General features: G+C 40.5%; 1 protein-coding gene across 1 annotated transcript; it reads left to right on the forward strand.

Moving 5' to 3' along the window:
• The first annotated feature begins 58618 nt into the window (after positions 1–58618).
• On the forward strand, positions 58619–106212 carry RGS5 (regulator of G protein signaling 5). The gene is made up of 5 exons (XM_032845459.1): positions 58619–58739; positions 82156–82266; positions 89719–89780; positions 98383–98549; positions 101124–106212. Exons 1-5 carry the CDS (start codon positions 58696–58698, stop codon positions 101283–101285), a joined length of 546 nt encoding a protein of 181 aa, XP_032701350.1. The 5' UTR covers positions 58619–58695; the 3' UTR covers positions 101286–106212.
• The last annotated feature ends 35339 nt before the right edge of the window (positions 106213–141551 follow it).

Raw genomic sequence — 141551 nt, forward strand, 5'->3', positions numbered from 1 at the left:
GAAGAAGAAGAAGAAGAAGAAGAAGAAGAAGAAGAAGAAGAAGAAGAGGAAGAAGAATGGGGAGAAAGAGGGAGAGGGGGGAAGGAGGAGAAGGAGAAAAATACTAGAAATATGTAGAGGTAGAATTGTCAAGGATTAGAAGACCATGTTTGCTTTCACATTTCTGACTGGCGTAGCTGCATAGATGATGATGCCCAAGGACTTGCACAGGAGACTTTTGTGTTTGGAAGAAAAAATGAATTCAGTTTTGAGCACAGTAAGTTGGCGGTACCTGTGGGACATCCAGGTTGATATGTCCAAAAGGATATGTGAGTCTACAGTTCAGGATACAGTCACACTGGGGTAGTTTATATAAGAGTTGTCACCCTATAGGTCTTAGTCAAAATGATGAGTGTGGATGAGATAACTAAAGAGTAAATAACCAAGACTATTGATCGAAAACCTGTAAGACACACACAAACACAGCTATCAGGAAATGATCAGAGAAGAAAAGGGGAGAATTGATTGTTCTGATAGATGCTAAAGGAGACAGTTGAATCTCAAGAAGCGTGTGGTGACACAATGTCAAATGCAGCTTCACTAGACAGTGAAGCCTGCAAAGATAAGTCTTGAAAAGCATTACTGGATTTGGGTCATGTCTGGCAATCTTTGCCAAGCATGGTGTTGGAAATCATATTACGTACCATTACAACAAATGGCTGGGAAGTCACTCCCAGCCCAGGGCTGTTCCCCCTCTAGAACATGCAACACAACTTTAAACTCTCTCTCTCTCACTCTCTCCCAAGTACTCAAAATCCATGTGCAGATTACTATTTTGTGTGTTTTGTTTAAATGCAGTAGAGATCTGTGGAATGTAACTTTAGGACTATTGGCTCAGCCAGTCCAATATTGGAACTAAATTTATAGGTTCTACTGTGTCTGTTACTACAAAAGAAAGTGAAAAATTATTAGAGAGGGGCTTCTAGAAATAATGTGCTTTTAAATGTATCTAGTTTCTAAAGGAAACATTTCATCCGGTTTTGTGTTTTATGGTTTAAAAGGTGCTCAATTATCAGGATGATCAGAAAAGATTAAAAATAGGTATAGGTTTGGGATTTCAAGTTACAATGACACCCTAAAGGATTTCCTTCAAGAAATACATTGAATATGACAAGTTTTAGAATAAAACTTGTACCTCAATAAAGCTATTTTTAAGAAAAGTCTCGAAAAAATCAGGAGGAAGGGCAAAGACCAAGGTCTCTGGTCAAGTCTGGCTTTGTATATTTAGACAAAGACTGAATTGCACAATGATTATTTTTCTTTCTCATCGTCTGACTTGGTTAACTCTGCTTTCAGTAGTAAAAGTTTATGGGAAATTTAAATGCTTAATTCCCTAGAGGACCTTTGACTTTTCTGTTATCCTCAGAGGAAAAACATCCAAATAACAGATGCAAGAATTTCATTAATGATGAAAACGGTAGAATTTTTAAACCTTGTGTTTTTTTTTTATTTTTGAGAAAGATTACCAGTAGTTTTATTTATTTGCCTAAGAACCCTTTTTCTCAACAAATAAGTTCACTTTCTAAAGTCCCTGCAGATGAAATTAACTATAGGGCTATGTCTTAGCCAGTTCTGGCTGCTGTCACAAACTCCCTAGACTGGGTGACTTAAACAACTCTACTGGAAGCTGGGAAGTTGATCAAATGCTGAACAATTCAGTTCCTAGTAAGAGCCCTCTCCCTGGTTTGCAGATGGCCACCTTCTTGCTATATCCTCATAGGGCAGACAGACAGAGGTTATCTGTCCGGTGTCTCTTCTTATAAGGGCACTAATATCATTTGGGGAGGGCTCCTTCATGATCTAATTAAGTCTCACAGGCCCCATCAACAAATATTATCCCACTGGGAATTAGGGATTCAATATATGAATTTGGGAGGAATTTAAACATTCCGTTTATTGCAGACTGTAATGTCCTTATGAATTCTGTAGGCAAAGAAAAAAATACTGTTAAAAATTCAAAAAAAAATTCAAATATCTCTGAGCAATTAGGAAGAGTGACCCCAAGTATATACATGCTGACGTTATGCATTCATATAATTGTAAATACTGTGAACCTTTGAACAACATGGGTTTGACCTGTGCTAGTCCACTTATCTGCAGATTTTTATAGTAAAGTGCTATAAATGTATTTTTCTCTTCTTTATTATTTTCTTTCTTTCATTTTTTTAAGTAGGCTTCTCGCCCAGCATGGAGCCCAAAGCAGGGCTTGAATGTGTAATGCTGACATCAAGACCTGAGCTGGAATCAAGAGTCAGACTCTCAACTGACAGAGCTATCCAGGCACCCCCTTCCTTATGATTTTCTTTTCTCTAGCTCACTTCATTGTAAGAATACCACATATAATAAATATAACATACAAAATATGTGTTAATTGACTATTTATGTTATCAGTAAGGCTTCTGGTTTGTTTGTTTGTTTTTTTTTTAAGATTTTATTTATTTATTTGACAGACAAAGATCACAAGTAGGCAGAGAGGCAGCCGGAGAGAGCGGGGGTGGGGGGGAAGCAGGCTCCCTGCTGAGAAGAGAGCCCAATGCAGGGCTCGATCCCAGGATCCTGAGATCATGACCAGAGCTGAAGGCAGAGCCATTAACCACTGAGCCACCCAGGCGCCCCATCAGTAAGGCTTCTTGTCAACAGTAGGCTATTAGTAGTTGAGTTTTGGAGGAGTCAAAGTTATATGTGGCCTTTTACTGTGCAGTTATGACTATACATGTTACAACTATAGTTACATAGTAGTAAATAGTTACTCTTTCAAGTACTGTAATATAGATATCCTCTTTACTTGCTATATTTGAATTTTTGTCCCCTTTTCCAGTTAGACTTGACAGTGGACATTTCATTCACTCAGTTCATTCAGAGGAAAAAAGATCATTCTAGAAAGTAAGAAAGGCAAGTCAGTTTTGTATACATGCAGATTAGCAATTAAATAACCTTCTTATCTCCCAAACAATACTGCAAAAACAACATGAAACACTTGGCATAATACATTCTAGGTCCATCCATGTTGTTGTAAGTGGCAAAGTCTCATTCTTTTTTATGGCTGAGTAATATTCCATTAGGGATAAAAATGACACATCTTCTTTAACTATCCGTCTATTGATGGACACTTGGGCTGCTTCCGTGTCTTGGCTATTCTAAATAATACTTCTGTAAACATAAATCATAGAGCTGGAAAGTACAGCATAAGGAATATAGTCAACAGTCCTGTGATAATGTATGGTGACAGATGATTACTATGTTTGTCACGGTGAACACTGAGTAATATATAGAATAGTTGAATCAATATGTTGCCTGAAACAAATAAAACATATGTCTATTACACTTGAGTAATTTTTTTTTAAAAGCATTTTGATAAACAATAGCAACAACATGTAATGGAGGCCAAGGGTAGACCAGAAAACTGAGGCTATTTTCTGTTTTGTTACTTATAACTATGATTTTAGGCATTTTAAATCTTTAATTTTCTTTTTTCTCATACATTAAATGGGGTTAATGATAACATAGTAGTTGCATGCTGCTGTAATGATAAATGAGAAAATTAATAGGTAATCTTAACTAGCATATCCCTTGGCCCTATAGCCCTATAGTGTACAAATGAGGTGATATTAATATTAATAATTCAAGTCTCCCTGCCTTGAAGTCCCAAACTGACTTAGGACCATAAACCTCCAACCCAGTCAAGGAATCTCTATCTTATGAATGCTTGGGAATGCGTTCATACACCTTTTTTTCTGTCCTCACCTCATTCTTGTCTGTCACTTGAGAGGGACTGCTCTTTCCTGCCTTGGTTACTCGTCTCCTCTGCTTTCAATATCACAAGACCTTCATGTGTCCAAAAGCCCTGTTCCCCTTAGTTTCCCTGGTATTCCTAAAACGTGGGCTTCTTCAGAGCCATAGGGGAAAGTTATTTCCCCTGCATCTCTGCCTCACTTTGTTCTGACTTGAGCCATAAGGCAGCACTCTGTGGGCCTCGATTTTCACTGTGTGGTTTTCATGTAGAGTTTTTTAGCGCTCATCTTAGTCTTTTGTCTCTGAAGGGTGTCAAATCTTCTCCCCGAGCCTGGTTAGGAAATAGACACTACCCATTTCCTCCAGTGTGAAGCCCGCAAGCATCACTTCAGGGCTCTCTTACCCCATGCATATCAACACATGCAGAGAGATATTTGGGTGTCTTCGTTCCCATTTGTACATCAAACAACCAACCTGATTTCTAGTGTAAGCTCAGGTGTGGCTCTGTCACATGACACACTGACTATTTATACGAAATATGTGAAACTGTTGCTTCAACGTGGAACCTTCCTTGATTATCTGGACCAGAACCTATTTCCCTTCCTTCCCTTTGGTCCTGCTGCATTGAGGACACGCGTAGGTATTATTCAGACTGAAAACAACTAGAGGCAAAGATTAGCCCCACCAAGAGTCTGAGCTGCTGCCCTGCTTACTTAGCAGAGTGCCTGGCACAGATATACTTTAGCTAAGGGGTAAACACAGATGAGCCCACTTAGGTATCCTTTTCTAGCACTAGCCAATTTCTTAATAACCTTCCAACAAGTAAGCACAAGGATGCGATACAGAAGCATTTCCTAGATTCCTGCAGATGTTCCCAGAAACCGTAGGAGCAGTGCATTTGTTTGGAACTTTTGAAAAATATTTTCATTTTCTAAGAGGTGTTTATCTTTGTGATCTCTTTTGGTCCTCTCCAGAGATACATGTCTGGTCTTCATCCCTTTCAGAAGCACACGAGAGGCTCTCCCAAGGGCGTTCATACAAAACACAAGGCTCTGACAATCTGGAGATTCAGGTCCTATTCATGAATTTCTCACTACTAATATATATGACCTTGTTCTAAAAATGTACCTGGGATTTTTAAAATCACATATGAAAGGATAGCAAACACAGAAATGATTATCATGAAAGAAGAAGTTTATATTCACAGATTCCCAGAAATAGAAAGCACAGTAGGCCACCTGTAGAAACATCCAGAGTGTTCAGGAGGTGGGAGGAAGAGAGGAGAGAGACCAGTCCAGAGCCTTTACTGGGATTCTCACAGGAAGAAATGGGTGAGGCAGCATAGGCACACTAAGTATGTTTGGGACTGTGTAGTTTGATGATTTCAAAGGGTTTTGGACTCTAGTTGTCCAGTATCATGGGATGATTTGGGCCAGAGAGAATACTGGATTCTATATGAGAGTTTGAGAAAGAAGATAGTTGGGGTTGGGGGCTCTGGATTGGCAGGTTTTATATCAAAGGCATACACACAGCAGAGTTTGCTATCCCAGGAATTAGGTAACCCTAGGAGAGGCTGTCTTTCCAGGATCAGAGCTTTATTTTCCAGACCTTCAAGAATAAAGAAAATAAGTATCCTTCAAGAGATGATTGAGTAAAGAAAATATGATACACACACACACACACACACACACACACACACACACACACATACACTGGAATAATATTCAGCATAAAAAAGAAGAAAATCCTGCCATTTGTGACAACACGGATGGACCTTGAGGGTGTTATGCAAAGTGAAATGCATCAGACAGAGAAAGACAAATACTGCATGATCTCACTTATGTGTGGAATCTAAAACACAAACAACAACAAACTCATAGAAACAGAGATGAGATTTGTGGTTTCCGGAGGTGAGGAGGAGGTGGAGGAATGGAGGTGGTCTCAATGTACCAACACCCAGTTATGAGATAAATAAGTACGGGGGAGGTCGTGCACAGCATGGCCACTGTAGTTAACACTGCTGTAGCACATGGGGTCTTCCAAGACCCACCTAGGCTTCCGACAGTTCTCCTTTCAGGAAAGTATTGATGAATAAGTTACGTCCCTGCTTTCTCTTGCCTTGCAATCAAGAGGAAGAGATAAATGAGACACGCAAAAGAGTACCAAAGAGGCAGAGCATTAAGTCCAGACAAAGAAATTAGCAGTATGAAAGAGAAAATGACTCATTTCACCAGAAGGAGCTGCCAGAGACTGGGCGTGGAGAGAGTGGAGTAAGAATTCACAGAGGGAAAAAAAAATTTGATTTTGAGGGAAATCTTGGAAAATAAACAAACATTTGACAGGCAGATTTGAGGGGTGTGGATGTTACAACATCAAAACAAGACCCAGAGATTGGTCATTGAGAGCCCTTTATGAACTTACAAAGAGTTTTCACTTTATCTTGAAAGAAGTGTGAGAAAACACTGTTTTAGAAACGTGATCTGAAAGATTCAAGCCCAGAGAAACAGAGACAAGTTAGATGAGAACTGCAAGAATGGAAAGATGATGGGAGACACGAGATGGATGTGGAAACGAACAGAGCAAACGTTCCATAGTAACTATTTACATGATTTACTGGCAATGGAATGTGAGAGTCAGGGGCAGAGAGGGAGGAGGGTTCTGATGTGGATGACTGGGTCATGCCAGGCACTCAGCTGTAGAAGGAAGAAGAGCTATGGGTGCTGTTTGAGAAGGATGCAAGGCTGAAGGAGGACATTTTTTTTCAACCATTATTAAAGGCCTTGTGTGTCTCGTCTTTGAAAGGTAAGGATAGTAACCACAAGTTGAAAGAGGATAGTGAAGGTGTCATCTCCTTCACAGGAATAGGAGAGTAGACATAGAAAACACATGATGAAACGAGCACAAAACTGGGGAAGGAAAACTTCTTCTTTCACTATAGAAGCAGACTCAGGGAGGAGAAATATATACATTTAAATTAGGTGTAAGTTTATGGGGTAGAGGTAAAGCTATTAATAAGGGGCTTCGTGTCTGGGAGACTCTTTTTTTTTTTTTTTTTTTTTTTGCCCATGAACTTAAGAAATACCTGCTGAACTTGTAGGAGAGGTGGAGAAAGGCCCTGTGAAGCCTAAAAAGGTGTAGACCAGCCCCTGAGAGGGATAGAAGAGAGAACCAGGGAGGGAGAGAAGAGGGAACTAAGCAGGGACAGGTAGAAGGCTTGTGAAATGGTACTGGGGTCATCACCTCTTGGGTTTCCACCAACTCCTAGTGACAACAATACACACAGGCATGGAATGTCCTGCAGTGGGGCTCAGCAGCCCGAAGGTCTGAATGGAGAAGGTCTGCCATGGTTAAGAACTGACAAGGAGGGGAGGAGTCAAGATGGCGGAGAAGTAGCAGCTGAGACTACTTCAGGTTGCAGGAGATCAGCTAGATAGCTTATCTAAAGATTGCAAACACCTACAAATCCAACGGGAGATCGAAGAGAAGAAGAACAGCAATTCTAGAAACAGAAAATCAACCACTTTCTGAAAGGTAGGACTGGCGGAGAAGTGAATCCAAAGCGACGGGAAGATAGACCGCGGGGGGAGGGGCCGGCTCCCGGCAAGCGGCAGAGCAACGGACACAAAATCGGGACTTTTAAAAGTCTGTTCCGCTGAGGGACATCGCTCCAGAGGCTTAACTGGGGTGAAGCCCACATGGGGCCAGTGTGGCCTCAGGTCCCGCAGGGTCACAGAAGGATCGGGGTGTCTGAGTGTCGCAGAGCTTGCAGGTATTAGAACGGGGAAGCCGGCTACAGAGACGGAGCCGAGGAGTGAGCTCTAAGCTCGGGTTTACCTTGAACCTGTCGCAGGCTCGGTGAGCTCGGAGCGCGGCCGGAGGCCAGGGTGACGGGAGCAATTGGGCGCTGTTCTCTGAAGGCGCACTGAGGAGTGGGGCCCTGAGCTCTCGACTCCTCCGGGCCGGAGACAGGGAGGCCGCCATCTTCATTCCCGTCCTCCGGACTCTACGGAAAGCGCTCAGGGAACAAAAGCTCCGAAAGCGAACCCGAGCGGGTTACTCAGCCCGGCCCCTGGTAAGGGCGGTGCAACTCCGCCTGGGGCAAAGACACTTGAGAATCACTACAACAGGCCCCTCCCCCAGAAGATCAACAAGAAACCCAGCCAGGACCAAGTTCACTTACGAGGAGTGCAGTTTCAATACCAAGGAGAGCAGCGGAATTCCAGAGGAGGAGAAAGCAAAGCACGGAACTCATGGCTTTCTCCCCATGATTCTTTAGCCTTGCAGTTAATTTAATTTTTTTTTTCTTTTTCAATTTTTTTTCTCTTCTTCTGCTAAATTTTTTTAACTTTTACCCTTTTCTTTTTTAACGTTTTTAAACTAGTTTATCTAATATATATATATTTTTTTCCTTTTTATATTTTTTTCATTACTGGTTTTCTTTTTTTATTTGTTTCTTTTTTCTTTCTTTTTTTTTTTTTCTTTCTGAACCTCTTTTTTTTCCCTTTCCCCCCCCCCCCCCCCATTTGGGATCTCTTCTGATTTGGCTAGAGCATATTTTCCTGGGGTTGTTGCCACCCTTTTAGTATTTTACTTACTCCTTCATATACTCTTATCTGGACAAAATGACAAGGCGGAAAAATTCACCACAAAAAAAAGAACAAGAGGCAGTACCAAAGGCTAGGGAACTAATCAATACAGACATTGGTAATATGTCAGATCTAGAGTTCAGAATGACGATTCTCAAGGTTCTAGCTGGGCTCAAAAAAGGCATGGAAGATATTAGAGAAACCCTCTCGGGAGATATAAAAGCCCTTTCTGGAGAAATAAAAGAATTAAAATCTAATCAAGTTGAAATCAAAAAAGCTATTAATGAGGTGCAATCAAAAATGGAGTCTCTCACTGCTAGGATAAATGAGGCAGAAGAAAGAATTAGCGATATAGAAGACCAAATGACAGAGAATAAAGAAGCTGAGCAAAAGAGGGACAAACAACTACTGGACCACGAGGGCAGAATTCGAGAGATAAGTGACACCATAAGACGAAACAACAGTAGAATAATTGGGATTCCAGAAGAAGAAAGAGAGAGGGGAGCAGAAGGTATATTGGAGAGAATTATTGGAGAGAATTTCCCCAATATGGCAAAGGGAACAAGCATCAAAATCCAGGAGGTTCAGAGAACCCCACTCAAAATCAATAAGAATAGGTCCACACCCCGTCACCTAATAGTAAAATTTACAAGTCTTAGTGACAAAGAGAAAATCCTGAAAGCAGCCCGGGAGAAGAAGTCTGTAACATACAATATTAGATTGTAAAAATATTAGATTGGCAGCAGACTTATCCACAGAGACCTGGCAGGCCAGAAAGAGCTGGCATGATATATTCAGAGCACTAAACGAGAAAAACATGCAGCCAAGAATACTATATCCAGCTAGGCTATCATTGAAAATAGAAGGAGAGATTAAAAGCTTCCAGGACAAACAAAAACTGAAAGAATTTGCAAACACCAAGCCAGCTCTACAGGAAATATTGAAAGGGGTCCTCTAAGCAAAGAGAGAGCCTAAAAGTAGTAGATCAGAAAGGAACAGAAACAATATACAATAACAGTCACCTTACAGGCAATACAATGGCACTAAATTCATATCTCTCAATAGTTACCCTGAATGTTAATGGGCTAAATGCCCCAATCAAAAGACACAGGGTATCAGAATGGATAAAAAAACAAAACCCATCTATATGTTGCCTACAAGAAACTCATTTTAAACCCGAAGACAACTTCAGATTTAAAGTGAGGGGGTGGAAAAGAATTTACCATGCTAATGGACATCAGAAGAAAGCAGGAGTGGCAATCCTTATATCAGATCAATTAGATTTTAAACCAAAGACTATAATAAGAGATGAAGAAGGACACTATATCATACTCAAAGGATCTGTCCAACAAGAAGATCTAACAATTGTAAATATCTATGCCCCTAACGTGGGAGCAGCCAACTATATAAACCAATTAATAACAAAATCAAAGAAACACATCGACAATAATACAATAATAGTAGGGGACTTTAACACTCCCCTCACTGAAATGGACAGATCATCCAAGCAAAAGATCAACAAGGAAATAAAGGCCTTAAATGACACACTGGACCAGATGGACATCACGGATATATTCAGAACATTTCATCCCAAAGCAACAGAATACACATTCTTCTCTAGTACACATGGAACATTCTCCAGAATAGATCACATCCTTGGTTCTAAATCAGGTCTCAACCGGTATCAAAAGATTGGGATCATTCCCTGCATATTTTCAGACCACAATGCTCAGAAGCTAGAACTCAATCGCAAGAGGAAATTTGGAAAGAACCCAAATACATGGCGACTAAACAGCATCCTTCTAAAGAATGAATGGGTCAACCAGGAAATTAAAGAAGAATTGAAAAAATTCATGGAAACAAATGATAATGAAAATACAACAGTTCAAAATCTGTGGGACACAACAAAGGCAGTCCTGAGAGGAAAATATATAGCGGTACAAGCCTTTCTCAAGAAATAAGAAAGGTCTCAGGTACGCAACCTAACCCTACACCTAAAGGAGCTGGAGAAAGAACAAGAAAGAAACCCTAAACCCAGCAGGAGAAGAGAAATCATAAAGATCAGAGCAGAAATCAATGAAATAGAAACCAAAAAAACAATAGAACAAATCAACGAAACTAGGAGCTGGTTCTTTGAAAGAATTAATAAGATTGATAAGCCCCTGGCCAGACTGATCAAAAAGAAAAGAGAAAGGACCCAAATAAATAAAATCATGAATGAAAGAGGAGAGATCACAACTAACACCCAAGAAATACAGACAATTATAAGAACATATTATGAGCAACTCTATGCCAACAAATTTGACAATCTGGAAGAAATGGATGCATTCCTAGAGACATATAAACTACCACAACTGAACCAGGAAGACATAGAAAGCCTGAACAGACCCATAACCAGTAAGGAGATTGAAACAGTCATCAAAAATCTCCAAACAAACAAAAGCCCAGGGCCAGATGGCTTCCCGGGGGAATTCTACCAAACATTTAAAGAAGAACTAATTCCTATTCTCCTGAGACTGTTCCAAAAAATAGAAATGGAAGGAAAACTTCCAAACTCATTTTATGAGGCCAGCATCACCTTGATCCCCAAACCAGACAAGGATCCCATCGAAAAAGAGAACTACAGACCAATATCCTTGATGAACACAGATGCAAAAATTCTCACCAAAATACTAGCCAATAGGATTCAACAGTACATTAAAAGGATTATTCACCACGACCAAGTGGGATTTATTCCAGGGCTGCAAGTTTGGTTCAACATCCGCAAATCAATCAATGTGATACAACACATTAATAAAAGAAAGAACAAGAACCATATGATACTCTCCATAGATGCTGAAAAAGCATTTGACAAAGTACAGCATCCCTTCCTGATCAAAACTCTTCAAAGTGTAGGGATAGAGGGCACATACCTCAATATTATCAAAGCCATCTATGAAAAACCCATCGCAAATATCATTCTCAATGGAGAAAAACTGAAAGCTTTTCCTCTAAGATCAGGAACACGGCAGGGATGTCCGTTATCACCACTGCTATTCAACATAGTACTAGAAGTCCTAGCCTCAGCAATCAGACAACAAAAAGAAATTAAAGGCATCCAAATCAGCAAAGAAGAAGTCAAACTATCACTCTTTGCAGATGATATGATACTATATGTGGAAAAGCCAAAGGACTCCACTCCAAAACTGCTAGAACTAGTACAGGAATTCAGTAAAGTGTCAGGATATAAAATCAATGCACAGAAATCAGTCGCATTTCTCTACACCAACAACAAGACAGAAGAAAGAGAAATTAAGGAGTCCATCCCATTTACAATTGCACCCAAAACTATAAGATACCTAGGAATAAACCTAACCAAAGAGACTAAGAATCTATACACAGAAAACTATAAAGTACTCATGAAAGAAATTGAGGAAGACAAAAGGAAATGGAAAAATGTTCCATGCTCCTGGATTGGAAGAATAAATATTGTGAAAATGTCTATGCTACCTAAAGCAATCTACACATTTAATGCAATTCCTATCAAAGTACCATCCATTTTTTTCAAAGAAATGGAACAAATAATCCTAAAATTTATATGGAACCAGAAAAGACCACGAATAGCCAAAGGAATATTGAAAAAGAAAGCCAAAGTTGGTGGCATCACAATTCCGGACTTCAAGCTCTATTTACAAAGCTGTCATCATCAAGACAGCATGGTACTGGCACAAAAACAGACACATAGATCAATGGAACAGAATAGAGAGCCCAGAAATAGACCCTCAACTCTATGGTCAACTAATCTTCGACAAAGCAGGAAAGAATGTCCAATGGAAAAAAGACAGCCTCTTCAATAAATGGTGTTGGGAAAATTGGACAGCCACATGCAGAAAAATGAAATTGGATCATTTCCTTACACCACACACGAAAATAGACTCAAAATGGATGAAGGACCTCAATGTGAGAAAGGAATCCATCAACATCCTTGAGGAGAACACAGGCAGCAACCTCTTCGACCTCAGCCGCAGCAACATCTTCCTAGGAACATCGCCAAAGGCAAGGGAAGCAAGGGCAAAAATGAACTATTGGGATTTTATCAAGATCAAAAGCTTTTGCACAGCAAAGGAAACAATTCACAAAACCAAAAGACAACTGACAGAATGGGAGAAGATATTTGCAAACGACATATCAGATAAAGGGCTAGTGTCCAGAATCTATAAAGAACTTAGCAAACTCAACACCCAAAGAACGAATAATCCAATCAAGAAATGGGCAGAAGACATGAACAGACATTTCTGCAAAGAAGACATCCAGATGGCCAACAGACACATGAAAAAGTGCTCCATATCACTCGGCATCAGGGAAATACAAATCAAAACCACAATGAGATACCACCTCACACCAGTCAGAATGGCTAAAATTAACAAGTCCGGAAATGACAGATGCTGGCGAGGATGCGGAGAAAGGGGAACCCTCCTACACTGTTGGTGGGAATGCAAGCTGGTGCAACCACTCTGGAAAACAGCATGGAGGTTCCTCAAAATGTTGAAAATAGAACTACCCTATGACCCAGCAATTGCACTGCTGGGTATTTACCCTAAAGATACAAACATAGTGATCCGAAGGGGCACGTGCACCCGAATGTTTATAGCAGCAATGTCTACAATAGCCAAACTATGGAAAGAACCTAGATGTCCATCAACAGACGAATGGATAAAGAAGTTGTGGTATATATACACAATGGAATACTATGCAGCCATCAAAAGAAATGAAATCTTGCCATTTGCGACAACATGGATGGAACTAGAGGGTATCATGCTTAGCGAAATAAGTCAATCGGAGAAAGACAACTATCATATGATCTCCCTGATATGAGGGAGAGGAGATGCAACATGGGGGGTTAATGGGGTAGGAGAAGAGTAAATGAAACAAGTTGGGATTGGGAGGGAGACAAACCATAAGTGACTCTTAATCTCACAAAACAAACTGAGGGTTGCTGGGGGGAGGGGGGTTGGGAGAGGGGGGGTGGGGTTATGGACATTGGGGAGGGTATGTGCTATGGTGAGTGCTGTGAAGTGTGTAAACCTGGAGATTCACAGACCTGTACCCCTGGGGGAAAAGAAAAAAAATATATATATATATATGTTTATAAAAAATAAAATTAAAAAAAAAGAACTGACAAGGATGTGGAGAGGGAAGGGTCTTTGGACACAGAAGCGCTTGCTGGTAATTTAAGACTCACTAGAGATTTGGACTGAAAAGAAGGAAAACCATCAAGAAAGTGATGTATTGAGAAAAAAGGGGGAAAGATTGAGGAACAAAGCTTCAAGGAGGTTAAGGAATAGGTCATCATAGAGGAATATAATGGCTATAAGGACAGGAGATGCTCCTCAGATCTTGGAATGCTGGAATTTACCATCCCAGGAGGTATTCCAAAGTCCAGCTTCAGCCAGGTGACTGGGTTTTTGAAGCGAAAGAAGTATTTTGGGGTGGAGATCATATCAGTTTGTTGGACGGGCATCTGTACGCATGATGCCATCATAGGTGACGTTGGCAGGAATTAAGGCAAAAATGAAGGTTGTGTCATCCCCGAAGGCTTAATGAGAGAGAGGTGGGATGTAATGTAGGGTACATAATGAACAGATGAGTTTCTGTTCAACTCAGAATTTACAAAGTATTATTCACAGATATTCCCGTACTCGATCGGCACAACCTATGACACAGACTGGACTATTCATCTCATTTTACAGATAAAGAAACAGAGAGTTAGGTTGGGACTTGCCAAACAAAAGTCACTCAGCCAGTAGTCTACAATGCTGGAGCTCAAGCTCCCATTTTCTGACTGCAGATCTCTTGTTCTTTCCAGCATCACAGGCTGTATTAGCAGAGATAAAATTTAACTCCTTAGCGCACACATTTCACAGAAGTCCTCTAAAATATAATGTCTTAATTTCAACAAAAGATGCTAAAATGTGCAATTTAAAGCCTGTTAGTAATAAAAGGTGCTTTCCCAGGAGCTTCTGGTTGGAGAGAAGAAAGTGTTTCCCCTGGTTTGTGCTGAAGAAAACAAACACCTTAGGTACATGCATCATTCATGACCCCTCCTCAGCTGCTCCCAGTAAATCCACCCTCTACTACACCATAGATGCTACGCCACATTCAACTTAACGCAACCACACCTGGATAAAAATGCCAGCTGAAGGAGTCAGGGACTAAGGGTTAGAGCACCTTATATGCTCCTTAAAGTAGTTCTACTTAAAAAGAGCAACATAAAGAAATGGTCTTACTGTTCACTCCTATCTATGATTCTCATTTCCTCTCAAAGATAAGAGAACTGATAATTATCTAAACAAAATGTTTCTGAAACACCAAGCTTTCTGACAGCAAGAATCATAATACCTCCTTTTAGAAAACATTGTGATCATTTATTGCTTCTGTTTGACTCACCATGACTAATAAGGCAATAAACAAACAAACAAAAAAAATTAATTTCTCTTTCCCTCCTTCCTCTAATATTTGCATCCAGAGTTTTTCCATAAAGGAATGAGGTCTTTGGAATCAGTGGGGCTCTTTCCCTTCCCAACAATAGTGCCTAGAGTATAGGCAGGTGCTCAAAAATGGTCACTAAGTTACCCTTAGCCTAGTAACTGGCTGAGGGCATATCCATCAGGAGAAAGAACAATCTGACAGTGGAAGATACAAATACCCAAACCATTTTTAGAGAGGCTAGATGAAGAAAAGAACTGATTTCAAGAATCTGAAGAAGCAGTCTCCTTCCTAAATACAGATAAGAGTGAATATTTGGAGGATCCAGGAAAAAGCCCTCCTTTGAGGAAATACCTAATGGACAGATTGCCAAGAATTTGGATGGCATGGGTCTACACATCGTGAGCCAGGAGAAAATTGGGATTAGAGAACGGGGACACTGCAATGTGTCAAGCGAGCCCATCCCCACACAGACTCTATGCAGAAGGCTTGAGTTGTCAAATCCAAGTAAAGAAGTTCCTGAATTTCTTGAGCACCTCAAGGGTGGGTTTGGGTCATGGGTGAGAGGTAGCTGCATTCAGACAACACTTAGACCAGTTTGCAGGATTGAGTTCTCCCTGCCTAGCAGGGAATTCAGCGATAGTAAAAGAGATGCAGGGAATCCTCTCCCCATGGAGATGCCTAGGGTGAGAAAGGACTTTGACGTCAGTAGCAGTGATAAGAAAAATCTCGATAATCCATGTGACTCAGAGAAGGGACTTATGGGTATAGTGGCAACAATCTCCACCATACTGAATAAAGAGGCAGAGGAATCTCTAAACAATGGGGGAGCAGCAGGGATGGTCCCCACACAGGGGAGGAGGTAGGAAGTGGAGGTGACAGCAGCATAGAGTAGAGAGGGGGCCACTGGAGACCTTGCCTTACCAAACCAGACCCAGGGGTCTGCCACGAAAAGACAATTGCCTGACAACCAGGGAAGAACCCTAGAATGCTGGCCCTACATAAGGCCATTTGAACAGATACCATCTCAGACTTTCTAGCAGTGTGCCATTTAAGAGCAAGAATGGACCCTGACGGGCATGTTGACCCTCAAGAACTCAAGTCCTGTTACTAGAATATTAACATACAGCACGTGCTCGGTAAATGCCTTGTGAAGAGAATCCAGTGGACTTGAATAAAATCTAATTAACCATGGAGTGTTCAGCTCTTGCCCCAGAAAATAAACTGGCTTCTTGATTCCCATATTTAACACATCAGCCAGTTTGGCTACAGATTCATGACGATAGATTGTTAGTGCCATTATACAGACTAGGTGATTTGCTTTTGTGTGGGTTGCTTTGATCAGCGATATTATTGCTCTGAAGAGGCTTATTTGAACGGGTTAGGGCCTGCCATTTTTGGGAGAAAGTAGAGATAAAACAAGTAGGTGAGAAATACCTCCCCCCACCCCAGGAATGCAAAGATTTACTGGGAGAAAAGCATAGTAAAATAATGTTTTTGAAATATTGACTCCCCCCGCACCCCGGTAGTTCCCTATTTCCCTTTTTTCTATGTAAGGTAGTAGTTATTTATATTCATCATTCCGGGGAAAGGAACAAAGCTTATGAGCCTCGTGATCCTGGTTTTGTTTTCCAAAGCCCTGAAGGAAAGAATCAGAGGGGAGCTGGAATGTGGGGGTGTCTTCCCTTCCACACTGGAAGAAATTCCAGGCTCAGGAAGGAAAAAGAAAAGGGTGATGGAGAGGACTTGGTGAGAACGAGATCAGCAGACCTAAGAGAGAGAAAGGCTTGCACGTTTCTTCTCTCATCCAGTCCTGGGAAAGTGGTATGGCATCTACCTGTGCTCTCAGAGCAAAGAGTGGACCCTGTTTTGTAGACAGAACCTAAGAAAGGTAACAAGACCTCAGAGGGTGTGGATGTGTAGAGTATCTAGGTAGAAAGTTCCAAAGGCAGTCTCTAAGAGATAGTGAGAAAAAGCCCAAGAATTCCTGTGCCTTTATGTGGAAGAAAGAAGGAGCAGAGAGAGCAGCAAGTCTTGGAGGAGCCCTGCAGAAGGACCAAATGTTGTTCTGGTGCTCATCGGGGTAGATGGATGAATGAACAGCAGACAACATCTGCTCCCAGGGGCTTGACCTACATAAGCTCTCATCAGACCTTAGATGCCAACATGGCAGAAGAGTGCCTTGAAATTTAATGTAGGGGGACTTAGTGAAGTTACATTTCTTTCACATGTGAATTTCAGACCTCGGATTTATAACAGCTCACCTGCTACTCATGTTATTTGCCAGCTTCATGCATCTGTCTCGAGTCCCCAACTAAATACGTGTATGGAGACCAAAAACTGTCTTATGCTTCCTTATATTTCCTTCAGTACTTAAAGGTCACTCAATCATTTCACGGCTACTTGGAGAGTACCCACTAGCTCCCAGGGCTACTTAGCTCCTGAGAATTCATCTTTGAACAAAACTGAGAATGTTCCTGGTCTCATGGAGCTCCCAAGCCAGTGCAGAGATGTGCAATATTCACATGAACAAATACATGGCATGTTACATGGTGGCATTTTGGTAAGAATTGTGAGTCAGGGAAATAGGGATCTCTAGAGAATCACCAATGTTGAATTCTTGATATTTGCTTGGTGAAAATGTTGAATTGAATTTACTGGATTCCATGCTCTCTTTGAAACCCTGGCAACAATTTCAATAAGCTAAGAACATTTTATCAAGAAAGCAAAATAGACAAATGAGAGAAGCAAATGTTGATACAGAACTCATAAATAAAACAAACCAGCTGGAGACCTCATTAATAGACCATCAAGAAAGGGAAATAAAAAGAAAAAAAAATCACACACAAGACAAGAACAAAATTTATTTTTATGAATTTAAGTCCAAATATATCTGATTCCAAATCTTGTGGCGTGTTATGATGATCTCATGGAAGAAAAAGTGTAGGTTTTAGATAAGAATTTCCATTTCAGGTACTTCTAGTTATGTTATAACCCTTGGGCAAGTGACTTAATTTTTTTTTAACCTTTCTGAGCTTCAATCTTCTTATATGTAAAAGGACTTAGTAATTCCAAATTCACTGGGCTGTTGGGAAGATATATTTAATAAATGATAATTTAAAAAGATTATGATAATATTATAGAAATGATAATGTAAGCACCTAATAAGTGATTATTAAAACACACCAGCTCCCTTCCGTGTATCCCCTTACATATGCATATCCCCTTACAATGCATAGATTCCACACAGAAGTGGGGTTGGAAAAAATGTATATTGGCTATATCATTGCTTTATGAGCAGAGTGGAACCTGGGGATATTTTGAAGCAACTAGAGGCTACTTTCAGTGTTTTCTTCTAGAATTTGCACTTGACCTCCAGTCCCCAGCATTTATCTGGGCGTCTTCCCTTCCTGGCAGAGAACAGAGCTCCTTCGGGCTCCTGCCCCACCCCTGCCCCCAATAAGCCACTGCATCCCCTCCCAGCCACTCTGGATTTGCTGATACCCTGTGCTTTCCCCATTTCCAGCCCCTGGGATTTTTCTTTCCAAAATGTTCCTCTCTCTAATCATGCATGTTTGGCTTCTCAATAGATTCTTCGAAAATTATATGATTCTATGAATTATAAGAACTTCTGTAGCTCCTAGGCGCCATATGATGACAACTCCTACTGGCTTTCAGGAGTCAGAAATCATCACCTGACCCTTCCATGTCTGTCTCCAGCTGCACTATGTCCTCCCATCAAACTTGGAGTTCCCCCCTTATAATTACTCACCACACTGTACTGCAATACCCTGCTTACGGACCTCTGTCTCCTCAGGGGCTGTGAGCTCTTTGAGGGCTGGATCTCTCTTACTTTATCTTTTCACCACAGTGTTAGATGTAAATGGTGAGGTTCCACTACCTGGTTCACCAAATGAAGGAATGTAGCATCATCATCCTAGAAAACTATACGAACACTTGGTTCCATCCCTAGCATGTTGCCAAGGCTTTTACATGTAGAGAGATGTACATTTTCGTATTCTGCTTCTGAAGATAAGGCTGCGATTTTGGTTAAATAACTCAATGTATGTGCATCTAAAAGAGAATCTTATCAGGCCAAACCAGAGGGCTGGTCAGTGGAGGGAGAAACCCATAGCTGATGAGGGCTTTTAACTTTCCCAAATCACATGTAAAAGTAACCCCATTTTTCTGCCTCCATGCCATACATGTGTTGGCTTTAGGATCATAAATAAGTCACTGTAGAAAGACTGATATGGAGGGAAAAGGGCTTTGCCATCGCTGAGCCATCTATTTCCTCCAGATTTCTATCTAGCTCACACCCATTCTATAAAATTCTATAAAAGACATTCATTTGCTATTTTTTTCTTTTGACACCAGGCTAGAAACTTCCCAGAAGGGTACCCTGAGAAACGAGTTGGTTTTCTTCTCTAGTAACATTCAAATCCATCAATTAATTCTTCTACAAACAGATTCAAACCACAAAGGTTGTAAATGGCATTGGAAGAATCCAAACTGACCACACACATATTTTCCTCCACGTGCACTGCAATTTGTTTGCATCTCCGCTTTGCAGAGGGGCCTGGGGCGGGTGGGAATTCAGGCACTGGGGATGAGCAACCCTGAGCCTCCCAGCTCCCCCGGGGAGAACTGTCCTTTAAGGTGCCACAGGGATTAGTTTAATAAAGCCAGCCTGAGGTCCTCGGGTCATGTCTGAAAGAGGAAACAACAAAATCTTCATGGGAAAAGTATGCAAGAATGAAAATAGCCAGAATATACAATTAGGATCTAGCCCCCTAGGGAGTTTATAAGTATAGCCTGGAAAAGAATAGAAGGGGTGGGGTGGGGACAGAGGGGCCATGGAAAGAGACCTTGATTCGAAGTATGGTCCCGACTGGCTTAGAATATTCCAATGTGTGTGTTGCTCATTCTCTGGGCCTCAGTTTCTTCACTGGAAATGCCACGTCCAGTCATCATATGTGAGACATTTCTAGTGCTGAAATTCTGTGGTGCTGTTTTCAGGGAATTTTCCTCTGCCCAAAAGCAAAAGAGACACAAAGGAGACCACTAGACAGGATGGATTTGGACTGTGTGGAGAGTAACAACACTGACACGGGAGGAGGGGCCGAGAGAGGTTAGAGGCCCACTGTGGGGTGTTATGGTGCAAAGCCAAGGAGTCACTGCAGAGAAGTCTCCTTAGTGTTTTCTCTCGTGCTCCCTCAAAAGGAAGAGGCAGGCTCAGACATTGCTGAACGGCCAGCGTTCTTGGAGAAAGGCAACCGCGCCGTCGGAAAGCTCTGGACTGCTGTGTGCCCGTTTTCAAAGTTGAGAATTGCCAAGGAGTCTGGCAGAGGCCAGTCCTGGGAGTCTTCAACTTCCTGGAACCCAGACTGGACATCTGGCCTCATAAGACAGCATGGAGGTGCCTTTCTGTTTCAAAAAATGAAATATTCTCAGGGGCGTCTGGGTGGCTCTGTCAATAGAGCGTCAGACTCCTGGTTTCGGCTTAGGTCACGATCTCAAGGTCATGAGAAGGAGCCCCACATCTGGCTCTGTGCTGGGTATGGAGTCTGCTTGATTCTCTTTCCCTGTCCCTCTGTCCATGCTCTCTCTCTCATGCACTCTCTCTAAAATTAAAAGAAGAAGAAAAAAAGCAGATCTGTCGATAATATTCTTACGTTTTGCCATCTGCCTTCACCATTTGCATGTGATGAGAACAAAGCCAGTGCTACTCCATCCCCAAGAGCAGTCTAGACTTACGTAATCCTCTGACTAAGAAGCCTTTCGCAACTTGTCCTCCTGAGCCACAAGTCCCCTTCTGGTAGGTTTCCCACCCACCTACACAAACAAGCATGCTTACTTTCACTTTCAATAGCTCCCAGTAGATCGCTCCAAGAAACACATTACATCTGTTTATAGCTGTCCAAATGAAAGTAGACTGGACTAGAATGACAGCTCCGTGGTGAAAAGGGTTCTGTCATAATCAGCTTGGTGTCCTCAGGATCTACAACAGGACTTGGGCCATAAGAAGGCCTCAAAAAACACATGTTCAGTAAATGGGAGAATGAATGAATGATTATGTTGAAAAGGAAATTTGAGCACAGGAAAAGGGGAAAGGTGGCTGGAGATGGGACCTTCCAAAGCCTTTCAAATGGAGATTGTTAAACCTTTATTCATCCAATTAACGAAGTAGTTTTCTCAATATCAACATAGTTTTGTGACTATGCTCTTCCCCGACAACCCTTGTTTCCATAGATTTCTACTTACCTGTTCCTTGCACTTGCATGTCTGCATTTCTCTCCCCCAGCACCAGGATATCCACACTCTTTGGCTGACTATTACTTTCATCCTTTTCTTCCCACTGTATGTATACAATTTTCTTTGTCCCTTTGTCCTGGGATGACAGGCTGGGAGAAACATCACTTTTTGAAACAAATTTCCAAATTGCTTAGGTGACGTAGCGTGTGTGTGTGTATGTGTGTGTGTGCGCGCACGTGTGTGTATGAAGTTCCTTTTAAGCAAGGATGCTCTTGCAGTTAATTGTGAACCAATCTTTTTTTTTTAAGTTTTTTTTTTTTATTTGAGAGAGAGAGAGAGAGCATGAGCAGAGGAGGGACAGAGGGAGAGGGAGAGGTAGAAACAGACTCCCTGTTGAGTGCAGAGCCTGATGTGGGGCTGGAGCCCTGGACCCTGAGATCGTGACCTGAACTGAAAACAGGTGCTTACCCAACTGAGTCACCAGGAGCCCCAATTATAAATGGATCTTGATACTCTTCTTATTGGATAGATATGTATCTGCTCACTGGCTAATTAGTCATCCCAGCCTTCTTCACCAATTTCCCCCTCCCTCCCCACCTGCTCCTCCCCACCTCAAAGCCTCATTTAACTTTAGTGAAGATCATTCCATTCTGTTCTAATTTATTCCTGACCACTTATTTTCAGTGTGGGTTTAAATTAGAAGTAAAACACTCAGAGAATCAGTGTATAGATTTTAGGGTCTCCTGACACAGGAAACCCGTGGATGTGGAGGATCGTGTCAACACTTGGATCCTGGAAGAAACAGAGAAAAAACACCTTGAGTCCTACTGGAAAAGTGCTACAGAAGATTGGCTCACCCCAGAAGCATCTTAGGAGTCATTTAAACATGGCTGATGCTCAAATTGTCCCTCTCTTGAAGTGCTTCTGATCAGAATCGTGCAACAATTTCATCATAGATTAGATTTGTGTTTGCAATCAGCTGATGTATTGGTGTGATTTGACAATTAGAGAACATGAAATTTGCTCCAGTCCTTTCATGTCTACACATGGGAAAAGTCAGGCCCAGAATGGGAAGGCTTTTCCAAAGTCATATAGATAATTAGCAGAAACCTGAGATTAGATTCCATGTCTAAGTGCTTCTCTTTTCAAGATACAAAATCTTTTTCCAACCAGCTACTGTGAAGCTTTCAACGCCTACCACTCAAATCACTTCTTACTTGTTTTTAGTTTGTCTAGAAAGCATACTGGTATATACATGGGGAGAATGGAGCATTCTCATAGCAACACTCCCACACATTTTGTTGTCTGGTTACCTTCTGCCCACCCCCCTCCCCTCACTGCCCCATCCCCATAGAAGGCAGAAACCTGAGAGAATTGGGTGCAGCAGACAGGCACACTTGGATATTAGAAAGGGAAGTAGGGAAAAGGCTGGAACGGCAAGCATGTCCATGTCTGGGTTCTGCAGAATACCCCTAATCTGGAAGATGCGAATGATGGGCAAAAAAGGCAATGTTGGTCAATTGAGAATAAACACAATATAGTGGGACTTTTTGCTTTTGCTCTGCAAAAGACTGTCTGATGGGATTTTGCATGATTTCCCCCCTTTTCATATTTTCCTCATTTTTTTAAAGATTTTATTTATTGATTTGACAGAAAGAGAGAGAGAGAGTGAGTGAGAGTGCAAAAGCAGGAGAAGCAGCGGAGGGAGAGGGAGAAACAGGCTCTCCGCTGAGCAGGAGAGCCTGATCATGACCTGAGCCGAAGGCAGCTGCTTAGCCGACTGAGCCACACCAGCGCCTACAAATTTGACTTTTTCAGCATGTTTGTAAACTCCATGAAAACAGAACAAATCTTCTGTTGCTTACTCTGGGATCTTTTTCCGTGCTCCAACCTCACTGAGCAAATAACAACCTTCACAAGGAAAGAACTTGTTAATTCAAGGAATCCGTTAGCTGGTATATTTAATAGTCCAGACAGAGGCTTGAGTTCATTTGATATGCATCTTGTTGTCTTAGGTAAATGTCATGAGGGAAAAAGAAACAAAGGAAAAAATCTAAATTGTATCACCAGAAAATTTTCAGGGTCACATTTTCCTTCCTCTAGAACCCAAGCTCGGAGAGGTGAGAGATGGCCTCTAACTAGTTCTGGGCATAGTGCTGTCCACATGGTGACGTGCTGTAGTATTTGAAACATTTCAGGTCTGTTAAACCCAGAAACACCCCGAACCTTATGTTTATGCAAAACTCCTGTGCTAATAATGACTAAGCCCGAGGCAGAACTTGTCTATAATTTTTACAGCCAAATTCTTCTCCCTTTTATGGAGGGAGCTTTATAGATCACAAATTCAAATGCTCCGAGAACCTAAGGAACTGTCTATTCTTAGTCTCTCTACTGATTCTCTTGTGTTGCATTACTGACTCAACAGGGCTTAGCTGACACTGGCACTCTTCTAACACTAATAATATTTCCTATTTTCTCAGGGCCTCACTGCCAAGAGTCAATGTAGTGAGGTGACCAGAAAAAGGCATTTCCTCTCTGAGGACCAAATCTTGAAAGCTCACCTTTTATCGACCACAGGAAGGCTTCCTGCAACCCCACCACAGCCCATGTTAAGCAGGGCTTTTTTTTTTTTTTTCTTTAAGCAAAGGTGTGGGGAATCTGGATTCTCTTGGTAGCTAAGCAACTAACCAGCTGTGAGATCTTGGATAAGTCTCTTGATCTTGAAGCTACCGTGATTCCGTTATAATGCTGTATCTCTACCTCAGCCTCACCACCTTATGTTTGTTGTGAGAAACACATTGTGAGGCCATATTCATGAGGGGTTCAAGACCCACAGTAGAAGCTTAAAGGCCACAGCCCCAATAATGTCCTTCACATATTTGTCTGTGTTTCTGTTTCCTTTGCAGTCATTTATGATAATTTCATGGTTGTTGTGGTTGCTTCCCTAAGATTAAATCTGTGGCTTGTGTCTCTAGTGTTGTCTAGTACATCCATTCTAGACGATCAGCCATGAGTTCTGCAATATAATAGACTAAGCCGGGTTTGCCAACACACTTTGGACTCAACTGGGAAAACCAATGGTCATCCTTGGGGTCTGTGTCCCAGGCTAGCACAAATCTATTGGGTGGTGTTAAATAAAATGCATGAGCTCGGTACTCCCAACCTCAAGTCTGATCACTCTAGGAACTGCAGCTGTATTGTACGTACCAATGGGGATACTGCATATGGAGCCAGTGGTAGCTGAAAGAAGGCAGAGCAGGATAATTATAATTATATTTATGGTTATTTATATTATTTATATATATTTATATAATTATAATTATAATGAGGAAAATAATAGCTAACACTTATTAGTGTTTAGTGATACAAACTCATTTAACCTTCACAAAAAACTAGCACAGCCATTACCATCATACCCCATTTTATAGGAGAGGAAACTGAGGCCCAGGAAGAGTGGGTGACTTTCTTAAGGAAATACTGAAGGTTTGGTAGACAGTTGGTGGCATAATTAATTTGATCTTCTAAAAGGAAGATTGTCCTCCATGAGGTGAAAAAAGTGAATGAGAAGAATGATGACAAACACAGGGCGAGAGGCTTATTGCCATAATGCAGGTGAGAAATGAAGACCTGCACTAGAAGCTTCCAGAAGGAGGCACTGTTCTTCCTTCCTTGCATTTCCATAGAAGAGACATTTTTCTCTATTCCACATAAAGCAGAGTATTGGAGTGGACACTTCCCGTGTTGTTCCAATTCAGGGAACAAGGGTGGAGCAGTTGGAATTTCGGAACCTCCTTCCCTATGTAGTGACTTCATTTTGAGGTATGAGTTTATTAAATTGAATACCAATATGAACCCATTTCTCATTCACCTTTGCTCTTGTACTCTCTGCCCTTGTTTTATAAAGGGCTTTCTCACTTCCTCCTGCCACCACAAGGGAGCTGACAAATAGGGACAGATGTTCTCCTAGGTGGTGAAGGTGAACTATTTCCCAGCTTCTTCCTTGCCCCTTCAGTGGTTAAATTAGACCCTAGTCTTCCCTGATGCCAATGACCACATTTAGGGGAAAGTGTTGAGGTGGTCCCAGGTTGGCATAAAATTTTAGCCACAATCTCAAACCCAGCTTTACCAAGAAACCTTGAGTTTTGTGTTTTACTGAACAGCCAACAATAAAGTTGGGTTGTCCCCCTCACCTCTCTATACTTGTTAGGATCCTAAGGGGAGGAAAGGTTATTAACAGCTAAGATTCTGGGAGAGTACCTGTGGGGATGGAATTAAAAGATTCATGTTCAACAAGCAGTGTTTTTCCAAAGAAATGTGCACTCTTATTATTTCAGGGAAACTCTGCTTCCCTGCTTGACCAGTGCCCATGACAAAGAACTCAGTTTGTTTCTCTGAGTCTTGAGTTCCTTGTCTGTGCAATAAGGATTAGGGGTAGGTAGTTCACTTTGAACAGAGGCAATGCTATTTGTCATCACCCCCCTTGGATTCATCCTAGGACATCATAGAGCCATCAGCTCATCCTTTATGGCAATCAAAACTTCATCTGGGTCTCCAGGACCCTGTTGGAGTGTCAGAAGTCATTAAAGTAAAAGAGTAAAGATAAACCACAGGAGCCTTTGATCCCTGGGTCTGGTAAGAAGTCCATTAAGCAAAAAAAAAAAAAAAAAAAAAAAAGAAAGAAAGAAAGAAAGGAAAAAAAAAGGAAAAAGAGAGAGAGAGAGAGGGGATGAGGTCCAGTAACTCTCTTTAACCATATTAAAGCCAAGGCAGATCTGACTCTCTGCATGTTTTGGGGATCTGCTACACTCACCCAAATCTAATAACGAGATGGTTTTATCTCTGCTCCTACTAACACTGTCACTGTCTGTACTGAGGAAAATAATATGGGCAAGAAAAGAGTGAGTTCTGGAAAGCTGAGCACCAGCTGCCTCCTGATCTGTGAGTGCCCCAATGTTAGATCCATTGTCTAATGTCTCTTTTCATTCTGCTTCTTCATCTTCATAAAATTATAGAATTTTAGAGAAGAAAAAGAGGCACAGCCCAAAGAGACTGATGATATGCTCAAAGCCAGTTAAGTAATTTTGAGTAGGAACAGAATGTATTAATTGACTGAAGGAGCAGACATTTATTGATCATCTACCATGGGCCAGCGTTGTGTTAGGCTAGGCTCTGAGAGTGGGATTAAAGGATGAATAAATATTCATTGTTGCCTGCCCCCCAGGAGCAAGAGATATTGGTGGTGGTATGAGAGAATAATAGTGACACCAGTCGGGAAAGAGCGGCCATTTCTTCAAAAAGGAGATTCATAGAGTAAATGACATACCCTCTTTATTATATAAAATGATCAACCTCTATCCAATCCAGCAGCAATATGCCACATAATTTCTGTAACAGAAGAGGTATATAGACAATTTCAAGATGTTCTGATAGAGTTAAATGCAATTTACTTGTATTTGTTGGCCTGACAGTCCATCTTAATAGTTACTGATTACATACTATGTCGATGTGTAATCAGAGTTCACCTGTTTCACACACAACATCATTAGGAAGACGTGGCTGAAGGACCACACCGTATCATAGGGCTGGGAACAGCCCTGAAGGTTCACCAATTTACTTGACTAAAACAAAGCTCAAGTTTTCCCATTTAAAACTTTCTTTAGGGCTCCTGGGTGGCTCAGTGGGTGAAAGCCTCTGCCTTCGGCTCAGGTCATGATCCCATCGTCCTGGGATCGAGCGCCGCATCGGGGTCTCTGCTCAGCGGGGAGCCTGCTTCCTCCTCTACTCTCTGCCTGCCTCTCTGCCTGCTTGTGATCTCTCTCTGTCAAATAAACAAATTATTTTTTTTTAAAAAAAGAATTATTCCTGTAAGATATCATGAGGGAAAAGAGAATTCTGGGCAAAAGTGCTTAGAAGGCGATGGGTAGATGGGTAAATAGAGAGCTTGGTACCTGAGGGATATGGGGTATGAAAAGTGGAAGACAGTTGGGGGGCAAGAAGCCAGACATCTATTGGGATCCAGACCCTTCCCGGCTTCACTGGAGGCTGGGATAATTCTTCCTTCAATGTCCATGTCTTTGTACTTGTTGCAGATGATCTCCTATAATGAAGGATTGATTAAACATTCTGGTTTGATTGATTAAACATTCTGGATGATTCTGCGTTATGCTGAGTTCCATGATTCTTCATTCTTCAGTTTTGCTCCCATGGATTACTGGTTTTGGTGAATAGGTTTGGTTGTTTCCTCTCTGTTTGACACCAAGCATGCAATAAGTCAACAACCAGAGTTGAAAACAAATTACCCTCAACATCTTTTCTGCATTCTTTACTTTGCTTTATTTTTCATGTGTTGTAAATGTTATTGTAACCACTACAGTTGTTTTTTTTTTTTAATTCTGTTTAAAAATTTTTAAAAATCACTTGTAACCACTGTAGCTTACTTTTTTTCCATGAGTCAGAGAAGCTGTTGTAAGATAAATTTCAAGCAGTCAGGAACAATATGTTTGATAAACTCTGGTGTGTTGAATCCTTTGAAGATCATCCCTGAATGAGAGCAGCAGAATGAATTAGTAAGTTCGCAGTGAGGCTGCAGGGAAGGTAGCAAGAGTTTACTCATGGGAGTAATTTCTGGGAATGAAACTCAGAACAGACAGGAGGATTCTGTGTTCAGTGTGTGGGTCTTGTTTTGTTAAAACTGTAAAACCATCATCATGGAGACCATGGACCTTATCTTCCTGATTCTGTAGACCGTAGGCTGCTTCAGATAAGTGCTTTTGTCAAAATATGCATTGACCTAGATGGTCTCACATTGGCAATAACTCTGAAAATGGAACAGAAGTATCGATAGCTCCCAGATTCCATGTACTTAACAGTAGACCAGAACCTACATTAAATTCTTAAATTAGGTAATATATTCACTGTTCAACAAACTAAATGTCTTTAACTCCTTTTTATATATTAGAGTTTAAGTATCTTCAGCAAAGTTATGCTGCTATTGAAAGAACAAGGCTTTTGTCTGATTTAAAGCCCAGGTCCTTGACCATTGTAATACTCTACCTCTCACATTTGCTGATTGTCTGCCAAACCAATGTGGGGTGTGCGTGTGTGTGTGTGTGTGTGTGTGTGTGTGTATAAATGCCTCCTCCTATGTATAAAGACACCCAAACAAATGTATCTTTGCTCTTTTGAGTATAGAACATTTGGTAACACACAGTAGAAATATTCCCATTCATAGTTAACTGCAGCTAATTGTAGAATCCTTTTCTCTCTCCTTCCCACATGCCTTTACAGAGGCAAATGTTTATTACAAAGTTCTGATGATGTCACTACTGCCCTCAGAAAGCATTAGTGGCTCCCTATAGGAAATGTGATCAAGACTGAACTCCTTGCCCTCTATCAGCTTTCCTTCTACTTAATTCTCCAGGCTTATGTCTCATTACATTTTCCCTCCAGTCTGAAATTCTTCTCAGTAGGGCTACCAGTATCCCACTAGTCTACATCCAATTTCCTGCCTGCTCATCTTTTGTCATGATGATGTCCCTTCTACCCGAAATGGCCTCACCTCTCTTAAGTCTTAAATATCTTTCAAGACTCAGATGAAACATTGAAGGTAGAACCTGCTTTTGCATTTTCTGATCATTGGGTGTATGTGGTATTATGGGTACATTTCAAAGTTTGACTTCAAGTACAATACTCATTTGTGTGTGTCTCTGTCTTATCTCACGTCTCCCTTCCACCTGTGTTCCTTTCAAGCTTGGGAACAACATCTGGTTCATTTTGTAACCTCCTTATGTCTTGCGTAATGCTCAACACATATTCAGAAAATGGTCACGTCAAATCAAACATTCACTAATGTTATCCATTACTATAACTACGTCATTTTAACAGAGCACAGAATGTATTTATGCCATAATGTGTCCAAAATGTAAATATTCTGTTGTATTTAACCAATATGCTCTGTTTGATCCATTGCCTGTCTGTCTTCATGGAGCTAACTTAGACGTTTAGTTCAAAACTTTTTTGAACTCATCTATAAATTTTAAGGACAGGTTATTTTTTAAGAAGGATCTTTCTACACAATGAAGAAACTCAATTTAATGTTCCGTTTCCTTGATCCCAGAGTGGTTTGAGGTGTTTGGGATTAATAACAATTCATCTAGTTTAATCTTGAGTATACAATACTTAATACAAGTACTGTATGTATGTAGCTATTCATTTTGCTAATAATGATTAATCATACCCCTGGGTGGTAAACCAAAATTCTCCATCAATTATAGCCACTGGCCAATCCCCCATCTCTGTGAAAATATCAAGTCCTTTACTATTTTAAATATTTATAACTTATTTTTATACATGTGTGCCTGTTTGTGTCAGTTTCTCTATTTAAATTGAACATGTAAAGAGTTGAATGGCTATGTAAGAGCCCGGTCAGCCTGATCATTTCAGTCATTTTATTGTATTTTTTTTTAAAGATTTTATGCTGAGTGAAAAAAGTCAAGCAGAGAGAGTCAATTATCATATGGTTTTGCTTATTTGTGGAGCATAAGGAATAATACAGAGTACATGACATGGGGAGATGGAGAGGAGAAGGGAGTTAGGGGAAATTGGAGGGGGAGATGAACCAGGAGAGACTATGGACTCTGAAAAACAATCTGAGGGTTTTGGAGGGGAGGGGGTGGGAGGTTGGGCGAGGCTGGTGGTGGGTATTATGGAGGGTACATACTGCGTGGAGCACTGGGTGTGGTGCATAAACAATGAATTCTGGAACACTGAAAAAAAATTAAAAAATAAATTAAAAAATATTTTATTTATTTATTTGAGAGAAAGAGTGAGAGAGAGAGAGAGGACGGGCAGGGGAGATGGCAGAGGGAGAGGGAGAAGCAGACTCCCCTGCTGAGCATGGAGCCCAACACAGGATTCAATTCTAGGACCCTGAGATCATGACCTGAGCTGAAGGCAGAGACTTAACCAACTGAGCCACCCAGGTACCCCTTTCAGTCATTTTAATTTAGCAAATGAATTGGATCAACAACTTAATGATCTGATTCAAGCTTATGCTTGAATTATCCCTGAGTTGTGGATATGTGATCCATATGTACCTGCAAGGCACACAGTAAACCAGCAATGTGCATTAAAAGAACAACTTTATTACAAAAAAACAGCATTTAATCCTAAATGCTATAGGCAGGGGACACATTTGCAGAGAAAAAAGATGTAGTCCAGAAAAAAAAAAAAGATCCTAAGCAATGGAAGAGAGTCTCTTGGGAATGTTTAGACCAGAAGATGATATATTTCCAAGTCAAGCCATGGAGGCATTCATTCTGCATTCATTCCATAAGTATTTACTGAAGGCCTGTTCTGTGCCAGACATTGTTTTAAGTACTAGGGATACACTGATGAACAACAACAAAATTCCTGCCATTGTTACCCTTGCATTTGAGTCTGAGAAGAAAACAAACAAATTACACAATACAGTATCTGACATTATATAAGAAAAACAAAGTCAAGTCATATAGCATCTGTGATAAGGGGAGGAACAGATATTTTGAAGAGATTGGTCAGGGATCTCTTGAAAAGCAAGGAAGCAAGCCCTAAAGATATTTGGGAAGACAACAGCAAGTGCAAAGAATATGTGGGTATACTTGGTGAGCTTCAGGACCAAGAAGGGCATGGTGCCTACGGCCCAGGAAGCTAGAAGCCAAGTGGTAGGATATGTGACCAGAGAGGTAGCCAAGAGAAAATCACATTGAATCCTGGCACAGATGCCTGCTTGCTTGCTTTCTTTCTTTCTTTCTTTCTTAAATTGATGGTCAAACTTAGATACAGTGAAATGTACAGATCTTAGGTAGAGAATTTGATAAATTTTGAGAAATATATTCACCCACGTAACCACCATCTCAGATAAGATATAGAATGTTTCCGTTGCCAGGGAGCCTGGGTGGCTCCGTCAGCTGAGGGTCCAGCTGTGGTCTAGACTCAGATCATGATCTCAGGGGCCTGGGACTGAGCTCCACATTGGGCTCTGAGCTGGGCAAGAGCCTGTCTGAGGTACTCTCTCTCCCTCTCTCTACCTTCCCCTCCCCCACTCTCTCTCTCTGTCTCTGTCTCTCTCTGTCAAAAAAAAAAATAATTAAATCATTTTTTTTTAAAGAATGTTTCCATTATCCTGAAAAGTTCCTCCCTACCCACTTCCAGTCAATCTCCACCCTGCCTCCCAAGGCACACAGCCTAATGTTTCACTACCATGGATTAGTTTCACCCATTCTAGAACTTCATATGAGTGGAATCATGAGAGTACGTATTCTTTTGGTAAGGCGTTTCTTGCTCAAAATGTTTTTTGAAATTCACCCATGTTATTGCATGTGTATTAGTCTGTTCTTTTTTTTACTTCTGATTAATTAGTATCTCAATGCATGAACATAATAACAACAATTATTTATCTTTTTTCATTGGTATTCATTTGAATTATTTCCAGTTTCTGGCTATAACTGCATAAAAGTCATTGTATTAACATATATTTTCATTTCTCATGGGCAAATTCTTAAAAGTGGAATCGGTAGGTCACAGGGTAAGTGTATTTTTTACTTTAAATGAAACAAAGCTATTAAGCAGTTTTGTAAAGTAGTTGTACCATTCTTCATTCCTTTCAGCAACATATTCTACATGCTTGCCAACATTTGGTGTTGTCAGTTTGCTTTCTGAATTTCTGCCATTACAGTGGGTGCATTGAATTATCTCATTAGGATTTAATGTGAATTTTCTGACATCCAATGATGTTGAATATTTTTTCATGTACTTATTGGCTTTTTTTTTTTTTTTAAGAGAGAGAGATTGAGCATGAGCAGGAGGCTGGAGCAGAGGAAGAGGGAGAGAGAATCCTAAGCAGGCTCCACACCCAGCATGGAGGCTGATGTGGGGCTTGATCTCACCACCCTGTGATCATGACCTGAGCCAAAATCAAGTCTGACGCTTAACTGGCTGAGCCACCCAGGCATCCCATATTGGTCATTTTTATATCTTTCTTCATAGACAATCTTCCTAAGTGCTTTGCCAATTATATTTTGAGTAGGAGTGACATTTATTCTGCTTAGGAGAAGGTAAGGACTTTTAATCTTAATTTTATTGTTTTCTGACTGTGAAATGAAACCATCAGAAGATTTGAGCAAGAACAATGCAGAACCCCACATGTGGTTATGCATAACCGTAGGGGCAGCTAGTCACACTTGTAGTCATTGTCAATTGTGTGTTTGTTATAATTCCCCATCAGATGTCACCAGATGTCTGAAGGAAGAGATAGCTTTTTTTTTTTTTTTAACTCACTCTTACCAGTTTGGAGAAGACAATACCAGAAATAGTTCAGACGTATATTATTTTCTGCAGAAGACACAGGATGCTCGCACCAAGTATTCTCAGTGAATGAAGGGACAGCAAGGCTGTGTGTCTGCTTGGAGCAGATAGGCGCCTCCAAGAACTGTTCCTACTTTACAGTTTGGACGAACTGACCAGACAGCAGCCTGTATGTTTTCCACAAAACAGCCCTTCCGAGAATTACAGTGGTGCATCTTAAACCAAGCAACTAGTGAGTCCACTGTCTTCTCACCCCCCATTTTATTGGAAAACAGAGCAAAAAAAAAAAAAAAACCAATGGAGCCTAGGAGGACAACTTAGTCATTCAAGGATGCACAGTTAGCGGGAAGGGTGGGTCTAGAATTCGGTCCCATAATCTCATTTTTTAAAAATTTTTCTCTGCATTTCAACCTCTGATTTCGCCCTTAAATTTGAACCCCACATCCGCTGGGCGGTAGCAACTACCTCAGTGGTGGAGACATGTGGTTTCCTTCCCCAGCAGCAGCCAGGGCAGGTGCAAGTCCTGGGTCCTCCCCAAGTGCATGTCAAGCACCAATTTTAACACGAAGAGAAAAATTTCCCGTTTAGCCTTTGTTTGATTCTACCATTTGTTTCTGGCCAGGGCACAAGATAACAGCCCTAATAAGCATGAAGGCTCTGAGGGACTCCAGCACGAGGGCGTGGATAAAAGAAATCAGCACCAAATAAGTTCAGTTTATTCTTCATCATACAAAACACATTCCTTCAGACTTAACTGTAGCCTTGCACATACCGCTGGACTAAAAATAGACCCAACCTTTATTCCCGGAACATTGTTTGCCTTACTATTGTTACATTCGCCAGGCAGAGTGGTTCTTCTCTAGAGATTATATTCAGGGATCAGGAGAACTGAGGTTCTCCCGGAGCTCCTCCTCCAAAGCACCCCTCCTCCCAGTCTCTCATAACTTGAACACAGGCTCTGTCTTTTCTCAGGACACAGACTTCATCAAGCCAACCCTCACCCACCCCGACACTTGTCTTCTTGTCTGTCCAATGGGGGAAAATAACCACTCTATTTATTGCATTGATTTTGTGCAGCTTTAATGATGTAAATATGTGGAAAGACATTTTATGAATTTTCAAACACTGCAAATGCACAGGACGATTATGGTGGTCAGGGCCCCCACGAGGTAAATTTCTTCAAAACTACTGGCGATGGTGTAATATGAGAGAGAGAGGTGTTGGGAAGGTTTCTCTAGATGGTATCTTTATACTGTTTTTCTGTCCATCTGGTCAGTGGCAGCTCCCAGCATGCCTGTCATGTCTCTCACCCCCTTCGCCCCGCTCTTCTGGCCAGAAACTGTTTTCTGACTGGATAGGCTGGTGAAACAGACACCACTTGTACGAAGTCCACATAAAATGAAGAGTTGCCATCTTATCGATAATGGGAGAATTATTATAGATGGGGTTGAATTTCCTGTGATGTGTGAGTCTCCACGGATTTTTTTCTGGAGGACTCCTGATGAACTGATCCTTCTCTGACTGTTACACAGAGAAAACGCTGCAGAAATAACCAAATGATCAATCTCTCTTCTAACTGGTTCAAGTACTGTGCACTTCTTTTTATATGACCCAGTGTAGCAGGAGCTCCTGAAGGTCAACGATAGGTCTTTTAAGTCTTTTATCTGTTACAGAGGTAATTGATGGCAAGAGAAATTTCGTGACCGAGCAGTGTTACTGAACCAGCTGTCATCAGAGCCTGAAACTTCGATGGCTGTTAGGGTAGTGTAAGAAAGGTCCAGATTGACATTCACTGACAGTCCCGGACAAGCAGGATGTGGATCAAGTCCATAGTTACAAAACTTAGTGAGGCTAAATAGTCCATGTGGAACTAAACGCACTGAAGCACTGGCGTTCTAGAACTGAATTAACCCCTCAGAGACTACATAATAATAGCTCCTATCAACATTATCGACATTAACTTTATAACTTTTCTTCTGTTTTTGGCCTGAATAATAGGAGAATCAAGAAAAAGGAAACCAAGGTTTATTGCTTACCTATTCCCTTTCATGTTTCCCCAGGTTCCCAGCAATTTTATGAGGTAGGAAGGGAAGTTTGATTATATTAACATGTAGTGGAAAGTGGTGCCCATGATGACTTATCCCTGCCTTAGACCCTGGTCTTCTGACCCCTGGACAAAAGCTGTTTCCAGTTTTACCTCTAAAAACAAACATCTCATGTTTCAATGTTTTTTATTCAGAAATCTGAAGGTCTTTATAAACAGGAATTCACTACCAGTGGTAAAAGGGCAAAGAGTTAGATGGGAATATCATGACCTTTATTTTATGGAGGAATGAGTTCAGGTACAAAGACATGTAAAGACTTGCTTCCAATCAGATGATGATTGGATGGGAAGCCCAGGTTTAGTGCACATCATTCATTCATCTATTTATTTGATAAATATGTGCTAATGATCTGTGAGCCCCATATGGAGAAGAGGCTGGGGCTTTAGCAGTGAACAGAGAGATGGAAATCCCTGCCCCCTTGGAGCCCAGATCTTCGTGGGAGGCTCAGATGAGAAAGCAGAAAAGGACAGAAGTTTTGTGCCTGTGTTGAAATTTTAATTAGAATGACGGAGAAAGTCTCACTAAGGAAAGATCATATTTCAGTAACACTCTGAAGGAGGTTGTGGAGGAAAGCCATACAGATGGGGAGCGCATGCCAGGGAGAGGGAGCTGCCAGGCCAGACGCTGGCAGGTGCAAGAAGTTCTGTGGCGGAGACAGAGGGAGAGAGGACAGAAGAGCTGAAAGTGAGTTCACAAGGTATCAATCACTGGTCCTGCGGATGACAGGAAGACAGGAAGTCTTGCGTGGGCTTAAAGGCTACTACCCCAGCGGTGCCTTCCTTGCAGAAGGACCGGAAGTCATCAGGATGTTTTGAGCAGAGAAGTGACCGTACTCTGACCTAGCTTTTAACACAGCATGATCACTCGGGTGGCTGCATTAACAACAGATAAAAAAAGGACACTGAAAGTGTGTAGAAATGGAGACTATTTAGCCTAAATCATTAACTCAAGTGAGAGAGGCTGGTGGTGCAGACCAGGCTGCCAGCGGTGGAGGCAGTGAGAGTGGTTTATTCCGGTTACGGCATAGGATGTTGGCCCCTGCTCCCTTGTCACTCACATCACTGACATACATGCCCAGTGTTTATAATGATGATTAAAAAAAAAAAAGTCTGTAGTGGATAAAGAAAGCAAAAACAATTTTTGGCCTGGGCAGTCACGGGTAAGCAAGCAGTTCATTTAGTTTTCTCTCCCAGGAGAGTTAAGCACAGATAACAACAAACCCTAATTGCTTGAAACCCTGTTTTCAGCTGGATGTGTCAGCAATCATCTTGAAAAAGTCACATATCACGTAGAATGCAGAGCCATCCGCAATCATTTTTCTATTGTTGATTAGAAGACAGTAATTGTGCAGTTTAGCTGTTCTTTGTACACATGATTGGTATTTGCTTCTCAGGAAACTCACAAGTCACAGAACATTCTGTGGCCAACACACTGGGCATATTTACTAGGGTGCGTGTGCAGTTCATAAACCACAAAAGATTTGCGAGACAGGCTTGCCCCTCAGAGGTCTTGGTCCAAGCCCCAAGTGCCCTTCCATGCAGCCCACAGACACCCGCGTGCACTTAGCTCTGTCTCTCCTCAAAGGTGTGGGCTGCAGCCCACGGCGCTGCTCACCCAAGCTTTAGGTTTAATCATGCCGACCATATTCCTTTGTGATCCCACTCCTAGAGGAAATAGCTGCTTCCTGTGGTTTCTACCTCAGTGCTAATTTTTAAAATAAGATTCCCTTTATTTTGTCTTTAAACATACCCAGTAAACAATTTTGATACTTAATTAAGAGTTCTTCATATTATAGTCAGACTTTTAAAGTTACTTGTAATTTTTACCCTCCGGGACCCTGTTGAATCAGAAGGCGAAACCAAGATTGTCCCCGGAAATAGTCCTTCAAAGATGGAATTTGGAAATTGATTTGGTTATATCCTTGGGCTTGAAATCAGTGCTGAGCTTCTGGCCATGGTAAGTGGGATGCTAGTAATTTGAGGAATGAATAAGTGGTAGCCCACTTAATGAAATTACCTGTGATCGATTGCATTGTTGTGCCTACTGAAGTAAGTGTGTCAGGGTACCAAATGTCTCTACACTTCTGCAGATTCCTATATAAAGTTCCGTGTTCATAGTCCCCAATCTGGGGATTGGGATAGGGCCATCTTTGGGAGCACGTTATTCAGACAGCCGTAAGAACACAGCATCGAGTCCATGATTTTCCATGAAACTGGTCTTGTGAAAACATCCAATAGACTAGGTTTGGAAAGTCACTGGGTAGAATGAAAGAGCTGATCTCTTTAAGACTGTCAGAGATAGGAGGAGAGAAGGAAAGGCACTCTTGCTGATGAAAGGAGCTTGATGAAACATGGTAACTAAATATAACACACACGCACAGAGCATTCTGGAACACATCAAGGATTCTGTTTGGGTAGGCAGTAAAATCTGGATGGAGTCTGTGCATTGGATAACAATGTTGTATTTGCATTGATTTCCTGATCAGGAAGGTGGTATGGTGGTAAAGTAAAAAGTGTTTTATTTTGAGTGGTCTCATGTTGAACTATTTTTACTGATGAGGGCATCATTTCAGAGAAAAGTTGTGTGTGCATGTGGGTATAGAGGAGGAGGATGCAGGGAAGGAAAATGTGGAAAAATAACAAAGAAACTGAGTGAAGAACATAGAATTCTTTCATTATTATTGTAACAATTTGAAAGCTTGAAAACATTTCAAACTAAAAATACGTTAAGGTAGGGGTGCCTGGGTGTCTCAGTGATTAAGTGCGGCCTGCGGTTCAAGTCATGATCCCAGGGTCCTGGGACCAAGCCCGGCATCAGGCTCCCTGCTCAGTGGGAAGCCTGCTTCTCCCTCTCCAACTCCCCCTGCTTGTGTTCCCTCTCTTGCTGTCTCTCTCTCTCTGTCAAATAAATAAATAAAATCTTTAAACTGTGTGTGTGTGTGTGTGTGTGTATAAAGGTAAAAAGTACAAATTATCAATATCAGCAATAAAAATCAATATCACTACAGATCCCATAAACATCAAAAAGATAAAAAGGAGAATATTATGAAGAATTTTATACAAATACATTTGATAATGTTGATAAAATAATTTCCTCAAAGAGCCAATTTATTAAAACAGACAGATGAAGAAACAGATTTGAACAACCTGCTATCTACTTAAACATTGAATCTATTATTTAAAATCTTCCTATAAGGAAAACTAAAGAAAGGGGAAAATATTTGCAAATCATTTATCTTTTAAGGGGTTAATATCCAAAATATATAAAGAACTCATACAACTGAAGACCAAAAAATCTGATTTAAAAATGGGCAGAGGGGTGCCTGGATAGCTCAGTTGGTTAAGAGTCTGCTTTTGGCTCAGATCATGATCCCAGGGTCCTGGGATCACTCCCCACTCAGCGGGGAGTCTGCTTCCCCTTCTCCCTCTGCACCCTCTCCTGCTCTCCCTCCCTCTCTCTCTCCCTCTCTCTCATGTGCACATGCTCATTCACAATCTCTCAAATAAATAAAATCTTAAAAAAAAAATGGGCAGAGGCTCTGAATAGACATTTTTCCAAAGAAGACATCCAAATGGCCAACAGGTACATGGAAAGGTGCTTAACATCACTAATCAACAGGGAAATGCAAACCAAAACTACAATGAAATATCACCTCATGCTTGTCATAATGGCTGTTATAAAAAGGACAAGAGACAATGAGTGTTGACAAGAATGTGAGCAAAAACCTCGTACACTATTGATGAGAATATAAATTGGTACAGTCATTACAGAAAACAGAATGGAGTTTCCTCAAAAAAATAAAAATAGTACTATACTATGACCCAGCAATTCTACTTCTAGGTATGTATCCAAAGGAAATGGAATCAATATCTTCCAGAGATATATTGCAGCATTATTCACAATAGCAAAAACATAGAAACAACCTAAGTGTCCATCCAATGGATGAATGGGGAAAGAAATTGTGATATATATATGAATATTATTCATCCTTGAGAAAAGGAAATCCTACGATTTTTTAAAAGATTTTATTTATTTATTTGTCAGAGAGAAAGAGAGAGCACAAGTAGAAGGAATGGCAGGTGGAGGAAGAAGCAGGCTCCTTGAAGAGCAAGGAGCCAGATGTGGAACTCAATCCCAGGACCCTGAGGTCATGATCTGAGCCCAGGGCAGACACTTAATAGACTGAGACACCTAGGCGCCCTGAAATCCTACCATTTGTGACCAAATGGATGTACCTTGAAGTTGATGGCATTATGGTAAGTGAAATGAGTCAGGTAGAGAAAGACAAATACTGTATGTTCTCACTTATATGTGGAATCTAAGAAAAACAAACCCATAAGAAAGACTGATGGTTGCCAGAGGTGCAGCTGGGGGTAGGGAAATGGGTGTAGGTGATCAAATGGTACAAACTTCCACTTAAAAGATAAGAAAGTTCTAGGAATATTATGTACAACATGATGACTATAGTTAACAGTACTGCATTGTATATTTGAAACTTGCTAAGAGGGTAGATCTTGAAAGTTTTCACTTCAGGAAAAGAAATTTGTAACTATGTGAGGTGATGTATATTAATTAAACTTATTGCAGAAATCATTTTACAATATATACATATGTCAAATTATGTTGTACATCTTAAACGAAAGCAATATTACGTGTCGATTGTATCTCAATATAACTGGAAAAAAAAAAAAGAAAACCCTAAACTGGATGATTTAATGAGTGAATTCTTCCTGATGTTTAAGGAAGAAATAACACAAATGCTGTACAACATTTTCTTGAGAATGGGAAAAAGGGAACATTTTACAATTCATTTTAAGAAGCCAGCATAACCTTGATTGCAAAGAACATCACAAAAAAAAGGAAAATTATAGACTACTTTCTCTCTTTTCTCACAAACATAGATGCAAAAGTCTTTTGAAGAATTAGCAAATCAAATCCAGCAATATATAAAAATGGGTATTTATCATGAGCAGATTGAGTTAATACAGATTTCCAGGGTGGTTTAATTCTTTAAAAATCAACCAATGTAACTCACATTGGCCAAAAAGAGAGAGAGAGAGAAACATATCATTTCACTAGATGTAGAAAAAAACATTTCAGGAAAACATGCCTACAAATCAAGAAAAGATAGACAAATCCAGTAGAACACTATATAGCATAAGTAAACAATTTACAAAACAGTATTTAAATAGTCAATATACATATAAAAAAGCATTCAATTTCATTTGTCAGCCAAGAAATGGGAATTAAACCTTGACATAATACCACTATATGATCAACAGAAGAGCTGGAGTGATAAACACTTCCCGTTGGTGAGAACATAGACCAGCTGAACTTACCAAGTGCTGGTGGGCTGTAAACTGGTGCAGACATTCTGGAAAACTATCTAGAGTGTCTACTAGATACCAAGTATACACTCTATGTTCCAGCAGCTCCACTGCTGAGTATATGTAGCCAACAGAAATGTGTTCCTATGTTCATCAAAAGACCTGTTTGTAGAAGTAGTATTCATAATTGCCCAGAAATGGAAAAGACACAAATGTTCATTCATCAGTGATGGAACAGAAGAGTAAATCATCATGTGGTTCCACAATTACAATCATGGTTCTCAAGCTTTTTGTCTCAGGATCTCTTGTATTCTAAAAAATGATTGTAGAACCCAAGGAAACTTTATGTGGGTTATATTTATTAATACTTACCATAGTAGAAATTAAAACTGGGGAATTCTTTAAAATGGAAACACACGAATACCATCATGTACCATGTAGCTTCTAGAAAACTCCACTGTACACTCATTAGAGAATGAGGAAAAACAAAAAAAAAGCCAGATGAAATGCTTTTGACCTTGGGGACATCCTGAAAGTTCCCAGGACCCAGGAGTCCCTAGATCACAGTTTGAGAACCTCTACTTACACAACAATGGAATCAAACTACAGCATGAAAAAATATGGATTAGTTCCCCAAACTTACTAAAGAAGCCTAACACAAGGGCACATTTTGTTATGATCCCATTTATATAAAAAGTATTGCAGGAGGCAAAACCAAACTCCCCTATTAGGAGTCAAACTAGAGGCGTGTGACTGGAAAGGAGCCTGAGGGGTTCTATGTGCTCTTAATGTCCATTCCTTACTTTGGTTGCTGATTATACGTGTGTGCTCAGTTTGTGGAAACTTACATTTTACAGATCTGTGCCTTTGTAATATGCTTCTGTGTACATATTATACTTCGATAAAAGTAAAACAAAAGAACAAAAGTATTGTAAAAACTTGATAGGCAGCTAATCTATTTACCTCCACTCCGAGCCATAAATTCTGTCTCCACAGAGTCTTTGAGCCTGAGAATTCCAGGCCCCCAGCAACAAGCTTTTGACTTCACCCCATCCATCTGGCCTTCACACTAACATCTCAGTTTGAGGCAATTATAGACAATAGTTTGGGGTATGGAAGCTCCACCATAATCCACTTCTTGGTCCCCAGCTGTTTCCCAGATGCATCTTCACAATAAATACCCTTGTCCCTTTTGTAGGGCAGAGAATTTAGGGAGTACCCTAAGGCAAAGTTTGTCTCTTACTGCCACAATCCTGTTCCTAAACCTTCCATCTCCCCATCTCCACTTCACTAATTTTACTGTGGTTGAATAAATGTTCTTAACCTTCTTTATGCCACAAACCCATTTGGAATTTTGGTGAAGATTATAGACACAGAATAATGTTTTTAAGTAAATAAAATAAAATGCACAGATTACAGGAAAATGTAGATTGAAACACAGTTGTGGAAATCACTAAAAACACATTTCTGATATTATAGTTGCTTATTTATTTTTGAAAACTAATGTTGAAGGCAACCGACAGAATGGGAGAAGATATTTGCAAATGACATATCAGATAAAGGGCTAGTATCCAAAATCTATAAAGAACTTAGCAAACTCAACATCCAAAGAACAAATAATCCAATCAAGAAATGGACAGAAGACATGAACAGACATTTCTGCAAAGACATCCAAATGGCCAACAGACATATGAAACAGTGCTCAACATCTCTCAGCATCAGGGAAATACAAATCAAAACCACAATGAGATACCACCTCACACCAGTCAGAATGGTTAAAATTAATAAGTCAGGAAACGACACATGCTGGCGAAGATGCGGAGAAAGGGAAACCATCCTACACTGTTGGTGGGAATGCAAGCGGGTGCAGCTACTCTGGAAAACAGCATGGAGGTTCCTCAAAAAGTTGAAAATAGAGCTACCCTATGACCCAGCAATCACACTACTAGGTATCTACCCCAAAGATACAAATTAGTGATCTGAAGGGGCACATGCACCCCAATATTTATAGCCTCAATGTCCACAATAGCCAAACTATGGAAAGAGCCATCAACAGATGAATGGATAAAGAAGATGTGGTATATATAGACAATGTAATGTTATGCAGCCATCAAAAAAAAGAAATCTTGCCATTTGCAATGACATGGATGGAACTAGAAGCTATTATGCTAAGCAAAACAAGTCCATCAAAGAAAGACAATTATCATATGATCTCACTGATATGAGGAATTTTGGAAACAAGACAGAAGATCATAGAGGAAGGGAAGGGGAAATGAAACAAGATGAAGCCAGAGGGAGACAAACCATAAGAGACTCTTAATCTCAGGAAACAAACTGAGGGTTGCTGGAGTGGAGGGGGGTGGGAGGGATAGGGTGGCTGGATGATGGACATTGGGGAGGGTATGTGCTATGGTGAGCACTGTGAATTGTGTAAGACTGATGAATCACTGACCTGTACCCCAAAACAAATAATACATTATGTGTTAATTTAAAAATGGAAAAAAAGAAAACTAATGTTGAAAATATTCAAAATTCAATATCTAGCTTTGGGGTCTTCTGAAATTTCAAAGCAGTTATGAATTTAAAATGATACTTTGAGACATCTGAAATAACTATCACACAATATGAAAATTCCTGTGTACTCTATTGTTGACAAATAGACTCACACAGATCCGGCTGTGGGTTGGTTGGTTTGTTCAGTCTACATTTAAGATGAAAGGAAATGCTGAATTTCACATACGGGCTAGTGAAAAGAAAGAGGTAATTTTGTTTTCCTATCCAAGTACACCCATACTCTGAGTTTTGTTAGTAGGGCCATAAGGTGCCCAGGATAAATGGAGACCAGATTAAGAACTCATGGCTCAGATTCAGCTTTTCTGACCTTGCATGGCTCAAAATGATCAGAATCTTTGTCCACTGGATCTGCAGACTATAGCTAAGCCTGGCTTCCCATCTTTCTTTTTAGAATGGCCACTTTTAGAGTATGCTTGTCTCTATCTTGTATAAGGCCACAAGGAATGATCAACACAAATCAACATTACAAATGGCGGGCTCCTCACCGACCCACATCCAACCTCCTCCACCTAATTCTGCGTTTGATTCTGTATGTTACTCACAGTAGCCTTCTGGGTACCAGTTTCCATATCTGTTGGTTTGCATTACAAATAACATAAACCCTGATTCTAATTCTTTATAACAATAAGATTTAATTAATCACATATTAGAAGTCTTAATGGTAGGATTCAGGTTCAGGGTTTTTTGTGTGTGTGTGTGTGTTGTTTTGTTTTGTTTTTTGAGCATAGTTGACACACAGTATAACATTAGTTTCAGAGATACAACTTACTGATTTGACAAGTTTATACATTATGTTGTTTTACCACAAGTATAGCTCCCATCTGTCCCATTACATCACAATTATAATATCATTGACTATATTCCTTATGCTCTGCTTCTTATTTCCACGACTCACTCATTCCATAACTGGAAGCCTAGCTCTCCCTCTCCCCTTTTTTCCCTTTTGCCCAACAGCCCACAACCTCTCTGGTTTTGTTTGTTCTCTGTATTTATAGTTCTGATTCTGCTCTTTATTTATTTACTTTTTAGATTCCACTTATGATTGGAGTCATATGGAATTTGTCTTTCTTAGTCTGGTTTATTTCACTCAGTGTAATACTCTCTAGTTCCAGCCATGTTGTTGCAAATGGCACAATCTCAACATTTTTATGGCTGTGTAATGTTCCATTGTGTATATATACCACATCTTCTTTATCTATTGATCTATGGATGGACACTTTGGCTGCTTCCGTGTCTTGGCTACTGTAAACAATGCTTCAATAAACATAGGGGTGCAAATATCTTTTTGAGTTAGCGTTTTCATTTTCTCCAGGTAAATAATCAATAATGGAATTATTGTTTCATATAGTATTTCTAATTTTTTGAGGAACCTCCACATTGTTTTCCACAGTGGCTGTTCCAGTTTACATTCCTACCAACAATGCATGAGGGTTCTTTTTTCTCCATGTCCACGCCAACACTTACTATTTCATGTCTTCTTGATCTTAGCCATTTTAATGGAGTGAGGCGATACCTCATTGAGGATTGGATTTGCCTTTCCCTAACAATTAGTGATGTTGAACATCTTTTCATGTACCTGTTGGCCATCTGTATGTCTTCTCTGGGGAAAAAAAAATGTCTGTTCAGGTCCTCTGCCCATTTTTAAGTCAAATTTTTCATCTTTTTCAGTTGAATGAGTTCTTTATATATTTTAGATATTAACCCTTTATCAGATGTATCATTTGCAAATATTTTCTCCCATTCAATACGTTGTCTTTTTGTTCTATTGATGATTTCCTTTGTTATGTGAAGGCTTTTTATTTTTATTTCATGTAGTCCCAATAGGAGATTGTTGTTGTTTGTTTGTTTGCTTGCATTTTTTCCCCTTGCCTTAGGAGACATCCAAAAAAATGTTGATATGGCTGATGTCAGAGAAATTATTGCCTGTGTTCTCTTCTAGGATTTTTATAGTTTCAGGTCTCATGTTTGAGTCCTTAATCCAATTTGAGTTGATTCTTGTGTATGGTGTTCGAAATAGTCCAGTTTCATTCTTTTACATGATGTAGCTGTCCAGTTTTCCTAACACCACTTATTGTGAAGACTGTCTTTTCCCTCATTGTATATTCTTGCCTCCTTTGTCATAGTAATTGTCCATATAAATGTGTGTTTATTTCTGGAGTCTCTATCTTGTTCTGTTGATCTGTGTCTATCTTTGTGCCAGCGTCATACTGTTTTGATTATTATAGCTTTATGGCATGCCTTGAAATCTGGAATTGTAATACCGTTAATTTTGTTCTTTCTTAGAACCGCTCTATTTGGGGTTTTCTGTGGTTCCACATGAATTTAGTATTATGTGTTCTAGTCTTGTGAAAAATGCTGTTGCTATTTTGATAGGGATTGTATTGAATCTACAGATTGCTTTAGATAATATGAACATTTTGACAATATTAATTCTTCCAATCCAAAAGCATGAAATATCCTCCCATTTGTTTGTGCCGTCTTCAGTTTCTTTCATCAGTGTTTAATAGTTTTCAGAGTACTGGTATTTTACCTCCCTGGTTAAATTTATTCCTGGGTATTTTATTATTTTTGGTGCAATTGTAATGGTGTTGTTATTTTAATTTCTATTTCTGTGACCTCATTGTTAGTGTATAGAAATGTTACTGATTTCTGGGTTTTTATTTTGTGTCTTGCTACTTTACTGAATTTATTTATCATTTCTTATAAATTTTTGGTGGAATCGTTACAATTTTCTATGTATAGAATGTCATCTGCAAATAGAGATAATTTAACTTCTTTACCAATATGAGTGCTGATTATTTCTTTTTCTTATCTGATTGCTATGGTTAGTACTTCCAGTACTATGTTGGATAAGAGTGGTGAGAGTGAACATGCTTTTCTCATTCCTGACCTTACAGGGAAAGTTCTCAGTTTTTCACCACTGAGGATGATGATATCTCTGGGTTTTTCATATATGAAAAATTATGTAGAGGTGTGTGCCCTCCAACCCCCATTTTGTAGAGAATTTTTATCATGAATAGATGTTGAATCTTGTGAAATGCTTTTTTCTGCTTCTATTGAGATGATCATGATTTTTACCCTTCATTGTGTAGATGTGTTGTATCACATTGATTGATTTGCACATATTGAACCATCTTTGCCTCCCAGGAATAAATCCTACCTGATTGTGATGAACATCTTTTTAATGTATTGTTGTATGCAGTTTGCTAATATTTTGTTAAGGATTTTTGCCTTTATGTTCATCAAGGATATTGACCCATAGTTTTCTTTTTTTGTGGTGTCTTTGACTTTGGTATCAAGGTAATGCTGGCCTCATAGAATGAATTTGGAAGTTTCCCTCCTCTTCAATGTTTTGAATAGTTTGAGGAAAATAGGTATTAACTCTTCTTTAAATGTCTGTTAGAAATCACTTGCAAATCCATCTGGTCCCGGACTTTCATTTTCTGGTATTTTTTTTTTTTTAATTACAAATTCAATTTCATTACTTTGAATTGGTCTAGTCAGATTTTTCTATTTCTTCCTGGTTCCATTAAGATTGTGTGTTTTAGGAATTTATCCATTTCTTCAAGGTTATTCAGTTTGTTAGCATATAATTTTTTCACAGTATTCTCTTACAATCCTTTGTATTATATTATATTTAACATGCATTATTGCATCTAAGACACACAAGAGCCCTGTGAATTGGGAACTATTATTATCCTAACTTTATAGTTTTGGACCTGGCAGGAGAGTCTGCATTCCTTAACCACTATTATATCTGGACTGCTGTGACAGGAAAGAAGAGAAGAGAAACAGCCAGCAGGGAGTCCTGAGGAATCCCTCTACCATGAGGTCAGATAGGGAAGGAAAGAGAAAGAGGAGGATATGAGGGAAGACTGTAGGGGAGAAAAAAATTTTCCTCCACCTTCTTAGGGCCCCTGGCTGGGTCTGAGAATTTAACCAATAAAAACAAATTAAAATGAAAAAAGCATGCATGTTTATTTCATAAACATTCTATGTGACACAGGGGCCTTCCCAAGGAAATGAAGGCCAAAAGAAACAGTACGAGTGTTTTGATGCCAGGTTTGCTGAAGAGTGGAAAGCTAACCTGGCAAAACCCATTCCTTCTAATTCTTTTTGGGTTCCACAGTCTTGGAGAGAAAGATGCTCCTTTCCTCCAGGTTTAGGGATGGCACCTCTCATGTGATGGTCTTATAACTTACTTTAGGGGAACAGGCGGGAGGAAGTCAGAGAGACCTTCCTGCCTCTGCCATTTTCTCCAATCTTTCACCATAAGATATTCAGTTCGTGTGTCCTGAATCCCACCAGGAAGGAGGGATATGAGTGGGAACAAGAAGAGAGGAGGAGAAAGGAAGACCAGAAAGAAGACAAGAAAGAGAAGAGAAGAGAAAAGAAGAGAAGAGGAGAGAAGAGAAGAGAAGAGAAGAGAAGAGAAGAGAAGAGAAGAGAAGAGAAGAGAAGAGCCTCAGTCTTATGAGGGGCGCTGATTCCATACACCTTGCACACAGGCCTGAGGTCAAGGAGAGAAGAGAGATGAAGATAAGCACACACTAAAAGACCATGTCTTGCTTGAGTCAGCTTACCACAGGAAGGCAGACCACACATAAGGTCCCCTGACCACTGGCCCTCATACTGATCCACACCTCAGAGCCTAGCCAGTCAAATTAAAATGTTCTCCTCTACTGAGAGATAACCTACAGGAAGAAAAAGGAAAAAGTTGGGCCTAAGTACAGAGAGAAGGAACCTTACTTTATGCATTTTTAAAGGTTATTTACACTTCTTTTGGTCAGATGATGCAAACAGTATAATCTGTCAATTGTTTCTTTTTGAAAATTTGTCTAGGAAGAGTTTACAGTTCAAACGAATATAGGAGGTGAGATGGCACCTCTCTCTCTCTCTCTCGGTTTCTTTATTTCTTTTTTGTTTTTAGATTTTACTTATTTATTTGACAGATAGAGATCACAAGCAGGCAGAGAGGCAGACAGAGTTGGGGAAGCAGGCTCCCTGCAGAGCAGAGAGCCTGGTGCCGGGCTCGATCCCAGGACCCTGGGATCATGACCTGAGCCGAAGGCAGAGGCTTTAACCCACTGAGCCACCCAGGTGCCTCTCTTTTTTTCTTTTGAGATAAAGCATGTATGTAGGGGTGAGGAAGGGTGGAGGGAAAGGAAGAGAGAGAATCTTAACCAAGCTCCATGCCCAGCATTGAGCCCAACACAGGGTCCCATCTCACGACCTTGAGATTAAGACCTGAACTGAAATCAAGAGTCAGCCACTTAACCGACTGAGCTATCCAGGTGATACCCATCCCCTTATGATTTTCTTAATAACATTTTCTTTTCTCCAGTTTACTTTGTTGTAAGAGTACAGTGTATAATACATATAACACACCAAATATGTGTTAGCTGATGATTTACGTTATCGGTAAGGCCTCCAGGCTACAGCGGGTTGTTAGTACTTAGGTTTGGGAGGAATCAAAAGTTATACATGGGGTGTCCATGTCCCAATCGCCACACAGTTCAAGGATCAGTTGCCTTTTCAATGATTTGTTTCCTAATGACACATCTGGTTTTGTTCTGGCCCAGGAGTAGTAACAGCCTCCTCTATCCCCTGCTGCATGGGTAACTGTCCTATTCCTCAGGGTTTACCTGGACTCCGCCTACTCTTTTGCAGCTGGTCCTTTTATAAATAAATCCTCTTCCAATTATCCTAATTTGAATGTGCCATCTGCTTTCCTACTGACACACTAGTATTGTGTGCTTACTATAGGCAGGAAGCTCTTAGATGCTTTACACAGGTAAACTTGTTTAATCCCCACTTAATCCAACTACTAGCTACATTTATTAACTACATGTCATAGATGAAGTAACTGACATCAAAGAGTTTAAATAACTTGCCTAAAGTCACACAACAAGTAAGTGACAGGTGCTTGGACTAAACACAAGCAGCCTAGCTTCAGAGCCCCTGCCCTTAATCACCATACAGTGTTTGAATGCTTCTTGAAACTGGACTTGGTTTTTTCCATATGAATAAATTGGAGGGGGCAGGTGTCAAAAGTGCGGACCGTGTTTGCCAAAGAGTGATCATACTTCAGTTTCATGAGGTCTTACCTGGGAGAAGAGGAAAGTAGAGGAGGAATTTCAAGGTGAGTGATGAAGCAGAGTGTCCATTAGACGGTAATCAGAAGAGGTCAAAAGACTGTTTTAATGGAGTTGCCCCGTTAATTAATCTTGTAGAACAGGAGGGAGTGTCAGAAGATGGAAGGATTGGATTTGAGATTTTGGAAGTACAGTTTCTAATTATGATAAAATCCTAAGTGAGTCCTTGGTGGAGTGAGACAAAGCTAATTAGAAATGATTTTTATAAAAATCTTTATGTGTAAATGTTGATTGGCCCCCACCTGGATACCGATATCACAGTGAAGGATGACAAGAATCAAGGTACAAAGGGCTAGAAGAAGATTGTGTCCCCACAATCACAGTCTTTGGAGAATGAGGAGGAGAAACCAGGAGAGAGGAGTTAATTGTCTTATTTAGCTTCAAGCATGGGTTAAATAAATGAATTATATTTTTCTCACATAACAAGAAGTTGGGATGTAGGCTCTCTAGGCTAATACCTAGAGGCTTCTTCTTTCTTTTCTCTAAACCATCTTTAGTTCATAGCTTCTGCCCTCAGGCTTGCTGCCTCATGATTGCTAAGATGTCATACCAACTTAGTGCTACATACGGCAGCAAGTCGTCATTAGAGTCAGGAAGAAGAAAGCCAGCTAGCTCAGTGGGCATCCCTTTCCAGTGAGTTCCTGCAAATTCTATCCAGTGATTTCTGCTTCCACCCCCATTAGATAAAACCCTGTGACTTGGCTAATCTTAACTGCAAGGGGACTTTAATTTTAATTTTTTAAAAAAGCTGTGCATATTGCTGTTCCAAATAAACGCATGGGTCTGCTCATGGATCTCCTGTGTGTTCTATTTAAGGGGCACCGATCTTAGAGGATAAGCACATCTTGTGATGACCAGGAGGTCTGTGAAGTGATGATGTATAGCAAGGGAAAAACTAAATTACCTCCTAATCCTGGAATCCACAGGATGTGAAGGAACAAAAAAAAACCCTCTAATCTGAGGAGCAGTTCAATTTCAGTTAAGTCCAGGAAGTAGTGAGAATGATAAGAGAGGAAGCTAAAAATAAAGAAAGTAAGTTAATTTAAGAAGTGTGACTGAAGGGCCAGCAATATGAACGTGAGCCAGAAAAGATCCAAGTAATAGGAGGTTAATAGTTGGTAAACAGGGGAGGATTTACTTCTGGAGGTGCCTGAGGTCAATAAGGATGTGAAACATCACAATGTTGATCCCTAATAGGATCTAAGATGAGGAGATGTGGATTTTGTGGCTGTGTTCTGGGTGCTTATTTTGGTAGAGTATTGGTTCCCAGGACAGCTGTCCCCTCAGGTTACATGCAGACCTTTGGATGAGCTATGAGGACTTGCTGCTCAGGCTTCACAGAAGGTCAAGTGATGTACAGCAGCAGAAAGGTTGCCTAGTACAGCTGTTTGTGTTGCACACTGCACAAGAGCACACAGCCAAGAAAGGAGGCTGGGAAACTCAGCAAGGGCCGCACTGATGAAGCCATGCAGTTAGGTATTTCTGCCACCTGGAATGGCCTCTCTTTTCTAATCCTCATGAAGGTGCTAGCCCCAGGCAATGCTGTAATACTTGGAGATATTGCCATTTATTTAAATAACTCATTTTATATTTTCAATCACAGGTACTTACTGATACAAACAATCTATCCTTCATGCTTTGGGGAAGCCAAAGACATACATGTTCCCCATTTGGCCTCAAAGCACTGACCCCCTGCTGTGGATCTAAGGCACAAATGGCTGTAAATTCCCAGATTCCGAGTCCCAGCATGTTAGGAACAGACGAGAACTTGGAGGTCATCTATCGAAATCCCTTTTTCAGATGTGGGAACCAAAACTAAAACAAAACAAAACAAAGATAAAAATTGAAAGAAAAAAAAAACACTTGGAGGAAGATGGAGATGAAAGATTGAAAGACTTATCTTTTATCCAAAAGATCCTGCTTATTTCATGGAAAGGGAATGAAGACCAAGACATTTTGACTCAGGAAGTTCAAGAAGGCCCTTTGTTTTTAAAATGTCCTCCAGTGCTAAGTTGGATAATATTTGCAGTGAGAACATGGACTTACAGAATGTTCTTCCAACAGAAATTATTTGTCTGGGGAGAATGCTGTTCTCCAGGGAAAGGAAAGCCGTTTTAACAGCCACTACTGACCTTGAAGATAAATACTACATTAGAGTAATTATACCAGAAAAGCAGCTCTCACAGAATTATGTTGGCTGTCTACGCCCTTTAGAGACAGAGTAGGACTCCTTGTTTTCAACATCTTCTAGAGGCAAAAAAAAAAAAAAAAAAAGCATGGAGTCTGGACCCAGCTTCATTCTCCTTCTGATTTAACATATGTAGTAAGAGACTCCTGGAATTTCCATGGGAATCATCTTGTTCTGTGGCTGAGTGGTGTTCAAATACAGTGAGGCCATCCCTAAGAGATAATTCCATCCATCAAAATATTTAGTAACTTAACAAAACATGGGGTTTCCCGTTGCAATTCTTCCATGAACCAAATGGAGAGAGTGAATGAGAACCTTTCCAAAGCACCTATACCCTCACCTCCTCCTTCATTGAGAAGATTGGGGCTACCAAAGATTTACTCATCTTCTGTTCCCTTCACCATATGCTTTCCTAAATTAATCATACTTTCATTTTCCTTCCACTCCATCTCAGATAGATCTACCTCCTTTCCAAACGTCAGCTGTCCACCCTATTCACCTTGTAGACATGCTCATATTGCATTCATCCTTTTGAAGATGATTCTTATCCGTAGTGCTGCTCAAGTTACATATCATTTCTCTCCTTCCAATCACTACCAAACCTCTTGAAAGAAGAGGCTTTACTCCTTGCTTCAACTGCATTGACTCCCACTCATGAGCAAATGTCTTAAAACGGAGCTCTGCTCACACAACATCTCCAGAAACTGACTTCAGAATAGTCTCTCAATCAACTAGCTGGGATAAAGCCTGAAACAAAGGATACCCTGCTTACTCCTGCTTCCTCCCAGCTCAGGCCAGAAATCCTAGTATGTATCTTCCATATGCATGATCCATATTTAAACTATGCATCCCCATCCCATTCTCCATGTTCCATCAACACAAGACCTGGTTTAAAACCAGAGCATCCAGCATAGCCAGGCAAGGCAGATGATGCAGAAACTGTTAATCCTAGAGCCTCTAAAACCCAGGACCCTCGGTTAAAAAATCCCACAGGAAATAATTCCACAAAAGGACTAAATTCTACAACAAGTCACTTTTTTAAAAAAAAGGAATACAAAAATTTGTAAAGTGTGCTCCCACAGATCTTTGCTGAAAAATCTACTACAACAAGAAGGAAAATAAACTGACAGACTGGGAGACAAAAAGCCCAAAAGCAACACAAGAACAAAAACATGAGGATAAACTTCCAGTAACTATAAGGAATTAGAAGAGCAAAACACAAAAAAAAAAAAAACAAAAAAGAAAAACAGTAACTTGGTATTTCTTTGTTTTTTCTTTATCTAGAAAATAATATAATAACAGGAGAGAAGGAGGCATTATACTCAAGTTAAGGTTTTTATTTGGAGGGAGGAGAGAGATACTAATGTTTAGACTGTTAAAATTAATTTACATTTATATTGAAAATCTATGCGTGGAAATTAAAAGAACACACAACTAACAAATGAGCAAAGCATAATAGAAAGGAATACATAAACTGTCTCAAACGGAAGGTTAGAAAAAAGGAAAGTGTTTACACAGGATTAAAGTAAGATTGCAAAAACCCATCCGAATATATTACTGATCACAGGAAATGGGGAAAAAAAACATTATACTTACACATCATTAAGGGACATAGATTATCAGATTTGAAACACATAGAAAAATGCTATTTAATTTTTTTAAAGGTAATAAAGACCCAGAAATAGTGAACATAGTTAAGTACTAACCTAAACAAACATGAAGTAGAAATGTTAATACCAAATAATACAGATTGTCGAGCAAAAGAATGAGACAATGACAGATATTATAAACAGATTTTTAATTAAAAAAGTAGAGTAATCATGGCCTTGTAGGCATTTAACAATATTATCTCAAAATATAAAAAAAAATAATGTCTCAATTACTAGAAGAAACTGAAAAATCCATGTTAAATTGGGAAGTACTAAAAGATCTCCATCAGCAACTAAACAGACATAAAGAGTAAGCATGGAGAAGGTGTGAATAAAATGCTTAATTATGATAGATAAAGATGTGTAGAAATTTGCATACACCCAACAAAAAGAACATACATTTTTCCAAGTGTATGAGGAACATTTACCAAAAATTAACTAATATACAACAAATTTCAACAGAATTTAAAACCAAAGACCACGTTTTCTCAACCGCAATGCAGTTAAAATCCATAATAAAAACAATTACCTTAGAAATTATACTTTTAGAAAGTAAAATATAAAAACTAAGAACCCACACTTTTGTTAGTAATCATAGGTTAAAAGGACATTATAATAAAAATTATGAAATACTTGGACTAAAAAATATGTCAACACATACAGTGCAGATGAAATAGCATTAAAAATAAGACTGTTTATGCCTTCAAGTAGAAGAAAAACTGAATATGCATTGGCCAAGTGTTTAAATTATAAACCAATATTTAAAATTCACATGATAGAATAAACACTACAGTCTGTAGCAGCAATGTCCACAAGAACCAAACTATGGAAAGAGCACAGATGTCCATCAACAGATGAATGGATAAAGAAGATGTGGTGTGTGTGTGTGTGTGTGTGTGTGTGTGTGTATACACACACAACATACATATATACATATACATTTATACATATACACGATGGAATATTACTCACCCACCAAAAAGAATGAAGTCTTGCCTTTTGCAAAAACGTGGACGGAATTAGAGGTTATTATGCTAAGCAAAATAAGTCAGTCATAGAAAGACAAATACCATGTGATTTCACTCATATATGGAATTTAAGAAACAAAAGAGATGAATATAGGGGAAGGGAAGAAAAAGTAAGTTGAAAACATAGAGGGAGACAAACCATAAGAGACCCTGAACTCTAGGAAACAAACTAAGGGTGGCTGGAGGGGAGCGAGTGAGGGGATGGGGTAACTGGGTGATGGAGATAAAGGAGGGCATGTGATATAATGAGCACTGGGTATTATATGCAACTGACAAAACACTGAATTCTACCATTGAAATTAATAATATACTATATGTTAACGAAATTGAATTTAAATTTAGAAAAAAAGCATAAACATTAAAATAATAGAAGATAGGAAATAGTAAAGATACAAACACAAAGCAATAACTTAAGAAACAGAACAAAAGATAAGCTCACCACTAACAAAAATTAGTTGTTTGGAAAGGCTAACAGATAGAATAAACTTCTGAAAAGACTGATCAAGAGGAACGTTTTATTTCATTTTATTTTATTTTTAAGATTTATTTATTTATTTTATAGAGAGGAGAGAAGGAGAGCATGTGAGCTGGGGGAGGGCCAGTGGGAGAGGGATGGAGAGTCTCAAGCAGAAGGCCCACTGAGTGCAGAGCCTGACCTGCGGTTTGATCTCATAATCCTCAGATCATGACCTGAGCCCAAAACCAAGAAGCAGGCACGTAACCAACTGAGCCACCCAGGTGCCCCCGAGATGAACACATTTTTTTTAAAGATTTTATTTATTTATTGTCATAGAGAAAGAGAGCACAGGCAGGGGGAAAGGGAGAACCAGATGCCTCACTGAGCAGGGAGTGCGATGTGGGACTCAATCCCAGGGACGTGGAACTTCATCCCAGGACCCTGGGATCACGACCTGAACCAAACGCGGACACTTAACCGACTGAGCCACTCAGGTGTCTCAACTTCATCTTCATTTAAAAGATCAGAGTGTTCCCTCGTTTAAAAAATGACATGAGGGGTGCCTGGGTGGCTCAGTTGGCTAAGTGTCCAACTCTTGTTTCAACTCAGGTCATGATCTCAGAGTCATGAGATTGAGCCCCACTTTGGGCTCCTGGCAGAGTCTGATGGAGATTCTTTCTCTCCCTCTGCCCCAACTGCCTCTCAGGATCTATGAATGAATGAATGAATGAATGAATGAATGAATGAAATCTTTTTAAAAAAAATGATATTAAAGCACTTATCTCATGGTTTTATTTTGACAAATAAATATGGAAATGAATGGAAAGTGTTTTTAAAATCCCTGGAACATAGATGTTCTATAAGCGTCAAGGTAATCCAAAAGCAAAAAATTCTATTTTCAATTTTTTGAGGAATCTCCACACTGTTTTCCAAAGTGGCTGCACCAACTTGCATTCCTCCCTTTCTCCACATCCTCTCCAACATGTGTTGATTCTTGCCTTGTTAATTTTGGCCATTCTAACTGGTGTAAGGTGGTGTCTCAATGTGGTTTTGATTTGAATTTCCCTGATGGCTGATGATGATGAACATTTTTTCATGTGTCTGCTAGCCATTTGTGTGTCTTCATTGGAGAAATGTCTTCATTTCTTCAGCCCATTTTTTGGTCTGATTATCTGATTTTCGGGTGTTGAGTTTGAGAAATTCTTTATAGATCTTAGATATCAGCCCTTTGTCTGTAGTGTCATTTGCAAATATCTTCTCCCATTCAGTGGGCTGCCTCTGTTTTGTTGACTGTTTTCTTTCTTGTGCAATGAATCTTGGAACACTACATCAAAAACTAATGATGTATTGTATGGTGACTAACATAACATAATAAAAAAAATAAAAATAAATAAAAGAAAAAAAATTCATGATTCCGAATAAAGAAGTAGGATGGGGATTATATTGCTATATACATAAGTAAAACATATATACATGATTATCATATTGTATTTACAAACCCAGCGTAGGTGAAGGATTTTTTAAAAGTCTGGATGAAAACCACATACCAAAATCTGAATAGGGATTGTGTGTGCTGAAGATGGGAGAAAGATGGAAATAGGAATGGGCATTTAAAGGGATTTTAGTTCTATGTATTGCCTCTTTATTTAAAAAAAAATGTAGAAGCAGATATAACAACTTGTTGACAGTATATACTTCTGCGTGACAGAAGTATAAATGGAACTAGTACATAATTTAAAAAAATTATCAGAAAGAAAGAAATCTAGTTCCGTGTAAGGTGAAGACTCCACCTTACTTATTGCCTGTGCTCTTGGTGGGCCTTAAGGTGGACTCGGAAGCGTTAGGAGAGATTCAACAGTGGGTGGATGCCTGTTCACCATCGACCACAGATGGTCCCAGATGTCCCTGGATGGGAGGTTCTCCCCACAATGCGCCATCATTGGCTATAAAAGGCATCTCAATAAATGTGTTGTTAACCATGGTGAAGTAGACCAATGCATGATTTAATTAAGAAAATGTATTAGAAATAAATCACAGCAGTCCTGTGGGGTAGGCAGGAGACCGTTCCATTGGACAAAAACCTCAATAATCCCCACTACTGCCAGCTCCGTAGCTAATTGCTGCCTCTGTGCTATCGAGCATCTTGGAGTCTGTGCCCCGAGCTTCCTGCAAACAAGTGGGCACCTGTCTGGGTTCTTCTCTGAGGTCTATCCGCTGCTTCTTGAGTGACCACTCCCAACCACGCCTTCCCACCTTCTATAAAGAGATGGAAACCACTCCAAACGTGACGGCCTGTGTTTCCTTTCTCTGTGCTATTATAGCTTTCTACACTTTTCATACATTTACCATCATTTTGAGGGATGTTTGGGAGGGCAAGGAGAAAAAAAATATAGTTCCATTTATTTTAGAAAGAACGTCAAGTTTATTTTACTTGAGTGTGATAGTTAATTCCGTGCCCAGGTATTTGGTGAACCAGGATTCTGGGTGTGTCTGTGAGGGTGGTTTTGGATGAGATTAACCTTTGAACCCATAGAGGTGTCAACCCCTTCCTCCTCAGGGTGTGTGTGGCTCATCCAATCCAGTAAAGGCCGGACAAGGACAAAAAGGCTGAGGAAGGGACGACTCACTCTCTCTTCCTGCCTGACCGTCTTTCCTGGGCCCTGGGTCGGCTTTCGCCCTCAGCCTTGGACTCAGACTGGAACCAGCACCACAGTTTGGCTTCTGGGTGGGACTGTGCGCCATTGGCTCTCCTGGGCCCGCAACTTGCCGACCACAGATCTCAGGACTGCTCAGCTTCCACGACTGCACGAGCCGATACTTTATAATGAATTTCTCCTTACATATGTGCAGATATGGGCCATGTTTCTCTGCAGAACCCTGCCTCAGACAATGAGCAGACTCTTTTATATGCTCTTAGGCTATTCCATCCTTATGAAGGTTTTAAAAACAAAACAGATGCCGGATTCATATTTATTTCTATTGCATTTCGCATCTTTCGCATGTTGGCTTCTAGACACCTTTTAGTAAGGCTGTGATAGTTTCGGTTCTTTAATAATCCATTCATGCATCACACAAACTTCTAGATTGGTCAGAAACCTGCTTTGATGCTTCAACCCTCAAACCTGGCCACGACATCACCCTCCATTGCCTTAGATTAATTTTTTTTCACTTTATTCTCTCCTCAAGGATCCTTAAATATCAAACTGTAATTTAGGTTCTTGCCCAAGGAGTCTCCTCGGCTAGTTTTACTTTCCTAACTTGAGACCCAGTGGTCAACACCAGTGTTCATATTCTATGAACACTGAGTGTCCGTCACTCAGATGAGCTGATTCGCTGGTGTTTATGCAGCTGGCAAATGGCAGAACTTGGACAATTGCACTTAGCTCAAGCACTGTTTGTAAGTGTCGACGTGCTGACTTTGTGCTCGGTGCTGGGGTTGCAAAGGTAACTATGACAGAGTTCCTTGTAAATAAAATATATGGTAGAGAGCTGTGGTCTTCAAACCGCTTTGATTATAAATCATAGTAAGAAATACAGTTAATCTAATGACCTTGTTCACACACCCATATTGGTCATGAAAGCAAAAGTTTCAGAAAATAATATTTAACTTTCTTCATGTGATGCACCTGCATGTATGTGTATTATAATTTATTTAATTTAAAACATCAGATCATAATACACTGTATTGACTTTACAAGCCAGGGACGGGCCCCAATCAACAATTTAAAACAAATAATTTCAGACAATGGGAAACATTATGAGAATCATCTTTAGTTCTAAATTTAGAGCTTTCCTTACAGATGATGTGGTTGCTGTTTATTTTTAGCTTGGACTCATGCCTACCCCTTAGGCATCCACATTTACATATTAATTTATTAACCCCTTGGGTCCTGATAGGATGAACTGCAAATGAGGTCATTTTTGGTAGAAATAATCCTGGAGTGATATAAGACAGGGGAAGGTAGAAGAGGCAGGCAAGATAAGCCTGGCCAAGAATGGGTGATGGGGGCAGGGTCCAAGGAATTATCTGACATCATTATCAAAGTAGAGAATAATCCCAAAACCAATTATGGAATTAGGGGAACTTGGGGGCATCTCGTGGATAGAATGCCGCAGGGTATTTTGTCTCCTACATCTCTCATCTCAGGGCTTATTTCCTCCCCCAAATCTTCTCTGGTGGCCCTTGAAAGCACTCACACGTCTTGAGCCTGCCTCCATCACTCACTTGCACGGCATTAATAGGATGTTTGGGCATCTTGGGGGCAGGCAGTACCTTTCCTTGAATTCCCAGCATCCCGCTGAGAGCCTGGCGGTGGGACTCAGCGCACATCCCCCAGCCTTTTCTGAATCTCACCTCCAGCACTGTGACACCCAGTTGGGCTAACTGATCTCTAGGGCTCTTGCCGTCCAAGCAGGCTATGATTTTGACAGTTCTGGGGCAGCCCAAGGCATGCTGCTCTGTGGATGGCTCATGTTTACACGTTAAAACATGAATGACCCATGCAGGAGGGACCAGCCCTGCCCCGGCAGAATGAGCATCCTCCCGGAGCAGACAGAAGCCTAAGGCTGCAGAGACAGGAGTCCGGCCTGCAGCTCCCACAGCTGCTACTGCGTCCCAGCCTGTGATTTCCTCTAAGGTCTGGATTGGTCCAGGGAGCAGAGAGGGCTGGCAAAGAGCCTCTATATATTCCTCAGAGGGAGAGGCCATCCCAGACACTTGGGAAGTTTTCAGAGTCTCACTCTGCTGTTCAGAATTTGTGCTCAAAACTGAGGAGCTAAGCCACTTGCCAAAATGTGCAAAGGACTTGCGGCTTTGCCCCACTCATGCCTGGAAAGGTGAGAACCAAGTTATTTTGGCTTAAGAGATAGAGATAACCAGAATCTTTGCTGAGGGGTAGGGGGTGGATATCCAGGGGTGATAGAAAGCTGGTGATGTTTATTCTGAAACAGGTGTGTGATTGTAGAGTGGGGCTTGTCTCCTCTCTGCCAACAGCACTGACACTTGTAGGACCTGAGCTGTGGGAGGCAGATCCAACAGGGGCTGTCTCATGCACCATTTCATATCCAGATCTCATTTCCTCCGGGGAGATACCAAAGCCATGGGTGCCTGGTCAGGGTCAACGAGTGCATGATTAAGAGAATGGATTCCAACATCATACTGCCCGCCTTTGAATCCTGACTCTACTACTTACTATTTTGTGGGGTTGGGCGATTTATTTACTCTCTCTGTCTTTCAGTTTCCTTCTCTGTGAAACAGAGATGCCAGGAGGATCTACCTCAGGGGCTGGTTATTAGGACTGAATGAATTACTGGATCTTAAACTCCTAGCACACAGTCTGGCACAGCCTAGAACTGTGTAATGTAGGCCTTTATTACTTGATGCATGTGGACTGAGAGAGGGAGGCCGGTTTGCAGTGAGGAGAGGGGGTTTCTCTTTGTTCTTTGTGTCTTGATCCCATTAGATGGTAGTAGCTGGATTCCTGGAGAGAAGAAAGCCCCTGGGACACAGAGGTTATTTACTGGCTAGTACTCTCCTAAATACATGGGAAAACACATTTGAGATTCTCTGGTTATCCGTTAAGCCGGACAGTATTCTGGAGGGAATCCAAAGTATCCAGGCTAACAACCCAACAACCCTAACTGATGCAGGGAAGTGGGGATCTTATTTCCTAAGAATGGAGTTGATTACACTTGCTTTGAGTTTTCACCATTTAAAGGAAATAAAGTGACCCTTGTGCAACCCAACTCCATCCCTAAAGCCATTGGCAGTGTTTGTCTAAGAAGGTTGTGTTCAGTGGGCTGTTTGTGATCTCTCCTGCCTCTCAGAAGCTCAGGTCTGACTCCTCTTACTATTCTATACCTGATTCACAATCAGCCATAACACTGAATTGCTTTTTGTTACCTTTCACTGCACAGTGAAATCTTACGCACCACGATACAATTAGTGTTCATGTGAAATTCTTTAGGGTGGCCAAGGAGTTTTTTGTCTCGATTGCCTGAAGTTTTAATTTACTGGCTGGTGGTAGAATCTTGCAATTTCGGTTTCTTATTAATTTTTTTCATGTTCTATTTCCACTGCAAATAGAATCTTAGTTCCAATTACAATGCTACCTGAGAGGAGTGTTTTGGAGAAATGGGATTGTGGAACTGTGGAACTGTTAGCGCACATTCATGGAAAAATCTGAGACTATCTATCCTGATTTTTCTAGAGAAAAATCTAGACTATCTATCTATCCTATTTGTTCAAGCATGGTCCTTGAACGAATGCATCCAGACCTACCAACCCTGCTCTCCTCTCCGTCTCTCATTTCCCACCTCGCCAGTGGCCCTCTCTCCACTTCTCTCTACACTACAGGAGGAACGGAGGTGGACTGTAGTGCTTACTTAGATAAAGATGTTTGAAGAGTCATATAGCATAAATTAGGATAACGTATATACTTACAAAACGAATCTGTTTATAATGGAAAGCTCTATGAAAGAGTTGCATTGGGCATAAAATTCAGTTTACAAAAATCAGATTAACATGTTGTGATTGATTGCAGTGGAAAGAGGACTGTCAAAGGAGTAAGAAGCAGATTCAGTTTTGTCATTATCTAAATTTGGACCCATGAGCAGGTTCTTTCACTTTCCCAGGATTCTATGTTCTCATTTAATCAATGAGAGTTGGACTGACTATCTTCTCACCTTCTTTCCCACGCTGCCGTAGCTTAAATATGTTTAAGATACAATTTAAATCAGCAGCTAGCAAGAGATGCAATTAAAGGGAAATTTATCCTAATGAATTTCTCCCTAAAAGTTTAAGAGCAGAAAAGAGTCAGTTAATGAAAACTTGTCCAGAACCCAGCCCTGTGCTGAAATCATGGCGGTGGCAGAAGCAACCTACTCTAGGATTCTAATGATGATTTACAAGAAAACAAAATTTACTCCATGTGCCTAGAGAGTCAGTCCTAGAAAATAGTCCTTGATCAATGTGTAGAGAAGCATTAAGCCAGAGTCAGCTTTGACATAATCATAGGAACTGTTCTTTCTTTCTTTAGATCTTAAGACTATTGCTTATGAAAACCCAAAGTGGACCTCACACATTTTTATATATTCGGAGAGACCAGTAATCCAAACATACGAGCAACAAATGGCCACCACCCCAGACTTCTGCCTCATGGCATATTGAAACCAGTGCTGTGTTGGTGGCAATGTGACAGTCAGTGGAAAAATTAAAAAGCTGAGTCAATTCAAGTTCGTATTTTTCACCCACAGTCTTCAACTTTGAATGTTAGGCTTCTTCTGAAGATGCATTTTATTTCTAGGTTCTCTGAAATAAATTTCTCTGAATAAGTTTAAGTTTAAAGTAAACATGGCTCTTCCAAAAAAGAAAAAAAATTCCAAAATAAAAAGTGTTATTGTGATGATTCCCAAAAAAGTCGTTAGTATAATATAAGGCAGTCAGGGTGATTAATATAATTGTTCTCTTTCAGTGCTGACAAGTCCTGTCACCAAGTTCACGGTCTCTGCTAACCTAAAAAGGAGAATAAGAGAGGAATGAAAACTTAGCTACTGACAGAGAGTTTCCCCTGGGATAGTAATGAAGTGTCACAAGCCCTGTACCTCTGTCAGTGTCTGCTGTAGCTCTCATTTCTGTTGAAGGTTATAAAGCTGCTGGTGGTGAAATGTTTTCAGTCCACAGTTCACATGGGAGCGTCTGGTCATCTCAAGTTCGTGGCAATGCTGGGAATTTCAGAACTGTGGAAAGTTAATGAGGAAGGTGACATTCTGGGTTTTTTTAATTTATTATTATTTTCACTAGACATTCCATTTTTTTCTCCTCTTCCAATTTATATATAGGTCTATGTGCGGGTAATTTAGAGTAGAAAGTCACCTAATAAGCAGGGCCACTGACCAACTAATTGTTTAAGGTCGTTAAGCCACATGGAAGCACCTTGCTGAGTGGGCCAGGTTCCTGGGTCTGCAGGGTTAAGTAAATACTGCTTCTTCAAAGGTATGAACACATCCTTGGGCCAACTGTGGAGAAAAAAGGTGGCAATGAACTTGAACAAGTCACAGCTCAGTGAAAATAGGTAAAAGATGATCAAAGAAGCCTACAGAGAGAGTGGCAGTGACTCTAGCTAACTTTAGGATCGTGCTTTCTGGGAATAAGTATGCATTTAAAGCTTGCTGTAGCTCATAGAGAGTCTTCTAATATAATCACCTATATTTCAATGAAACTTTATTATGTTAAGAAAGTAAAGGAACTATTTAGTAAAATTGAGGGGTGGTGAGTCACTCAGAAAGACTTGGATTCTTATTGATGAGACAATATTGATCATTTCTCTGAATTGCCTTTCAAAGCTCCATACTTGCCTTAGGCATAGAGATGAAAGACCCTGACTCTGCTCTCAAGGAACTTGCAGGAAGCCCTGTTGGGGAGACTGCTAGCAAGACATGAGTCCACGGTGTTGAGATCTACTGTGAAGGAGTAAAAGCATGGAGTGTAGAAAAGCAGAAGAGTGGGAGGAGTTGGGGTGGGGGCCCAGAGAACTTTTGGTGGTCAGGAAAACTTTGCAAGAAATTACGATAAAGGGTACTTAACCCAGGCTCGTGAATGAAGCCTCAGGAAGGAAAGTTTGCCAGGTCTATGGGAGAAGAGCCAGGAGGACGAAGGCAATTCCAAGGGGCCAACTCCGCAAGGAGCCTGTGCAGAGTCAAGGAAGGGAAAGGGCACAGTGAGCTTGGTGGTGTTAGCACCTCTTCATCCGCTCTGCATTATCCGTCTGAGGCAAGCAAGGAGGGAACTTTGAATTTCTAATCGGTTACCCTCCGTGCAGCACATCCTGTATCTTGTTTCCTTGGGACTTGTCAATTCTGTCCGCTCCTGTCTGTGAAGATGGAAGAGATTTGCTCAGCGGAGAGATATTCTCCCCACCCCCCACCCCTTCACCTAAAGAATTTATTTACTAAATAGACAGTCCGTACTTGGCACATAGTAGGCACTTAATAAATATTTTGTCAGAAGAATGCATAAATAAGCTTATAACAAGTGAAGAAGACAGGGTTGCTCCCAGTTTGACCTGGTGTTTCTTCTGCTAGCAAAGGGTCAGGGAAGGACATCAGCAGGGCTATTAGAGGCTATATTGGGGACAGAGAGTCTGTTCCAAAACAAAGAGGGATTCCCTCCCCAGGGAGCAGGAGTCTGGTTGGGAGGGGGAGGAAGGTGGAGAGGAGGTCTTAGGAAAATCTTGTTAAACAGGTGAGTCCTTTTGTTTCTGGTAGAAGTGGGCCTGGAGCTCTTGGTGAAGCTCCTGGAACCATCGCTTAGGCTCTGTCTCCTGCAGTTACTGTCCCAGCTTCTCCCGTGGATTTCATCCCCTGTTCTGAAGAGGCGTCTCTTCCTAGTCTTCCGTTCAGTCTGGGCCATGTTGAAACACCAGATCTCAATTCACAATACCTGTGGATCCCAGAATCTTAAGTTTGGAAAGATCCTTGAAAGATTATCTAATTTTTTCCTTCTTTAGCAAAGACAAGCCACTAATCAGGAACAGCTGATATCTAGGGACAGGGCTAATGTTTCTGTGGCTCATGGTTACAGCTTTTGTCTGTCCTGCTGGCCCGAAAGCAAAGGAACTAAACTTTAATTAGTTCAGTCGGGATCAATCCTTAGTAACAGGAACCAGACTATGGCTGGAGGCTAGAAGATAGCAGGTTCCTATCTCTTCCTTTAAAGCCCCCATTCAGGTCCCAGATAATATTGAGCCTGCACTATATTTTAAAGGCTGAGTCACCCAGAGGAGAAAGACAATGAAAGCCTGTTTTCTACTACCTGAGAAAGTAACTCTTAAGATTACACATTTTAGGAATACTTAAGAAAACCCAGGCAAGGTCACAGTCTATCCCCTGCCTTAACATCAGCAGGGAGGTGGAGCAGAAAGAACAGGGCACTCATAAATCTTCCTCTATTACTCCCTAGCTGTGTGAACTGGAGAAAATCACTAAACCTCTCTGAGCTTCATTTCCTCATTTGTAAATGAGGATATTTTCTTGTTTCGGAGAGATTCTTTATCCCCTATTAAAGAATTAATTTCCTTCCATCCTTCTTTCCCTCTTCATGGGTAGTCAGGAAATCATTTAAATCTCAAGTAGGTGCCAAGGTCTTTGATAAAACTTATTTATTTTCACCCTTCCTCATCATAACCTTGTCTTTTTAAATAATAAAGATGGATGTGTCAGATAGTACAGTATTTTTATGGTTTCAGCCATCATTCTTTCAGTAGGTATCTCCTCTAAAAATATACCAACTTTTTCCAAAACATTAATAGATGTTAATTTTTACTAAACATTAAGAGACATTAAAAAACAAAATCATACTTAAAAATGAATAATTCTTTAGTATTAGTAAACATCCGGTGAGCATTCCAATATCCTCAATGGCCTTTTTGCAGTTGGATTGTTTGAACAGGATCAAACCAAGGTCACGCTTTTTTATTGTTATTACTGAATTTTATTATTATTAAATAGATAAGCACTACCCATTGATCTAGCACTCTTTCTACAATTAACTGGGCTCCGTTATGTAAAAGCACTTCTTATAAATGTCCTTAAGGACACCTAGAGACTACTTTTACCTGGTAGGGAGTCAGTAGCATCTTCATCTTACTATGAAGTGATTTGACAGCAGGTGTGGCGAGTCAGGGAGCACTGTTCACACACAGTGCTGACCTGAGGGGTTTGTCTCCAGTTCCCTTTCTCCCACACTCTTCATATCTCTTCACTGCCAGGATCAGCCTCTCAAAGAGCCTGCCGGTCTTCTCTGCTCTACTGAAGGTTGTGCACCATGCCAGGGGCTAGAAGCCTGCTGGGGTGCAGATACTTACTCTGCTACTTTACTTCTGGTGGTGGTGGGGAGCCCCTGCTGAGCTAGCTCACGTCCAGTCACCCTGCCCACCATATCCCACCTACCCCCCCGCCAGGACTGAAGGACAGCCCCAAATCTCCACCCCAGTGCAGAGAACATATAAAACCCAGGCTCACACTTTGGGATTAGTTGAGAGACCCTTAAATCTCTCCTTAGTCAATAGGACTCTTGTCTTTTATTTCTCTTTTCCTTGCCATTATTTGTAGAACACAGAATTTTTACTTTTTTTGTTTTTTTAAGAGAAAGAGAAAGCACACATGTGCATGGGGTCGGGGAGAAGCAGAGGGAGAGAGAGAGACTCTTAGGAACCCAACACAGGACTTGATCTTAGGACCCTGAGATCATGACCTGAGCCGAACTCAAGAGTCAGGTGTTTAACCGACTGAGCCACCCAGGCGCCCTGTAGAACACAGAATTTTTAGATGCAAGTGTAAAAGGCTATAACACATGGGAAGGGTCCTGGGTGGGGAGTGCAGGTGTCCTGAGCTATAACCTTGGCCTCTCTAAGTAGCAGAGGGTGAGTCCTCCATCAGGTGCCTCTCCTGGACTCATCAACCATACTTGTAATGGTGACGAGTCAATTCTATGATCTTCTCCCCTGCTTCCAGCCTCACTACTTTATTGCCCTTAATTTGGATGCCATGCATTTTGAGGAAAGATTGTACTTCTATTTGAATTTTGCATCTTATCCCAATCCCACAGGAAGGCCAGGGAACTAACTTCTGGATGTAGCTTGAAAGCAGTAATCACTTAAAAATGGGCAATTTTCTTCCAGCCACTTTGGATCTCAAAGGACTAAATTAAGAACCCCATATTTCTTAAAAAAAATAGTTGTGATACATTCAGAATAAACTTTCAGTTTGTTAAAAATACATATTTATGGGCAGTGGAATGTGACTCTAATTTTGGTGAATTCCATGAAAGGAAAAGATGGTTTCAGTTTCTTATAAATTCAAGGGTAATTTAGGTTCAAAGATCATGGATTCTAACAGCATGTGATTTTCGTACTTTGTTTACAGTTAATCTCAAGAGTGTAAGCTCCTGGAGGGCAGGCAGGGAAATGGGATGTAAGGACACAGACATGCCTGGCCTTGGGGATGGGGTTCCGTTGACTGCTTTCACACTAGGTCACTTTTTTCTCCAATGGGAAGAGTGGCTCACTCATGCCCGCCCTTCCCAATGCTGCCCAGAATGAAACTCACCCTTCGCCGTAGCAGTTTAAGAGTTTCTATCCTTGAGGCTGGTATGAGAAGGGTGAATCAGGATTTCTAGTCTTTTATGTATTTAAACAGTCTTCATCTACCACCTGAGTAGATCCTGGAGTCCCAGCAATTCTCAAAGCAGTGTGGGGACTGCATGGATCCATGCCAGGCACATAGCGCACTGTGATTGTAACTTCCACCTACATGAGGACATGGAGCTTGCCTCCGCTGCAGGCATTAGAAACTGTGTCTTTCCTGGAAAATCTGAAGGTGTAGCCAACCTACTCACAGGACCCATGTGTCATCAACCCTGCTCAAGTGCATGTTACTGGGTTGATTCACTCTGACCAGAGTGCTCCTGGAAAGTCCAGACAGGGCATTTCTTCGCAAAGCATTCTATTCCATTGCCATGTGGAGATAACAATAACTTGGCCTCTCCCTGTTTCTCCTTCAAAGAGGAAATGTTCCAGGGTTGAAAGGGTTCACCCAGGCAATCTTTGAATACTTTGGGCAGTAGGTGTTTGATCATCACAATGGCTCCATGAAGAGCAAACGAGGCTAAGGTCACGTATCTATAGTTTACATGTTCTTCCTTCTCCTATCTGACTGCTTCCCCAGACACTTCTCAAGCAACACCTAGCCCATCTGGAAAAATCTCACTCAGCTCCTCACAACTCTACATTCTAGAATGATGTTGGAACTACCCTCTTAAAGTCAGAGGAGAATCAGCATGCAGTAAAGTAGTTGAAAAATGTAAAGTGCTCTGCTCTGTAAGTTCTTATTATCAGTAGTGGAGTGTATGGAGCTGTTTTGGTCAAGCTACTACTTTTTGACATTTTCTTGTGCAGAACATCTGTTTCTGGATGAGGCACTTGTCTGAGGGGATTCGGGAAATTTAGAAAGAATCAAGATGTTCCGCTGGCAAAGTAGTTTCTTGTGTTTAGCAACATATTTGAAGTCATAGTTTACAAGAGATATCTGAGTTCAAGGCCGCAGGACGGGATGACCCGTGAACTTCGGGACAAGGTCAACAGTGTATGTTATTCTCAAGACTTTCTTGGAAGCACCCATTGCCTAAGGTCTGGTGCTGGTGCTTTCTGAATGACAAGCTACCAGAATCTGTTCCTGAATCCCCAAATCTAAAAACATGTATGTCGCTTGAACCTGCGTGCATGTCCATACACTGTGCACACGCCCTGGATATTTTTATAACATGGAAAGAAAAGATCTGTTGAAATCAGAGATCCCTGTAAATAAACTGAAAGTGAAGCTGTTCACAGAGATGGATGTAGATCGATGGGGATTTTTTTCCTTCTCTGACAAATATGTCTCTTACCCTCATGGTTAACATTTACACGTCCTCCTTCAGCTGGCAACATCAAGGGAAAAACTGTCTGTGAGTTGGGATTTTTTCAAAATTCTCAGCTGAAGTTTCAAAAGCCTTTTAGATTTTTTTTTTAATTGCCCTCGAACTTTTATATTCCAGATTCGGTAAGAATAGCTTAATCTTTGTCTCCCTTCCTGGTCCACACAAGCACCCAGAGGTTTGTAATCAGGCCAAAATGAGTGGCAGAGGCTGGCCTGCAGTGAGGGAAGGAATATGGAACTTTCATCGGCTTCTCATGGAACACATTTTACTAAATGGATCCTGGCTTACGAGCAAGGAAAGGGCAAGAAGAACTAAGACAGCGAATGATTATGACAGTCTAGAAATGAGTGTCTCGCACAATTTTGACCGCTCAGATGCATGCAGTAAAGTCAAATGCCTGGAATGGATGAATTCTGCTCCTTGAGGGGAGATGTAATTTTTTTTCTTTTTCTCTCCTTTCTCACACCACCAACTCAGAATCACAGACTGAGAATAAGATCACAGCCCCAGATAAAATTCTTTCTTTCACAGGTGAGAAAACAGGTCCAGACCTGTTAGGATGACTTGTCCAAGATCACCTAGCTGGTTAGAGTTGGAACTAATTCAAGATCTGCGGATTGACTTTCCACCTTTATTTTATTTTATCTGATGGACTTTAATTTATGAATTTTGCGTGTCTTCACTTTTAAAATACTTATTTTTCCATAGACACCATCTTTCAAAAGGTTTTGGTTACCAAACAAACTGTAGTCTTTAGGGAAAAAAAGAATTTCCCCATTACTACATACCAGCTGCATAGGGCAGCCAATTAGAATAACTGAACAGCGTAAGACAGGCTCATTACATAGCAGTTAAGAGCCCAGGGGCTGAAATGAGATTGAGTTTGACTCCTACCATTATAATTTATGAGATTATTTTGGGCAAATCCCCAAACTTCTCTGTAACTCAGTTTTCTCATTTGCAAGGTAGGGGTAATATTTATGCTTTCTTCATGGGATTGTTATGTGCACTAAATAAGGTTATGCACTAGATGTAGTGAGTAAACCAGTAAGTTGGCAGGATATGCGTGATTTCTCTTAGTGCGTGATTTTTCTTAACCATCTTCAACTGGGGAAAAAAACTTTGCAGCCAAATCTCGGAATGGGGCTAGAACAGGGAACTGTAAAGCACCCAAAACCAAATGAGACAAGTCCCCCTCCTAGCTCCCCTTCTTCATCTGTGCCCATTTCAATGCCTTGTAGATTGTTTTTTCTGACATCCTGAGTAAATATTTCTCAGAGGCAGGCCATGTCTCAAGGCTTTAACTAGATCGTTTATGCCATTTAGAAGACATTGTTCTTCCCATCTATGTTCTATGGCATGTCCCTAGCACCTCCCTGGTCCTCAGGGTTTGTTTTTTTATTTTTTCCCTTGTTGTGTGTTATATCTGATGGTCTCCTAAGAGCTGTGACTTGGATTTGCAAGACATACAGTTACACATGCATTTGTCTCCAATCCCTCTTGCTTTCAGGCTAGAGGAGGGTGCTCAGCCCAGCGACTCCCACTTTTGCATCTTTCTGGTGGCACCTTGGGTGACCATCTGCTTGGTTTCTGGTCTTTGTTTCTATCCTGAGCCCAGATCTCTAACTTAGCAGCTCCCATCCTATCCCAGGAACCACACAATTTAGGGTGCCCCCACTCTTCAGTTCTTGCTGTGTGAGGTCCACAGGGCAGACGGCATTGCTCCCTAGGAGGAAAGTGAGGGAACGCTATAGCATACTGGAGAGAAGTGTCCAGGATCATGACCCTGCATCACACTCACAGACTTTGAAAGCTTCTTTGGAATTTTTAGAAAATTGTCTTAGGAAAATGTGGACTTCTGTATTAAACGTTGGGAAGGATCTTTGGGGAGCTGGAAGAGATGCAGGAAGCAAACACCTATGTTAGGGTGTAGACTAATTCCCTGTCCTCCGTGGTCACACAACTTTCCAGCCAAAGCACCCATCCTCAAACATCTACGTTTGATGAACACATCAAACACATCCTGAGCACATCAAACAGTTTCTCTGCTTCTCCCTTGGGGAGAAGCTAGCCCTCCATCCTCTGAGCTCTCACTCACAGAACTTTTTTCATCTTCCTTCTAGTTCATACCACTTTTCCTCCCACTTTCCTCAGATTCGACTTGGGTTGGGTATTTGACAGTACCTGATTTAATTCTTATCCTAATCCTGCAAGGTAGATGTTATTAACATCCCTGTTTCACCAGTGAAAAAGAATGGATAATTTTTTAAATATTTTATTTATTTATGTGTGCAAGCAGAGGGTGGGGCAGAGGAAGAAGGAGAGACAGAGAATCCTAAGCCGACTCCTCACTGAGCACAGCCTGATGGGGGCTCGATCCAAGGACCCTGAGATCATGACCCAAGCTGAAATGAAGAGTCAGACGCTTAACCAATTGAGCCACCCAGGTGCCCCAGAAACACAGATAATTTAAATGTTTGGCCCACGGTCAGGAGGTTCACTTGGTGTACATGAGTTCCAGTGTGCTAGTTTCAAATCTAGAGGGTAGTCCACTGTACCATAGCTGTATCCCAATAAAACTATGCAGATGTACCTCCTTTGTAAAACAAAAGCTACTTGAGGTGGGAACAGTTTCTTCTTAATTTTGTAAAACAGTCCCCTACGTTCTGGTACAGTGCCTGAAATATGGGGGGTCCTCTATTCAAGTCTGATAAGTGAATGAACATGGAAATGCATATGAATCAGTAACTGGATAGTTCTCGAAAATATAAATCTTGAGGATGATAAGGGGTTGTTACAATATTTTGGCAGAGGGAGAGAAGAAATGGTATGAAATCAAATCCGTTGCTTCAGACAAGAAATAGTCCTCTTTTTCCTCACACTGAGGTCATTATTTTGCTCAGCAAACCCTTTTAATCATTTGGCAAAGAGAAACTTTAATCCAGTATTTCTGATTATTTGAGATAATGAGTTTGGATCTGTTACATAAAGTCACAGTGAGAGGACGAATTGCATTCTGGGAGCCATAGTTTTTACTAAGTGATGGGGCACATGTTACTATTGAGTAAGGTCCTTGCAGATTTTATTTTGCCTCTCTTTCCTTTCTTCCTTCTTCAATACTCTTTATTGCCTACTTTATGTCCTTCTTTTATAATATATAAAATAAGTTTAAATAAGGTAGGGGCCATGTACTACTAGAAACTTTTGGTCTATGAATTCTTCTTTATAATTTCGAGCAGAATGACATGGAGATGTTCAAAAGCTATGAGTCACACCAGTGTAAGAGAAGCTGTCGTGGGAATGCCGCTGACCCCTCCACTTCAGGAACTCAAAATAAACCATAAATTTCTGTCTTCCTCAACTGGAGGATGATGTTCCCACTATTCATTATCTGGCTTCCAAACTGAATTACCAAAAGTCCAGAAATCTTGCCAACAATATTTTGAATAAAACAGGGAATTGAAGGTCAAAGGGAAGTAATCTGCTTCTATCCTGTCTGCTTTGTCCCCCCATGGCCTCTTTCATCACCCCCAATAACCTACTCTTGAGTGATGAATGTGTCAGAGACAGGCCTTGAAAGCATGGGAAATATTTCCATTTCCACAGGAACCCATGGGTAGGGAGTAGCCAATGCCTGGGAAAAACAATACTCTTTTTTTTTTTCATTTTTAAATAGCAGCACAAAAGTAGTGATACTAGAATGTAGCTCTGAGCCATGCCAGGAAGCAACAGGCATCTCCAGATTGGCTTTCTGTGTCTCTCCATAGGAGTGTTTTCCAGCAATGTACCTTCTCTGTGCCCTCAGAATTAGTTGTAATATTCTATGGTGGAGGCCTTCTGAAAGGAGCTGATCTTGCATGTTAATCAAACAGAAACAGAAACAGAAACAGTTAATTTCTATGAACTTCAGTTTTTTACTCTTTTAAAGTAAGAGAAGGGCAAATTAAAAGCCCTCTAAGATCCCCTGAGCATGACTCTATTTTGTGATTTTATACTAGAGAAGACAGAAAGCAGTATAGGTTGGGGTAGTTACCAGGTTTTAGGAAAAGAGAGAAATTTGTTTGGGGCCCAGAGTATTAGAACAGCTTTAAATTGCCATACAGATGGTAGGAGAGGAAGATAATGTGCTTGGGAGATAATGGAGAGAGCAGCAGGAATAAGATAGATGTTTTCCTTCATTGGCACAGGATTTTTAGTAAATCATCATCATCATCATCCCTGCTATGGGGACATGGTAAGTACACCAGGCATTAACGTAAGTGCTTCATATATAGTAACTCCTCTTATCATCACGAGAACCTTATGAAGTAGGTACCATTTTGTCTCCATCTTACTGATTAGAAAACTGAGGAGAAGTTTAAGTTTTTAAACCTAACCAAAACCTTTTAAGGTAAGGTTTAAAAACTTGCCAAAAGTCAAATATGTAGTAAGATAAATCTGGATACTTTGGCTCTGTGCCCTTAACCACTATGCTAGTCTATCTCTTGCCTTTTAGATTTGGTATCAATTTGGTTATGGGTAAGAACCCAATACTTCACTATGTTGTCCCTCCAGTTGCTTTACGAACTCTTGCAGTTATGCAACCTGGGAGAGGATTTTGCCACAGTTGGGAGGTGGACATTTTCTTTGCCAAGTATGGGGAAGAGATTGAACACAGCTCAAGTGTTATTTGTCCCTGTAATGATGGAACTGAGATCTGGAAAGTGTCGTATGAGATCATCTGGTCAGATCCAGGTGGTTCCATATGACTTAAATTTTCCAAAACAGCTAGTTGCTTGTCTTTTCTTGATGACTTTTTTTCAGCAATGGAAATTTTGCCACATATAGTTCACTATCACCATGGTTTCATCACCACATGGTGACTGAGTTCTCCTGAACACTTACTGTTTTAATTTAAGCAATCTTGTGTTTGTGTGGGGGCTGCTTTTTCACACATACAGGTGACTGGTTTTGGATAGTTTAAAATGGATACATCATTATTTATGTTCTTTGCTTGAAACTTCACCATGCCTTGAAGCCACTCTTCAGCCCCTTGCTTGGGTCTGGAAATCATTTTGGATGAAATCAGGAGCTCTGGTGCTGAACGTCAGTTCTTACAGACACATCTCTCTCTCTCTCTCTCTCTCTCTCTCTCTCTCCCTCTGTGGTCCTACCACCTCCCTGGAGTCCTGCAAAGGTGTGTGGTGGGTGAAGGTGGAGATTTGATGAGTTGTAGAACACTGAACTGTAGTCTTCTGACCTTGTCTCAGGAATGCTCTCTTGCCCCTCTCTCTTTTCCTGCTTCTTCCTTTACCACTCATTAAAAGTGGTCCTCTTTTTTGGGAACAAGCCAGCATATCTCCCCAGTGAATTTAGGGTCTTGGAAAACAAAAGCCAGACATGGAACACTACCTTCCATTAACACCAGCTTTCGCCCTCCCTCAGAGGGCTCCCTCAGAGGTAAGAAAGCACAAAGCCCTAGTTACCTCAGGCATTGTCTCAGAATTGCAATTCAGGGAAAAAAGATTCTTGAAAGTAAGAGGAAAAGCTCTATGAAGAAGAAAACATGAATTAATGCTTCAGTAAATTAATGTGGTATGCAGAGTATTGTTTCCATAAACATATTGTTACCTTTAAGAATTGCTGCAGATCACCTGCTTTCTGCCTATTTGCTGTGAGGCGTGACTGATGTAGGAAAGACATTAGGGTTCAAAAATGATGGCCAAGAAAGAATTCTTGAGATGTCCTTGGTGCAAAAAGGCGATATTATTGGAGCACAGAGACAAGACCTCTGGGCAGAAAGAACTGCACTGGGGTCATGAGGAGTGGACCATTACATACTTCCAAGTTAAGACGGAGTTAGGGGTAGTGAAGGCCTCCCAGGTATTTTGGAAGCAAGGTTTCCAAGATCCCGAGGAGGCTAGCTATTGTTAGGAAAAGGCCATTTGTTACTGTTTAGTAAAAACTCAGTCATGAGACTCTTAGATGTGTGTCAGTGGGCCATTTTTTAGGTAATGATTGCCGACAGGTATCTTAGGAGGTAGAGATCTAGTTTCCAAAGGAATTTTCTTATGTTAAAGTAGATCCACGGGATCCTGGGATGAGGCCTACAATTGCCCTTTGCCCTTAGCATCAAGGCAGCTGTGTTCCTAGAGAAATGTCACTCTGCCTGTTTCAAGGCCTTGTCAAGGAGCTGTCGGTAGTAAGGAAATTTCATAATTTTTCTTCTGCCTTTGTTTCCTACATCATGATCTCTTGACCAGGTAGAGAGCCTGCACCTGGATGCGGGGATTATGTCATTGAAATGAAAGGCCAGTGACCACATCACCTTCCACACTTGGATATGTCAGGGATCTGGGGAGACCAAGTGTTTCTCTCCCAGATGACTGAGGAGGAGGATGCATCATCAAATAGGACTGGGCTCTATCAACCTGCTTTTGACAAACAGGGAGAAAACAGGGAGCCACAAAGATAAACCTTTCCACACCACCTATAGGCAAGCCAAGCCCTCACTTCTGTTTTTGGTCACTGCTAAGACCCTCCTGGCTTTTTACACCTAGCTTTCCTCCTGTCTTCCCCAGAGTAGGTCCACCAGGAATTATTTCTGATTTTTCCTCATTCTCTCACTTTGGTATCTTTGCCATTTCACCAACAAAGTCATGTTGAAGGCATTGCCAACCGAGAAAAGAGGCAGAGCTACACTAAAACAAAATCTTTTATTTGGGGTCTCAGAATTGCCACTCAGAAAATACAAGTTCGGGTAGCAAAGCAAACTACATTGTTTCCATCCCATCCCCTCTTAACCAGGGAACAAAAGTCAGGGATTTTTAAAGACAAAAGGGAATGCTTATATATGGTGTTTACAAAGAATTTCTATTGGTGTTGGTGGCAGGAAACAAATCTTGCTGAACATAATTACTTGCTAAGGATAGCAGTAAGCAAAAGCTTTTACTCTAGCAAGTCACAGGTGTTCAAGCTGAGTCCTTGGAATACGTGCAGTTTGGCCCAGTTGAAGGTTCATGATTGCATCCTATGAGAACGTGTATAAGGCCCAATTCTTTAATGGACTCCTGGCTCCATTTTCAAATCCATGGACATAAGTAACTCCTTCTCATTTCACCTTTCACAGCGAGAAGTTCTTTCATCCAACCAAGAGAAAATGAGCTTAAAGTGATCAAATACTAATAACCCCAAGGTTAAAGGAAACTGCTACAAACTGTAATGCTAGGTGGTATAAGATGAAGTTTCATAAGTAGGTAATGAAGACCATGGTGATGATGGTGATGACGATGGTGATGGTGATGATGATTATGGTAATGGTGATGGTGATGATGATGATTATGGTAATGGGGTGGTGATGATAATAATGGTGTTGATGATGATAGTGGTGGTAATGGTGATGATGGTGATGGTAGTGATGGTAATAATGATGGTGATGATGTTGACCACCACCACCATATACTGCACGCCATTTATGTTCCAGGCACTGTGCTAATTTTTACATACGTTATCTCATGCACCCCTCGTAGAAACTGTTTTGCCAAAGGCACTAATGTTATCCTTTTTTAACAGCTGATGGAACCAAGAGATATTATATAACTTGTATAAGGTCACACAGATAGTAAGTGGCTGTTGAAAACTAACCTGAATCAATTTATTCATATCCAGCTATCCAGTTCTTCTTGGTAGATAAATGTAGCTATTGATGGCTAGGTATAGATGATGATTGCTTCTTTCTCCACAATTATGCTATTGGCTTATGAAAGCAAGATCACTATACATATAGGGAAACCCAGTTGGGCCAAACTTATTTAGGCAAATAAGTATCAAGAAGCTGGTGCACAATGTTTATACAACTTGTCCTCTAATCTCAGTAAAGTAAGTAAAGTCCTCATTCTTTGTTCTCTAGCCACAACTTGTAGGAAAGATTCAGTCAGACAATAATACTCTGAGGTAGGATTCTAATACCCTTGTAGGTAGTATCAGGCAACAAGGAATCTCAGAATCAAGGTTTGAATGTAGGACTCTTTTAGGGATCAAGCTACAGGTGCCATCTTGAAGGATGAAGAGATAATTCCATTTGTATAACCTTTCTGTAAAATAGGTGGGGGTTTCCACAACAGGCCACAAGTCCACATGACTAGAATGCCATTATTGTGACTGGAGAGAGCCCATTATGTAAGGAACAAACCTCCATGTAAAAACTCATTTCTTAAAAAAAACAAAAACCAAAAAAAAAAAAAACCTCATTTCTAGCATATTCTGCTAACTGGTAAAGCATCTGCCATTGATCCCAATCAGTAAGGATAGCCAAGACACCTACAGCAATCACCCCTGGAGCATTACCTTTCTAGAAAGCTTGCTGACCCCCAGTACAATGTGAATTCCTTATTAGGGCACGTGACTGAAGCTAATTCCTACATACATAAGGTCACACTGTAGTGATTACAAAGAGCTGACATTTTTCATTTCATTGTTTTGGTTCCTTGTTTTGTGTTTAACTTATTCAACTATAATATAAACTCCATGAGAGGATCTTGTTTTTTTTGTTCCACTGGGGATTTCAAAACTTATAATAGAGTATGGCACATGACAAGTGTTTAATAATTTGTTGAATAAATAAGTGAGCAAAAGGAGAACTCTGCTGAGGTCAGTTTTTCCTGTTTCTGCTATGATCCTATGAAATAAAGCCAGTTTATTTAAATAAGTACCCTGGTTGACTGCCTAGTCTTCACTGTGGTTTGCCTTGAGGGACGTGCAGATAACAAGTTAATCAGGGGCCATCAAGGTAGGAGCTAGAATGTAAGCAAAGAGTGACTTTTCTATAGTTCACATTGAAGTAGGTTAATTCAGGAAAAGTGGATGTGGATCTGATACATTCTCGCTCTACCATAATGACCCGGTACAGCTTTCTCCCTGCACTTGAAAACTGGTCTTGATTTTAAAAGACCATGTTCCGAGGATGCTGGGGAGTTGAGAGTTTTAGTACTCTCCAGCCATGGGGACTGGTTGCCAACAAGTGTTTTAGAGACTGTTGTTTATCTTTTCTTGGTATTCATTACACTTCAGGAGCCAGGAAAGGGCACGTCCTTTTTAGTCTGGTGGTGTTTCTTCAGAAGGCAGCAGTCTGGGGCACAGAGGTCTGCTCTCAAGGTTAATTCTCCGCCGACGCGCACACCTTCTCATGACCAGCAGGGGGCATCTGCGACACAGATTTAAGCAGAATTGACTTTAAACTGGGATTGTCCTTGAGACGGGACTGGTTGGGACACCTCTTTGGGAAATGTAAAATCCCTGGTCTGTACTTCCCAGAGGTCCTCCATCTTGTCTTTCCTCCTGACTCTTCCCGAGATACGTCTGCAGTCTAGCCCGAAAACTGCCTGTGATGACTGACAGTCTTCCAACCACAGGACTGGTCCAGCTTCTTGGCTCTTTCTGTTTAAGTCCTGATACATTATGGTCTCACAGTAGATTCTGATCAGACTGTCAGTGGTTGTCATTGCCCTCCCCGCCCCTTCTCATTGGAGTATTGCCGGGTCTGGCGTGAGGGACGAATGTGCATGCTCAGTTTGAGCCTTACCTGCCTCTCGACCTCTTTAACCGAGAGCGATTGAATTCAGTTGACTCTGCGATTGAATTTAGTTACTTGAGAGTCCTTGTAGTCACTCAGTGGCTTTTAACCTCTCCCACCCAGCGATTCAAATTAAAAACAGCCCAGTTCTCAGGGACCTCTTCTGCGCCACACCCCAGTATATCACTTAACCTGAAATGTAGTTTTACTCTTAGGTAGAAATTCAATTCACTCGTTCGTTTTTTGATTCGTTGATGTACATAGCAGGTCTTTTTTGAGGACCTCCTAAGTGCCAGGCCTGAGAAATGTGCTCAGACTGGAATTGATATTGCTGGAGACCTGTCACTCTAATGGGAGAGAGAGACAAGACCCAAATAAACAGAGATATGTGTGCAAATTGATAAGGGCCATGAAGGAAAAATACAGATGGCTCTGTGAACATTGTAGGGACAACTGTGGGACCTATGTCTGCCATTGCACTGCCTGCACGTTTTCACAGTGACACACACTTGAGCTCATTGAACTTAGGGCCTTCAGTCGTTCTATTTCATCCAGTGTGGTCAGTGCCTAGAAAAATATCTAGCATATAGTTGGCATGTACAGGAGGAGACAAGAAATCATGATTCACTGTAACCCTTGAAACACCTAGCATAGGACTTTACATACACAGTCGGCTCTCCTATATTCTACTTGAACAGAACTGTATTTTTAAAAATTAAGTTACAATTATTTCTGTTTCCATTGATTGCTTGTACTGTTTTTCATGCCTGTGCACCTTAAGGTAATAACTTGGACTCAATTCGCCCATTAGAAGGAAAGACCCGGGTGGTCCAGAGCCTTTTGAAATTTGATTTTCTGGCCACTATACCCACAGAAGGCACAGATTTAAAACTGCAAACCCTACAATTACTTAAAGCCTTTCCAGTTTGAAACCACTAATGTGAGTCATCTACAGAAGGAATTATCTTCCTCCCAGCCTCTAATTAAACTTTCACCCAGGTATTTCAATTGATTTTATTTCAAAACAATGTTTTCTTTGTAAAACCAAAGGATACCAAGATGGGGAGGAGATGGGAGGAGACGCAAATTGTTTCTTGTTCACCAGCATTAATGTAACTCAGCCAGGAAAAATGTCGGATGTACGGTAAAACAGAGCCCAAGACCGAGTTGAAATCATCAACGTGTCAAAAAGTTTCCTTCTCCGGACGGGGTTGTTTTTGACATTAAATTCATGTCAGATACACCCAAGTTGATTTTTAAGGGGGAGGGAGATAAAATGATAGGTTTGAGTTTTCGTTTTGTTTGATTTTCCACTTGGTTTATTTTGTTCCCTTATGTGTGCGGAGGGTGGGGCTGGGAGGAAGAGGCAAGGGGGGATGTTTCCCCGCTTGTTCCAGGAACTCCTAAGGAGAAAAACAAATGTAGTAACACTATTTATCCTTGCAAAAAGAATAAAAGGTTTCAAGTGGTTTCAACTCTAGCATCTGATAACTTTTCATCCTATAAACTTTTAGTGTTTTAGAAGAAGAGATGCAATCATATTATTTATTCTCTATTCCTGCAAACTCCTAATTAAACCAAATGGACTGCCTGCCTGCCTTACAGACTCTCTTTAATGTCTGATATTTGAACATACAGGAAGTTAGGAGTTTGAAGCCATCAAAAGAAGTTTAAGCAAAGCCCTGAATGTCCTTTCTCCTTTATATCCCCAGGGCAAGTATGAGGAAAAGAGTAATCTGATACACCGGTATGTTTGTCTACCCTGAGGAAATGAAATATAATTTTCTATAGACAGTTTAAAAATGGCCATTGATTTCTAGATCATCCCAGGAAAAACTAATTTAATCAGTGATACCAACAAAACCGTACTAGGGTTCGGATTCGTTCTGGTTTTAAAAGTTTTTTTTGTGGGATGTCTTAGCAATTTAACCACCATTAATAGACAGTGTTTTTATGGGAAAAAAACATCTTGAAATAGTTAACAAAAGAAAAACTTGACACAGATTGAGTTTGTAAGAGAGGATGACACCCGTTTATTCACAGACCATCTTTGAAGCCACCTTTCAATCATTTTACCCCCTTCTTCTTGTTTTCCTATCACAATTACCCTAGGTGGAGTGCTGTACAGAAGTTCTTCTGTCGTCCTTCTGTTCATCAGGGAGGGCAGGCAGAGCGAGCCCGCGTCTTCTAACAAGACTTTCTGCTCTCTCTAATCACACATTGCACTGAAGAAATATAGAAGAACCAGTCCTGTGTATCTTTAAACATTACGCACATTCCTCTCTTTTTGCCTGGAAGGTCTGTCCTTTTCTTGTCCACCCAACCAACTGCTGCTCCCATTCTGCCTCCTCTGAGAAGCTCTCTGACCTGCCCTTGGGCGCCAGAGCTCTGCTGCTCTCTGGACACCCTCTCCTTGAATCAGTGCTTGGGCTCTCTCACAAGTTTGAGGCCATAAACAGCTATCAGGACCTTGAAGGCAAGGACCAAACATTGTGTTTGTGTGTTTACTGCCTACTGCTGACACAGTAAGCATGCTCAAGCAGTAATGGATAAATGCAATTTAATAAAAATACTCCACTCCTTCCTTCTAATTACCCCTTCATGTTCATCCTAGTCTTTGACCAGAGAATCATATACAAATATCTCTTTGCCTTTAACAAAAGCAAATAGCTCAAATGGAGCAAAAGGCATAAGGAAGGAAGGAAAAAAAAATAAACAGAAGTTGAAAGGAAAAACAAAACAAAACAAAACGCCAAAACTTTAAGAATTAACCAAACAAAAAACCAAGCATCTGGGACACATTCAATAGATAATCCTTATCTAAACGTCGGTGAGTGAACTACTAAGTCAAGGTCGAGGCTCAACACGGTCCCGCATGCAGCCCTCCCCTTAACCGCAGGGACTGAGGGCAGCTGGGACCAGAAGGAGAGTGTAATGGATTGTCTTCAAGAGCTGGGTGGGATAGTACGACTGGACGGCAAAGATGGACCCAGTGTTTCTGGCAGTCCTACTGGACGCCAGCCAGCAGAGGGTAGCCACAAATATTGCATGCCTTCCCCCCACCCCCTTTCCCTGCCCTAGTAATGTTTTCTTTCTATTCCAGATAAATATGAAATTGGTGGTTCTTGTTTCCAGAGCTAGAATATGGCAGGTGGTGGGAGTAGTAATTCTTAGTAACTTGTGGGAATCTTTTTGGATGTTTTAATCTGGTACTTGAAGCTAGGGAACACGGGTTAAGCTCAGTTGGAAAAAGGATTATGCAGTTAGAACTAACTTTGAAGAAGCAGTATTATATGCCAAATGCTCTGCTAAGTGATTCACATGATTAGCATATTTAATCATCACGAAAAAGAGGATGTACTATTTTATCAGTCCCATTTTCTAGGCAAAAAAAAAAATCCAAAACATTAGTTAATTTAAGCAACCTGCTGAGCTTGGAAGCAAAATGACACTTATTCTTATTCTCCTGTGTTATGTAAGCTCCCCCGCGGAACTCGCCCGGTTTCAAGCAAAGTGCCGGGCTTGGGTGAGCTTGATTTGCTGGGGTGTGGAATGGACGCAGAAAGAAATGGAAAGAGAAAGACATTGTAGACGTGACCAAATTAAGTTCATAATTTGGAATTTGTATTTATGATACTAAAGAAAACTATGATACTGATTCAGTATTTATAGGTTTTTTTGGTAAGGTATACAGTCCATTTACTTAACTTTTCCTCTCTTGATATCCATGATTGTTAATCTCACACGTTTTATGTACTTAAATGGTCTCATCCCTGTCTCCATGGGAATGGATGGGGAAAGTCTATGTATAGCAGCAAAGTCCTATCGGGCCACAGGATGAATCCCATCATAACTCTTGAAGATTTGGGTTCAGATGAGCATGGACTTGGAGACACATGTGAGCAGACTTGTGAAGAACAAATTCAAGATATTTTTAGTTGACTTTGGTGAATGCTTTTGAGTGTTGACGGTGTCACCATGCATTGTGATGCCCCAGGAGGTGAAGGTATTTAGGAATTGATGCCCGCCTTCATGGGGCTCTCACACCCAGCTTGGAAAACACACATGAATCAGCTACCATGGTGCAACGTGATAAATCCTGTCTTAAGACCTGGTATAAAGTGCTAAAGCAACGATGAAAAAGCAGCTTTGGGGCTCTCTCCATCTACATCTACAACAGCTTGCCTTACAGGTTAATGTTCGCAACTTGCTTGGTGCTCTTTTGAGTTCAGACTCACCATGAAATGATGGAAGACTTAGAAGGTTAGTTTTGAAATGAGGCATGAAAATGATTGTGTCCTTTGGTAGAGGAAGGCACAGAATTCTGACTCCATCTACTCACCAAAATGTTGAGGGTAGAAAGCAGTGATAAAATGCTGCTATCATCGGTCCTTTGGCAATGAATGCTCATCTCCCGAAGGCTTACTGCAAAGAACATAGGCCAGTAGCCATTATGGAACAAGGGGCAAGCAGTTGGGGGAAAAAAAATCAAATCCATCTAAATAAAGAACACTTATAGGGAAGACATCTTCAGGCAGAATAATTTAATTTTATGGCTGGAGACAGCTGAAGAAAACATCTTGATTAGCTCTGTCACTTTATAGATGAGGGAACTGAGGCCTAGTGGTAAAAAATATATATATATATATATATATATATATATACACACACACATATATGTGTACATATATATATATATATATATATTATTTTTTTCAAATAGTCTACATCTAATTAATGGCAGATGTGGGACCAGAACCCTCAGAAGACAGGTATGCAGGGGAGTGAGTAGCTCACCTGTGAACTCTGGAGTCAGATGGTGTGGGCTCCAGTCCCATCTCCAACACAGACTCGCTGGGTTATCTTAGGTAAGTTATTTAAACACTCTGACTTTCAATGTCTTCATCTGTAAAATGGGAATAATACTGTAGTATTCGTCATATATAAAGTCAAAGAATACATGCAAAACAGTAATTAAGATGAAATAATGCATATTAATATTAATACATAATAATTAATAATGCATATTAATCAGGGCCTTAAAAAGAGCTTGATAAATGTTAATTATTAGGATTCATGTGTCCCATTTCTACATTAGTATTCTTCCTGCCACAACAGTAAAAATGGGGTCTTGTTCATTTTTGTTCCTTTGACACAGAAAGAAATCTGTGTTTCAGATCTGTATGCTCTGATGGTGTTCCTATTCCTCCTTATATCTTTTTTTTCAGGGCCAAGGAGATTAAGATCAAGTTGGGAATTCTCCTCCAGAAGCCAGACTCAGCTGTTGACCTTGTCATTCCATACAATGAGAAGCCAGAAAAACCAGCCAAGACCCAGAAGTGAGTCATGAACATGGATTCCACTCCTTTTCCCCCAAGGGATGGCTGTTTCTCAAATGTATAGCACCATCCCTCATCTGGAGAGCTCTCCACTTTCTATTACTCATTGACGATCGTAAGATCCCTCAGATACCTGGTCTGTAAATAAGCATTTTTCTACTCTCCTATGTCAGGACCATAACATGCAATACCATCAGGTTACTTAACAATAAAGAGAAGGCCCTGCCTTGGGACCCTGTTTGAGAGAGAGCATACCTTATAAAGTGGCAACAGCATTTAAATATCTCCTCAGCGATTCACCACACAGAAGCATGACAGAAAAAATACCTGACCACCTGCTGCCTGGGGTTCAGGTAACCGATCCTGACCCAGTTACTTAAGATCACTGGATGCTTGGGGCGCCTGGGTGGCTCAGTTGTTAAGCATCTGCCTTTGGCTCAAGCTTAGGTCATGATCCCAGGGTCCTGGGATCAAGACCCACATCAGGCTCCCTTCTAGGCAGGAAGCCTGCTTCTCCCTCTCCCACTCCCCCTGCTTGTGTTCCTCCTCTGGCTATCTCTCTCTGTCAAAAAAATAAACAAAAATCTTAAAAAAAAAAAAAAAAGAAAAAGATCACTGGATGCTCATCTGCTGAGGAAGGACCCAAGGCTGCTTCCTCGGCGGGAGGATAGAAATGGAAACATTTCCCTCAGGAAGATGCTAAGACCAAGGCAGACAATTTAAGCTGAATAGCTTCTTCTCCAAAATATGATTCCTTCAGAGGAACAGAAGGCTGTTACTTGACAGAGGAATTAATTCTTGCCTACCCAATTCTATTTAATGTATATGAATCATTTTTAACCCCAATCCATAAATTAGTATTCCTGACTGGACTTCCATAGTCCTCTCCCCCTTCTCCCTCACCTTCCCACACATACTTCCACCAATTTAGGCAAGGAGTGAGACTATATAGATTTAAGCTGTATGGCATGGGGTGCAGCTCCCCATTTGCATGGACTCTGCCATGACTTGGTAACTCTACCCTGAGCACGCACATGGCTTCCCATCATCCCACCCGCTACGCAGCCAGTCCTTCCCCCCAGATGCCCTCCATCTTCCCCTTCAAACAGTTTCATGGGCCTGAAAATCAAGAAAGGAGAGCAGGAAGGAGGAAAGCCAAATGTACTCGAATTCCTCCATTCTGCTATCTGAAAGCTTCGAGGAGATGGCAGAAGGGTGGTAAAAGCACAGGAATCCCTTTTAACCTCCGTGTCTTTTTAAATTTGACATCTGTATAAACTGGTCAATCTTCTCTTGGTCCAAATGACCTTCAAGTTAATATAGCTGGATTGGTTGGGAGATAAAAAGGTTCCTCTTTTTAAATATTTTTCCATCAACCTAAGTGGATAGTTCCATTCCCCTCATATTACTTCAAAGTGATCCCCAACCAGAAGTGAGGCATAATTGAGTTTGGTGCATTTAGAAAGGGGAAGCTAATTCAGTGGGGAGTGGCAGGCACCAGGCACTGGGAGGGGCATAAGAACCACATTTTGCAACAGCAACAGATCAAAAAAAAATCTGTTTTGAAATAAACAATGTGGTGGTTATGGATCTGTAGGAATTCACTTTAAAAAGTATGGCTCTACCTTTCCTGCTTTGATTCTCTGCTTTAATGTTCCACACAGACACTTGAACTATTTGGCTTAACAGGGATTCGGACAGAAGCAGTTTGAAAGGAAAGCTGGGGTTGATATTTATTGGATAATTTTTTTCTCTTATCTACTATTTCCTTTCTTCTTCCAGGAGTTTGAATTATTTGGGGAGGGGGGATGAAGCCTGTGCGTCTGCACTTGTCAGTGACTACTACAAGCCTTTCCCACCCTCTTCCAAGCCCCTAAACCCATTCCACCTCCTTGGTTTTGGCAAGTATCCATGCCTTTTAACTAACAGGAAAAGACTGTTTTCTGCATGAGCTCAATCAATCTCTCTTCTCCCCCACTTAAAACTTCTCTGTATTTTTGTACCCGTGTTCTTCTCTCAGAGAAGAAAATAAACCTTCTCCAGACTGAAGGTATTTTTAACCCTCTCATCTTTTAAAAAAAAGCAATCCCTTTTTAAAAAAGCATTTTCTGGGGTTCCTGGGTGGCTCATTCGGTGAAACGTCCGACTCTTATTTTTGGCTCAGGTCATGATTTCAGGGTGGTGATATCAAGCCCTGTGTCAGGCTCCGTGCAGGGCATAGAGCCTGCCTAAGATTCTCTCCCTCCCTCCCCCTCTATCCCTCTAGCCCCCCTCTCAAAAAAGGCATTTTCTGGGTTTTTTTTTAAATGTTTTTATTTTTCTCATTAGAAAAACAGAAATCTAAAAAAACAGGAAAGATTTGCCTATATTCCTACCACCCACCCGTAGCCGGTGTCTGTGTTCTTAATTGCTCTCCTCCCTCTGGGACCATGTTCTACTCTGAACTCTGAAAAAAAAACTGTCTCAGCCCCTCCCTCCTACTCCTTCCCCTTTCTCTTGTGTTCATCAGGTAGTTCTAGAAACAGGACGTGTCCATCCAGAAGAAGCTGTAAGACAACCAAAGGATCTATTTGGGGTCTTAGGGATGGCAATCTACGAGACACGAAGTCGACTGCAATCGAAGATGTGTTCCCAAGAGCCAGCATGAAGTGCAGGCTTAAAAAGGCAAATCACAAGGTTATGTAACTTGCTTTGGAGGACTTGTGATTGACCCTGGCAAACTTCTAACTATCTAATGCAGGATGGGCTGCTCAGCCAGCAGGTGTTACATGATCTCTGTCTCAGTCCGGAGTAGTAGGATGTGCTCCAGGAAGTGGTCCAAGTGTGACCAACAAGACGAGTTTGGAGACAGGTCCCGCTTCCTCAACGTCCGCTTGACTCTATTCTTGACTCTACTCTCAGCCACGCTTGCTTGGTTTTGAATCTCCTTTCACAAAAGCCACTGCTTCCAGGATCTTCTATTCACTCTTGCTTATCTGGTTTAAAACTTACCACCCACAGGAACCCTCTCTACAGGTGTGCCTTTTCCTCTTTGCCAGAGTTTGCTCAATGGTTGGCCTCCTGAAAACTCTCTTCCTTCACGTCTAACCCTGCCTTCTCTCTCTCCAAGGACTCCCACTTTTGCCTACCCTCTCTGTATGTAACCATTCCCCAAGGCTATGCTCTAGGTCCTCATCATGAGTAATAAACAAATCAGTACACCACATAAATTTAGTTTGCAATAACTGTTATCATGGCTTGTCATAGAACCAATTGGGAAATGCCCAGGAGCTGATATAGATATTCCTATGGTTTATTTTATATTCTAGATATTCCTTTTCCCTCTGGCCTATGCCACTATATTTTTTTTTAAAGATTTTACTTATTTGAGAGAGAGAGAGAGAGAGAGGGAAAAGCACAAGCAGGGGGAGCAGGAGAGGGAGAAGCAGGCTTCCCACTGAGCAGGGAGCCCGATGGAGGCTCAGTCCCAGGACTCTGGGATCATGATCTGAACCAAAGGCAGATAACTAACCAACAAAGCCACCCAGGTGCCCCTGACACTAATTTTTTTTTTAATTTTATTTATTTATTTGACAGAAACACAGGGAGAGAGAGAACACAAGCAGGGGAAGTCGGAGGGAGAGAAGCAGACTTCCCACCAAGCAGGGAGCCAGACGCAGGGCTCGATCCCAGGATCCTGGGATCATGACCTGAGCCAAAGGCAGATGCTTAACTGATTGAGCCACCCAGGCACCCCGCCACTAATTTTTAACCACATTTTGTTGGTGGTGTTTTACCACTTTATAACTCTAGGATGACCTCCACACATAAGCAGGACCCCGCCTTGTAGAGGAGAACAGTTCCCAGTTGTTCCCATACCCTTGCTCTCACTGGGTGGACTGCTGACTGAGCATCACTGCCAGGAGTACAGCTGGATGTACAGTGTCTGGCCACAGAGAGACCACGAAAAGAGGCAGGTGTTTTTTATCTGCATCCCCATCCTCAGCACCAGGTCACTGTTGGCCGGAGGCACGGGCTTAACAAATTTCCATGAATGGACTTGAGTGGAGTCAGGACCTAATTGCCCTGCAGGGAAGGAAGGAAGAGCAGAGCAGGCATTCAGGGCCAATAAATAACTGGGATTTCATTTCCCTTGTCAAGAAGAAGAGCACTTGAGAACATTACCAGAAGTGTTTAAATGTGTGCCAGGGACCGTGTAGATTTAAAAAAGAACAAGGAAAGGAAACCACTGGTGTTTCAAGAGGTTAAAATACTTTTCCATGGTTACAGCTTAGGAAGCATCAAGAGTTGCCCACAGCTGGAGTAATGGGTCGCGGGGCTGACATTTTCAAAATGAAAGTTTCGGGTCATTTATGGCTTTCATCAACCAGACTAACTATGGTCCCATGGAACCATCGTGAATGTTTGCATTCCACACATGCTTACTGCGGTACAGATTAGTGCTGCAGGTGCGCCGTGGGCCAGGTGGAATGGAAGACATTCTCCATGACCGATAAACTCTACCTTGAGGCAGTGAGTACGTTGTGGCCATGTAAGAGATTCAACAAGTGCACAGGTAAGAGTATAGTAAAGAGAGAGAACACTTCCATCGAGATGGCCACTTCCTGGACCAGTTGGCATTTACACCGGGCATTATAAAACACACAGTTAATCATCTCTATAAATGTTTATTTTGCCTTTCATGCGAACAGGCTTCCTCCGCCTCCCCCCCCACACACAGACTCCGTGCCCACTCTCTGTGGTCACCAATGACCTTGCAAACCAGGGCACTTATTGGCCATTTAGATCTGCATCTATCTTGTTTCCAAAGAAGTCAGACTTAATGAGGGCTGGCAAATTCTGAGAATCAGGACAGGATGAACCTCTGCTTCCTCCTAGGCTGGTGATCAGAACACTGGGCTTTATGCAGTGGGGCATGCGTCCTGCTCCACTGTGTCCTTGAATCAATTTGGACTAATTTAACCCCCAGGCGGGCTCAGCACATGTCCTTTTCAGGAATTTAATCTCGGCTGTGATGTATGGCTGCTATTGATCATTAGTCTGGTTCTAACAAGACTGTTTGGGACAAATTGGGTCTGGTAGCACACTTAAGTGTGGTGCACCTCTTATGTCATTTCTTCTTCCTGTGCTCCTCTGTATTAACCAGAGGAAAAGAGGGGGAAGGAAGGTGATCTCATTTTATGAGAATATTTATAAAATCAGAAAAAGATTCAGTGAATGAGCCAGGCCTTCCCCCTTTCTTTGCTTCTTTTGTCCAACTATTTACTGTCCTGATGTTTCTGTCAACAATCAATAGACCCGTGACGCGTGTCTAGCAGAGCGTTGAACCCCCTGTAGTGAAGGAATTAAGATATGTGAGCTCTAATGCTAAGAATGTAGGTATGAAATAACACACACATAGGAAGAGTTATAAAGACGAACCAAAAGGAGGTATGACCTCTAGAAAACAAGTCCTCTTCTGGTTAGAAATAAAATGAGGCAGAAGAATTCTTGCAATCCTTTCCTCATGTCATTTCTCTTTCCTGTGCTCCTTTGTACTAACCAGAAGAAAATGAGGTGGGGAGGGAGGGTCATTCACTTACTAAAAACAAATTTCCGAGGAATTGGTGTGGCGCTCTTAATCGATGACACCTGTTTTCTAGCCAGGAAAACGGAAACCATGTGAGTTTTTTCTTTTCACCGTGTTTAATCTTCAAATAGTAAAAACATAAAGCTTTATGGAAAGTCAAATAATTAAGACTCTGCAATGAAGAACACAGAAGTGAAGGCTATATTCACAGCACTTTAGCCAAAAAAAGCTACTGCCATCTTGGACTCTTTACATAAATAAAGTGATGCAGTATTTAAGCCAGGACAGCACAATAAAAAGTAGAAGTAGCAATTGTCTCGTCAACCTCAGCTGCTAATCTGAATGCTTAAAACCCCAAGATTTTTTTTTTTAAAGACAGAAGCAGGAATGTTCCTATGCTGTCTGAAGAGTAGATTTAAAAAAGAAAACAACAACAACAACAACAAAAAACGAAGTGCTAAGGACATTCCAACTTAGGAAGAATACCTTCATTGGCCTTAATATTCCATTTTTTAAAAATTTATTATTTGACAGAGAGAGATACAGCGAAAGGAAACACAAGCAGGGGGAGCGGGAGAGGGAGAAGCAGGCTTCTTGCTGAGCAGGGAGCCCAATGCAGGGCTCGATCCCAGGACCCTGGGATCATGACCTGAGCCGAAGTCAGACGCTTAATGACTGAGCCACCCACGTGCCCCAGCCCTAATATTCTAGTGCCTGCCTTGTTAGTCTCTTTTGATTTGACGAGGAAGAACTCACATGACAATGCAGGAGTTGGAGGAGGGGAGCCCCAGGAGGGCAGAGTCAGCCATTTTTCCCAGACAACAGCAGTCTGCCTTGACACAATCCTGCTGTGAGAGAAGAGCTGGTGGTTTTAACGAGATAACTGCGGGGTTTCTGCATAGATAAATGTTAAAATAAAAACAGCCTAAGGGGAATTATGTGTTGGCTATTACCTTCTCCTTTTGAGTCAGCATCTAAAGCATTTATGTACAACATTCTCATTCACGATGTGTAACCACTTTTCTTCTCAGAGAAAATATTTTAAAAATTATTATCCTATCCTAACTGGGCAGGAAAAATGCATCCTGATTTTTAAAAATGTAGACATACCATGATCACATTTCCACCATGAGGCAGCATCCCCACATTCCGTCTTCCACCAGCCTTAACAATGGCAATGGGATACAGATGTGGAATCAAATGCCCTTTGCTGATTAAACTGGGCAGCAAAAGGGGAGCACTGGTGAGGCACAGAATATGAGTTCAATCCCTATAATGGGGCAACTGTATTTCATTCAGTTACATTTGGGGAAAAAGGTCACAATTGGAGATACTGTCATGGAATATACAAGAATGCCAAGACACAGCTTCATGACAAATAGATTTTGCTTCTAAAAAGAGAGAGACCTAAACAGATTGTGCAAAGGGAGATGAAAATACACACTCTTAGGGTGCCTGGGTGGTTAAGTGTCTGCCTTTGGCTCAGGTCACAATCCCAGGAACCTTGGGATAGGGGGTCCCTGCTCAGTGGGAAGCCTGCTTCTCCCATTCCCTTTGCCTTTCCCCTCCACTCATGCTCTTGCTCTCTTGCTCTCTCTCCCAAACAAATAAAAATCTTAAACAAGAAAGGAAGAAAGAAAGAAAAAAAGAAAGAAAGAGAGTAAGAAAGAAAGAAAGAAAATACACAATATCCATGTGTGAAAGCAAACCCAGCCCACCAAATTTGATTTATTAGAAAGAAAATAACAAACTCCCTTGTCCTGAGGATGGGTCATTGGGTATATCATTTCTAAGAAAAGCAGGTCCAAGACATCATCAGTGAATGGTTAATTCCCTTCTTCTCATGGCTGTTGCCTTTTTCTTTTCCCTAATTCTTAATTTAGACCTTCCTTGGATGAGGCCCTGCAGTGGCGTGACTGCCTGGACAAGCTTCTGCAGAACAACTGTGAGTTGGAATTGTCTTTTATAAAAGCTCAGGGCAGGGACAGAGGCAAAATGTTGCCTTTGTACTGTCTGTGTCCTTCTCCAATTCTGAAATTTCTTCCATTTTTCAAAGTGGTCTCAGCAAGGTAAGGATGCCAAGGGAGTGTGGTTATCTAGCTCATAAGAAGAGAAAGGTCTACTGCATTGGAAGAGAATGTGAAAATAAAATGTCCTGCGGACTCAGGATTGCATGTTGTTTTCCCATCATCCTGCTTACCCACGTGGCTTGGCACATGTGCTTCTTAATGTTTTTATCAGGAAAAGAGAGATACTGCCTTTTCCAGTTTAGTGTCATAATGACTTGACAAGGATTGGCTAGAGTAGTGTGCAGACCACTGGATTAGGAAGCACAGGTTGGATAGTATGTCTCAATGCAAGCTGCTATTAACTGTTTTTCTGGCCCAACGTGGGTTGTTCTCACCCCAGACCTTAGTTTCCTCTTCTGGTGCTTGCTGGTTGGATCTTTATTCAAGACATGACCAAAGTGCTACTAAGAACCCATTTCCAAGCTAATACCAATACACCTGAGCACTACTTGCCTTTCCCCTAATGCAAATCCTTACCATTCCCAAGGCCTACAGTTTCATTTTCAAGTTTCCAATGTTTAAGCTGCTCCATAATACCTAGATGGCTGGTCTGCAGTCACACTGAAGTGTTCTCCCTCGGGAATTTCTGCATGCAGTCCCTTTGGTTAGAATACTTTGTATTCATATCTCTAGCTGTAGAAATTCTTCCTCTCCTATAAAAGCAAATCTAAACACAAAATGCCTAGTCTTATCCAGACTGATCTCCCTCTGAGCTTCCAGAGCTTCTGCCTGCACAACTTTTCTCCTGCTTAATACATCTTATGGTGTACTTTTTCATAGGCATCTTCCTCCTATGATAAATTATAAACTCAGTGAAAGCCAGGACTCAATCTTTTTTTTTTTAAGATTTTATTTATTTATTTAAGAGAGAGAGAGAGGACAAGCAGGGATGGAGGAGGGACAGAAGGAGAGGGAGAGGGAGACTTGGGCTCTCCACTAAGCAAGGAGTCTTACATGGGACTTGATCCCAGGACACTTAGATCCTGACTTGAGCCAAATACAGATGCCTAACCCCCTGAGCCACACAGGCACCCCCAGGACTCAATCTTTTGATCTGAATAATCTCCCAATAAGAAGTGCACCATATGGGGAGAGTAATTTGTTGAATAGTTAATTTTCAGAACCCATATTTCTACATCTTTACCCCAAGAATGTCATATGAAACTTTGTTAGATGCTTTGCAAAAATAAAAATTTTAAAAATATTTCTCACAGGAGCATCATGATCAATAGGCCCAGAGTAGAATTATATATGATTTTTTTTTTAATGTCTTCATTTTGGTAGGGAAGCTTCTGTTTACCTGAGATAGAATCATTATCTTTGGAGGCAGAACAGCCAAACCTCGACTTTGTAACTTTCTTAATTTTACTCATTTATGATTCTCTTTTTATTGCTTGTGCTAACCGGAATACCCTGCCCCAACACATGTAAAGTGTTCAGTAAATGTTTATTGGCTTAATGTATGGATGAATGAATTCAATTTGCTTCCTGGATCCAGAAATCCCGTGTGATCAACCAAGAGAAAAATATATATGTCTATCAATTGACTTATTTCTTGTCTTCCTTAATGGTTTTGGGGCCAATTGCAATCTCACAAATGATATATTGATACATTATGAATCCCAAATATCCTGGGTGCAGCTATTTCTTGCTGTTGTCAAGAAACCCTGAGAAGTAACAGAACTATTCTCATGTTTGCAAAACCACTAAGGAGAAGGATATATATTTGTGTGCATATATACAATCCTTTTCAGGTCACACTAATCCTTCAGGCCACATGTTTATATGTTTCAGGCTTGTAGGAGACAGGGAGCTATTGATAGAAGAAAGACAGGGGTTGAGGTTAAGCCAGAGACAGTTGGTGTTAACACCTTAGCATTTGTTGAGGGACTGAAGTTCTTCAGGTTGCACATAGACAATGACCATGGTGTGACCTTGAGCCCTGAGATTCTCACAGTAATGTTTTCTACTTCTCAGTGTGGAAAATATATATTCACATGTGTGTGCTTGTGTAACTATCTACATATAATATTCACATTTCATTTAATCATATATATTTAAAAGTTAATTTGCATATATATGTGTGTTATACAGTATATATCTCTGTATGTGTGTGTATCCATATAATGTCCATATAATCTTTAATACAATGTCCATATAATCTTTTCTTTAATGTCCATATAATATAATGTCCATATAATCTTTTCTTTAAAGATTTATTTGTTTGTTTCAGAGATGGAGAGGAGAGAAAGTCCATATAATCCCATATAATTTTAAGTTCCACATAATTATCCTCCTAAGTAATTAACATTGTTAAGACTTGGGCAATTGATTTCCCCAAGGGATAAGTGGAAAAGCATTTGATATTCATTCAGGTCAAAATTCTTCCTTTGAAAGGATATCTGTATATTCAAACTAACTCAAGTGAAAAAGAGGGTTTCTGATATGAATAGAGAGATCTCATGGAAACACAGGAGAGCCACGTCCTCGGAAAGGGGACATCATTAGTAAACAAAACAACCTCTCCCTCTCCAAGTATAGTCCTCTGCTCTTACTGTCTCTCTGTCTCTCTCTTCCTCTTTATTTTTCCATTTCCCCTTCTGCCCCCGCTTCTCTCTCTGACTCCCCTTCTTGCTCTGTGTCTCCCTATTGACACATTGTCTTTGCTCCCTGCTTCTCATTGTCTACCTGTCCCTACAGAAGGACTAATGGAATGATTGTCACACCCAAATAATTCCACCCTGGCACCATCAACCTTCAGAAGCAGCATTTGACCTATTCTCCCAAAAACCAGCTATCGTGCCTTGTGAATGTTATTTAAGCCACACTTGAGCAACTCGGTTCTCATGAGATGTTTTTGTTTGACTCTGCTAAAACTAATAGTCTATAGTGAGAAATCTCTAACATTAGCTGTGATTGATGCAAAATATATAACAAAGAAATACACATTTGAGAAATCCATGCATTTGAAATGCCAGTCTCTTCTCTCATGTTTGATTGGATAAACGAAACCATTTAAACTTGAAGAGTGGCACCTCCATTGATTTATAAAGAACATTTGGCATTCTGTTCCATTAATGTAGGATATTCACTCACAATTGATATAGTTCCCAAGTATTCCTTAAATCCACATTTTTCTTGAGTGGAAATGAAATCAATTGGTACCTAACCTCTTAAAAATAAGACAATTAAGGTGCTACTCAATCTTTTCTTCTCCAGCTAACAAGATTTCTCTTACTTTTCCTCATTTAAAAAATCATTTTTAATCCTCCAGTGTATTTGACTCTGTTTTGAAAGTACATCAGTTTCTTACACGTTTTGTATTCAGTTCTGTAGTTGACGCCATCTGTTTTCATTAGGTCCATGGGACAAATAACCAGTGTGTCGTTCACTAAACACAAAAACAGATTGCACATGGGAGCTTAAATAAGACAGTGACATTAAATTTCTCCACGTGACTGTCTTTAAGAGCAGAGGAGGAATGACACACAATCTAATAGCAGAAAGATTTTATGTGAATTCTTTTTTTCCCAGGAGCTCCAAAAGGTCAGCATATTTCCTGAGATACCCTTGAGATATGAACTCTTCCATGGGGAATGGAATTGCCTGTATCTAGCCTTCTTTCCACGCCCTTCCCCCTTTTCCTATCTTCGCATTCACCTCCTGCTTCTCTTTGGTTTCCAATATTTTCCCTTCCCTTTTCTGGCTCATCTGTGTCCTTGGCTTACTGGAAGTGGCAAATTTCTTTAAAGCAATAATGATAATAATATAAGCAAGAGCTTTTTTGTATTATTCACCGTGTACCAGGCACTGTCCAAAGCACTTTGCATATATTGGTTTATTCGTTTTTAAAAATATTTTACTTATTTATTTGACAGACAGAGATCACAAGTAGGCAGAGAGGCAGAGGGAGAGGGGGAAGCAGGCTCCCTGCTGAGCAGAGAGCCCAATGTGGGGCTCGATCCCAGGACCCTGAGATCATGACCTGAGCTGAAGGCAGAGGCTTAACCCACCCAGATGCCCCTATATTGGTTTATTTAATGAGTGTAATCACTTTAGGACTTAGGTACAATAACAATTTCTATTTTTCAGAAAAGCATACTGAGGTTGGGTAACTTGCTTAGGAAACAAAACATTAGAGTGTTAGCAGAAAACTTACTTTTCTTCTAAGTTTGTGTTCTTCAGGTCTATGATTTGGAAACAAATGCTTCCCTTAATGGTCTTTATTCAGTTCAGCACAAATCTACTCAATGTTAAGCACAAGGGCGCCAGGTGGTTTGGTTGGTTAAGTGTCCGACTTTTGATTTCAGTTCAGGTCATGATCTCAGGGTCACGAACCCCGTGTTGGGCTCCATGCTGAATGTGGAGCCTATTTGAGATTCTGTCTCTCTTGCTCCCTCTCCCCCTCTCATTGCCCTCCTCAACCCACTCACACTCTCTCTCTCTCAAAAAAAAAAAAATTAGGACAGGTTTAGACTAGGAAGTGGAATATGAAAGAGAAGCAAAAGTAAATGAAACTCAAACCTTGAACTTAAAGAATTGACAGCCTCTTGGAGAAGACCAGCATGTAAGCGACAGTCCCAACAGAAGAACAAAGTGAGCTTTTCCGTCATCATAATAAAAAATCTCCAAGGGCAAGTGGGAGGGTAGTATCCTCCCATATGAGGTAACATTTGAGTTGGATTTTAGATGGTGATAAAGATGAATTTTAAATTGAGCATGAATAACAATTATGAAAGCCAGTCCTTACTGAGCCAGCTATCATGCTACGTGTTCAACACCATTTAAGAGCTTTACATGAACTACCAAATCTTTACAACCTTCTCAGGTGGGTTCCATGATTATACCTGTTCAACAGAAGAGGCACCGGAGGCTCAGAAAGGGCAGGAAACTTGTCCAAATTGCCGTGGTTATGTGATGTGCCAAGATCCACCCCAGGCAGCCTTAACTCCAGACCCCGTGCTGTGAACCAATAAGCTATGCAATGGCACCTATCAGCTAGCCATGCATTAAATTTCACCATCCTTTCTCTAGGAGAAGAGATTTATTCTAATCTCGTTTTCAATATTTTTATTATACCAAAGCGACTTGGCTTTGTCTAACACTCTTTTTATTTTATTTTCATAGGAAAATATAGCTGGCTTCATGCTGCTCTTGCATAGGGCTGCTGCACTATTTTGCTTGGATGTCCAAAGGGACACCATTCATGAGGGCCAGCTCTGGGACTGTAATGTGGGTCACAACCCAGACTACTCCCACAAGACCCGAGGTCAGGTGGGCTTCCTCTGCTGCCTCAGCAATAGATACCTGGAGAGGTGTGTTGACAAGTATCCCGAGGCTGTGTGCAGGCTCATCAAGGAGCAGCGCGGGGTTTTGCAGGAATGAGTGCTGGGGGATCGACTGGGGTGTGAGGTGGACTGGCAGTGGTGTGGCCCAGAGAAGATGTGTGTGTTCTTTGCAGAATAGAGACATTCCTCCTAGGGTCAGTTTGGCTCTGACCCAAGAGCACTTCCTCAGGGGTTATGGGAATTGAACAGAGAGTATTGGGGAATGGACCAATAGAAACTCAGAGGCTAAGGAGGAGAAGGTTTCTGGAGAGTGACTTGTGGGTCCTATTAAGGGGCCACTCAGAGAACTCTCAAAAGCCAGTTGAGAGAAAGAATAGCTTTAAGGATCTCCTAAACCAATAGAGCAGAAAGCCATTTTATGAGTCTCCATTCAGAGTGAGTGCATTGATAAAAAGCCTTGAAATAATACTGCGGAATTCAATGAGTGATAGAGCCAGTACCCAGGAAATGGACTTACTTCACTGGAAAGTTATTTTCCAAGCTGCCCCCACCCCAGATGCCTGGTAAATGTTAACATTGTTCTGGAGTCTGGCATGTGTTCTCAGGTCATAAATAACAATGCTTGGGAGGACTGAGATTTTATCTATACCTTTAGCTGTGGAATGGGTGATTCAGAATGCCTGATGGCTGGTGGGGCCATGGGCCGGATGAGAATAAATTGGCCACAGACTTATTCTGCGAAGCTATAGTTTCCTCCGTGGTCTTGCGTGGGTAATGCTCATAAGACTTCATTCCTGCTTTCATTTCCAGACAGCAAAAAGTGCCTGGGAATCTTTCCATTTCAACAGAGACTATCCGCCACCTTTTGTTTAACAAACAACGAAAACTTTAACCATGACAGAGATCTAGGCCTCCTTTCAGCATATATGTTTACTCCCATGTCACTAAATTATAACAAACGCTGCTAAAAATACCGCAAAATCCTTAGTTTAAATTTATATCTATATGCAGGGAGAGAGGGGAAAACACACCTGATTTTATCTAGGCACACATAATCGAACAGTTTTGTAGTAATTCTGCTAGCTAGGTTTCTAAGAGAAAATTGTTTATCATGTCTACCATTGCCCCCAGATGTATTTTTAGATGTTGATCAACGGAAAAAAAAAAAAAAGTTTTTTTTGTTTGTTTGTTTGTTTGTTTGTTTTAGGTGAAGTACAAAAAGAGGGGATTAAAATGCAAGTGTTTTGTTTGGAGCCGGAAATTGCTGGCAGCTCTAATCCAAGTTAATTATCACCTACCATCCTATTTCTTTAGAATTTAATGTGGTTGCAGGGGACTGTGAGGGGCATGCAGACGGTCAACCTCTACTGAGGTAAATTGGGAAAAAAAAAAAAAGAAGAAGACAGCCAGAGATGCTGGTTTAATCATTACACATGCTGTATGCAGGCCAGATGAAATCCATGCATCCAGCGAAGATGAATGAATGGAAGCTGAGAGTCTGTAAGAAGCAGTACAGAGAGGTAGTCAAGGGAGAGGTCGGTTGACTGAAATGAGACCAAAGGAAATGAATTCAGTTCATGCATGTGTTCCCCAAAGAGAATGAATGGCGAACAAGTCTGTCCTGATGGGGAGCGAGTTAGAGCAACACTGGACCCTGATATGTCCTTACTGAGGACGGTCGTCCTGCTTCTGCCCTGGGAGACAAAGTGACCTGGAGAGCTGGCCAGTGGTTGTGACATTCTTTGCAAAACTGGAATTCTTCTCCTCTCCCTTCAGAAATCTGCTTTTCCTAGATAGGGACATGGGTTGTCTCTACAGCTAGGTGTTTGTTGGACTTTGGGTTTAAAAAATATATATACATAGGAGCTCCTGGGTGGCTCAGTCATTAAGCGTCTATCTTCTGTTCAGGTCATGATCCCGGGGTCCTGGAATCGAGTTCAGCATGGGGCTCCCTGTTCAGCAGGAAGCCTGCTTCTCCCTCTCCCACTCACCCTGCTTGTGTTCCCTCTCTGTCAAATAAATAAATAAAATCATATATATATATATATACCTAGATTTAAAAACAAGGAAAATATTGACCCTACAGAGTGATTTTTCCTTCATTCCTCTCCAGTGCCTTCCTAAACCTTTACCTTGCCCTCTACTTATCTCTCACTGTGGAGATTAAGAAAGAAAAAGTAATGCAAAGATCGGACCCAAGAGTCCCTAATATACATACTTGTATGTGTATGTATGTATCACATGTATGTAAACATTTTAAAGTAAGCTGAAGTCTACATGAACCACAGCACACTGAAAACACAATCACAGTAATTGTAATTATATTAAATGTAGAATGTTTTAAATACTGACCTATGATCGATGGGCAGAGTGAACTGTTTGTCTTATGGTAACTTCACTGGGTCCCTTCCCACTCATCCTCACATCTCAAACTAAATAGCCCTTTCTCATGAGGCCTTTCCTAAAATCAAAACGAGCTTAAAAGCCTTCTGTTATTCTGTGAATCTCTTTAATATGGCTTTTACTTTGTCGTGTCAGTGTTTTACCTGTTTCTTCATTTTCTTTCTATTTTCTCTAGCATCCGTAAGCTTCATTAGGGTGGGAACCATGATGACTTTACTTACCATGCTGACTTATCATAGTGCCCGGAACATAATATGTGCTCAAATATCATCTGTAGAAAAAGAAAAAAAAAAGATTGTAAGTCATTTGCATGTGATAATCAACATCGATGTTACACTGCCAGACCAAGTTTCAAATGCATTTTTTTCTTTGTGCTAATTGATAAGTATCTGCATGGTATTGACGTTCATAGTATTCCTTGATGCTGTGCACGGGTAAGCTTTCATCAACAAATACAGACTGCCTGGATTTGAATTCCAGCACTGCCACTTACCAGCTGGTTAACTACAAGCAAGTCACTTGACTTCTCTTAACTCATTTGTGAAATAGGACATTAATAGCACTTGTCTCTTACGTTTATGAGACTAAATGAGCTAACACGTGTTCTTATGTAAGTGATGGAAATAGGTGATAAATGAGCCAAGTCTCTACAGCAGCATACAGTGTTCATAAACAAGCAACAAATGTGTAATAAATGTATAATATGTTTTAGATAAACTTATAATACATGTATTATATATGTAGTACGTATGCATTTATCCATCCAACCGACCTTTCCCCTCGCTAGATGGACTTGCCAGCTTCAAAAGTTTCCTGAAGTCTGAATTCAGTGAGGAGAACCTTGAGTTCTGGCTTGCCTGTGAGGACTACAAGAAGATCAAGTCCCCTGCCAAGATGGCTGAGAAGGCAAAGAAAATTTATGAAGAATTCATCCAAACTGAGGCTCCTAAAGAGGTAGGTCTTGATGGGTAGGTGGCTGAGTGCGGCCACTGTTCTCTGAGCTGGGCAGCAGAGAGGACGGAAACCATGCTCCTGGCACGTCGTGAGCAGTCAGCAAATACCTGTGAGGTGAATGGATGTGGACACCCTGATGCCAGGTCTCCCTCCATGTGTGACTTCAGACAGGTCCCTAATTAAAGTCCTCCCATCCTCAGTCTCCTTCACTGGAAACATCTCACATACATGCATGTTTGTGTACCTAGAGCATGTTTAAAACGGAGCTGTCATGACTTTAAAAATTCTCCAAGTCTTGTATTTTGCTGGAAAAATTCACCAGTTCATGGCGATGAGTCACAGATGGACCCACATAACACACTGGCACAGGCAAGTAGCAACCTCGGTTTCCTGTCTCTGAATATTCACCTCAGGCTTTTCAGAGCGGGAACTGGTGGGGAAACACAGCGGCAAGAACCAGAACTAAGATTTTGAAGAGAAACGGCCACGGCCACACCTAGTTCAATATGCAGATGATTCGTACGTTGCAAATTGTCATTTGATCGTCTCTAAAAGTAATGCAAGAATATGTTCCTGGCTCAGTGAACAGAGGCATGTTTATCGGAATGATTCATTAGAGGAGGCCTCTGAGTGGAAAAGTAACAGATAAATAGCAGTTATTAGCAGCTGGATACAATGTGTTGGAGTTTTAAACACATCCCTTCTTTCTTCTTTAAGACTGACTTATTTATTTGAGAGACATACAGAGAGAGAGAGAGGCAGAGGGAGAGGGAGAGAGGACCTTAAGCAGAATCCCCGTTGAGTGTGGACCCTGACCTTGGGCTCCATCTCATGACCCTGACATCACGACCTGAGCCAAAACCAAGAGTTGGTTGATGAACGAACTGAGCCACCCAAGTGCCCCAAGACATCCCTTCTTTTAAACATTAAGATTAGGAAAGAGCTTTGTACTTCTCTGATATTCAATCATTCCGAGTAGTGTTGCCTACCTAGCTCAGTCTATACTCGGTGTAAGAGAAGGAAGACGCATTGCTTTAGTGTGGCAGGAAGAATAACAGAGTGGGAACAGCGTGGTGCACATCACGGCCTCTCCTTCCGGAGCATTAGTGGGCATGCAACTTAACCCCATGGGGCTTGGAGTCTTCACGTGCAGAGGCAGGCCCCAGATGTCAGCTCTGAGGCTGCTCTGTATCATCTTGCCCCGTCCCTGCAGATAGCACTCCAACCCCTCTCACCATGGAAAATCTCACCACACTCTCAACTCCTCCATCCTAGACCTTGGAGCACAGCTCATGCCCCCGGTCCAGCCCATTCTGGCCTGGCACTCCCCCATCAGGCTTCTGTCCCTGATTCTGCCTCACCAACATCCTCTGAGTCCAGATGGTTTTTCCCAGAATCAAGGACCTCTAGCAGCCCAGGAGAGACCCAGAATGTTCTCCAGTGTTCCAAATCAGAACCACAGGCTGGCTTGGATTCTGTGTCTTTCTCTTCTACAGCCAGATAGTTTAAGGGTCCTTAAAGTACATGAAATGATAAATAGTGATTTCTCTCAAATCACACTCAGGCACACCCATGCAGGCTGTACACCGCACAACTCCAGGGGACCATTCACAGGGACCCTAATATGAACGGTGTCCCCGGGACTTGTGTGATGTGTTGACGCTGCACTCAGGACATAGAAGCCACATGCCTTCCAACCCTGCAGTCTACTGGTTAAAAGCCACATTGCTAAGCTTTTGAGTCCTCTCTCTACCACTGCCGACCTTGAGAAAATAGCTTAACATTCTGCTCCTCACTTGTAAGATGGAAATGTCAGTATCCGCCTCCGAGCTGTGAGGTTAAATGGGTTCACGGGCACAAAGCCTGTTAAAATAACATTCCCAGCAAGGAGCCTGCACAGACGAAGCACTCAATAAACATTAGCTGCTATTCTTGCTGCTATTCTGTCAAAAGCATCATTTCCTGGTTTGTTTCAGGAGAGACCAATCCTTGCTCCTCCAGAGCCATGCACAGGTCCTGGGTCCTGGCCAGCGTTCCTTTCTCCCCTTTCCTCTCTCCACCAGGCGTGAAACCTGGTGGGAAGGAAGGAAGGTTGAGGGATTAGGCGTTAGGACACCTGGATTTGAATTCTGAGTCTTGGATGCAATTTACACATCTTAGCTCGGTGACCTTGAGAAAGTCACTGAAGCCGTGTGTGTGTGTGTGTGTGTGTGTGTGTGTGCACATATATGTGTATATATATATATATGTATATATATATATATACATATATATATATATATCCATTTGTAGGGTTCTCATGAGGATTCAATGCGGTGTGCACATACTAGCTGCCAGTGGAGGGTCTGACACCCAGCGGGTGTCTAACACTGCTTAGGTCTCCATCTGATTCCTGCATGTATGGGAGCGTCACTTGCCTTACCCCATTGCCTCTAAAACAGAAATAATATTGCTCACTTTTTATGACCCTCTGCCCCTCATGTGTTTTACTGGTGACAAATTCCACTTCCCTCCCCACCTGCCATCAAATCCTGCAACCTGAGCGGACTCGTGACCCTGTTTCCTGCCCCATAGGTGAATATTGATCACTTCACAAAGGACATCACCATGAAGAACCTGGTGGAACCTTCTCTGAGCAGCTTTGATGTGGCCCAGAAGAGAATCTATGCCCTGATGGAAAAGGATTCACTGCCTCGCTTTGTGCGCTCTGAGTTTTACCAGGAATTAATCAAGTAGTAGTTCAGTCGGGCTGTGAGAATCACCCTGTGAGTTACTTCCTCCTTAATACCCTGCGTTTTCCAGCAGCCTGCGTATCTTCCCACAGCAGCTTCATTCAAAGATACCCAAATGGGGAAAACCCCAGTGAGCGCTGCTTACTCTTTCTGTGCACTTTGATGTTTATCTGTCCTCTGAATGCCTTCCTTTCTTGGGGGTCTTCTTCCTGTCTTGTCCTTAATTAAGTTCTACACAGTGTGTTCTTGTCAAAGCTAATCAGAATTGCAGAAACATTCTGCTAAAGGCATGCAAATACAAGACAAGAATATGATATCATTGAATGTAGGTCCATTTGTTTAGGGTAACGAATTCTCCATCTAAACCGGTCTGAAAAGAATGTGGATGTAGAAAGACCAATTTCAAGTGAGATTAATTGATCTCATTTGTTGTTTTAATTCTGACCCGGGGCAACCAGTCCTGTATTTCTGATTTTGGTTAGTAAAAGGTGAAACGAATTTTATGAAGCAGCCATTATTTGATTTTTTTAAGCAAATACATTATGTAAAATATCAATTTTCCCTTTAGAGGGTCTTTGTGTTGGCTGGAGGTCACTAACAAGGGATATAACCATGAATGTTTCAAAATCAATCTGAACACAATCCATATTGATTCTTTCCTTATATCTCTCTTATACTCCCCCACAACCCGGTCACCATATTCTTTAGTAAATCAATGACCTGGCAACAGAGTATTTAATAAATGTATATATGCCCTTCGTATTTAGGAGCAATGTTTCAATTTTCAAATTATTTTAAATCCATGTGAGTATAAAATTCCAAAATTTTCAACTCCAATCATGTCAAATGAAACAGATGCTGTCCAACACTATGTCCCTTACCTCAATATCAGGAGAGCTATACACTAAGATGGAAAAATTCTGTCAAGCCTAAAATGGTTAATTACCCTATGATGCCATCTGTTTGTTTAGAAAATGATGATTTTCTTCAAAATACCAAATTATCTTTATAATTTGACTACATATGAAGGCTTTCTAAGTAAGACAGAGTTTCAAAGGACCCTGCATTTTGTGAAATGATTAACTTCTTTTTTAGCATCCCATCTTGCTTCCCTACTCTGTTCCCTCCATTAGCAGATCGTATTTATCCTGAAAGTGCACAGTTATGCCCCAATGTACCTTGCACACAGCTGACTGATAGGCCGTGGTATTTTTTAGTAGTTTTTACCCTTTAATTCTGTCTTTCATTATTGTTAAGGCTTGCTAGATCTTTTTTATTGTCTTTAGTAGATTTGATTAAGTAGTGATTTACATAATTTAGTAATAAAGAGAAGCAAGCTAACCATGTACGAGGCTAACCAACATGAGGATGTTGAGTAATTTTGAAAGAAAGTAGCCGTGAAAGGATGAATAAAGTTCTGAAATTTTGAAGGAGAAGATCACATTGTTTAGTCTTGTATTTCCTCCTTTCACATTCTTTTCTTCTCCACACACTCATGATTTTCCATGTTTATGGCCCATTTATTCAATTGTTTCCTAAGAATACTGAAAGCGAAGCAGCCATGTTATTGTAGTCTCTAGGCGAACTCTGGTTGTGTTGGCTGGCTCTTCTCTGTGTTTGCTCTTTGGAAGGATAGCGTGCCCTTCCGAATACTTGCCATTTCACATTCTGAGAGTGGGTTGGAGTGAGTGGGTCCACTGCCAACAGTTGCCAATGTGGTGAGAGTCCTTTCATAGTTGGAAACATTGCTCACTTCAGAGATACTTGTCACCAAGCAGTCAACAGCTAGTCCAAATCAACACTGTGAGCATCAAGAAATCCTCCCTGCATACATTTGTGTAGAAGTGACACACAATTCAGAGCAGAACTTCCTGGCACCACCTTGCTCAGCATCTGTCTACACTGCCCAAATTGGCATCAAATCTCCAGCCCTTTATTTTCTCATGCAGCTAGAAATGTTAAGAACCCAAGGATCTAGGTGAATTATTGTTCTTGGATGCCAAAGCATTTTTAAGCAGAATGTTAATTGAATTGAAAATTCAAAAACTTTTTATTCGCATGATTTCAAAGAGCCAAATGTTTGAAAATACCCAGAAAATGTACTAGCTATTACAGAGCTCACCCAGCTGGTTAATGTTACACAGACCCAGATCAGCTGTATTCACCAACTGACTACACACCCTATGTCAGTGGGTAGGACTTGTGGGTGTAGAGTAAGGAGGGCCTTCCCCTTTTCATAGGCTGAACTCAGGAGGCAAAGGGCAGGAAAAGCACCACCACGAGGACGACAGTGAAGGAAAAAAAAAGATTGAATGCTTTCCAGTCAAACGATGGCATGTAATATATACCAATATAGGATTTTAAATTTATAGTTTACACACACATTAGAAACTATTCTAACACATGAAGTGATAAAATTGAAAGGAATACAAGTATGACAACCTAAAACAAGAAAGCAATCATATCAAAATTGCCCCCAAAAAGTTCTTTCTAATCTTTTTAAGGTGCTGTTAAACTTAGGAAAAAGATGGGGGGGAGGGAGGAAACAGTGTTACTGGAAGTTTCCGTGGTAACACAAAGAAAATAACATTCTTTTAGTTCTGGGAAATTAGAGAAACTGGGATCGTCTTTCCAGGAAGAAAAAGAAATGTGTAACATCTCTTTATCACTCCTTCTCCCTCCCCACTTCCCTCCCCACTTTCTCTCGAGTAAATTTCTGGGAAAGCAAGAAACTATATGCAAGAGTCCTGTTGGGCTTGGTGCTCTCATTTTCCTCCCTCGTGGAAATGGAACTACAGTCGTAAGTGATCTGGGATGTAGAGAGGTAGCGGAGCCAAACTGTGGTCAATGGGAAGAGGAGTACACACTTCTCACGCTTGAAAGAAACCCAAGATGAGGCCGGGGAGTGGCCCACAACCTAAGATTTTCTGCCTGGGCTTGATACAGTTTGAGGTTGACGTCAGTTTAGGGTCCAAATTGGACCAGAGTAAAGAGTTAGACTGTTGATTCTAATGAAAATTAAGAGGCTGTGTTTATCTACTAAAGCAGGGCTCGCTCACATGAACAACACACATACACACACACACATACACACACACACACACACCCCTTCTCCCAGACAGACCTTCTGAGACGGAGAACTGACGCCTTTCAGTTCCTTTGCTTTCACATCAGTAACATCAAATATATGGAAACGTTTTGCTCCCCATGCCCTGCAAACTCTAATTCTCTATCGTGTAAATTATACTATCAGTAGAGTTCAGTGTTTAGTGCATAATGAGAGAAACTTGGTGAAAGAAATTGTTTTTATTTTTACGCTCTTAAATCTGTGGGTTTTCTTGGTTGATGGGTTCTCTCTCTAGACTCCGTTTCAGCATGATGGGGTTATTAGTTGTCTCCCAAGGAATAATAGCTGTTCGGAAGTTTCAGTAAAAACTCGACCATCACCACATCAACAGATACCCTCAGAAGCGTCCCCTGCCAGGACTTTGTCAAATTATCTGTCCCATCACAGGTTTGATCATGAAAATTATTTAACACACTATCTGTATTTAGCCGCGCATTCTCCCTGTTTGCTGGGACTTAGCAACTTTGGGAGATAAAGGCTCAGCGGAAGAACAGGAAGAGAGGACAGAAGGGTAGTGGTGAAGAAGGGAGTGCCCACACCTAAGAAGTTAATCCATTTACTAGGAAACACTTAAGAACAGCTCCCTTTGACTGAATATCAAACCACATTTTGCTGTCATCACTAGGATTTGCAAACAAGGCATTCTTTGAATCAGTGCAGCTAGATGAGGAAATTCATTTTCAAATCCTAGAGAGTCTTGATTAGAAGGAAAAATAGATGTAGAGGATCGGTTTTCCCCACTTGGGTCACCTGAGCGGGGGAACAGAGAGTGGAGAACTGAGTTTCCAACCGTCTAAACCCAAGAGCCAGGGAACTCTGTGTAGGTTCTGGACGTGAGGTCCTCATGCATCTCAGTATATCCTGACTGACTTGTCATTAGACCTCTCTGGTTTCCGGTCTCCATTCTATTGGATAAACATGTACATGACACTTGGGAGGAGGCTCTTCAGGTAACAATTTACAGCTGTTGCTTGGGTTCAACATACTTTTCCTCAAATAGGGCATGTGGCAGTCCAGAGCAATTGATAGCCAAGGACAGTCCTCCCTCAGTATCAGTGAACCATCGTACAACTGAAAAGATCAGCTCTTCCAACTGAGGAGAAATTTGCAGCTTTGGAAACTCAGAGCAGAGAGTGAAGGGAAAAAAATGTCTTGGGAATATTATCCTCACCTCACAGTTTAATAATAATTTTCTTATCTTATTTTTCTAGTAGAGAAGCTACACATCAAGCTTATTCAAATCCAGTTTAAGAAGCCTCTTGCAAGTTACTTGTTTTCTCACTTGAGGTATTTTCCCTCCCCACCTCACCCCTATACCCCCCTTTCTCTTTTCCCCCTGCAAGAGGAAACATTTAATATAGCAGAGTCTAATCACAGTCATGTCATAATGGAGATATTAAAAGCATTTAACTTCCTGTCTAGGAAAATGTATAAGCTAAGGCATAGACAAAACAGTGGGAAATGCTGAGAAATTTTCCAATGGAGAGAAATAATCTGGATCATTTTTTGCAAAAAGTTCTTTTTATGTTATATAGTATCAGGATTTGGGAAAACTAAATTTTTTTCTAAATTCTGGAACCCACATCTTCAGGAGACATATGCCAGAGACAGGAGTAGAAATGAAAGGTTGAAAATCCATCTGTCAGCATTTATCCTGTAAATTTTTCATTTAGAAACAATTGTATCTATCTTCTGATTTTGTAGTCAATATGTTGTGTACTGTGTGACTCATACTTCTTGGTAAATAAAGCACCAAACATGTATCTGTAACCATGATCACGTATATTGTATTAAATATATATCTAACAACCTCTGTGAGTCCTTCTTCACTTCTGAACGTGCTTGATATGAAACTATGCCCAAGATAGGCTACTTTGCTCACTGTGCTCCTTACACCACGTGAGCCCTCGATCATTTGGGAAGATCCTTATCCTAATAAGCATCAATTACAATATCACCTGACAGCAAAACTCAGAAAGGGAGATACAAAGTGCCCCAGACTCTCACACTCTGTTGACTACTTTCTCTTGGATTCGAATGGCAACTTACTGACCTCACTGTTTGCTGTTAGAACTAAACACATTGTGTCATTTGGATCCTGCAGTAGTCAGTGAATATAGTCATTCCTTTCTCCCCTTGCACTGGTGAAAGAGCTGAAATCCTGGTGCTTTTTCAAGCAGCTCACGTCCATGACATTAGATTTGATGCTCAGAGAGGTTAGGTGATGGGCTGAAATTATCCAACTAGGGCTGGGACTGGGGGTTAGGGAAACTTTGTGTACAGAAAGGAGCCTAAATGGGAGCAGATTTGCAGGGAGAAACAATAATGAGAAACATGTGGAAGAGAGAGAAATTGAAAATAATGTCTATTTTGGTCTCTAGCAGTTTATTAGATCTCATTCCAAGTCCCTATGAAGCCTAACTATATTTCATGTAGATGCAGTGGTCCTAAATCATTTCATTGCCACCTATCCACCTCTATTCTCCTCCATATCTTGGATGAGGGGTGCCTAGTGGCTCAGTTGGTTGAGCATCCAACTCTTGATCTCAGCTCAGGTCTTGATATCAAGGTTGAGAGTTCAAGGTCCATGATGGGCTCCATGCCTACTAAAAAACAAAACAAAACCAAAAAAAAAAAAAAGAAAAAAAAAACCCTATATATCTCTATCTATCTTGGATGAGTTTCTGAGAGTTTCCATTCAAGAAGTGCAATGGAATGCGCTGGATCCTGGCCAAAGAACCAAGTGGCGCTTGGAGACCTTGGAGGATTGGAGATTTATCTTACACTGACAGGCTCAGAGGAGAGTGATCTCTCAAGGTCTGAGCTCTGAACACAAACAAAGGGGGTAGTTTATACACTTTTACTTCTGTATCTGTGTCACTCTTGAAGCTGTGGCAGGAGGGGCTAGAAGAAAACCTGGAATGCCCTAGGACTAGGACTGGGATTCCCCAACTAGATTGGCTGGCCACCTCAGAACACAGATTTTCCTTATCAGAAGTATTACTAGATCGAAGATCATTGGTACTTTTGTCTTCCCCATGGAGAATTGATGTTCTGAAGATCACTACAAGTTGGTGGCAGAACAGAGTGCCCTCTCAGACTCCTGTTTGCTCCACTAGACCAAAGGAGCCACACGTGATTCCTCAAAGCATTAAGGTTACTCCTTCTAACTTGAGCAAAACAGGCTACCCCAACACCACCCAAGTGGGGATCCATGCTATCATCTGTCAATGATGTAAGCCAAGTTCTCCAAGCCATATGATCTCCAAGGCACATTTTGCTAATTTTGCATTTTCTAAATCAGCAGTATCTGGAAAAATTAATTTGCTCATAAAACACTTTCCACATACCTTTTCAGATGGCTTCCCAGTGCCTCGGTGCATTTTTCATTTGAATTAGTCTCATCTGGAAAATTCCCGGTCCAATTTCCATGATTTTCTACTTTTGGGTCAAATTCTACCCTCTCAATGTTTTCACTTGTTAAAGTGAATGAAAATTTTATTAGAAAGCAAAGCCTAAGAGGAAGAAATCATTGTTGAGTCTTTGGCAGCAAAGGGTTCACAGCCAGACTGCCAGGTCTCTTTCTATTTCCAAATGACTTTCACATGGAAGAAGACTGAGCTTGAGGCAGGCAGACCAGGATGGGCATGCCTTCCTACAGGGGAATTTGGAAGTCTTAGCTATGTCTTGAAGATCTGGTGCCTTGTAATCGCCACTGGAAGAAACTGTCTGGGACATGTGGCATGGAGATCCCTGCCTTGCACTGTCCTGCCAAATGCCCAAGACCTCTGTTCTTTCAAGCAGAGTTGTTGGGAAACAGAAGACTTAAGGAAAAATTGGAGCCCAGAGGCTTTAGTGAACAAGGGTAAATGGACCTTGATGTTCCTTTATTTCTTTTAACTGAATATTTATTTTGGCTGCTTTTTATTTTTTTTAATATTTTGACTGTTTTTCATTTAGTAATTAAAGCCATAACTTTCATTTTTCTAAACATTTTATTTATCTGAGAGAGAGAGAGAGTGCACAAGCAGTGGGGAAGGGGTTAAGGGAGAGGGAGAAGTAGGCTCCCCACTGAGCAGGGAGCACAATGACAGGGTACTCAATCCCAGGACCCTGGGATCATGACCCGAGCCGAAGGCAAACGCTTAGCCAACTGACCCACCCAGGTGCCCCTAAAGACATAACTTTTATGTCTTCTTGAGTTTCTCCAACAATTGTACTGACAATGAGCAGAGAAGTGATACAGGAAGAATCCAGATTCAGAAAATGTCAGCCCTGGAACAGACATGACAAATGTCCTGCATGCAGGATGAGAGTGCGGTCTTTCTCTGTCCATGAAAATTTTCTTCAGCAGAGATGCCAGCATTTGGGGTCAACCCTTGAAAGGAGAGGGGGCAGTCATTGGTTACTCCCCTGGCCGGGGAGGTGAACCAGATTGCCCTGGGGCATCAGTCCAGCTGTCACACACAAAAAACCACCCTGCCATCCTAAGAAATCATTCTTCCCAATCTTCATTTTAAAGATGAGGAAACTGCGACCCATAGATGTGAAATGGTTTGTCCAAAGCTACACATCTGGATAAATAGCATGATTCACTGATGAACTGATTTCCAATCTGGGGTATTTTTCCTATGGAACAAAGATCATGGTATGCCTCTCTCACAGATCTACAACCGTGAGTGTTCTCAAAGTTGGTATCAAAAAACTGTAAGATGCCAGAGAAATGGTGGGGCTTTTCTGTCCCAGAAAAGCTGTGCTTCCCAAAAATATATGTCTCTCCTCTATCTCTATAAGAATTTCCTCAATCAAATGTCCTTTTGGGTTAACAAAGCGCTCCTTTAAAAGTAAAAAATCCTGTTAGAAAGTTATCAGTTACTCTACACTGTTGAGTCAGCGGTTCCGGGAATGCAGGAGGAACAATAGAAATGACCGCTGGGGCCACCATCTTCCTGTCCTCTCCCCACCTCCTTCCTTAACCCTAGACTCTCCCACCAAAAGTGTGTACGCCCAGGTCACATCTCCATAGGTAACCCGATACCTATGCAGGAAACAGGAGTATCAGGAGCCCTCACCCCATACCTTCTGATCACCAAATAATGGATGTGAGCCCATGCCCTGCCTTGGCCAGATAAAAGACCCCGGCCAACACCCTCCCAGTACGACTTCCCCCACTCCCCTTTCCGGAGTTGAGGAACCTCGCCCGAGGGTGCCCACCTCCTCCCGACACGACTCTCCTGGCTCCCCTTCTCCTGAGCCCTGAAACTTCTCCGGAGACGCCTTTAATAAATCTTGCCTTGCACCCACCTTGCCTGGTGTTGTGTTTACCTCACCTGCGAAACTTTACATAGGCTAATGTGAGTAAATGCAATAGGATGATACACATACCCTATTTCTCAAAACCTTCCTGAAGGCAGCCGGAGGGAAAGGGTATTTTGATTGAGGGGAAGACAGTTTTGGTTGAGGAAGAGAGGTCTGTCTTTTATAATCTTATTTTCTGAAATCTGGTCATTCCTCTATGGTCTACATGGCCCAATTCCCTGGCACACCTGGTAATAAGTAAAGATTTATGGACACAGAACGGTCTTAGACTATGATATTCTGGCAACTGTTATGCATTGTTTTAATCTTTACTGGGATTTGAAGAACTAGCAATGTCATCATGCTAAATTCTCAACTACTATTTGCTATTTATCCCATTTTGTTAAGCATTGTCTGCATTTAAGTGTTCTCCCTCAAATGCAAATTCTCCTAAGAGGAATAACACAGAAAATCTTTACCAGCGTTAATGACCTGGGAGAACACAGCTTATCTAATCATGTCACTCCTCTTCCGATTTATGTGATCATGTGATTCCTGCTCAAAATCTTTCCATGGCTTTTCATGTTCTTCAGCCTCCCAGAGGCTCCAGAAGGAAGAAAGTTTGTAAAGACTAAATTGTTCCTTCACTATCCATTGATTAACACCTCAAATTTCCGTGTATTAATTCCAGTCAAGTCTGAAAAGCAAAATACAAATTTTACTTTAAAAGATTCCTGACTTTCTATTAGTTTCTCATTTCAAATATTTTAAAGTAACAGATAATAACATTACCACTACTCTTCTATGGATGCCCTCAAAAATTACTCCTAATCTTAGAAGTTTGTTTTAATGCTAAGATTTTGACTGCCATTATCCTAAAGAACAGCATCCTAGGTCTTTGGCCTAATACAGAAAAGTCTTAAACCAGCCAGCCTTCAGTGATGTCTCGTAGAACTCCAAACGCACGGTCCTATCTCATGCTCTGGGCCTCAGTGAGGCAGTTCCTTTTACTATTTTCCCTGTATCTCACTGAGCTAACACCCATGCATTTTTAAAGAATTAGAGCATAGATACCATCTCCCCTGGGGAGACTTTCTTCATACCCATCAGATCCCACCTAACAGAAGTGGGAGACATTCCTCTATCGGTCATGCTTCCACGAAAGACGTGTCCCTACCAATTGACTAAAGTAATTGTGTGGAACTCTTAGGGAGTACTCTTCTTTGAAGAGTGTTGGAAAAGCAAAAAGGTCTGGTATTTTAACTTTTGGAAAAGTCTGGACATGAGAACTTCCAGACACCTCTTTCCTCCCAAGTTCCTAGGATATGGCCAGGTTTAAGGAGGTTTAAATTCTTGTGGCTTGTAACTATGTCCTTAGGAGACAATATCCATGGAACTTCTTGGCTCTGTGGCTTTGCTCCTTTTCTGTAAAGGTAAGTCAGAAACTCTCCTACGAGGTCTTTATCCTTACACATCCCCAGCTTGCTAACCATCCAAAAATAGTGAAAAGAAATGAATTCTTGATTATTTTACAGCAGGTAGCTCTTGTGAGTTTTCATCCTAATACCATTTAATGTTAATATCATTTTTGCTTCATTTTAGCAGATGGGCAGGTATTGGGGTCTAATCTTATCCCTTTGAAACTGCACTTTACTCCTGTAAAAAGGTTTAATGCATTTGGGTGTTGTACGTCTCTCATCTTGACAAATTCTTCCCAGACAAGTCCTTCCAGAATTACTAAGAATAGATAAAAGAAGAAAAAGAGGGTATATTTTTAGCTGTGTGAAGCACCTTCTATTTTATTTATCAGCTGTCTATAAAGTGTCTGCAACATGAAGATAAAGGCGTTTGAAATCCCAATGAAAGCATTTATTCAGATCTTAGCTCTTCAATAGGCAACAGGGCTATAAGAGATTTCAAAGATACAGATGGAGTATTTTGGTAAAAACTAAATCAATGTCCCTTTGAACTGTAAGTGCAGACTTCAGAAAATCATGTGTAGATAATATTAGGCTTTAGGGTTAGGGGGAAATGGCTTTTCTAGTTATAATCATCATTTCTCTCTAGTTGGCTCAGTGTATGTGGCTTAGAGTCATAAAATCTGAGCTGTAGGCTAGGTTCTTCCTCTATTCCATCTTAAGCAGTAGAAGTAATTCCCTGAGACTCTGTTTGCTTATCTGCAAAAATGGGGCTACCTTGATTTTCTATCACAGAAATGTGATGAAGAATGAATGAAATAGCATGTAGGAAATGATTTTGCAAAATAAAATCTATAAAATAAAATCTCAAAACCTCTTTTGGGTCATTTTGCCTCCTGTTATATCTTGCTGACATGAGTCATTAGGAGCCTAATCAGAGAAAGTAGGCACTTCTTCAAGTATGACCAGGAAAGACGACAATATGTCCCTCATTCTATCCCACTGCCCCTTTCCCCAGCTAATTCTCAACTGTGATATGGAGAAAAGTTGGGGCCACTTTTTAATCTTTGGTGTCTTTATGTCCTGAGAATCTAGAATATTGTAAGCCCTATTCAGCCAGACCAGCCCCACCCCGGTTGAACTGCCATTTTGTTGTAAAACTTAAATTGACCCCCCCCCACCCCACCTAGGGGAACTTACTTAAAAACAAGTCCCAGAAACCAGTCCCAGGTAACAAAGTCCAAGTACAAGGGTGGGTCAGACCAGGTGGAGGTATTCAATCAGTGGGGGCGCATACTGTCTCCTAGCTACCAAGGAGTATGGGCCCCCGCCCTTTGGGAGCCTTTTGGTGCCAATCCTAACCAAGGTGTGATAGGCTGGTTCAAATGTCTACTAGGGTGAATTGTAATTCAATTGGTTGCCTAGCATCACTGTGAAGTTTCCTGTGTGTGTTACAGTCTCATTGGCCACCTGTGTGTGGCCAGGCCCAACCACATGGCCTTTGCTCTATAAAAGTTAGTCTGGAAAACAGGGAGGGGCCCTCCTTTCTGTAGGGGTGGCCCCGACTGGTCTGTTTGACAGTCAGTCTGATTCCTGATGCTTGGCGAGAAATAAAGCTTTGCTTGACCTTCACTTTGTATCAGTCTCGCTCCTTTAACACGGACCCATTATTGGGGTACCCAATTTTGGGGGGACCCAACAATATAATTTAACCATCTGGCAGAATCAAGATTGGTGAACTGGTCTACCAAATATCTACTTGTTTTATGTTGGTTTCTTCAGCACCATGGTCTTCTCGATGAACTAATAATAACGAATGTTTGTATAGTTTTTTTCTTACCTTATTTCACTTGATGATCATCATAACTCCATGAGGTGGTTAAAGTAGGTAGGATTAAAATGTTCACTTCAGGAGCATCTGAGTGGCTCAGTAGGTTAAGCATCTGCCTTTGACTCAGGTCATGACCTCAGGGTCCTGGGATTGAGCCCCACAATGGGTTTCCTGCTCAGCGGGGAATTTACTTCTCCCTCTCCCTCTCCCTCTCCCTCTCCCTCTCCCTCTCCCTCTGTTGCACTCCCTCTGCCACACTCTCTCGTTTGTGTGCTCTTTCTCTCAAATAAAGTCTAAAATAAAATAAAATGAAGTAAAATAAAATAAAATGAAATAAAATGAAACAAAACAAAACATTCACTTCACATATGTTAAGTCTGAGCCTCATGAAATCTAAAGGACATGACAAGGTCACACAGTTAACATCAGCAGAGCTGAGTCGAGACTCAGGCCTTCTGGCTCTGGTTCTGGAGCTCCTTTTTTTATAGGAGATTGCAGTATGCTGTTAACTCAGCACTGGAGCATCTTTTCAGGGTTGGCAAAAGAGTGAATGAACATGAATAATGTCTATGTGCTCTTTATCGAAGATGCATGGATGAGTGTCAGAAAAATGTGATCCTTCCTTTTAAATTCTTTTCTTCGTTAACACTAATAAAGTCACAGTTCATCTAAGTAGGTAAAAAGAGAAGGATTCAGGAGTAAATACATGAAGATTGTCCTTTAGTCTGTGGTCTGGCTTATTTACAAAGCCTCTGCCTGGTTCCTTTGTTTAAAAAAGGTGTTTGATCTCAGATTACAGCCAGATGGGCCATCTGGTACCTTTCTCCAAACCTAGAATTCTTGACTGACGTCCGAGGTTAGACTCTCATGTCTACTCTGAAAGCCTGAGAGTGGTTCATTCTACTCATGGCTCCATTGCTTTAGTGTTTAGTGACTTCTCACATCTGCAAGTTTCTTTGAAACTTTCAAATCATTTCCACCATGTGACTCACTAGCTTCTCCCTTCCAGTTTCTTTTCCCTCAGAGTCTTTGCAGCGACAACTCTGCCTCTGGTGTTGCACTATCCTATTTTGGGATTAGGTTATACCATTTATTCTTGGATTTATTCCTTCCTTTTTAAAAAAAATTCCTCTTTTTCTCTCTCCTTTGACTCTTCTACTACTTCCTTCTGATTGTTATTTTACAGCTTCCTTCTTACTCCAAATTTAATTTGCTCCATTCTTGGTGGATAAATGCATGATTTTATGACACAGGAATTTTTAGTGCATTCTGTTCTTATGAGGAACTAACACTCCAAGAGAGTCAGTGATGAGCTCAAGGTCACGCAGCTAGAAAGGAACTGAGCAAGTATATAAGGTAGCTATGGATACTGAACTCTATGTTTTCCTTTCCCCCCTTAATTTTCTTTCTTCTGGTCTTAACTTCAATCCAGATAGTTTTACCCTGAAGAAGGCCTGGGTTTTCTCTTTTCCTTCTTCAAAGGCATGTAATTCCCATGCACAGAGTGCATTTTCCATGTCCTTTCCCACAGCATGTCCAGTCCATGTTGATATTCCACAACTCTGTGGAAACCCACTGAATCCTACTCAAACCCAATTTTCCCTTAACAACCCCAGACCATCACCTAGGGGTCCCTGAAGAATTCATACTTGTTTAAGCACAAGGAAATAAGAGGCTATGCTGACAGCAACCAGAGGTTACAGAGATTTTTCTAAGACAGCTGCCATTCCAAATACCCTATTTTGTCTTTCCCAAAAGTACACTTGTCATATCATGCTTTCTGGTTTGGGGTTTAGAAAATATATGTACTCTGCCTAAATTATAATTCAGTCTAGACACACCAACTTTGTCTAACCCTAGTAATGTTAATAAACCAGCTGTAGAAACATTCCTAAGTGTCAAAGGACAAACAGCTGAATTTTCCAGATCCCAAAGGATCACTGGAACAAGTCACATAGTGCCTAAGACATTTTCTCTTAGAAAATGGTGGTCTAGTAGGATAAACACCAAGATCCTGACCCGACTCTGATGGACATTATTGCTTCTGAAACTTTTGGCTGCACTTCTGGTGAAGTCAGGGGCTCCCCACTCCTCTGCACATCAACACTTTGTTCCCACCTTGGTACACACCTGTCACTGCTGTTCAAGACACATACATTCACTGTGTTTTGTGCACCTGTGCTGGTTAGCAATGTGCACATGAACTAAACCACGTCCCTGTTCTCCAAAAGGTTTGGATCTAGTTGGGGGGGGAGGGTATATTGCATAAACAGGGTTCCAAAAGAAGAAGATAAGTGGCACGCTATAGATCATGAATGTGGAATCCTGGAAGGAGCCCCAGCTCGTGTAGCACACAGTGGGGAAAGTCTGATCAGGCACTCAGACCACACTATCCTTTCTTTTCTACCTGGGTGAGCTCACCAAGCAGAAGCTGCACTGCAGACCAGCTCACCTGTCCTCACTGCCAAGCGCTCCCCCTTCTTCTTCACTGCAGAACCTTGCCTCATTCTTACCCAATGGAGCCTTTAGCTGGAGGGTCATTTATTCATGAAGATGTTCTGACCATATTCCCTTTAAAGTAAGATGGATTCAGGGCGTCTGGGTGGCTCAGTGGATTTAGCCTCTGCCTTTAGCTCAGGTCATGATCCCAGGGTCCTGGGATTGAGTCCCGCTTTGGGCTCTCTGCTCAGCAGGAAACTTGCTTCCCCTTCTCTCTCTGCCTGCCTCTCTGCCTACTTGTGATCTCTGTCTGTCAAATACATAAATAAAATCTTTAAAAAAAATAAAATAAAGTAAGATGGATTCTTTTGCTTGGTACTTTCCAAAATAATAATAACATAAAAATAATAACATACTTATTATATGAGATGCTATACATTTTGCCACATAGATTCTGTCCACAGTAACTCCAAGAAATAAATACGGGGTACTTGTTACTACTCCTTTTTGGAAAATGAGAGAAGAGGCTTAGTTACCTGCCCAGGGTTGCAAGGTATGTTGTATATATCTAGACTTGAGCCCGTGTCTTATTGTGTTGTGTAACCCCAGGATGTAGGACAGGATTGCATGTGTGATAAATTATATTCTTAAAGGTATTTATGAGGGGTGCCTGGGTGGCTCAGTGGGTTAAAACCTCTGCCTTCAGCTCAGGTCATGATCCCAGGGTCCTGGAGTCGAGCCCCGCATCAGTCTCTCTGCTCAGCAGGGAGCCTGCTTCCCCCTCTCTCTCTGCCTGCCTCTCTGCCTACTTGTGGTCTCTGTCTGTGAAATAAATAAATAAAATATTTTAAAAAAGGTATTTATGAAATGAATGAATGAATGACAAAAGTGAAGCTTACTGGAGCTTCACTGCAACTTTGTGAGGCAGGAAAAGCAGATGGAATGATTCCCGTTTTACAAGGTCTCACAAGCAGAAAGGAAAACACATACAAGTCACAATTCCCAGTCCAAGACACGTAGGCTTCCATGCCCCCTCCCCACAGCAGCACCTTCTCAGATGCCTTTTCCTGACCCTCCCACATGTCCGGATGCGGAGTGGAATTACACTTAGTCATGTCAAAGCTAAAAATCAAGCTGAGTTCCAGGATTTCATTATTTGTGATCTCCTCCCTCTAGAACATTGAATTTCGTGTTCATTAATCACAAATATTCAGCAGCCACACACTGCTCGCAATTCTGGGTTGTCAAGAAACAGACCTGGCTGTTGACCAACTGGCATCTGATCAAAACAACTTTGGAGCCTCCCAGTTTGGACTACGAGGTCACAACTAAAGGAAGGCTTAGAAATATGTTTACTACATTTTATGCACTTTGAAAAGATAATAATCGGCAACTTGCTACTCCCGGACAAGGGGCTCCAGGGTTTCTATCATTGTTTACTAATTTTATGGCAAAAGTTTCCCTAACTCAAAGCAATTTCACAGGGTCTGGTGAATCCTATTATCCAAAAATTCCTATAGAGATTTAAAAGCTCCTGTAAGGGCTCCTGGGTGGCTCAGTCAGTTGAGCGTGTGCCTTGCGCTCAGGTCATGATCCCAGGGTCCTAGGATCAAGCCCTGCATCAGGTTCCCTCCTTAGTAGGGAGTCTGCTTCTTCCGTTCCCTCTGCTGCTGTAGCTCTCTCTCTCTCTCTGTGAAATAAATTTAAAAAATCTTTTAAAAAATAAATAAAATGCTCCTATAATTCAGGAATAAGGTTATACCAGTCACTTCCTGAAATTAACACCTCAGATGACAGATACTGTTAGGTTTTTGGTTTGTTTTTTATTATAATGAGATAAGATATATGGTTCAGAACAGAGGTTTCTATCTTGTTGTTGTTGTGTTGAGAATTAGATGTGGGTGTAAAGTGGAGGAGAGGAAAAGCAAGCTGCTCCCACGTGCTTGAGCAGAAATCCACAGGAAGAGACGGAAACCCATGCTTCTGATCCTGGCAGTGTGGGTGTCCTGCAGAAGCCAGGACCTGACTTAGCAAGTGGCGCGAGGCAGAAGGTGAATCCAGGATTCACTGAGCCAAGAGGGATAACTGAAATAGAAGCATTTCTTTGGGATCTCAGAATTACAATTTGGGGAGCACAGATTTGGGTAGCAACCCAAACCCTGTCCCCCTAGGGAAAAAAAGCCAGGGTTTTTGCTTGTTTGTTTGTTTGTTTGTTTGTTTAAGACAAAGGGGAATGCTTGTATATGTTGTTTAGAAAGAATTTTGATTGGTGTTGTGGCAGAAAACCAATCTTGCAAAACATCATTCGTCGCTAGGTTTCCCCCCTTAAAAAAAAAAAAGTCGGCTACTGGAGCAAGTTGCAGATGTCCTGACAGCATTCTTGGAATATTTGCCATTTAGCCCCAAAAGTTTATGGTTCCACCAGGCAAGGACACACATCTCCTTAATTAATGGCCTCTCAGTTCCATGTTAAAATCCCTTGACATAAGTGACTCCATTTTGTTTCATTTGTCACAAGGATTTAGCATAGCAATTGCAGGTCCAGCTATTGCTTCAGCCAAAGAAAGCAGAAGGCAGATAAATGACTGTGTAGATGAGCTCTGCCTCTGCCTTTCCACATAGAATCTCTCCCGCAGCCCCCTCTAACCACAAGCACGCAAGGAAGGGAATTCTGCTAAATGTAGTTCACCTTGACCAAGGTGACCCATTGCAAAACCACTACTTTTCACCCCCTTGTCAGCTTGGCATCCATACACATTTCCTGAAAACCACATTTACTTTCCATACAAAGACGATAAAGTCATGCTTCTGCTTAAAATTGCAGGACCATCCCTGAATGGCTACCCTTCCCCCAGAAGAGGATACAAAGTTCCTTTTTGTCTTTGAGTGATATTTATTCCTATCCTAGTGGATTCATGTATCCCCTCTAATATCCCATAACTTAAATACAGAGACACAAGTTAATTACCATTAGCACATTTTATGCTATATGATGAGACCATGAGAGAGGAGGAGAAAATTTAGAAGTTACATTGCTTGGAATTCGATGATTAGCAAATTGCCTTTCACCACTGCCCTACATAGTTGTCCCAGATGGGGCTGCGGGGTGCCAGTGCTCACTTGAGGGTGTTAACTTCTATATTATGCAGAACCATCTGTAAGCTAGGCTCAAGGTTTTTCTTCCTCAATCCACTGGTCATGGGTAGAGTCCACTGGTCATGGTACATCCTCAGATCCAGCTGGAGAGATGTGGGGTGAGAGAGAGAAGATAATGTAGGAGAGGGACCTTGAGTGGGTACTTCCTTATGTTGCTTTTTTGTGCCTTCAGTCTGCTGGAGCCCGATCTCATGTATCACTTCCATCTAAAGATGAAGAGCTGCTGTGCACATCTGACTGTATGGGCTGATAGGTCAGATAACTCCCAGGTCATCATGGGAAGCTTGGTTCCCATGGCCAAGCATTCAGCATCTCCTAAGGCCTAGTAGCAAACTCTAATGTAATTTACAGAAGATGGCATGACCACATCAAAACCCCAAAGGACTTCTCTGTGGTTAACTTATAAGGACCCCCAAAAAGCTCTCAGCACTATCTCTACCTATCACTGAAATTTCAAGTACCATGAAATCTGCTGGGTCATATGGTCCAAAAGGAGCCCAAGATAGCTAAGATAGTCACATGCATTTATAACTACATTCTAACTACATAGTCATACATAACTGCATAGTCACAGGCATTTATAACTACATCCTTCCACTACCCATTCCACATCTCCACTACCTTCAACAAACATTTCGGTTGGTTGTGGTTCTTAGCCAGATGGGATGACTCTGAACCTTCATTCCCCAAATTCATGGTCACCTAGACCTATTACAGGGACTTTTCTTATTTTAGGCCCCATTCAAAACTACTGATTTGGGGGTTCCTCAGCAAAAGGATTTATGTAACATGCCCAAATAAAGTATACATTGCCTTGAAAATCCAAAGAAACTAATTAGTATAATGCCTTTTTCTTTCTTTCTTTTTTTTTTTTTTTGAAGATTTTATTTGTTTATTTGACAGACAGAGATCACAAATAGGCAGAGAGGCAGGCAGAGAGGGAGAGAGGGAAGCGGGCTCCCCGCCAAGCAGAGAGCCCAATGCAGGACTCGATCCCAGGACCCTGAGATCATGACCTGAGCCGAAGGCAGAGGCCCAGCCCACTGAGCCACCCAGGCGTCCCCCTTTTTCTTAATAGTAGAAATTTTATAACTTTAGATTGTTCAGGTCTGAAGTAGGAAGTCAAGATTCATTATGCTCCCCATAAGGATATCCAATTTTTTAAGCAGAATTTGCTGAAAATTCTTTCTTTTTCCCACTGAAATTTCCCACTTTCTTTGATCTCTTCATAAAAAATTACTAACCATAGAGGCATGTATATATTTCTGGATTCTAATTTTACCAATTGTATATGTCACTAGGCTAATAAACCATTCTATTTTGATTACCATAGTTTAAGAATAATTCTTGAATGCAGATAAAATAAACTAAGTCTTCTGACCTTGTTCTTTTTGTTTGAATTTGGTTTGATTACTCCAGGGGTTTTGAATATCCATATAAACTTTAGAATCAATATGTCAATTTATATTTTATAAAAATTGTTGTGAATTTAATTGGGATTGTTTTGGATCCTCAGATCCAGCTGGAGAAAAATGACATCTTAATAATAATGAAGTTTCCAGTGATGAAAAAGATGTATTTTCCTTATAATTGATTTTCTTTAATTTCTCTCAGAAATATTTTGGGAGTGCCTGGGCGGCTCAGTCGGTAAAACATCTGCCTTCAACTCAGGTCATGCTCCTGGGGTCCTGGATTAAGCCCCACTTCAGGCTCCCTGCTCAGCAGGGAGTCTGCTTTTCCTGACCCTTCCCCTCTTGTGCTCTCTCTTTTATTCTCCTCTCTCAAATAAATAAATAAAATCTTTAAAAAAAGAAATATTTTGTAATTTTTAGTAATGAGAATTAGTAGGCTTTTAGTTAAATTTATTCTTAAGTATTTTTTAAATTTTTAATTTCTATAGTTTTATTTCTAGTACTTAGAAATATAATTTTTATATTCCTCTTGAATCCTGTGACTTTGAATATTTGTTTTGGTTTTATTTTATTTTTTATAGACTCCTCATGTGTGCACAATGACATTGTCACAAATAGAAATAGTTTAACATGTTCCTTTTCGAGTTATAAATTTCTTTTCTTTCCTTGATTTATTCTGCTGGTTAGGACCTATGGAAAAGTTTTGAATAGAAGTAGAGAGAACAGTCATCCTTCCCCTGTTCCCAGACTTAGTGTGATCTTAATTATAGGATTTTCACAGATGCACTTCATCAGATGAAGAATTTCCCTTCTATTCCTCATTTATAGGGTTTTTGCTATAAAGGGGTTTTTACTTCTGTCAATTTTTCTCTATATTAATTGTGATGGTCAATTGTGTGTGTGTGTGTGTGTGTGTGTGTGTGTGTGTGTGTGTGTGTTTTGCTTTATTCTGTTAATATCATGAATTACATTAAGTTGGAAATCCTCAACCAATCTTGGATTTCTGGCAAAAGTTCTACCTCGTCCCAATGTATTACCCATTTAAAACATCACTGTTTTGGGGAAGCCTGGGTGGTTCAGTCAGTTGAGCATCGGACTCTTGGTTTCCATCCAAGTCATTCTCTCAAGGTCAAAAGATGGAAACTTATGTGGCTCTGAGCTCAGCAAGGAGTCTGCTTGGGATTCTCTCTCTCCCTCTGTGCCTCCGCCACCATATGCTCACACTCTCTCTCTCTCTTTCAGATAAATAAATGAATCTTTAAAAAAGATACATGTCACTATTTCTGAACTGCTACTATTTTATTAGGGATTTTGTAACTGTTGTCATGAGGATATTCTATAATTTTTTTAAAAGATTTTATTTATTTATTTGACAGAGAGAGAGATCACAAATAGGCAGAAAGGCAGGCGGGGGGGGGGGAAGCAGGCTCCCTGCCAAGCAGAGAGCCTGATGTGGGGCTCGATCTCAGGACCCTGAGATCATGATCTGAGCCGAAGGCAGAGGCTTAACCCACTGAGCCACCCAGGAGCCCCTATAATTTTTTTTTTTCACAATATCATTGAGTAGTTTGGGGATTAGGGTTATTCTGGTCTAAGTCAGTTGGAAGGTCTATTGTCTTCTATCATCTAATGAGTTACCATGAGATTAGTATTATTTCTTCCCCAAATTCTTGATAGAACTCAATAGTAAAATCATCTGGGGCTGAAGTCTTTTTTGACAGAAGGAAGACTATTTATCTTTTCTTTTTGTCCTTTGCTTTTTTTCTTTCCTTTTCCTTTTGCTTTATTTCCTTCCTTCTTGTTTGTTTCTGTAGTTGTTTTGTTGTTTTGATGGCTGATATTATTTATTTGTTATTCTTAGAACATCTCCTTTTCGACTGGACTCAGACTCAGAGGCGGACACCATCAGAGAGGACAGACTTTTCTTTTGGCAGTCCGTTCCTGGCATTTTCTTTGCCCCTTCATTCTCTTGGTCAAAAGTCTAACATACTTTGCAGCCTCTTCCTTATTTTTCTGACTATGCTATTTCTTCAGAGCAATACACCCACATTTGTGTGGCAGGGTACACAGAGTATCAAGATGCTGAATCTGGGCTGCTTTGGTCCCAGGTTCCTTATCTTTTTTGTTTAGGAGTTTGCCCACAACATACTTATCAGCCATTTGAAATTTATTCAAAATTTTGTTCTAGTCCAGCACATGATTTATGCACTGAATATTCTCTGTTGGGCTTGAAAAGAATGGTTTTTGGGTTTTCTGGTCCACAAGTAGTAAGTGGGGTAGGCTGCTTGATAACATTGGCCATAATTTCCATAATTTTTACAGATCTGTCTGCTTATTCTAATTAGTCAGTGATGAATGGTAAAACCTCAAACACTATTTGTCTACTTTTTTTCTGTCATCTTTTGCTTCATACATTCGAATCTTTATTATTAGGTGTACATACATTTAGGATAACTATGTCTTCTTGAACAAACGTTAGTTATTACGAAATGTTCCTGTTTTCTTCCAGGGATATTTTTTGTCTTGAAATATACTTTATATTACATCCTCTCCAGCTTCCTTATAATTAGGGTTGGTATAATTAGGCTTGGTATTCTTTTTCTTCTGTTCACTTTTATATTTGCTCACATATTTATCATTTTTGGTGAATGAAGAACACCAAAAATTTATTTAGATGAGTTATTTGAAGAATTCGCATTTGCATTTCTTTTAATGGATATTTGTTGGTAATAAGTCTGTCAGCTTTTGTCTTAAAATGTCTTTATTTTGCTTTTACTTTTGACGGATATTTTCTGTGGAAAAAGAACTTGAAATTGAAATGCTTTTTTGCCTTGTCTTTTGGTTTGAATTACCCCTTATAAGATGCCAGCAGTCAATCTTATCTTTGTTCTCCGTATGTAAATTGCCTCTTTTTTTCTGTATATCATTAATTTATAGCTATTTCCCCATGATGTTTACTTATCATTGTGAATGTTACATTTTTGATAGTCTGAATTATGTTGTTTTCTTTTTAAGAGTGTTGAGATTTTCCTGGCAGGCAGCTAATTTGACGGCAGACAGACTTTCTTCTGCAGAGGCTTGTTTAAAGCTTTATTAAGCCTTGACAAGTACTGTTCCTGTTGAGCTAGACGAGGAAAATTCTTCAGTCACGGTCCTTCTGGGGTCTCAGCCATGTAGCCCACATGTTCTACTAGGATTGTTTGGGTGTTTAGAGCTGCAGCAACCCTAGCATTGTGTGGGCTTCCCAGTAGCTGTGCAGATCACAGCTCCCCACTGGCTCTCTTCTGTCAGTCCTGCACTGTGTCTTCTTGTGTAGACAAGTCTGACTAACCGTCCAATGAGACTCCTTTGCAGCTTCCTTGAGCTCCTTCTTTGTACAAATACTTCTGGAGTACTCCGCAGACCTGCAAATCTCAGCCTCTGTAGACATCCGAAACTCTATTTTCTCTCTCTTCCACGTAGCAGAATCACTATTCTGCTTTGATTCTGCTTTACTCAATGGCAGTTTAGAAAATGCCCTTAAGCAGAAAGCTGGGGTAAGCATGGAGCTCAAATTGTGTATCTCCATTCTACCCAGGATCACAGGGTCACTGTCTGTATCCGATCCCTGAAAATAGTTACTTCATACGTTTTTGTCCAGTTTTATATTTGCTTGTGACAGGGAAGTAGGGCCGGTACCTGTTCTTCCAGAACAGTGTAAATGGGAAGTCCCCTATTGTGTTTTGTTTTTGTTTTTAAACCCTGAGTGGTTTCTTTTCTTAACTGTGCGTATAATAAAGTTCACTCTTGTTGTGTTATTTCATGAGCTTTGAGAAATCTGTCAAACGTCCTCCATCATACAGAGCCGTTTCATCACCCAGAAAACTCTCTGACAAAGGCCCTTTGTGGTCCAGTCTTTCACTTTCCTCCTCCACCCTGGCAACCCCTGGTCTGTTCTCCATTGCTATCGTTTTGCCTTTTCCTGAACATCAAATTCATGAAATCAGTCAAAAGTGCGACTTTTGAATCTCGCTTCTCTCGCTTTGCAAAATGAATTAAAGATTTATTTCTGTTGTTGCGTGAATCAGTCGTTTATTCCTTTTTATTACCAAGTGGTGTTTCATTGCACAGATGTGCCGCCGCTAATTCATCTGTTCACTTCTTGAAAGTCTTCTTGGTTGTTGACAGTTTCTGAGCAATGATGGGTAAAACTGCTATATACCTTCAAGTACAGGACTTAAGTTTTCAATTCCTTCCAGCTTCACTGAAACCATTCTTCCCAGTATCACCCCTTGACTCCCACAGGGCACAGCTAATGGTAAACTTGGGGATATCATCCTCTTCAAAGTCAGCAACATTTGACACCTTTGGTCACTTTGTTAACTTGACTTTTAGTCTACATTCCTGTCTTTGTTTCCAACTGTCTTCTTAGTATCCTTCCTTGATGCTCCTGACTTTCCAGTTAAGGAGTGCCCTAGGGCTCAGTTCTTAGACTCCTTCTATTACCTCTGGGATTTTATCTATTCATGTGGCTTTAGATACAATCCACAGATGGACAACACCCGCCAGTCTGATTTCCAACCTTGAGCTCTTCAAGACACACCCATCCAAGTGAGTTCTTGTTATCTCCATTTAGATGATATAATAAGCACTTAAAACTTTAAAATACTTTTAAACTTTAGTTCTCTGTGAACATAAACATTTTATTTCATTACCATGAACCTATCAAGCTAGATGTCTATGGCTCCAAAGTGAAAGATTTTCTCCCCCTTCTATCCTTCAGCCTCTCAGTCCCCCTCTCTTGGGAGTGGTAAGTGTTGTCATTTAAGAAATATACTTCTGCAGACAGATTATACATCTATAAACAAATCCATATATTTTGCCTTCCCCATTTATATAAATGCTAACTTGCTATTTTATACACTTTTTGTACTTACATATATATCATCTTTAACAGTACACTGTGTCAACATGGATCCATATATCTCATGCTCTCTTAATTACTAGAGCTTTAGACTATATTTAATAAATTCTAAGATGCACATTTATCTGTTTTATTTTAATGTATATGATGATGGACCATGACTTATAATCACTGTTGGCCAGGTGGTGGTCATGATGTAATTTACTTTTTCTGAGTTGATACAAATTTGGTCACAGACATTTTTATTGTAGTTGTTTATATTGAGTTGTGAGCATTATTACTAATACATGTGTACAATTGCCACTGAAATGTTTTAAGAAATATACACCATTATTTGTCATTGAAAGAAAAATTAATTGCATATGAATTCATATGCATAAGACTCTGAAAACAGAGCAGCTGGGCATCAAGTTGGTATTAACGAAGAAATATTCTTGGTTGGAGAAATGACTATAATTTCATATTTTTTAAAAAATATAACACCAAATTGTTGGTAGGAGGCTTGTTTATGAATTAAGATAGCCACAAGTATGCGATGCTGTTTTTCATGTATTTATTGAGATACATGCAAACGTTTTCTTATCACAAACAAAGCAATTCATCTGAAGGCAGGAAAAATGATCTAATTTCAGAATAGATGAAAGAAACTCAAAAGCGATGAGTGGCTGGTATGACTAATTAATGCATTATGTAGCTTATAATTAAGTCATTGTTTCATAGTTTAGAATGACTGTTTTTTCATTCTTGATGGCACATAAATAATCGTGTTCCTTCGAAATATGTCATCTCAGATTTGATTAAATAAGGTAACCAGTTTTGATGCCTGGTAGAGTAGGCTCCCATACTTTGTTTTTTCCTTAGAACTGTATTGACTAAGAGTGTACAAAACTGTATTGTGAACCATATGCACTATGCAGTACTCCAGATCTCTAGGACACATGTATCTTACATAACTAAAACCTTGTACCCTTTGACTAATACTCCCCATTTCCTCCTCTCTCCAGATCATGGCGGCCACATTCTACTGTCTGATTCTATTAGTTTGTCTATTTTAGATTCCTCAAATCAGTAGTGTCATGCAATACTGGTGTTTCTATGTCTGGTTTATTTCACTTAGCCTAATGCCCTCAAGATCTGTCCATGTTGTTACAAATGGCAGGATTTCCTTCTTTTTCTGAGGTTGAATATTCCATGGTTTATATATACCACATTTTCTTTATCCATTTATCCGTCAATGGACATTTATGTTGCTTCAATGTCCTGGCCCCCGTGGATAATGTTTGAAAGAACACGAGAATGAAGAGAATTTCTTCTTTGAGATACTGATTTCACTTCCTTTAGATATAGACCCATTAACTATATTTTATAATTATATGTAGTCTTCATAAAAATAAAATGTACTGAAATATGTTAGGATTCACTTTATAGGCTTGCACATAATAAATCTTTGCAGATTTTCCAAGATGGCTTTAAGAGAATGTATGTTCCTCCGTTTCTGGCTTTGATGTTCTAAGCCTGTAAGTGTTCACCTGTCTAAATTGTGCTTTTCAAATCACCAAATTTTTACTTATTTGTTATTTGTATGATCAATTAATTACTTGAAGAAGGGCCATTTATACATGATAGCATAACTTGTATCACACTAACCCTTCCTCTAAAAGCAACTATAAAATGTGGGAGAAATAAAAATATATGTGAGATCATCAAAGAACGCCCAGAAGAGTCAGATATTAAAGGACACAATTCTAGAGTGAAGGAAAATATATTGAGGTTAAGGCCCACCTTCGACCGTTGCTCCCTATCTCCTGCCTCTTAGAATCTTCTGGTTCCTGGTAAGGGACGTACATTCTCAGGAGAGAGTGGTAGCCTAGGGTTTTTAGCAGTGTCACTGGGCTGAGGGATAAAAATTAGAGGCAGCCAGAATATGAGGGGCCAAGATCACGGAGGAGAGAAAAGAACTTTGGAAAGATGAGCCTAAAATTCAGAATGCAATTTCTCCTGTGTCAGTGGTGGATTCCTGTGTTGCACATGCATGCAATGGAGGCTTAGAATCCAAGCTAAATGTACTGGCCAAAGCAGAGATTTTGGCAGTGTTGGGAATTTAAAATAAAGTGTCACATTTAGACTTTCTAACTTAAAATTATGATCTAATTGTCCAGTGATTTCTTCTCATCCTTTTACTGTTCCATTCTTTACCATTAAAACTTGGATTCATTTGGATTTTATCCTGGCATAAGGTTCAAGATAGACTTTATTTTTTGCCATATGGCTCTCCATGTGTTCCCAAGCCAATTATTTAGTAATCAACTTCCTGCTACTAATTGGAGATGCTGCTGTTCCATATATGAAATTGAGGTCTTAAAACAAATAAAACTAAAACCAGAGTCAGGCATATTTTCTCAAACTCACCTCTCCTTTCATGCTCCCATTTTGATGACTATCACTACTTACTCATTGACTTACACCAAAACCTTAGACTCATCTTTTACTCCTTCTTTGTCTGTGTCTTGCATCCATTTCTTTTACGATCCCATTGTGTCACCTTCAAAAAATGTATATGGATGGGCGCCTGGGTGGCTCAGTGGGTTAAGCCTCTGACTTCAGCTCAGGTCATGATCTCACGGTCTTGGGATTGAGCCCCACATCAGGCTTGCTGCTCGGCAGGGAGCCTGCTTCCTCCTCTCTCTGCCTGCTTCTCTGCTTGCTTGGGATCTCTATCTTTCAAATAATAAAATCTTTAAAAAAAAATGTATATGGAATCTGGCCACCATTCATCACCTCCATCTTTACCGTCTTGTTTCCAGGCCATTGAAGTCTTCTTGTGAGCTCCTAAATTAGTCTCTCAGTGGCCCCTTGCTTCCTTTCTCACCCTGCTTTCTTCACCCCTCCTGTTCTCTTCTCCATACTGCACCTGACATGATCCTGTAAAACATAAATACCTGGGATGACATCCGAGGTTACTATCATGACCTTACATGACCCAGCGTCCACTTTCCACACTGGTTCCCACCTCTCCTATTCATTCTTCACTGACCATCCCACTCTTCCTCAAGTCGTTCACCATCTTTTCTCCAGGCTTTTGTGCTTGTCATTCCTTGCTTTGTTTGTTTGTTTGATTTTTCCTGCCAGATACTCACTTGGCTCACATCCTCGGGCCAATTCAAGTTTTCTATCAGCTACCCCTTTCTCAGATACCCGATCTAAAAATCCCCCTTGTCACTCTCTGCTCATTTACTCTGCTTTACTTTTCTTCACTACTTAGAAATTACATGATTATCAGTCAAAGTATTATGATTATATGATTATCAGTCAAAGTATTTCCTCTTTCTGAGCCTCGGTTTCAACTTCTACAAAGCAGAGATAATAACAGCTCAATTAACAGCAGTAATTAAATGATATCATAATTGCTGAAGTACTTAACACTTCTGTAGGTACATAGCAAACGCTTTGAGTCATTCCAGCTTATCTTATTATTTGGGAATTTTGATGAATTTAATCACCAACTAGTTATTTCTCTCTTAGCTTCAGGGTAGCATTTCTCTCTGCTGCGGGATTGCTTTCAAGACGAAGTAAGAAATTACTAGTCCTGCTGCTTCTTCTTGAATGACACCCCTCTGCCAATTTCTCCTCTGCCTTTATGACTCTTGGCTCAAATAAATCACAGGTCGGTTCTCCCCCTCTCATCATTTATTAATTACTTTAGTGGGGATTATACGTAGCCTGAAGGGAGAAATTTTATCCTCTCCTTTTCACAATTTGTAGAGGATGAGGCTATGGAAAGTGGTTGGCCGACATTCATAGGAGGCAGCAGGTGGCAACAAGCCAGTGGGGCGAGAGAAAATAGAACCGTTCATTTTGTAGAAACATCTTATTGACTTATAGACATTATCCAGGGTTGAAGCTGTGTCACTGTGCTGGATTTGCATTACAAACACCACTATATGGGGTATTTTTAAATCTAGTTAGTCATTATTTCCTAAAACACTGTCATGTGTCCTATTATTAAACTTCCACATTTTGGATTTAAGCTTTTTTTAGAACTTCCCTTCTCTTTTGGGGTCATTTTCATTTTCAAAAATTTGGGTACTTTGACCATGCCTACCTTCAACCTATTTCCTTAAAAATCCGACTATGACCAGAGTTCCGTTCCTGACAGCTTACACCCTGTGTAATATTTAAGAATAAATAAAATCTGTTGCTAAAAATAATGTAGGTTTGGAAATGAAGGATTTTGTATTACTACAAAACTAATACTTTAAATCAGTGAAAAATTTAGATGCAAAGTAATGCTCCACAAATGCCTAGGTTCACTGTTCTCAAAGATGATTATAAACACAGTAATCTCTCTGTACCTGTTTCTTTAAAAAAAAAAAAAAGGTAAGCATGTATTGCATGGAGCACTGGTGTGGGACATAAATAATGAATCTTGGAACACTGAAAATATAAAATAAAATTTAAAAAAAAAAGATATGGTAATTACTATCTGGCCTACTAACCTTCCAGAAAGAAGCCTGCATAAATGTGAGCCATATTATATTAGCAAGCTTCTGGCTCCCTTCAGACTCTTGGTTTGGTTTAGTTGAAATAAAGAGCAGAGCCAACAAAAAAACAACAAAACTTGGAAAAAAGAAAATCATATTTTGGTGGAAACTGTTTTCATTACATTTGCCAAAATATTTAACTATGAGATAAACCAGGACTCAATTTCTCAATAGGCAAATCAGTTCCCTCAAATCAATGTTTTATTTGAATAAAGATGAGTAAAAAACTGCTTATCACAAAGAAAACATGCAGATCTGTCCTTAATTTCCATCATAGCCTAAGGTCAGGCAGAGTGAATGAAGAATGTTACAATTTCCCAAAGCAAATACTACTTCTTACTGAAAATTTGATTCCTGTCTAGAATTTTCTAAGACTCCAGTGAGAAACCTTGCTTCTAATCATCGCCAAAATGCCCACTTATATTTATAGTTTCCTAGGGATTTTATGTTTTTTCTTAAAAGTTTCATATATTCTGCCTCTTTCGAAAAAGGCATGCAACAAAGAATATAAATAACTTCCCCTCCCCTTTCTCCTCCCTTCCTTCCTTCCTCCCATCCTTCCTTCCTTCCTTCTATCCTTCCATCCATCAACAAACATTTTGTCAAGCAGTGGACTAAAAGATGAAGAAGTGCACTAGTATGAGACTTGGAGATGTCATGAGGAGAAACTATGAAGGGTTTCAATAAAGATATGAAGGAAATGCTATCAGAACAGAGAGGAAAATTAACCAACCCCTCCCTGGCGAATCCAAAGAGGCTTCACAGAGAAGGTGGCACTGAAGCAAGGCCTCAATTATTTAAAAAACAAAATAGAATAAACTTTGCTAGGTAAAAAGGGGGAGGGTTAATCCAGACAGAAGGAGCAGGATGGGCCACAAATGGCTTCACAGAAAGGTCCAGAAGGAGAGGGGATGCAAGGCCAACATCTGGGTCTATTCTGTGTCAGAGGGGCAGTGTGGAGAAGTTAGCTATTTTGGCGGCAAGGCTGCGAAACCACTCTTCTCTCGTGCTGCACACCCTTGTCAAAGCTGTTCTCTTGTGAAGCATCAGCCCACTTGTTGTGAGCCGAGGGGACATCCACTTCTTCTTTTAATCTTCTGCAAGGTTATTTCTTCTCCTTTGATTTCTCTTTACATGACCTCTCATTCATTGAGTTATTAGAGTGGTCTGTTTTAAAGACAGTGGATTGATAGTCTATGGAGAGGAGTAGCTTTTTTATAGTTCTCTGGAGTGGAGAAAAATACAGATGAAGTTCAAAACAAAAACAAAACAAAACAAAACAAAAACAAAAAAACTGCCAACCTACCTAGGAAGTCCTGCTAGTTTGGCCTTATGTATAGAGATTAAACTAACTTACTTTTGAAGAAGGAAGAAAAGGGAGCTCTCGTGTGCCAGGTGAGGAGGTATGCATATTATATCTGATTTTCAATCCCAGTAAAGGAGGAAGGATTTTTAGTGGCCTGGGAACCACAGTTGGGTGCCCTGCTACCCTCGTCCCTCACTGCCAACTGTACATCCCACCCCCCTTTGCACTCCCGTCACACTGGCCTTCTGGGCTGGTCCTTAAATGTACAAAGCACACTTTCCCTCTGTCCAGAACACTCTTACTTCAGGTGGTCATGTACGTGTCTCCCTCACACACTTCAGCGTCTGCACAAAGAAGCCTTCTGTGATCCCAGTACGTACAACAAGACCACCTTCCCCTTCTTCATCATATTCGAACCCTTTCCCTGACTCATTTTTCTTCTGTAAGTGCTTATTCCCACTTGGCGTATCACATATTTTTATCTGCCAGATTTTTTATTGTCTTTGTCTTCTCACTAGAGTTTACGCACTGTGAGAGCGGGCACTAGTCTATCTTGTGTCTAGAAATAAAGTGTCTAGAAGAGTTGACATTTAGTAAATTGTAATAAATATATTTTAAATAAATGGAAAATCCATTTATATTGATATTATATTTATCCATTTATATTGATATTATTAGCAACAGCTTACAGATGAGTAAATTGAATTTCAGAAAAGTGAAATAATTTGTCTGATGTTCCATGACTCATAGGGTGCCTGGATTGGAATATACGGTGTCTCCCAATGCGATGATTTTTCCATTAGGCCAAACTTTATTCCCTAAAAAATTGCTTTCTGTGAGACCTATCTTCAGATATAGCTAACATATTAATGTGCACTACATTCACCATGGTTCTGAAATGTAGAAAACAAATCCACTGTAGCTTGTTTAGGCAAAAAAAAAATGGGTTTATTACTCGTTCCAAAGAGTGCACAGACTCATGGGCAGAACTGAAGAAACTGATTTGATGTGAGCTTCCAGAAATGACTACTAAGTCTACACCAAAGAGCTGGCCTGCCAAGGAGGTACTGTTCCCTCTTCCATTTTCAAGGAACTTCATAATCAGAAAACTAGTTACCATGGCTTCTGGCTTCAGAGCAAGACCATGTCTGCCATGAACAGGGAGCTGCTGAATCAGGAAAGTCACCACTAGGTTGTAGATCCAGAACCACAATTTGCCACCATCAAGCCAACAACATGACTGCCCTATATCCTGGTTCTCTCTCTGTGTAACTCCGGTCCATATCAAAGATTCATACAAGACCATCTGATTAGTGGAGCTCAGATCACACTTAGAAATTTTGCTGCAAAGGAAATTGGGGAGTAGAGTTCTTTAGCTTTCCAAGCTAGCAGGACTGGAGTGTGAGTTATAAGGGGATCAGAACTGTCATTGAGCTAGTCCACTATTCTATATTGGGCACAGTTAGAGCCAGACCTTCTTCAGTCTTCACAGCAACTCTGTAAGGCAACTACCATTATGTCTCCTGAATTGATAAGGACCTGAAGGCTTAGAAAGGGATTTGCCTAGAGTCACTGATGAGGTCATCTATTGAGAGATTCTTGTGCCTTCTTTCTGGAGTTTATCAGTGTCCCCTTTCCATTTGCAGAGAAAGCAGCAGCCATTGTTCTGTTCAGGGCTGAACACTTTAGGATTAGGGAGTCCAATGATGCTATTCTCTAAATGGAAAACCAGAGGATGTACAAAAATGCAAATCTATGAATCTACTCCCTAAATATCTTGCTGACTATTACTAGTGTTTTAAAGGAAGGAGGAGGTAGTTTGGGCTTTCCTCATGTAAAGGTAGTATCTTGGTACACTTTCTTAATAGTGATCTAGTACCCAGCTCTGCCGATATAAAATTTTAATTTTTATAAATTCTCTTGGAGGTGACTAGACTTTCATTAATATTTCACTTGGGGCATATTGGTTAACATTTAACCAAATTAATAAGAAATGGACTTAAAACCAGATGAAAAAAGAATGGGCTGCTAGGTAATATTTACAGAGCATCAGTGTGTGACATGGGCTGGTAGATATTTACTTATGAATTTTTATCACTTCCCCCCAAAATCTGGCAACTAGGTTTCCATCATTGAAAAGAAGGAGAGATAGAAAGCTTAACAACATGGTGCCGCATCAGTTTGATGTGCCCAAAGAACCATTAATTAAACCTAGAAATGGGGCATATCTAAAAAGAAGTTGTGAATGTGCTTTTGGCATCATGGAATTGAACAGAGTCAAGTACATAGAAAACCCATAAAGTTTTGATAGAGTTGTACTGATAAATGTGCTATCCACCTAAACAAAAAAGTGATTCATATCTAATGCATAAAACAATCTCCATGTTCCCAATTAGCTACAGGCAGAAAGCAGGTGAGAAAGCTGCTCAGGGCAAAGAGGGCAGATTTACTGATGCCTTCTGCAGAAACAGCCAAGGAGTGGGATGGAAAAGGAAGAATCCCCCAGAGGCTGACTCAAGAGCTACGGAAAACAGTGGACTAACATCTAATAAGAGAACTGTTCTACCCTCAGTGCAGAGAGACTTGGCAACATTTGTTCAGCATATTTTCAGTTTCTCCGGACCAGTGACTATTATGGGTACTTCATTCTTTCTTTTTCCAAATAAGAGTATTCATTGCAATTTTTATGTCCATAGCCCATTGCATATTGAGAGCATGAAGGGCAGATTAATTGTCCAGTAAGTTTATAGATCTATATATAAAATAAGATAACTTCATCTGGACATGAAGGGCATCAGGGATTCTGAACTTTGAGCTTGAGGCTGGGACTGAATAAGACTTTTGATGATCTTAGACTGCAGTGAGTGTATTTTGTGTGGAAGAGATATTAAAATGTGAATGAGAGGTGGAATGTGATCATTGAGATTACTTTACAGCAAATATTCACTCCTTCCCTTCTATGAGAGACGAAGTATACTTCCCAGAAGGGCTTCCCAGCATGGCTTTCACTATGTGACTTTTTAACTAATATGATGTTTGTTGATGAGATGTGAGGACAGACTTGAAATACATTTGCACAATAGGTCTTGCTATCTTCCACTTCTGCCATCTCCTTGAGAAAAACAAGGTATGGATTGCCTACTGGCCAATAAAGATAGGGGGTAGGTATATGGAAAAGACCGAGATATAACCTGCAATTTGAGGATAAGCCCAACTACGCCTGGTTTAGGTCAGAGAACCCTCAGTCATTCCACAGATAACTGGAAGGGAAAAAGTAATTCTTATCTGAAGTAATTGAGTTTCAAGTTTTGGAGTGGTTTGTTATGCATCAAGGGCTAACTGATTAGAAATAAATGGAGATTTTTAATGTCTTGGGAGCTGTCTCCATGGATCAAGAAAAATGAGTAATCAGAAAGGTTGCTTGAAGAACATATATGAAATCTAAATAAAGAGAGTTTGGGAATTTTATATAATATTTCCACCTGCCAGAACACATTTCTGCCAGTGACCGTGTTATCAACAGTGACCTCTGGCTTTAAACAATGGGAGTGAAATTTGACAATTCAAGAAGATTCAAAAAGAATGTATTGAAAGTACTATACAGTTTACAGAATTGACAGAAGAGCCAAATAATCAAGCTTTGAAAAGTTCAGGATCTGGGAAGATCTCAACAGCAGGAATTCAGGGACATTTTTGTTCTTCAGATTCACATGACATTGCTCATTTCACCTGTCCAGTTGCATGGAAGGGAGGAGGGGTCGTGCTCTTGTGACTTACTGGTAGTCCCACCAGGAACACATAGAATGGTGAAGGACAGTTGATCATTAATAGTCCTCTCTCACCCAAATGGCCTAGATAAATTCCTATTCTCTTATTCTCAATATTTTCCATCAGTCAATTACCCCAAGATCTCAGTATTAAAATATTACATCATGTTCCAGCTTGCATCAAATTTGCCTCCAATCAGGAGATGTCTGATCTTCTTTTAGAACCTATTGCTTAATCATAATGAATGATGACCTATGACTACATAAAGTCATTGTTCACTGAAGGTTGTTAGTGTCTAGGTTAGAAATAACACTTTGAGTTTTATACTTAAATTTCAAAATGTTTTTAACTGAGGTCACCCAGCACTGTATTTATTCCTTATAGGTCTTTCAATAGCCCCTTACCCCAGTATATCACCCAGTGCTTTTCATGGGTTTCACAGCCAAAAAGTACTGTCTCAGGGCACCCCATTAAGCTCCAACTCACCTTCTGTGATGTCAGCATAGGTGGCTACTTTTGAAAATTTCCTTAAAATACTTCCCCTGCTTAAATTGTGACCAGTCTCTGGAAAATAGGGATTGTGTTATCTATTATTTGTTCTTGTTTTCTCGGGCTGCAAGTAAGGAGCTCTTTATACTTGGGGCAGCGGAGGGGAGAGAATATAAACATCCACGTTGGGCCTCTATAACATTGTCTTCACTTTAATTATTATTTTGTAGATATGAGCTTCAAGAACTTTCTGTCCCTATTTAAAGAACTGAAGGTGAAATTGAGAAATGTCGCTAACAAGAAAGGATGATAATTTGCTCATGGCTAAATGACCCGGGTAGCAGGCATTTTTCATAAGCATGACTCATTGGAGATTAAACAAGTTCTGCTTATCTTCATTCCATCACTGGCCCCATCCTTTTCCAAATTAAAACTGATGAACTATAAGCCATAAAAGGGATTTATTAGAGCATAGTTCCAATTTTAGCTTGTAAAGGTAATAAACTCCCTTTCCCTCCTCACTCTATTTTTCTGGCTCTCATTTCCTCTTGAATACTGATGGATGGAAAGGAAAGCTTCATTTTAATGTCTCAAGGTCTTAAAGAGAACAGTCTTGGATGACAGATACACCTAGGTCTTCATGGTAACAATATTGGCTTCATCATTGCCATCTGCTGTTGGGAGGATGAAAACCCATGAAAATGAATTCAGCAGTATTTTGTCAAAAAGGACAATGTTCCTGAGTGAGTTTCTTCCCACCTTGGAGTCAGCAGACTTCATGGAGAAAAAGAACTGATTAAGGGACAACCTGTCACCTGAAAGAATCAATGTAACTGCCCAGTGTTGCCTAAAATTAATCTCCAACAGTCCATTTCCTGGCGGAAGCTAATCCAAGTAAAGAACGGCTAAACGCAAGAGAGACCAAGGTACATATGCTTTATTGGAACCACAGAAACAGCTTTCCTCCCAGTGATCTGTGAAAGAGAAATTCAGCTGACCAATTCATCTTTTCCAGTAAAGCTGGCTATCTGACAACAACTCGTAATTGAACTGTGTCTAATGTTCGCTTAACTGATTGGGCAATCAGCGTGTTCATTTGAGCACCAAGTGATTGCCAAGCACATTATGTTTCTGACTTAAATATACCCTCCTCACATATTCTTATTTTCTTACATTGGCTTCCTTATTCCCTGATTTGCCAGTTTTTTCTCTGAAATTCTATTTTCACAAATCCATAAAGGATTAATTCAATGGACGTTTCTGCCTGTCTTCCCTCCTTTCCTCCTCCCTTCTTTTTTCCCTTCCCTCTTTTCTTAGTTCCCATCTCCCTTCTTTCTTTCCTTCCTTCCTCCCTCCCTTCCTTCCTTCTTTTTCTCCTCTATTCCTTTTTTCTTTATCTCCCATCCTCTCTTTTGTTATTTCTTTTTTTTTTACATTGAATTCCCTTTATTTGGCAAGCAAACATTACTGAACATCTACTCTGATCCACAGAGCTCCAAGGGTTTAAAGTGTCCTGTAGTGAGACCCATAAGTCCCAGATGTGTTCCAGTATTTGCATGAGAAACACCTTAATTAACATCACATTTTTAAGTCATCTATTTGTGAATAAATGACATATATAAAATATTTGCTGATCACTAGTCTCTATGCCTATGACTATTCTAGGACTATGGTTATATAGAAGAACCTTCCATATAAGGTCTGCCTTCAAAAGCTTTCCTCCTCTTTTAGAGAAAATAAACAAGAATTTAGGAAAATACCGAAGAATGGCATACAGCCGTATAGAACTAACTTTTATTGAAGTTGTGCATATTGGGGATAAAGAAGGGAATCAGTGAGAACAGTTGAAGTCATTCCTTTTTTCTAGAAGAGCAAGACTTCACTTGGACTAGATAGGAATTTGAAATGGGAGGGTGACAGAATCTGTAACCAGGTTGAGAACAGGGAACAGAATGTCAAAAGGAACAGAATGTCAAAGATAACAAGAAGAGAATGAGTTGACTTCCAGTTATTATCTCCTCCTACCTCTGGGTCTTCCTGGATTTAAAATTTTAGAACAGTATAAAAAGTAGCACTCACTAATCTTTATTCAGGCCAGAGACTCCTTTATATGTCCCTGATGTATATTCACAGCTTTCCTCATTGATATGTTGAGCATATTTAACCGGTGTTAACCTACTCACAATCTACAGCCATCTTTAGCTTACTTTTTGTCTTGATAGATCAATTACATAAGCACTTAATAAAGAAAAACCCCAACCCAACGTTTCCCACTGCACTAATACTCTTTGCTGCAAACACAGTCTGCTTTATGTTGGTTTCTTGAACTGTTTTTGCCTCACCCCCTCGTAAGCCCACAGGACCCTGTAAAAAGCCATGTGTGTATTCTCCCATGGTAGACCAGATATCCTGAACAAATCTGCCGTAAGAACAATACTGAGTGCTGGATAACATATGAAATCAGTCTTAAAAAATATGTTAGTGAGTTGGCATGAAAGTAAGGAATTCTCAAAAGCCAAGAAACAGAGTAGAAGTGTGAATCCAGAGAAATATCAGGAAGTATTGAAGCTGACTTTCTTTTTGAGAATATTTCTAAACTCTAGAGACCTTGAGTTTCCCTTTGACTGTAAAGTGGATTGCAGAATGAGTAGCTTGTTGTAGCCTCACTACATATTAAAACAATTTTTCTTTTCCCTATTGAAATGAAATATAAGCACTATAAATTTTTTATATAAATGAACTATATATTGGGGAATAATTTGGTATTTTATGTTATATTATTTTGCTCTATTTTTTCATTCTTAAGGTTAGATTAATTTTTAATGATATGAATGCAGTCACATCATTTCTGGTATTTTGTAGGACAAATCTGTCTTCACTGTTCTTGTTTTTCATACCTTTTCTTCGTGATTTTTTGATATTACTCCTTCTCTATGACAATCAGGAACATATTATGCAATTCCAAAAATATCTTATTGGGATTGTCGTTGGGATTGCATTACATGTATAGATTAATTTAGGTAAAATTCATTTTCAAAATGGCATTGAGTCTCAGCTTCTTGCTTTATATGATTAATAAGATGTTTATGGTTTTATTTGTATACTTGTATTTTCTTCTTAAATGTGTTCTTACTAAATGCATTCTTAAATGTAGTAAATGGGATCTATTTTATTTCCATCTATAGGTATTCATTGGTAGAGGAAAGAAAAGGCTATTAATATTTGAAATACAAAGCAAGTTAGTAGACCAAATTTTATTAATTTCAATAATATGATATTGCATCTTTGGGATTCTGGGTATTCAGTTTTATCATGGATAAAAGATAAAAACATATTTTTCTTCTAATACATTATATATAAAAATAAATTTTATAAGTTAAATGTAAATGCAAAAATATTAAAATAATAAAATTTTAAAGGAAAAATGAACAAACTGGCTTAAACAGATAATTGTACAATTCTGGAAGCAAAATAACAAGTAAACTGACCTGAAGAAATTATTCAGAATGCCAGAGGGAGAGTTGAGGCATAAAACATAAGATGTAAAGATCAACATGTCTAAGGAATTCCTGAAGAATGTAAAAGGGATAATGGGACAATCATCAATAATCAAACACATCATGTTTGTGCATTTTCCAAATTTTATCTATAGTTGAGCATGGCCAAGTAATTTCTTATAGAATGAATAAACATATAACTAGGAAAAATTGAAGACAAAGGGAAATCTAAAGACAGAAAAAAAAGATATCTACAAAGGAAAAAGTTCCTACACTTATAGCTGACTTTCCAATTACAGCATTGGACTCAAAGGTCATGGAATATTACCTTTCATGCATTAGGGAGAAATAAACATCTAATTACAATTATATTTCCAGTGAAATTTTCTTTGAAGAATGAGAGTAAAATCTTTCTTTATTGAAAATTGTCAAAATCACAATTTTAGACAAAAAGAATTTTTTTTTTTGTTAGAGTGTAATTTTCACAGATTTTCACCAACGGAAATCTGACGGCTTTATAACTAAGCAGAAGGAAAATAATCCTCAAAGAAAGGAATGGTGAATAAAAATCCTGGTATGCACTACATCTTGATTGTTCAGGAAAACAATAATATTCAATTTTGGATATTTGAAAAAAATAAAGTCAAAATAATGGACAGCAATATTATGTATGCTGAGATAGAGATTATCAAAGTCAAACTAAATCTAAGGTCTTTGAAATATCCAGTTAAGGAGTAAAATACAGATTAATGTTTGGCTTGGTCATGTATGCATGTTAGAATATACAGAATAACCTCTAAAATAATTCAGACAGAAAATTTATTTATTTGTTTAAAAGATTTTGTTTATTAATTTGTCAGAGAAAGAGAGAGAGAGAGAGAGCACAAGTAGGGGGAGTGGTTGGCAGAGAGAGAAGCAGGCTCACTCCAGAACAAGGAGCCCAGTGCTGGACTTGATCCCAGGACCCTGGGACCATGACCTGAGCTGAAGGCAGACATTTAATTGATTGGGCTACCTAGGCAGAAAATTTAATTTATAAAATAATAAGTGGTAAATAATTAAAATGAGAAAAAACAAGCAGGGGAAAATGCCAAAAAAGTGGTAAATATGAATTCAAACAATCAGTCATAGGAATATGCATATTCTACTAAAATATTTAAAAGAAAAATATTATTAACTAGAAATAAAATTTTTATTTGAATTATATCTTTAAACAAATCTGTAGTATATAGATAAGAAAAAAGTAAGTTAAGAGAGCATACATAAATATAATTTTAATATTTTAACATTTTTGCATTATGCTTAACATACAAAATTTATTTTAGTATATAGTGAGAGAAAAAAATCAAAAAATTTTTTATTTTTATTTTTATTTTTATAGTGATATGTACTTCACAGGTAGTTATGAATGTCAAATGAGCCAGTGTGGTTTATGTTTAATATGTTATGCTGGATCATCAATTTCCATGTAAAACCCTGAGCAGAGGGCTCTTTACCCTCATCTCTCAATGACTCTATGCAGGCTACTCTGTCTGCATAACTTCTATGTCCAGGTCATACAGTGAGGATTTATAAAGTTTATTTTGCCAATGGGGAGTCTAATACAGAGAGTGATGGGAACTGACCTATTTGATGCACAATCTCAGATTCCTGGTTCTGAGCTGGGTGCCCTAGATTAATAGTTTCCAAGCTGATTATGTATCAAGATCATTACACATAGATTTTTTTTTTTTAAGATATCCATCGCCCAAACACCAAATCTTTAGAGATGGAGCATGGAATCTGTCATTTATGTAAAGTTTCCCTAATTTCTGCTTCAGACATGAGTTTCCTTTTGTTCTAGATCAGGTTATCTATAACTGAGTAAAAGTTCACATAAAATCACTCCCAAATGCTGGTATCCTTTTATGAGAGAGCCATTTTGAGGTGGTTATTTAAAAGCAGTACGTTTTGGGGGAAGAGTCATGTTAAGTCGTTAAGACCCAAAGAGCTCTGTGTTCAAACTGACTTTACCTTAATCCCGAGTTTGTTGTTTATTTGTGGTGAGATCTGGAGTGAATGAATTGAGTGCACTCAACTCTGAATAGCTTTATTAACGGGCAAAATGGAAATACTGGAAGACCTGAATGGAGTTACACATGCAAAGCACAAATCCCAGTGCCAGGTTAAACATCAACCCTCAATAAGTGAAAACTATTATTATTACTTAAAAATATAGACTTGAACATTTACCTTTAATTACCATCCTATTTGCTTTAATTTTTCCTTTGCTTTTTTAAAATATTTATTTATTTATTTATCTGACAGAGAGAGAGAGAGATCACAAGCAAACAGAGAGGCAGGGAGAGAAAGAGGGGAAAACAGGCTCCCTGCTGAGCAGAGAGCCCCACGCAGGGCTCCATCTCAGGACGCCGAGATCATGGCCTGAGCCAAGGCAGAGGCCCAACCCACTGAGCCACACAGGTGCCCCAATTTTCCTTTGTTTTATATGGGTTTCTCTATTTCAACTTAAGGTTATTCGTTGGATTCAAATTTCCTATAGCATTTCATCCTGAAAAATAAACAGTGCTATGAGCTTACTTTCAGTGCTTATTTTTAGTGCTGAAGTCATACAGTCCTCAACTTCTCAATTATCGGTGTGCTGGAGAGCCAATCAGAGAACAGCATGGAAGGCAGGTGTGGAGAATGTCCCACCCGCCATCTATAATTGTTCGATGGACTGAGTACAGACGTCAGTGGGGATGTAGAAATTAAGGAGACAGCTGAGCAGGCTATGTGGGCATGCCAGTAACAGTACTAGTCTAGATTTGGTTTGGTCTTAGAAGTCCTGATTATCACTCCCGGGACAAGAATATCTTGTGTAGGTCAGGGGAGAAGGGTCTAAAGGAAACACGGAGCGGAGTGTTACACAGTTGGAAGTGAGATGCTAGAATTTTACAAGAAATAGAAGATGTAAGTGAAATGAATTAATCAGAAAAAGACATTCTCATATGATCTCTCTGATATGAGGAATTTGAGAGGCCGGGGGGGGGGGGGGTCATGGGGGGAAGGGAGGGAGAAAAATGAAACAAGATGGGACCAGGGA

Source organism: Lontra canadensis, unplaced genomic scaffold (assembly GCF_010015895.1).
Source record: "Lontra canadensis isolate GAN:19392208 unplaced genomic scaffold, GSC_riverotter_1.0 scaffold164, whole genome shotgun sequence".
Classification (NCBI taxonomy): domain Eukaryota; kingdom Metazoa; phylum Chordata; class Mammalia; order Carnivora; family Mustelidae; genus Lontra; species Lontra canadensis.

Excerpts from the sequence above, each read along its gene's own strand:
- RGS5 (XM_032845459.1), top strand. The coding sequence starts at position 58,696 with ATGTGCAAAGGACTTGCGGCTTTGCCCCACTCATGCCTGGAAAG. Across the intron at positions 82,267-89,718 it reads AAACCAGCCAAGACCCAGAA|ACCTTCCTTGGATGAGGCCC; the intron begins GTGAGTCATGAA and ends TTCTTAATTTAG. Across the intron at positions 98,550-101,123 it reads AAACTGAGGCTCCTAAAGAG|GTGAATATTGATCACTTCAC; the intron begins GTAGGTCTTGAT and ends CCTGCCCCATAG.